The 144,179-nt window shown below is 49.5% G+C and overlaps 1 protein-coding gene across 2 annotated transcripts; it reads left to right on the top strand.

Annotated features, from left to right (window-relative positions):
• The first annotated feature begins 41,304 nt into the window (after window positions 1-41,304).
• DOP1B (DOP1 leucine zipper like protein B) lies at window positions 41,305-131,400 on the top strand. Of its 2 annotated transcripts, XM_066598984.1 has the most exons (37): window positions 41,305-41,374; window positions 46,674-46,835; window positions 64,158-64,339; window positions 66,262-66,432; window positions 67,261-67,450; window positions 67,797-67,895; window positions 68,659-68,782; window positions 74,554-74,663; window positions 76,180-76,294; window positions 76,898-77,018; window positions 79,165-79,284; window positions 80,242-80,341; window positions 81,556-81,747; window positions 83,315-83,969; window positions 87,651-87,922; window positions 89,169-89,321; window positions 92,096-92,196; window positions 92,279-92,469; window positions 94,506-96,105; window positions 97,217-97,328; window positions 98,063-98,248; window positions 99,018-99,143; window positions 100,763-100,897; window positions 100,981-101,036; window positions 102,208-102,312; window positions 103,458-103,524; window positions 104,235-104,379; window positions 105,222-105,307; window positions 105,837-105,946; window positions 106,592-106,738; window positions 108,505-108,566; window positions 112,309-112,437; window positions 114,569-114,705; window positions 117,771-117,826; window positions 117,954-118,112; window positions 128,386-128,518; window positions 129,037-131,400. In XM_066598984.1, exons 2-37 carry the CDS (start codon window positions 46,698-46,700, stop codon window positions 129,289-129,291), a joined length of 6,840 nt encoding a protein of 2,279 aa, XP_066455081.1. In that variant the 5' UTR covers window positions 41,305-41,374; window positions 46,674-46,697; the 3' UTR covers window positions 129,292-131,400. The 2 variants fall into 2 exon arrangements, with proteins under 2 accessions (XP_066455081.1, XP_066455082.1); XM_066598985.1 differs by lacking the exons at window positions 108,505-108,566; window positions 128,386-128,518; window positions 129,037-131,400 and having other exon boundaries at window positions 117,954-118,093.
• Window positions 131,401-144,179: the final 12,779 nt, after the last annotated feature.

Below are 144,179 nucleotides of genomic sequence, written 5' to 3'. Positions count from 1 at the left end.
GGGTGTAAGGTAACATGTAACAGGAGCATGTACAGGGGGTGTAAGGTGACATGTAACGGGAGCATGTACAGGGGGTGTAAGGTGACATGTAACAGGTGCATGTACAGGTGGTGTAAGGTGAGATGTAACTGGAGCATGTACAGGGGGTGTAAGGTGAGATGTAACGGGAGCATGTACAGGGGGTGTAAGGTGACATGTAACGGGAGCATGTACAGGGGGTGTAAGGTGAGATGTAACGGGAGCATGTACAGGGGGTGTAAGGTGACATGTAACGGGAGCATGTACAGGGGGTGTAAGGTGACATGTAACGGGAGCATGTACATGGTGTGTAAGGTAACATGTAACAGGAGCATGTACAGGGTACAGGTGGTGTAAGGTGACATGTAACGGGAGCATGTACAGGGGGTGTAAGGTGACATGTAACGGGAGCATGTACAGGGGGTGTAAGGTGACATGTAACGGGAGCATGTACAGGGGGTGTAAGGTGACATGTAAAGGGAGCATGTACAGGGGGTGTAAGGTGACATGTAACGGGAGCATGTACAGGGGGTGTAAGGTGACATGTAAAGGGAGCATGTACAGGGCGTGTAAGGTGACATGTAACGGGAGCATGTACAGGGGGTGTAAGGTGACATGTAACGGGTGCATGTACAGGGCGTGTAAGGTGACATGTAACAGGAGCATGTACAGGGGGTGTAAGGTGACATGTAACAGGAGCATGTACAGGGGGTGTAAGGTGACATGTAACGGGAGCATGTACAGGGGGGGGAATGTGACATGTAACGGGAACATGTACAGGGGGTGTAAGGTGACATGTAACGGGAGCATGTACAGGGGGTATGAGGTGACATGTAACGGGAGCATGTGCAGGGGGTGTAAGGTGACATGTAACGGTAGCATGTACAGGGGGTGTAAGGTGACATGTAACAGGAGCATGTACAGGGGGTGTAAGGTGACATGTAACGGGAGCATGTACAGGGGGTGTAAGGTGACATGTAACGGGAGCATGTACAGGGGGTGTAAGGTGACATGTAACGGGAGCATGTACAGGGGGTGTAAGGTGACATGTAACGGGAGCATGTACAGGGGGTGTAAGGTGACATGTAACAGGAGCATGTACAGTGGGTGTAAGGTGACATGTAACGGGAGCATGTACGTGGGGTGTAAGGTGACATGTAACAGGAGCATGTACATGGGGTGTAAGGTGACATGTAACAGGAGCATGTACAGGGGGTGTAAGGTGACATGTAACGGGAGCATGTACGTGGGGTGTAGGGTGACATGTAACAGGAGCATGTACAGGGGGTGTAAGGTTACATGTAACGGGAGCATGTACAGGGGGTGTAAGGTGACATGTAACGGGAGCATGTACGTGGGGTGTAAGGTGACATGTAACAGGAGCATGTACAGGGGGTGTAAGGTGACATGTAACAGGAGCATGTACAGGGGGTGTAAGGTGACATGTAACGGGAGCATGTAGAGGGGGTGTAAGGTGACATGTAACAGGAGCATGTACATGGGGTTTAAGGTGACATGTAACGGGAGCATGTACATGGGGTTTAAGGTGACATGTAACGGGAGCATGTACAGGGGATGTAAGGTGACTTGTAACGGGAGCATGTACAGGGGGTGTAAGGTGACATGTAACGGTAGCATGTACAGGGGGTGTAAGGTGAGATGTAACGGGAGCATGTACAGGGGGTGTAAGGTGACATGTAACGGGAGCATGTACAGGGTGTGTAAGGTGACATGTAACGGGAGCATGTACAGGGGGTGTAAGGTGACATGTAACGGGAGCATGTACATGGTGTGTAAGGTGACATGTAACAGGAGCATGTACAGGGGGTGTAAGGTGACATGTAACGGGAGCATGTACAGGGGATGTAAGGTGACATGTAGAGGGTGCATGTACAGGGGATGTAAGGTGACATGTAACGGGAGCATGTACAGGGGGTGTAAGGTGACATGTAACGGGTGCATGTACAGGGGGTGTAAGGTGACATGTAACGGGAGCATGTACGTGGGGTGTAAGGTGACATGTAACAGGAGCATGTACATGGGGTGTAAGGTGACATGTAACAGGAGCATGTACAGGGGGTGTAAGGTGACATGTAACGGGAGCATGTACGTGGGGTGTAGGGTGACATGTAACAGGAGCATGTACAGGGGGTGTAAGGTTACATGTAACGGGAGCATGTACAGGGGGTGTAAGGTGACATGTAACGGGAGCATGTACGTGGGGTGTAAGGTGACATGTAACAGGAGCATGTACAGGGGGTGTAAGGTGACATGTAACAGGAGCATGTACAGGGGGTGTAAGGTGACATGTAACGGGAGCATGTAGAGGGGGTGTAAGGTGACATGTAACAGGAGCATGTACATGGGGTTTAAGGTGACATGTAACGGGAGCATGTACATGGGGTTTAAGGTGACATGTAACGGGAGCATGTACAGGGGATGTAAGGTGACTTGTAACGGGAGCATGTACAGGGGGTGTAAGGTGACATGTAACGGTAGCATGTACAGGGGGTGTAAGGTGAGATGTAACGGGAGCATGTACAGGGGGTGTAAGGTGACATGTAACGGGAGCATGTACAGGGTGTGTAAGGTGACATGTAACGGGAGCATGTACAGGGGGTGTAAGGTGACATGTAACGGGAGCATGTACATGGTGTGTAAGGTGACATGTAACAGGAGCATGTACAGGGGGTGTAAGGTGACATGTAACGGGAGCATGTACAGGGGATGTAAGGTGACATGTAGAGGGTGCATGTACAGGGGATGTAAGGTGACATGTAACGGGAGCATGTACAGGGGGTGTAAGGTGACATGTAACGGGTGCATGTACAGGGGGTGTAAGGTGACATGTAACAGGAGCATGTACAGGGTGTGTAAGGTGACATGTAGAGGGGCATTTACAGGGGGTGTAAGGTGACATGTAGAGGGGGCATGTACAGGGGTTGTAAGGTGAAATGTAACGGGTGCATGTACAGGGGGTGTAAGGTGACATGTAACGGGAGCATGTACAGGGGGTGTAAGGTGACATGTAACAGGAGCATGTACAGGGGGTGTAAGGTGAGATGTAACGGGAGCATGTACAGGGGGTGTAAGGTGAGATGTAACGGGAGCATGTACAGGGGGTGTAAGGTGACATGTAACGGGAGCATGTACAGGGGGTGTAAGGTGACATGTAACGGGAGCATGTACAGGGGGTGTAAGGTGACATGTAACGGGAGCATGTACAGGGGGTGTAAGGTGAGATGTAACGGGAGCATGTACATGGGGTGTAAGGTGACATGTAACGGGAGCATGTACAGGGGGTGTAAGGTGACATGTAACGGTAGCATGTACAGGGGGAGTAAGGTGACTTGTAACGGGTGCATGTACAGGGGGTGTAAGGTGACATGTATCGGGAGCATGTACAGGGGGTGTAAGGTGACATGTAACGGGAGCATGCACAGGGGGTGTAAGGTGACATGTAACGGGAGCATGTACAGGGGGTGTAAGGTGACATGTAACGGGAGCATGTACAGGTGGTGTAAGGTGACATGTAACGGGAGCATGTACAGGGGGTGTAAGGTGAGATGTAACGGGAGCATGTACAGGGGGTGTAAGGTGACATGTAACGGGAGCATGTACAGGGGGTGTAAGGTGACATGTAACGGGAGCATGTACAGGGGGTGTAAGGTGACATGTAACGGGAGCATGTACAGGGGGTGTAAGGTGAGATGTAACGGGAGCATGTACAGGGGGTGTAAGGTGACATGTAACGGGAGCATGTACAGGGGGTGTAAGGTGACATGTAACGGGAGCATGTACAGGGGGTGTAAGGTGAGATGTAACGGGAGCATGTACAGGGGGTGTAAGGTGACATGTAACGGGAGCATGTACAGGGGGTGTAAGGTGACATGTAACGGGAGCATGTACAGGTGGTGTAAGGTGACATGTAACGGGAGCATGTACAGGGGGTGTAAGGTGACATGTAACGGGAGCATGTACAGGTGGTGTAAGGTGACATGTAACGGGTGCATGTACAGGGGGTGTAAGGTGACATGTAACGGTAGCATGTACAGGGGGCGTAAGGTGAGATGTAACGGGAGCATGTACAGGGGGTGTAAGGTGACATGTAACGGGAGCATGTACAGGGGGTGTAAGGTGACATGTAACGGGAGCATGTACAGGGGGTGTAAGGTGACATGTAACGGGAGCATGTACAGGGTGTGTAAGGTGACATGTAACAGGAGCATGTACAGGGGGTGTAAGGTGACATGTAACAGGAGCATGTACAGGGGGTGTAAGGTTACATGTAACGGGAGCATGTACAGGGGGTGTAAGGTGACATGTAACGGGAGCATGTACAGGGGGTGTAAGGTGACATGTAACGGGAGCATGTACAGGGGGTGTAAGGTGACATGTAACGGGAGCATGTACAGGGGGTGTAAGGTGACATGTAACGGGAGCATGTACAGGGGGTGTAAGGTGACATGTAACGGTAGCATGTACAGGGGGTGTAAGGTGAAATGTCAGAGGAGCATGTACAGGGGGTGTAAGGTGACATGTAACGGGAGCATGTACAGGGGGTGTAAGGTGACATGTAACGGGAGCATGTACAAGGGGTGTAAGGTGACATGTAATGGGAGCATGTACAGGGGGTGTAAGGTGACATGTAGCGGAGGCATGTACAGGGGGTGTAAGGTGACATGTAGAGGGGCATTTACAGGGGGTGTAAGGTGACATGTAACGGGAGCATGTACAGGGGGTGTAAGGTGACATGTAACGGTAGCATGTACAGGGGATGTAAGGTGACGTGTAACGGGAGCATGTACAGGGGGTGTAAGGTGACATGTAGCGGAGGCATGTACAGGGGGTGTAAGGTGACATGTAGAGGGGGCATGTACAGGGGTGTAAGGTGAAATGTAACGGGAGCATGTACAGGGGGTGTAAGGTGACATGTAACGGGAGCATGTACAGGGTGTGTAAGGTGACATGTAACAGGAGCATGTACAGGGGGTGTAAGGTGACATGTAACGGGAGCATGTACAGGGGGTGTAAGGTGACATGTAATGGGAGCATGTACAGGGGGTGTAAGGTGACATGTAACAGGAGCATGTACAGGGGGTGTAAGGTGACATGTAACAGGTGCATGTACAGGTGGTGTAAGGTGAGATGTAACGGGAGCATGTACAGGGGGTGTAAGGTGAGATGTAACGGGAGCATGTACAGGGGGTGTAAGGTGACATGTAACGGGAGCATGTACAGGGGGTGTAAGGTGAGATGTAACGGGAGCATGTACAGGGGGTGTAAGGTGAGATGTAACGGGAGCATGTACAGGGGGTGTAAGGTGACATGTAACGGGAGCATGTACAGGGGGTGTAAGGTGACATGTAACAGGAGCATGTACAGGGGGTGTAAGGTGACATGTAACGGGAGCATGTACAGGGGGTGTAAGGTGACATGTAACGGGAGCATGTACAGGGGGTGTAAGGTGACATGTAACGGGAGCATGTACAGGGGGTGTAAGGTGACATGTAACGGGAGCATGTACAGGGGGTGTAAGGTGACATGTAACAGGAGCATGTACAGGGGGTGTAAGGTGACATGTAACGGGAGCATGTACGTGGGGTGTAAGGTGACATGTAACGGGAGCATGTACGTGGGGTGTAAGGTGACATGTAACGGGAGCATGTACAGGGGGTGTAAGGTGACATGTAACAGAAGCATGTACAGGGGGTGTAAGGTGACATGTAACAGGAGCATGTACAGGGGGTGTAAGGTGACATGTAGAGGGTGCATGTACAGGGGGTGTAAGGTGACATGTAACAGGAGCATGTACAGGGTGTGTAAGGTGACATGTAGAGGGGCATTTACAGGGGGTGTAAGGTGACATGTAGAGGGGGCATGTACAGGGGGTGTAAGGTGACATGTAACAGGAGCATGTACAGGGGGTGTAAGGTGACATGTAACGGGAGCATGTACAGGGGTTGTAAGGTGACATGTAACGGGAGCATGTACAGGGGGTGTAAGGTGAAATGTAACGGGTGCATGTACAGGGGGTGTAAGGTGACATGTAACGGGAGCATGTACAGGGGGTGTAAGGTGAGATGTAACGGGAGCATGTACAGGGGGTGTAAGGTGACATGTAACGGGAGCATGTACAGGGGGTGTAAGGTGACATGTAACGGGAGCATGTACATGGGGTGTAAGGTGACATGTAACGGGAGCATGTACAGGGGGTGTAAGGTGAGATGTAACGGGAGCATGTACATGGGGTGTAAGGTGACATGTAACGGGAGCATGTACAGGGGGTGTAAGGTGAGATGTAACGGGAGCATGTACAGGGGGTGTAAGGTGACATGTAACGGGAGCATGTACAGGGCGTGTAAGGTGACATGTAACGGGAGCATGTACAGGGGGTGTAAGGTGACATGTAACGGTAGCATGTACAGGGGGAGTAAGGTGACTTGTAACGGGTGCATGTACAGGGGGTGTAAGGTGACATGTAACGGGAGCATGTACAGGGGGTGTAAGGTGACATGTAATAGGAGCATGCACAGGGGGTGTAAGGTGACATGTAACGGGAGCATGTACATGGTGTGTAAGGTGACATGTAACAGGAGCATGTACAGGTGGTGTAAGGTGACATGTAACGGGAGCATGTACAGGGGGTGTAAGGTGAGATGTAACGGGAGCATGTACAGGGGGTGTAAGGTGACATGTACGGGAGCATGTACAGGGGGTGTAAGGTGACATGTAACGGGAGCATGTACAGGGGGTGTAAGGTGAAATGTAACAGGAGCATGTACAGGGGGTGTAAGGTGACATGTAACAGGAGCATGTACAGGGGGTGTAAGGTGACATGTAACGGTAGCATGTAAAGGGGGAGTAAGGTGACTTGTAACGGGTGCATGTACAGGGGGTGTAAGGTGACATGTAACGGGAGCATGTACAGGGGGTGTAAGGTGACATGTAATAGGAGCATGCACAGGGGGTGTAAGGTGACATGTAACGGGAGCATGTACATGGTGTGTAAGGTGACATGTAACAGGAGCATGTACAGGGGGTGTAAGGTGACATGTAACGGGAGCATGTACATGGTGTGTAAGGTGACATGTAACGGGAGCATGTACAGGGGGTGTAAGGTGAGATGTAACGGGAGCATGTACAGGGGGTGTAAGGTGACATGTACGGGAGCATGTACAGGGGGTGTAAGTTGACATGTAACGGGAGCATGTACAGGGGGTGTAAGGTGAGATATAAAGGGAGCATGTACAGGGGGTGTAAGGTGACATGTAACGGGAGCATGTACAGGGGGTGTAAGGTGACATGTAACAGGAGCATGTACAGGGGGTGTAAGGTGACATGTAACGGGAGCATGTACAGGGGGTGTAAGGTGACATGTAACGGGAGCATGTACAGGGGGTGTAAGGTGACATGTAACGGGAGCATGTACAGGGGGTGTAAGGTGACATGTAACGGGAGCATGTACAGGGGGTATAAGGTGACATGTAACGGGAGCATGTACAGGGGGTGTAAGGTGAGATGTAACGGGAGCATGTACAGGGTGTGTAAGGTGACATGTAACGGGAGCATGTACAGGGGGTGTAAGGTGACATGTAACGGGAGCATGTACAGGGGGTGTAAGGTGACATGTAACGGGAGCATGTACAGGGGGTGTAAGGTGACATGTAACAGGAGCATGTACAGGGGGTGTAAGGTGACATGTAACGGGAGCATGTACAGGGGGTGTAAGGTGACATGTAACAGGTGCATGTACAGGTGGTGTAAGGTGAGATGTAACGGGAGCATGTACAGGGGGTGTAAGGTGAGATGTAACGGGAGCATGTACAGGGGGTGTAAGGTGACATGTAACGGGAGCATGTACAGGGGGTGTAAGGTGAGATGTAACGGGAGCATGTACAGGGGGTGTAAGGTGAGATGTAACGGGAGCATGTACATGGTGTGTAAGGTGACATGTAACAGGAGCATGTACAGGGGGTGTAAGGTGACATGTAACGGGAGCATGTACAGGGGGTGTAAGGTGACATGTAACGGGAGCATGTACAGGGGGTGTAAGGTGACATGTAACGGGAGCATGTACAGGGGGTGTAAGGTGACATGTAAAGGGAGCATGTACAGGGGGTGTAAGGTGACATGTAACGGGTGCATGTACAGGGGGTGTAAGGTGACATGTAACAGGAGCATGTACAGGGGGTGTAAGGTGACATGTAACGGGAGCATGTACAGGGGGTGTAAGGTGACATGTAACGGGAGCATGTACAGGGGGTGTAAGGTGACATGTAACGGGAGCATGTACATGGTGTGTAAGGTGACATGTAACGGGAGCATGTACAGGGGGTGTAAGGTGACATGTAACGGGAGCATGTACATGGTGTGTAAGGTGACATGTAACAGGAGCATGTACAGGGGGTGTAAGGTGACATGTAACGGGAGCATGTACAGGGGGTGTAAGGTGACATGTAACGGGAGCATGTACAGGGGGTGTAAGGTGACATGTAACGGGAGCATGTACAGGGGGTGTAAGGTGACATGTAAAGGGAGCATGTACAGGGGGTGTAAGGTGACATGTAACGGGCGCATGTACAGGGGGTGTAAGGTGACATGTAAAGGGAGCATGTACAGGGCGTGTAAGGTGACATGTAACGGGAGCATGTACAGGGGGTGTAAGGTGACATGTAACGGGAGCATGTGCAGGGCGTGTACGGTGACATGTAACAGGAGCATGTACAGGGGGTGTAAGGTGACATGTAACAGGAGCATGTACAGGGGGTGTAAGGTGACATGTAACGGGAGCATGTACAGGGGGTGTAAGGTGACATGTAACGGGAACATGTACAGGGGGTGTAAGGTGACATGTAACGGGAGCATGTACAGGGGTTATGAGGTGACATGTAACGGGAGCATGTACAGGGGGTGTAAGGTGACATGTAACGGTAGCATGTACAGGGGGTGTAAGGTGACATGTAACAGGAGCATGTACAGGGGGTGTAAGGTGACATGTAACGGGAGCATGTACAGCGGGTGTAAGGTGACATGTAACGGGAGCATGTACAGGGGGTGTAAGGTGACATGTAACGGGAGCATGTACAGGGGGTGTAAGGTGACATGTAACGGGAGCATGTACAGGGGGTGTAAGGTGACATGTAACAGGAGCATGTACAGGGGGTGTAAGGTGACATGTAACGGGAGCATGTACGTGGGGTGTAAGGTGACATGTAACGGGAGCATGTACAGGGGGTGTAAGGTGACATGTAACGGGAGCATGTACAGGGGGTGTAAGGTGACATGTAACAGGAGCATGTACAGGGGGTGTAAGGTGACATGTAACGGGAGCATGTACGTGGGGTGTAAGGTGACATGTAACAGGAGCATGTACATGGGGTGTAAGGTGACATGTAACGGGAGCATGTACAGGGGGTGTAAGGTGACATGTAACGGGAGCATGTACAGGGGGTGTAAGGTGACATGTAACAGGAGCATGTACAGGGGGTGTAAGGTGACATGTAACGGGAGCATGTACAGGGGGTGTAAGGTGACATGTAACAGGAGCATGTACAGGGGGTGTAAGGTGACATGCAACGGGAGCATGTACGTGGGCTGTAAGGTGACATGTAACAGGAGCATGTACATGGGGTGTAAGGTGACATGTAACGGGAGCATGTACAGGGGGTGTAAGGTGACATGTAACGGGAGCATGTACAGGGGGTGTAAGGTGACATGTAACAGGAGCATGTACAGGGGGTGTAAGGTGACATGTAACGGGAGCATGTACAGGGGGTGTAAGGTGACATGTAACGGGAGCATGTACAGGGGGTGTAAGGTGACATGTAGAGGGTGCATGTACAGGGGGTGTAAGGTGACATGTAACAGGAGCATGTACAGGGTGTGTAAGGTGACATGTAGAGGGGCATTTACAGGGGGTGTAAGGTGACATGTAGAGGCGGCATGTACAGGGGTTGTATGGTGACATGTAACGGGAGCATGTACAGGGGGTGTAAGGTGAAATGTAACGGGTGCATGTACAGGGGGTGTAAGGTGACATGTAACGGGAGCATGTACAGGGGGTGTAAGGTGACATGTAACGGGAGCATGTACAGGGGGTGTAAGGTGACATGTAACGGGAGCATGTACAGGGGGTGTAAGGTGAGATGTAACGGGAGCATGTACAGGGGGTGTAAGGTGACATGTAACGGGAGCATGTACAGGGGGTGTAAGGTGACATGTAACGGGAGCATGTACAGGGGGTGTAAGGTGACATGTAACGGGAGCATGTACAGGGGGTGTAAGGTGAGATGTAACGGGAGCATGTACATGGGGTGTAAGGTGACATGTAACGGGAGCATGTACAGGGGGTGTAAGGTGACATGTAACGGTAGCATGTACAGGGGGAGTAAGGTGACTTGTAACGGGTGCATGTACAGGGGGTGTAAGGTGACATGTAACGGGAGCATGTACAGGGGGTGTAAGGTAACATGTAACAGGAGCATGTACAGGGGGTGTAAGGTGACATGTAACGGGAGCATGTACAGGGGGTGTAAGGTGACATGTAACAGGTGCATGTACAGGTGGTGTAAGGTGAGATGTAACTGGAGCATGTACAGGGGGTGTAAGGTGAGATGTAACGGGAGCATGTACAGGGGGTGTAAGGTGACATGTAACGGGAGCATGTACAGGGGGTGTAAGGTGAGATGTAACGGGAGCATGTACAGGGGGTGTAAGGTGACATGTAACGGGAGCATGTACAGGGGGTGTAAGGTGACATGTAACGGGAGCATGTACATGGTGTGTAAGGTAACATGTAACAGGAGCATGTACAGGGTACAGGTGGTGTAAGGTGACATGTAACGGGAGCATGTACAGGGGGTGTAAGGTGACATGTAACGGGAGCATGTACAGGGGGTGTAAGGTGACATGTAACGGGAGCATGTACAGGGGGTGTAAGGTGACATGTAAAGGGAGCATGTACAGGGGGTGTAAGGTGACATGTAACGGGAGCATGTACAGGGGGTGTAAGGTGACATGTAAAGGGAGCATGTACAGGGCGTGTAAGGTGACATGTAACGGGAGCATGTACAGGGGGTGTAAGGTGACATGTAACGGGTGCATGTACAGGGCGTGTAAGGTGACATGTAACAGGAGCATGTACAGGGGGTGTAAGGTGACATGTAACAGGAGCATGTACAGGGGGTGTAAGGTGACATGTAACGGGAGCATGTACAGGGGGGGGAATGTGACATGTAACGGGAACATGTACAGGGGGTGTAAGGTGACATGTAACGGGAGCATGTACAGGGGGTATGAGGTGACATGTAACGGGAGCATGTGCAGGGGGTGTAAGGTGACATGTAACGGTAGCATGTACAGGGGGTGTAAGGTGACATGTAACAGGAGCATGTACAGGGGGTGTAAGGTGACATGTAACGGGAGCATGTACAGGGGGTGTAAGGTGACATGTAACGGGAGCATGTACAGGGGGTGTAAGGTGACATGTAACGGGAGCATGTACAGGGGGTGTAAGGTGACATGTAACGGGAGCATGTACAGGGGGTGTAAGGTGACATGTAACAGGAGCATGTACAGTGGGTGTAAGGTGACATGTAACGGGAGCATGTACGTGGGGTGTAAGGTGACATGTAACAGGAGCATGTACATGGGGTGTAAGGTGACATGTAACAGGAGCATGTACAGGGGGTGTAAGGTGACATGTAACGGGAGCATGTACGTGGGGTGTAGGGTGACATGTAACAGGAGCATGTACAGGGGGTGTAAGGTTACATGTAACGGGAGCATGTACAGGGGGTGTAAGGTGACATGTAACGGGAGCATGTACGTGGGGTGTAAGGTGACATGTAACAGGAGCATGTACAGGGGGTGTAAGGTGACATGTAACAGGAGCATGTACAGGGGGTGTAAGGTGACATGTAACGGGAGCATGTAGAGGGGGTGTAAGGTGACATGTAACAGGAGCATGTACATGGGGTTTAAGGTGACATGTAACGGGAGCATGTACATGGGGTTTAAGGTGACATGTAACGGGAGCATGTACAGGGGATGTAAGGTGACTTGTAACGGGAGCATGTACAGGGGGTGTAAGGTGAGATGTAACGGGAGCATGTACAGGGGGTGTAAGGTGACATGTAACGGGAGCATGTACAGGGTGTGTAAGGTGACATGTAACGGGAGCATGTACAGGGGGTGTAAGGTGACATGTAACGGGAGCATGTACATGGTGTGTAAGGTGACATGTAACAGGAGCATGTACAGGGGGTGTAAGGTGACATGTAACGGGAGCATGTACAGGGGATGTAAGGTGACATGTAGAGGGTGCATGTACAGGGGATGTAAGGTGACATGTAACGGGAGCATGTACAGGGGGTGTAAGGTGACATGTAACGGGTGCATGTACAGGGGGTGTAAGGTGACATGTAACAGGAGCATGTACAGGGTGTGTAAGGTGACATGTAGAGGGGCATTTACAGGGGGTGTAAGGTGACATGTAGAGGGGGCATGTACAGGGGTTGTAAGGTGAAATGTAACGGGTGCATGTACAGGGGGTGTAAGGTGACATGTAACGGGAGCATGTACAGGGGGTGTAAGGTGACATGTAACAGGAGCATGTACAGGGGGTGTAAGGTGAGATGTAACGGGAGCATGTACAGGGGGTGTAAGGTGAGATGTAACGGGAGCATGTACAGGGGGTGTAAGGTGACATGTAACGGGAGCATGTACAGGGGGTGTAAGGTGACATGTAACGGGAGCATGTACAGGGGGTGTAAGGTGACATGTAACGGGAGCATGTACAGGGGGTGTAAGGTGAGATGTAACGGGAGCATGTACATGGGGTGTAAGGTGACATGTAACGGGAGCATGTACAGGGGGTGTAAGGTGACATGTAACGGTAGCATGTACAGGGGGAGTAAGGTGACTTGTAACGGGTGCATGTACAGGGGGTGTAAGGTGACATGTATCGGGAGCATGTACAGGGGGTGTAAGGTGACATGTAACGGGAGCATGCACAGGGGGTGTAAGGTGACATGTAACGGGAGCATGTACAGGGGGTGTAAGGTGACATGTAACGGGAGCATGTACAGGTGGTGTAAGGTGACATGTAACGGGAGCATGTACAGGGGGTGTAAGGTGAGATGTAACGGGAGCATGTACAGGGGGTGTAAGGTGACATGTAACGGGAGCATGTACAGGGGGTGTAAGGTGACATGTAACGGGAGCATGTACAGGGGGTGTAAGGTGACATGTAACGGGAGCATGTACAGGGGGTGTAAGGTGAGATGTAACGGGAGCATGTACAGGGGGTGTAAGGTGACATGTAACGGGAGCATGTACAGGGGGTGTAAGGTGACATGTAACGGGAGCATGTACAGGGGGTGTAAGGTGAGATGTAACGGGAGCATGTACAGGGGGTGTAAGGTGACATGTAACGGGAGCATGTACAGGGGGTGTAAGGTGACATGTAACGGGAGCATGTACAGGTGGTGTAAGGTGACATGTAACGGGAGCATGTACAGGGGGTGTAAGGTGACATGTAACGGGAGCATGTACAGGTGGTGTAAGGTGACATGTAACGGGTGCATGTACAGGGGGTGTAAGGTGACATGTAACGGTAGCATGTACAGGGGGCGTAAGGTGAGATGTAACGGGAGCATGTACAGGGGGTGTAAGGTGACATGTAACGGGAGCATGTACAGGGGGTGTAAGGTGACATGTAACGGGAGCATGTACAGGGGGTGTAAGGTGACATGTAACGGGAGCATGTACAGGGTGTGTAAGGTGACATGTAACAGGAGCATGTACAGGGGGTGTAAGGTGACATGTAACAGGAGCATGTACAGGGGGTGTAAGGTTACATGTAACGGGAGCATGTACAGGGGGTGTAAGGTGACATGTAACGGGAGCATGTACAGGGGGTGTAAGGTGACATGTAACGGGAGCATGTACAGGGGGTGTAAGGTGACATGTAACGGGAGCATGTACAGGGGGTGTAAGGTGACATGTAACGGGAGCATGTACAGGGGGTGTAAGGTGACATGTAACGGTAGCATGTACAGGGGGTGTAAGGTGAAATGTCAGAGGAGCATGTACAGGGGGTGTAAGGTGACATGTAACGGGAGCATGTACAGGGGGTGTAAGGTGACATGTAACGGGAGCATGTACAAGGGGTGTAAGGTGACATGTAACAGGAGCATGTACAGGGGGTGTAAGGTGACATGTAACGGGCGCATGTATAGGGGGTGTAAGGTGACATGTAACGGGAGCATGTACAGGGGGTGTAAGGTGACATGTAACGGGAGCATGTACAGGGGGTGTAAGGTGACATGTAACAGGAGCATGTACAGGGGGTGTAAGGTGACATGTAACGGGAGCATGTACAGGGGGTGTAAGGTGACATGTAACGGGTGCTTGTACAGGGTGTGTAGGGTGACATGTAACGGGAGCATGTACAGGGGGTGTAGGGTGAGATGTAACGGGAGCATGTACAGGGGGTGTAAGGTGAGATGTAACGGGAGCATGTACAGGGGGTGTAAGGTGAGATGTAACGGGAGCATGTACAGGGGGTGTAAGGTGACATGTAACAGGAGCATGTACAGGGGGTGTAAGGTGACATGTAGAGGGTGCATGTACAGGGGGTGTAAGGTGACATGTAACAGGAGCATGTACAGGGTGTGTAAGGTGACATGTAGAGGGGCATTTACAGGGGGTGTAAGGTGACATGTAACGGGAGCATGTACAGGGGGTGTAAGGTGACATGTAACGGTAGCATGTACAGGGGATGTAAGGTGACATGTAACGGGAGCATGTACAGGGGGTGTAGGGTGAGATGTAACAGGAGCATGTACAGGGGGTGTAAGGTGACGTGTAACGGGAGCATGTACAGGGGGTGTAAGGTGACATGTAGCGGAGGCATGTACAGGGGGTGTAAGGTGACATGTAGAGGGGGCATGTACAGGGGTGTAAGGTGAAATGTAACGGGAGCATGTACAGGGGGTGTAAGGTGACATGTAACGGGAGCATGTACAGGGGGTGTAAGGTGACATGTAACGGGAGCATGTACAGGGGGTGTAAGGTGACATGTAGAGGGGGCATGTACAGGGTGTGTAAGGTGACATGTAACGGGTGCATGTACAGGGGGTGTAAGGTGAAATGTAACGGGTGCATGTACAGGGGGTGTAAGGTGACATGTAACGGGAGCATGTACAGGGGGTGTAAGGTGACATGTAACGGGAGCATGTACAGGGGGTGTAAGGTGACATGTAACGGGTGCATGTACAGGGGGTGTAAGGTGACATGTAACGGGAGCATGTACAGGGGGTGTAAGGTGACATGTAACGGGTGCATGTACATGGGGTGTAAGGTGACATGTAGAGGGGGCATGTACAGGGGTTGTAAGGTGACATGTAACGGGAGCATGTACAGGGGGTGTAAGGTGACATGTAACAGGAGCATGTACAGGGGGTGTAAGGTGACATGTACGGGAGCATGTATAGGGGGTGTAAGGTGACATGTAACGGGAGCATGTACAGGGGGTGTAAGGTGACATGTACAGTAGCATGTACAGGGGGTGTAAGGTGACATGTAACGGGAGCATGTACAGGGGGTGTAAGGTGACATGTAACGGGAGCATGTACATGGGGTGTAAGGTGACATGTAACGGGAGCATGTACAGGGGGTGTAAGGTGACATGTAACAGGAGCATGTACAGGGGGTGTAAGGTGACATGTACAGTAGCATGTACAGGGGGTGTAAGGTGACATGTAACGGGAGCATGTACAGGGGGTGTAAGGTGACATGTAACGGGAGCATGTACATGGGGTGTAAGGTGACATGTAACGGGTGCATGTACAGGGGGTGTAAGGTGACATGTAGAGGGGGCATGTACAGGGGTTGTAAGGTGACATGTAACGGGAGCATGTACAGGGGGTGTAAGGTGACATGTAACGGGAGCATGTACAGGGGGTGTAAGGTGACATGTAACAGGAGCATGTACAGGGGGTGTAAGGTGAGATGTAACGGGAGCATGTACATGGGGTGTAAGGTGACATGTAACGGGAGCATGTACAGGGGGTGTAAGGTGACATGTAACGGTAGCATGTACAGGGGGAGTAAGGTGACTTGTAACGGGTGCATGTACAGGGGGTGTAAGGTGACATGTAACGGGAGCATGTACAGGGGGTGTAAGGTGACATGTAACGGGAGCATGTACAGGGGGTGTAAGGTGACATGTAACGGGAGCATGTACGGGGGTGTAAGGTGAGATGTAACGGGAGCATGTACATGGTGTGTAAGGTGACATGTAACAGGAGTATGTACAGGTGGTGTAAGGTGAGATGTAACGGGAGCATGTACAGAGGGTGTAAGGTGAGATGTAACGGGAGCATGTACAGGGGGTGTAAGGTGACATGTAACGGGAGCATGTACAGGGGGTGTAAGGTGACATATAACGGGAGCATGTACAGGGCGTGTAAGGTGAGATGTAACGGGAGCATGTACAGAGGGTGTAAGGTGAGATGTAACGGGAGCATGTACAGGGGGTGTAAGGTGACATGTAACGGGAGCATGTACAGGGGGTGTAAGGTGACATATAACGGGAGCATGTACAGGGGGTGTAAGGTGACATGTAACGGGAGCATGTACAGGGGGTGTAAGGTGACATGTAACGGGAGCATGTACAGGGGGTGTAAGGTGACATATAACGGGAGCATGTACAGGGGGTGTAAGGTGGCATGTAACGGGAGCATGTACAGGGGGTGTAAGGTGACATGCAAAGGGAGTATGTACAGGGGGAGTAAGGTGACATGTAACAGGAGCATGTACAGGGGGTGTAAGGTGACATGTAACGGGAGCATGTACAGGGGGTGTAAGGTGACATGTAACGGGAGCATGTACAGGGGGTGTAAGGTGACATGTAACGGGAGCATGTACAGGGGGTGTAAGGTGACATGTAACGGGAGCATGTACAGGGGGTGTAAGGTGAAATGTCACAGGAGCATGTACAGGGGGTGTAAGGTGACATGTAACGGGAGCATGTACAGGGGGTGTAAGGTGACATGTAACGGGTGCATGTACAGGGTGTGTAAGGTGACATGTAACGGGAGCATGTACAGGGGGTGTAGGGTGAGATGTAACGGGAGCATGTACAGGGGGTGTAAGGTGACATGTAACGGGAGCATGTACAGGGGGTGTAAGGTGACATGTAACGGGAGCATGTACAGGGGGTGTAAGGTGACATGTAACGGGAGCATGTACAGGTGGTGTAAGGTGACATGTAAAGGGAGCATGTACAGGGCATGTAAGGTGACATGTAACGGGAGCATGTACAGGGGGTGTAAGGTGACATGTAACAGGAGCATGTACAGGGGGTGTAAGGTGACATGTACGGGAGCATGTATAGGGGGTGTAAGGTGACATGTAACGGGAGCATGTACAGGGGGTGTAAGGTGACATGTAACGGGTGCATGTACAGGGGGTGTAAGGTAACATGTAACGGGAGCATGTACAGGGGGTGTAAGGTGACATGTAACGGGTGCATGTACATGGGGTGTAAGGTGACATGTAACGGGAGCATGTACAGGGGGTGTAAGGTGACATGTAACAGGAGCATGTACAGGGGGTGTAAGGTGAGATGTAACAGGAGCATGTACATGGGGTGTAAGGTGACATGTAACGGTAGCATGTACAGGGGGAGTAAGGTGACTTGTAACGGGTGCATGTACAGGGGGTGTAAGGTGACATGTAACGGGAGCATGTACAGGGGGTGTAAGGTGACATGTAACGGGAGCATGTACAGGGGGTGTAAGGTGACATGTAACGGGAGCATGTACATGGTGTGTAAGGTGACATGTAACAGGAGCATGTACAGGTGGTGTCAGGTGAGATGTAACGGGAGCATGTACAGGGGGTGTAAGGTGAGATGTAACGGGAGCATGTACAGGGGGTGTAAGGTGACATGTAACGGGAGCATGTACAGGGGGTGTAAGGTGACATATAACGGGAGCATGTACAGGGGGTGTAAGGTGACATGTAACGGGAGCATGTACAGGGGGTGTAAGGTGACATGTAACGGGAGCATGTACAGGGGGTGTAAGGTGACATATAACGGGAGCATGTACAGGGGGTGTAAGGTGGCATGTAACGGGAGCATGTACAGGGGGTGTAAGGTGACATGCAACGGGAGTATGTACAGGGGGAGTAAGGTGACATGTAACAGGAGCATGTACAGGGGGTGGAAGGTGACATGTAACGGTAGCATGTTCAGGGGGTGTAAGGTGACATGTAACGGTAGCATGTACAGGGGGAGTAAGGTGACTTGTAACGGGTGCATGTACAGGGGGTGTAAGGTGACATGTAACGGGAGCATGTACAGGGGGTGTAAGGTGACATGTAACGGGAGCATGTACAGGGGGTGTAAGGTGACATGTAACGGGAGCATGTACATGGTGTGTAAGGTGACATGTAACAGGAGCATGTACAGGTGGTGTCAGGTGAGATGTAACGGGAGCATGTACAGGGGGTGTAAGGTGAGATGTAACGGGAGCATGTACAGAGGGTGTAAGGTGAGATGTAACGGGAGCATGTACATGGTGTGTAAGGTGACATGTAACGGGAGCATGTACAGGGGGTGTAAGGTGACATGTAACGGGAGCATGTACAGGGGGTGTAAGGTGACATGTAACGGTAGCATGTACAGGGGGTGTAAGGTGACATGTAACGGGAGCATGTACAGGGGGTGTAAGGTGACATATAACGGGAGCATGTACAGGGGGTGTAAGGTGACATGTAACGGGAGCATGTACAGGGGGTGTAAGGTGACATGTAACGGGAGCATGTACAGGGGGTGTAAGGTGACATGTAACGGGAGCATGTACAGGGGGTGTAAGGTGACATATAACGGGAGCATGTACAGGGGGTGTAAGGTGGCATGTAACGGGAGCATGTACAGGGGGTGTAAGGTGACATGCAACGGGAGTATGTACAGGGGGAGTAAGGTGACATGTAACAGGAGCATGTACATGGTGTGTAAGGTGACATGTAACAGGAGCATGTACAGGGGGTGGAAGGTGACATGTAACGGGAGCATGTACAGGGGGTGTAAGGTGACATGTAACGGGAGCATGTACAGGGGGTGTAAGGTGACATGTAACGGGAGCATGTACAGGGGGTGTAAGGTGACATGTAACGGGAGCATGTACAGGGGGTGTAAGGTGAAATGTCACAGGAGCATGCACAGGGGGTGTAAGGTGACATGTAACGGGAGCATGTACAGGGGGTGTAAGGTGACATGTAACGGGTGCATGTACAGGGTGTGTAGGGTGACATGTAACAGGAGCATGTACAGGGGGTGTAGGGTGAGATGTAACGGGTGCATGTACAGGGGGTGTAAGGTGACATGTAACGGGAGCATGTACAGGGGGTGTAAGGTGACATGTAACAGGAGCATGTACAGGGGGTGTAAGGTGACATGTAACGGGAGCATGTACAGGTGGTGTAAGGTGACATGTAAAGGGAGCATGTACAGGGCGTGTAAGGTGACATGTAACGGGAGCATGTACAGGGGGTGTAAGGTGACATGTAACAGGAGCATGTACAGGGGGTGTAAGGTGACATGTACGGGAGCATGTATAGGGGGTGTAAGGTGACATGTAACGGGAGCATGTACAGGGGGTGCAAGGTGACATGTACAGGAGCATGTACAGGGGGTGTAAGGTGACATGTAACGGGAGCATGTACATGGGGTGTAAGGTGACATGTAACGGGTGCATGTACAGGGGGTGTAAGGTGACATGTAGAGGGGGCATGTACAGGGGTTGTAAGGTGACATGTAACGGGAGCATGTACAGGGGGTGTAAGGTGACATGTAACGGGAGCATGTACAGGGGGTGTAAGGTGACATGTAACAGGAGCATGTACAGGGGGTGTAAGGTGAGATGTAACGGGAGCATGTACAGGGGGTGTAAGGTGACATGTAACGGGAGCATGTACAGGGGGTGTAAGGTGACATGTAACGGTAGCATGTACAGGGGGAGTAAGGTGACTTGTAACGGGTGCATGTACAGGGGGTGTAAGGTGACATGTAACGGGAGCATGTACAGGGGGTGTAAGGTGACATGTAACGGGAGCATGTACAGGGGGTGTAAGGTGACATGTAACGGGAGCATGTACAGGGGGTGTAAGGTGAGATGTAACGGGAGCATGTACAGAGGGTGTAAGGTGAGATGTAACGGGAGCATGTACAGGGGGTGTAAGGTGACATGTAACGGGAGCATGTACAGGGGGTGTAAGGTGACATGTACAGGAGCATGTACAGGGGGTGTAAGGTGACATGTAACGGGAGCATGTACATGGGGTGTAAGGTGACATGTAACGGGTGCATGTACAGGGGGTGTAAGGTGACATGTAGAGGGGGCATGTACAGGGGGTGTAAGGTGACATGTAACGGGAGCATGTACAGGGGGTGTAAGGTGACATGTAACGGGAGCATGTACAGGGGGTGTAAGGTGACATGTAACGGGAGCATATACAGGGGGTGTAAGGTGAGATGTAACGGGTGCATGTACAGGGGGTGTAAGGTGAGATGTAACGGGTGCATGTACAGGGGGTGTAAGGTGAAATGTAACAGGAGCATGTACAGGGGGTGTAAGGTGACATGTAACGGGAGCATGTACAGGGGGTGTAAGGTGACATGTAACGGGAGCATGTACAGGGGGTGTAAGGTGACATGTAACGGGAGCATGTACAGGGGGTGTAAGGTGGCATGTAACGGGAGCATGTACAGGGGGTGTAAGGTGACATGCAACGGGAGTATGTACAGGGGGTGTAAGGTGACATGTAACAGGAGCATGTACAGGGGGTGTAAGGTGACATGTAACGGGAGCATGTACAGGGGGTGTAAGGTGACATGTAACGGGAGCATGTACAGGGGGTGTAAGGTGACATGTAACGGGAGCATGTACAGGGGGTGTAAGGTGAAATGTCACAGGAGCATGTACAGGGGGTGTAAGGTGACATGTAACGGGAGCATGTACAGGGGGTGTAAGGTGACATGTAACGGGTGCATGTACAGGGTGTGTAGGGTGACATGTAACGGGAGCATGTACAGGGGGTGTAGGGTGAGATGTAACGGGAGCATGTACAGGGGTGTAAGGTGACATGTAACGGTAGCATGTACAGGGGGTGTAAGGTGACATGTAACGGGAGCATGTACAGGGGGTGTAAGGTGACATGTAACGGGAGCATGTACAGGTGGTGTAAGGTGACATGTAAAGGGAGCATGTACAGGTGGTGTAAGGTGACATGTAAAGGGAGCATGTACAGGGCGTGTAAGGTGACATGTAACGGGAGCATGTACAGGGGGTGTAAGGTGACATGTAACAGGAGCATGTACAGGGGGTGTAAGGTGACATGTAACGGGAGCATGTACAGGGGGTGTAAGGTGACATGTACAGGAGCATGTACAGGGGGTGTAAGGTGACATGTAACAGGAGCATGTATAGGGGGTGTAAGGTGACATGTAACGGGTGCATGTACAGGGGGTGTAAGGTGACATGTAGAGGGGGCATGTACAGGGGTTGTAAGGTGACATGTAACGGGAGCATGTACAGGGGGTGTAAGGTGACATGTAACGGGAGCATGTACAGGGGGTGTAAGGTGACATGTAACAGGAGCATGTACAGGGGGTGTAAGGTGAGATGTAACGGGAGCATGTACAGGGGGTGTAAGGTGACATGTAACGGGAGCATGTACAGGGGGTGTAAGGTGACATGTAACGGTAGCATGTACAGGGGGAGTAAGGTGACTTGTAACGGGTGCATGTACAGGGGGTGTAAGGTGACATGTAACGGGAGCATGTACAGGGGGTGTAAGGTGACATGTAACGGGAGCATGTACAGGGGGTGTAAGGTGACATGTAACGGGAGCATGTACAGGGGGTGTAAGGTGACATGTAACGGGAGCATGTACAGGGGGTGTAAGGTGACATGTAGAGGGAGCATGTACAGGGGGTGTAAGGTGACATGTAACGGGAGCATGTACAGGGGGTGTAAGGTGACATGTAACGGGAGCATGTACAGAGGGTGTAAGGTGAGATGTAACGGGAGCATGTACAGGTGGTGTAAGGTGAAATGTAACGGGAGCATGTACAGGGGGTGTAAGGTGACATGTAGAGGGAGCATGTACAGGGGGTGTAAGGTGACATGTAACGGGAGCATGTACAGGGGGTGTAAGGTGACATGTAACGGGAGCATGTACAGAGGGTGTAAGGTGAGATGTAACGGGAGCATGTACAGAGGGTGTAAGGTGACATGTAATGGGAGCATGTACAGAGGGTGTAAGGTGAGATGTAACGGGAGCATGTACAGGGGGTGTAAGATGACATGTAACGGGAGCATGTACAGGGGGTGTAAGGTGACATGTAACGGGAGCATGTACAGGGGGTGTAAGGTGACATGTACAGGAGCATGTACAGGGGGTGTAAGGTGAGATGTAACGGGAGCATGTACAGAGGGTGTAAGGTGAGATGTAACGGGAGCATGTACAGGGGGTGTAAGATGACATGTAACGGGAGCATGTACAGTGGGTGTAAGGTGACATGTAACGGGAGCATGTACAGGGGGTGTAAGGTGACATGTACAGGAGCATGTACAGGGGGTGTAAGGTGACATGTAACGGGAGCATGTACATGGGGTGTAAGGTGACATGTAACGGGTGCATGTACAGGGGGTGTAAGGTGACATGTAGAGGGGGCATGTACAGGGGGTGTAAGGTGACATGTAACGGGAGCATGTACAGGGGGTGTAAGGTGACATGTAACGGGAGCATGTACAGGGGGTGTAAGGTGACATGTAACGGGAGCATATACAGGGGGTGTAAGGTGACATGTAACGGGAGCATATACAGGGGGTGTAAGGTGAGATGTAACGGGTGCATGTACAGGGGGTGTAAGGTGAGATGTAACGGGTGCATGTACAGGGGGTGTAAGGTGAAATGTAACAGGAGCATGTACATGGTGTGTAAGGTGACATGTAACGGGAGCATATACAGGGGGTGTAAGGTGACATGTAACGGGAGCATGTACAGGGGGTGTAAGGTGACATGTAACGGGAGCATGTACATGGGGTGTAAGGTGACATGTAACGGGTGCATGTACAGGGGGTGTAAGGTGACATGTAGAGGGGGCATGTACAGGGGGTGTAAGGTGAGATGTAACGGGAGCATGTACAGGGGGTGTAAGGTGACATGTAACGGGAGCATGTACAGGGGGTGTAAGGTGACATGTAACGGGAGCATATACAGGGGGTGTAAGGTGAGATGTAACGGGTGCATGTACAGGGGGTGTAAGGTGACATGTAACGGGAGCATGTACAGGGGGTGTAAGGTGACATGCAACGGGAGTATGTACAGGGGGTGTAAGGTGACATGTAACAGGAGCATGTACAGGGGGTGTAAGGTGACATGTAACGGGAGCATGTACAGGGGGTGTAAGGTGGCATGTAACGGGAGCATGTACAGGGGGTGTAAGGTGGCATGTAACGGGAGCATGTACAGGGGGTGTAAGGTGACATGCAACGGGAGTATGTACAGGGGGTGTAAGGTGACATGTAACAGGAGCATGTACAGGGGGTGTAAGGTGACATGTAACGGGAGCATGTACAGGGGGTGTAAGGTGACATGTAACGGGAGCATGTACAGGGGGTGTAAGGTGACATGTAACGGGAGCATGTACAGGGGGTGTAAGGTGACATGTAACGGGAGCATGTACAGGGGATGTAAGGTGACATGTAACGGGAGCATGTACAGGTGGTGTAAGGTGACATGTAAAGGGAGCATGTACAGGGCGTGTAAGGTGACATGTAACGGGAGCATGTACAGGGGGTGTAAGGTGACATGTAACGGGAGCATGTACAGGTGGTGTAAGGTGACATGTAAAGGGAGTATGTACAGGGCGTGTAAGGTGACATGTAACGGGAGCATGTACAGGGGGTGTAAGGTGACATGTAACGGGAGCATGTACAGGGCGTGTAAGGTGACATGTAACGGGAGCATGTACAGGGGGTGTAAGGTGACATGTAACAGGAGCATGTACAGGGGGTGTAAGGTGAGATGTAACGGGAGCATGTACAGGGGGTGTAAGGTGACATGTAACAGGAGCATGTACAGGGGGTGTAAGGTGACATGTAACAGGAGCATGTACAGGGGGTATGAGGTGACATGTACGGGAGCATGTACAGGGGGTGTAAGGTGACATGTAACGGGAGCATGTACAGGGGGTGTAAGGTGACATGTAGAGGGGGCATGTACATGGGGTGTAAGGTGACATGTAACGGGAGCATGTACAGGGGGTGTAAGGTGACATGTAACAGGAGCATGTACGGGGGTGTAAGGTGACATGTAACGGGAGCATGTACAGGGGGTGTAAGGTGGCATGTAACGGGAGCATGTACAGGGGGTGTAAGGTGGCATGTAACGGGAGCATGTACAGGGGGTGTAAGGTGACATGCAACGGGAGTATGTACAGGGGGTGTAAGGTGACATGTAACAGGAGCATGTACAGGGGGTGTAAGGTGACATGTAACGGGAGCATGTACAGGGGGTGTAAGGTGACATGTAACGGGAGCATGTACAGGGGGTGTAAGGTGACATGTAACGGGAGCATGTACAGGGGGTGTAAGGTGACATGTAACGGGAGCATGTACAGGGGGTGTAAGGTGACATGTAACGGGAGCATGTACAGGTGGTGTAAGGTGACATGTAAAGGGAGCATGTACAGGGCGTGTAAGGTGACATGTAACGGGAGCATGTACAGGGGGTGTAAGGTGACATGTAACGGGAGCATGTACAGGTGGTGTAAGGTGACATGTAAAGGGAGTATGTACAGGGCGTGTAAGGTGACATGTAACGGGAGCATGTACAGGGGGTGTAAGGTGACATGTAACGGGAGCATGTACAGGGCGTGTAAGGTGACATGTAACGGGAGCATGTACAGGGGGTGTAAGGTGAGATGTAACGGGAGCATGTACAGGGGGTGTAAGGTGACATGTAACGGGAGCATGTACAGGGGGTGTAAGGTGACATGTAACGGGAGCATGTACAGGGGGTGTAAGGTGACATGTAACGGGAGCATGTACAGGGGGTGTAAGGTGACATGTAACGGGAGCATGTACAGGGGGTGTAAGGTGACATGTAACAGGAGCATGTACAGGGGGTGTAAGGTGAGATGTAACGGGAGCATGTACAGGGGGTGTAAGGTGACATGTAACAGGAGCATGTACAGGGGGTATGAGGTGACATGTACGGGAGCATGTACAGGGGGTGTAAGGTGACATGTAACGGGAGCATGTACAGGGGGTGTAAGGTGACATGTAGAGGGGGCATGTACATGGGGTGTAAGGTGACATGTAACGGGAGCATGTACAGGGGGTGTAAGGTGACATGTAACGGGAGCATGTACGGGGGTGTAAGGTGACATGTAACAGGAGCATGTACAGGGGGTGTAAGGTGACATGTAACAGGAGCATGTACAGGGGGTGTAAGGTGACATGTAACAGGAGCATGTACAGGGGGTGTAAGGTGACATGTACGGGAGCATGTATAGGGGGTGTAAGGTGACATGTAACGGGAGCATGTACAGGGGGTGTAAGGTGACATGTTCGGGAGCATGTATAGGGGGTGTAAGGTGACATGTAACGGGAGCATGTACAGGGGGTGTAAGGTGACATGTACGGGAGCATGTATAAGGGGTGTAAGGTGACATGTAACGGGAGCATGTACAGGGGGTGTAAGGTGACATGTACGGGAGCATGTATAGGGGGTGTAAGGTGACATGTAACGGGAACATGTACAGGGGGTGTAGGGTGAGATGTAACGGGAGCATGTACAGGGGGTGTAAGGTGACATGTAACGGGAGCATGTACAGTGGGTGTAAGGTGACATGTAACGTGAGCATGTACAGGGGGTGTAAGGTGACATGTAATGGGAGCATGTACAGGGGGTGTAAGGTGACATGTAACGGGAGCATGTACAGGGGGTGTAAGGTGACATGTAATGGGAGCATGTACAGGGGGTGTAAGGTGACATGTAACGGGTGCATGTACAGGGGGTGTAAGGTGACATGTAACAGGAGCATGTACAGGGGGTGTAAGGTGACATGTAACGGGAGCATGTATAGGGGGTGTAAGGTGACATGTAACGGGAACATGTACAGGGGGTGTAAGGTGAGATGTAACGGGAGCATGTACAGGGGGTGTAAGGTGACATGTAACGGGAGCATGTATAGGGGGTGTAAGGTGACATGTAACGGGAGCATGTACAGGGGGTGTAAGGTGAGATGTAACGGGTGCATGTACAGGGGGTGTAAGGTGACATGTAACGGGTGCATGTACAGGGGGTGTAAGGTGACATGTAACAGGAGCATGTACAGGGGGTGTAAGGTGACATGTAACGGGAGCATGTATAGGGGGTGTAAGGTGACATGTAACGGGAGCATGTACAGGGGGTGTAAGGTGACATGTAACGGGAGCATGTACAGGGGGTGTAAGGTGACATGTAACGGGAACATGTACAGGGGGTGTAAGGTGAGATGTAACGGGAGCATGTACAGGGGGTGTAAGGTGACATGTAACGGGAGCATGTACAGGGGGTGTAAGGTGACATGTAACGGGAGCATGTACAGGGGGTGTAAGGTGACATGTAACGGGAGCATGTACAGGGGGTGTAAGGTGACATGTAGAGGGGGCATGTACAGGGGGTGTAAGGTGACATGTAACAGGTGCATGTACAGGGGGTGTAAGGTGACATGTAGAGGGGGCGTGCAGAGATTGATGACGTCATCACTGACATGTTGGCTGTTGGCTCATTATAATGGCAAAGTCAGCGCCTTCCTTCCACGGCCGTAGGGCCCACGGAGACTCTCCCATTCAAGGGGCCACATTAAGCCAGAGCCGCCCTGTTTGATGGTAAATACGAACGGCTCTTTTTCAGCAACTCAGGGCCCAAGAACAGCGGAGTCATGCTGACGGAACCGTGACTCCGCAGATTCATCGCAGCCAAGAAAGGCAAACTGGGCCATAAGTAAGTGCAGAGAGGCATGCTGGGAAAGCAGATGCACCGATCCCTCCTCCGCATGCAGGTGCACAGGTGAGAGCTGCGAAGCCCAGACTGATCGCGCTGTAGCCTGCGGAACAGTTAGATGAAGCCAGTACAAAATACGCAGATACTGCCCCCTGCTGACCATAACAAGAAATGCCACAGCCAGATGAGTGACTGCAGACTGGAAGAGAAATCCCAGCACATAGAATACAGCAATCCGGGGGTTTTACACTAAAATTGTAGGAAAATGGGCCCTCCACGCTGTTCGCCATCCTGTAGCGTCTTAGTGCCTCCATGTAGCCGCAGGTGACGAGCGGAGATTCATTATTGTAATACGCTTTATTAACAATGCGCCATTTACCGAACTCACTCTCTATTCTCCAAATATTAAACTACCTTCATTCGTGGCGCTCTGGACGGCGCTGTAATAATTTGCAGAGAATTTAACCCCTTAACGCCACAGGATGGGAACTTACGTCCTGTTGATGGCGCAGACTGAGAAGTGAGTCCCGCCATCCTGCAGCGGGGGTCGGGTGTGACTGATAGCCGGCCTCCCACTGCAACAGCAGCGATCGATGAGAACATTGATCACCGCTCTTAACCCCTTACATGCTGCAATCAGTGTACATCGCAGCATATAAAGGATTTGCAGAGGGAGCGCGCTGCTTCTGTGACATCATCGGCACTCTGCAATGTAATTGTGGAGGGCTGATGGGTGATGTCCAGGTCTGCCATGGCCTCCGATCACTATTGTGATGAAGTACTGAAGTAGTGATCAGAGCTTGTATGGTTCAAGTCCCTCAGAGGGGCATGAAAAAATAAATAAAAATTGTGTTAAAAATTTGTTTTTGTGCACTTTCACATATTTGTATTAAAAAAAAAAAGTTAACATTTTTTAAAACCCCACATGTTTAGTATCGTCGGTTCCTTAATGATCGGTACAATGAATTAAATACACTATTTATCCTTCATGGCCAAAAGATGGGAAAAAAACCCTAAAAAACACAATAAAAGTGACCAAAAAAGCAGTATGTATCCCAAAATGGTACCAATAAAATCTACAGCTCGTCATGCAAAACACAAGCAGAGCTCCGCCCACGGAGAAATAAAATGGTTTGGGGACTCTGAATACAACGATGTGAAAAATAATAGTTTCCAGAAAAAAAGGGGTTTTATTGTGCAAAAGTGGAAAAATTTATAATAATGATGGTGTCTTCGTAATCGCACCCCCAGAAAAAAATGTATTATGTCATTTATGCTGCATGATTTAAAAAAATAAATAACAGAAAACCGGTTACATCATTGTTGTTCTTTCTTCCTGCCCTACAAAACAAAACAATAAAAGTTTTACAATAAATTATAGCCACGGGGGGGGGAGAATAAAAAAGTTATGGCCTTTGAAAAGTGGAGATGAAAACCCCCCCAATAATTGTTGCGTCTTTTGTGCCAAAGTAGGCTGCGTCACTAAGGGGTTAATAACATAGTAACAGTATGATAGGCTGAAGGGAGACAAATGTCCATCTAGTTCAGCCTGTTTCCACCCGCCTTGTTGATCCAGAGGAAGGCAAAAAAAAGCAATGAAGCAGAAGCCAATTAGCCCATTTTGGGAGGAAAGATTCCTTTTTGTCTCCATAATAGCAGTCAGAATAATCCCAGGATCAACCTCTGATAGTTCCTACCTGTCTGTGAGACCGGGATCACCAACCCGCTGGTCACTTACTGTCTATATCCTGTAATATCATAGATAGAAATCAAGTCCCCTTTTAAACCCCTCTATGGATTTTGCCATCACCGCGTCCTCAGGCAGAGAGTTCCACAGTCTCACTGCTCTTACAGTAAAGAATCCCCTTCTGTGTTGGTGATGAAACCTGCTTTCCTCTAATCGTAGCGGATGTCCTCTTGTTACGGTCGCAGTCCTGGGTATAAACAGATCATGGAGAGATCCTTGTATCGTCCCCTCATGGAGTTATACATAGTTATTTGGTCGCCCCTTAGCCGTCTGTTTTCCGGGTTGAATAATCCCAGTTTTGGTGCCTCTCTGGGTATTTCAGTCCAATAACTCTCCTGACAGAAGCGCTACATTTTTTTACTGTTAATATTTAAGATGACATCTATGATGTCTGCAGAATACAACATCTTAATGAACGTGACTATTCCTTCCCTTCGCACCCCCATTAAATGTATTCATCGATTACTGGCAGTAAGTGGCTATTACAGAGACTCCTCTGCGCACACAGACCTCACGTGTGATCCGGCCCCTGTATCTGCAGCCATCAGAGCAGCGTCTGTCTCCATCATCTCCTTGGAGACTTAATAACTCCCTCCGTAATGATTTAGTCTATTCAATCGAAACCGCGATTCCATCTGTACGGCGCACAAAGCGGTAACGAGAGGACATATTAAAGAGGAGCAGCATATGACAAGAGAAGAAAGAGATGATTTAGTATCAGACATTAAACATCTAGAAGATAAACCTTTCCTAGAATTGAAGCCGCTTCGAGCTACACAACCAGAATAAACACGAACCGCGCCCTCGTAATTAAAACTTATTGATTACAGTCAAGGGAACCAAGCCTTTGAACATCCAGCCAATGGGATCAGAGCCGAAGGCGCGAACATTAGAACTCTGTTTCTGTTTCAGATAATTAACCCCGTGAAGTAACAGAGGAACTTGCTGGTTACTGCCGTGTCATTCGCTCTACAGTCTGAAGGATGATGCAAATATTATAGATCCCGGTCACAACGTATAGATGACTCCCTGAAGAATATCTGCCTTCCATCTGCTTCCAGCTCTCAGTAAAGACACTTCCACAGCAGAGATTTGGGCACCATTTCCTCCCTAATTCCCCGCGGCCGAAGGTCTGACTAATGAATATTATAAAACACTTGCCGCTTCTCTCGCCCCAAACCTTAAAGACCTCTAACCCCGCTGCCCAAAAGGGATCTTTCCCTTCCGAAATGTTAAACGCTGTAATTCTCGCGCTTCCTGAAGCCGGTAAACCGCACAACATTTCTGCACATTTCAGGCGGCCCAATCCATAAACTAAGATTGTAGCTTCACAACTCGCATCAAACGTAATCCACAACGATCAGGTGAGCTTTATTAGAATCAGACGTCTTCTGATGCGACTGGACGGTTCATCAATGTATCTGCTCCTGTCACTGGATGCGGAGAAGGCATTTGTCAGGGGGCTCGGGGGATTTCTACAGGTTGTCCTTAAAAAATCTGGTTTCCAGGGAAACTTCTTATCAGCAACCATGTCTTTATATTCTTCCCTAATGCTTGTGTTTATTCTTCAGGCTTTATGTCAAAGGCCTCTTCAATTAACCCTTTCCAATCCAATTTGTACTCTGGTTTTCCTAGGGGGCTTACTCTTTTTCTGCTGTTATACAATGGCGCTATCTGCTGGCTAAAGCCAGTACTGCATGAGGTGACACATTGGATAGGCTCCGACAGCAGAGAGGCTGGCAATATACAGTAAGAGAACCCTGATGGATGTCTTCCAACATCGGAGCTGTACAGCCTTAAATCATAATGTCTTCAGACGTCAGACAGTGGATTGGAAAGGGTTAATAGAACACTAGACAAGGCCGTCCCATGACGCTGGTAATCTTCGCCTTAATAATGGAACCCTTTACAGAGTATATAAAACAAAACAGAATATATACAAAACATCTCTGGATTCCAGGTAGGTCATTTCAGCCTTAGTAAATCCGACCCTTTCAATATCTGTAACAACGACCAAAATCAACATGTCAAAATCCCAAATCCTTAAAGGGGTTGTCCCGCGAAACAAAGTGGGGGTATACACTTCTGTATGGCCATATTAATGCACTTTGTAACGTACATTGTGCATTAATTATGAGCCATACAGAAGTTATACACTTACCTGTTCCGTTGCTGGCGTCCTCGTCTCCATGGTGCCGTCTAATTTTCAGCGTCTAATCTCCCGATTAGACGCGCTTGCGCAGTCCGGTCTTCTTTCTTCTGAATGGGGCCGCTCGTGCCGGAGAGCGGCTCCTCGTAGCTCCACCCCGTCACGTGTGCCGATTCCAGCCAATCAGGAGGCTGGAATCGGCAATGGAACGCACAGAAGACCTGCGGTCCACCGAGGGTGAAGATCCCGGCGGCCATCTTCGCAAGGTAAGTAAGAAGTCACCGGAGCGCGGGGATTCAGGTAAGTACTGGACGGTTTGTTTTTTAAACCCCTGCATCGGGTTTGTCTCGCGCCGAACGGGGGGGCTATTGAAAAAAAAAAAAAACGTTTTGGCGCGGGACAACCCCTTTAAGCTTGGTGCTAAAAAAATTCACAATATCTTTCCTAGTGAATACCTATAACGGAGCTGCCGATCCTCTTCCCTACCTGGATATATACTTCATCTTCTCAGTGACTTGATGTCGACTTTAAACCTCTTCTTTCTTCTATCAAAACGGAATTAAATAAACTAAGAACATTCGGGATTTCAGCGGCTCAGATGATGATCCGTCCCAAGATACTTTATTTCTGAATGTTCCCATTTTCTTACCAATTTCTTATACTAAAATACCCAATCCGCTCTGTTATCTTACGTTTGGGAAAAAAGAAGCCCTGAGGAACATACAGCAAAAAACGGAGGCCTTGGTTCTCCTTCAGTCAGTCATTACTATAGAGCCACCATTCTAGACCAACTCAGATTTGCGTGGCCAAGAGATCCATCAAAAGATTGGGCCTCCATTAAAGACTTAAGTTAGACATTCTCTGAAATCTCACTCCTTAACTCAACTATTGTTTAACTCTTAATTCGGCTATTGTACTTGCCGTGGCCGGCGTCTGGAACGTGGTGGCAAAGGAGAAGACATTGACCTTCTTCTCACTGCGCAAAGCTGGCATCAATCTACTAGAGGTTGCAAAATCTTTCTCTCGCTAACTGGAATAAGTAGGTCGAACTCAGATGACATAATTTTGGGTTGATGAAGCGCTGTTTATTATTTTCAGATTTGACAACTAGATTTCATGTCCCCAATCAGATCTTTTCAAATACGTCCTCATCAGCCATCTCCTAAACCTTTTCCTCCTCCTACAAGAATTATCCCTTCTAAACCCAATGCCTGGCTCTCATCTCTTGAAGGTATAACAAAGGCCTCTCCACTCGCTGTCACATTTTAAACCATCCTTTAGTAGACCCTTTGGAAAGTATCAATAAGAAATGGGAAAAGACCTAAACATTCAGATTTCAGATGATCAATGAGGCAGGCGGGCGAGCTCCTCAACTGATTCTGTTCCCACATGTACAAACCACTTGGAGATCTCTCTACTGTATGGATGGTACCGAACCCCCCACCTTCTTAGTAAAGTATCACCTCGTTTTTCCAACTGTTGTTGGAGATGAGGTTCAATAAAGGTCACTCTAATGCATTTGTGGTGGGATTGTCCGTATGTTTGAGACCCCTGGAGTCAGACTTTAGTAACATCCAAATCCCACCTAACCCTGCCTTAGCCTTACCAAACATAGATGCCACACAACTTCCTTCTACCCCCCGTGCTCCCTTATTCCATATCCTGATCACATGCAGAACCGGCATTATTGGAACGGCAACTCAGTTCCTTCCATTTCTGAAATGATTCGATCGGCAGATAACAGTTGTTGTTGGAAAGCATCCAAGTGTCTCAATAAGAAAGACAAGTGAAGCAAAGAATGGGCAGCTCTGAATGCAGCGCTTTATCTTCCGGGCAGCTGAGAGGACACCGAGCAGACTGCATTATAGTCAGTAGGGTCTGTTCTGCAATGCCCGGTTCTCTCCGTTTGGCCACAGGTATTCCCCTTTCCTGATCCTTGAACAAAGCAGGAAAACGGAACCGCGATCGCAGGTGTGAAACCGCCATTGTTAAAAATGTTACTTTCAATAAAAACCTATTATTTAAAAATAAACATAACAGACTTCAGAATGAGCCTCAGATCCTCATATTAAACAATAAAACTCTGGCTGCCTGCTGCCACCACTAGGGGGAGCTAACTGTATAGACTCTTATACAACGCCCAGTGAGCTCACCCTAAACCACTCGGACTGTGTGTTTTGAAACAGTTCAGTCCCGGACCCCTGATACGAAGGTCCACATAGTAATCCCATGGCCTGCCTCTTTGGAATGTACCCCATGGTCACGGTCTGCGATTACACTGGGATCCTGTATCCATCGTGTATCTTATGACACTTTTGTGTTTGTACTACTTTCAGTCTGAAAGTCAAAATGCAATTCTGTACCTCTCAGGAATTTTTTGCTTAAAGGGACAGCCTTTATTTTCACCTTGCATGTCCTGGTGTGAGGACTTTAAGACAAGTCAATCCTGTTTTACCCGTGTCTTGTTTTTTGATGCGCAAGTAGCTACCGTAGTAACTTGATCATACAATGAAGTAAAGCCCCATCATGTGACGTGTTGGACCTCCTCTGGCCTGTAGAACGGCATCAATTTATTGGGGTCATTGATCCACAGGTATCAGAGGGCCTGGAGAGCGCCAAAAAAACAACCCCTCTTCATCCTATTAATTGCCCTCCACCAGCTGACAGGAAGGGGTCAGCGATTCATGCTGCTTGCGCCAAATTCTGACCTCCCATCAGCAACATAAATCTGATCCATCTGACCAGGAGATGTTTTTCTGTTGTTCAATGATAAAAATGTTTGCGCTCTTTTGCCCGCTGGAGTCTCGCCTTTCACTTATACACAATGGTGCTGGAACTGGTCGCCCGCTGTTATACCATCCGTGCGGAGGAACGGCGAGTAGTGCGTTCGGACACGTTAGTTGGAGCTCCAGCATTGTATTCAGCTGACTGTGCAGCCTGTTGGTCAGAACGATTCCTGACATCCTCCTCCGACCCCTTTCAGTGATGAGTTGGTTCCGTCCGCAGGATCCCCTTTCGCTGGATGTTTTCCTCAATCGCGCCATTCTCTGTATACTCTCCACACCGTTACATGTTAACCCCCCCTCCCCCGCGGTTGGCAGTGAGACCCCGGCTAGCCTAGCACCGATCACCGGCCCCGCTGGAAGTTGCTCCGATCGCTGGATTTTCACATCTAATGTGGATTCACACTGAAACGTATTCACAGAAAACTTTCAGGTTTTGGTGCATAATTTTCAGTGGCAAATAGAGCTGCCAATTTGGGTTCAGAATGCAGAATAATCCCGCCCTGCGGAGAAGGGCTTGGATCTAAGAAAATCATCAGCAAAGTGAACTTATCTAAAAGACAACTTGGTTCTTGAAAGATTAGCAAATTGATTACAGGGTCTCCGATTAACAAACCCAATAATACTGCCATACAGCGACTGAATAATACCGCCATACAGCGACTAAATAATATCGCCATACAGCGACTAAATAATACCGCCATACAGCGACTGAATAATACCGCCATACAGCGACTGAATAACACCGCCATACAGCGACTGAATAATACCGCCATACAGCGACTGAATAATACCGCCATACAGCGACTGAATAATACCGCCATACAGCGACTGAATAACACCGCCATACAGCGACTGAATAACACCGCCATACAGCGACTGAATAATACCGCCATACATCGACTGAATAATACCGCCATACAGCGACTGAATAATACCGCCATACAGCGACTGAATAATACCGCCATACACTGACTGAATAATACCACCATACAGCGACTGAATAATACCGCCATACAGCGACTGAATAATACCGCCATACAGCAACTGAATAACACCGCCATACAGCGACTGAATAACACCGCCATACAGCGACTGAATAACACCGCCATACAGCGATTAAATAACACCGCCATACAGCGACTGAATAATACCGCCATACAGCGATTAAATAACACCGCCATACAGCGACTGAATAATACCGCCATACAGCGACTGAATAATACCGCCATATAGCGACTGAATAATACCGCCATACAGCGACTAAATAATACGCCATACAGCGAATGAATAATACCGCCATACAGCGACTGAATAATACCGCCATATAGCGACTGAATAACACCGCCATACAGCGACTGAATAACACCGCCATACAGCGACTAAATAATACCGCCATACAGCGACTGAATAACACCGCCATACAGCGACTGAATAACACCGCCATACAGCGACTGAATAGTACCGCCATACAGCGACTGAATAACACCGCCATACAGCGACTAAATAATACCGCCATACAGCGACTGAATAATACCGCCATACAGCGACTGAATAACACCGCCATACAGCGACTGAATAACACCGCCATACAGCGACTGAATAGTACCGCCATACAGCGACTGAATAACACCGCCATACAGCGACTAAATAATACCGCCATACAGCGACTAAATAATACCGCCATACAGCGACTGAATAATACCGCCATACAGCGACTAAATAATACCGCCATACAGCGACTGAATAATACCGCCATACAGCGACTGAATAATACCGCCATACAGCGACTGAATAATAACGCCATACAGCGACTGAATAATACCGCCATATAGCGACTGAATAATACCGCCATATAGCGACTGAATAATACCGCCATACAGCGACTGAATAATACCGCCATACAGCGACTGAATAATAACGCCATATAGCGACTGAATAATACCGCCATACAGCGACTGAATAATACCGCCATACAGCGACTAAATAATACCGCCATACAGCGACTGAATAATACCGCCATACAGCGACTGAATAATAACGCCATATAGCGACTGAATAATACCGCCATATAGCGACTGAATAACACCGCCATACAGCGACTGAATAGTACCGCCATACAGCGACTGAATAATACCGCCATACAGCGACCAAATAATACCGCCATACACTGACTGAATAATACCGCCATACAGCGACTGAATAATACCGCCATACAGCGACTGAATAATACCGCCATATAGCGACTGAATAATACCGCCATATAGCGACTGAATAATACCGCCATACAGCGACTGAATAATACCGCCATACAGCGACCAAATAATACCGCCATACACTGACTGAATAATACCGCCATATAGCGACTGAATAATACCGCCATACAGCGACTGAATAATACCGCCATATAGCGACTGAATAATACCGCCATACAGCGACTGAATAATACCGCCATACAGCAACTGAATAATACCGCCATACAGCGACTAAATAATACCGCCATACAGCGACTGAATAATACCGCCATACAGCGACTGAATAATACCGCCATACAGCGACTGAATAGTACCGCCATATAGCGACTGAATAACACCGCCATACAGCGACTGAATAGTACCGCCATACAGCGACTGAATAATACCGCCATACAGCGACCAAATAATACCGCCATACACTGACTGAATAATACCGCCATACAGCGACTGAATAATACCGCCATACAGCGACTGAATAATACCGCCATATAGCGACTGAATAATACCGCCATACAGCGACTGAATAATACCGCCATACAGCAACTGAATAATACCGCCATACAGCGACTAAATAATACCGCCATACAGCGACTGAATAATACCGCCATACAGCGACTGAATAATACCGCCATACAGCGACTGAATAGTACCGCCATATAGCGACTGAATAACACCGCCATACAGCGACTGAATAGTACCGCCATACAGCGACTGAATAATACCGCCATACAGCGACCAAATAATACCGCCATACACTGACTGAATAATACCGCCATACAGCGACTGAATAATACCGCCATACAGCGATCAAACAATATTGCCTAAGAAGTACTGCATAATCCTGGCATGCAGTGACTGATTCATACCTCAGGAAAGGGAACATTCACACAGCTGATTTTCTCATCTGATTTTCAGATTGTAAAGTGGAAATACAGCAGATTATTTTAAATAGTTTTACTCACAAGTGCGATTTATTTTTTTTTACATTTTTAAACAGTTCAGGCAAAAAAATAAATCCCAGCACGTCCTGTTTTGTTGTGATTTTTGGATGAAAATCGTTGCTACAAGTCCATGGATGCAATAAAAAAAAATTGTACTTGTTTGATGCGATTGCTGTCCATTTTTATCGCGTTTAACCATGGCAACCGTACAAGAGAATGCAGAACCTTTAACTGCATCATTTGGCCCATTATGTGTTATTTACGCACATAAAAAACATGAACAATTGGTCTGCCCGTGTGTAAACAGCCTGGGGGTCATTCACACGGGTGTGTGCAGTACTGGTCTGCAAAATGCACAGTGTTTCCACTGACTGGGGGCTTCTTCAGATTGGCGTATGCGCAACTACGCTCTCCGCTATGAAGCATAATTACGCATTAACAAGGTAAAAATCTATTTTTTTTGCTTTTCAAACTGCGCTATTCCATGCGAGTTTGAAAAAAAATGCGTGAAGTAAAAAATTGTGATAAAAAAAAAAAGCTACAGAGAACAGGAATCGGAGCGTCCATAAAGACCTGAGGTTCACAACCAGTGGCTATCCATCCCACAGGGGAATGACATAGAAATATAAACAAATGTAAAACATGTCTCACAAGAAAGAAGTCAAATTTTGTATCATCAGAATTGTATCAATCCAGAGAATAAAGTAAACATCTTATTTATTCTGCGCCGTGAACGCCGGAGGTAGAGGGGGGGGGGGGGTGGATCTTCTGAGGGAGTCTGCTTTCAGCAGGACGACATTACTGGGTGGCTAGCTATATGACAAAAGAGGGTGATGGCCACTCACAGCTCGGGGGTGGGGTGGGGGGTTCTATACCCCCAATCAGTACTGGTGCATCTTGTCTCCACCGGAAGCTAGGGGTTGAACCAGCCTAGCTGGAGGGTACCCCCATGTCATGCCCCTAGTTGCCAATCGGCTGCTGGTGGTTAATGCTGTTCCGTCCCCATCTCCAAGACAGCAGCGGCGACTGACAACCCGGCACACAGCGCAGAAGACAGCGGCACAGACCCTACGGGGGATGGAGGTGTGAGTCAGCACCCCATGTTGCGTTGTGTTGGGCGGCTCTGGCGAGGACCGGCAGTTGCTGTGTGGCCAGCAGCAGAAGTAACGGCTTGAGATTCTAGTACGTTGGAGCTGGCCGCCCAGCAGTAGTAAGGGCCGCTGTCTCAGTGCTGATGGCGGCAGTTACAGCGCAATGTGTTGGGTGAGGGGCGGGAGGGTTGGGGGGATGCTGGATGAGGTGGGCAGCCAGCAGTAGCGGCTGCTGCCTCAGTGCCGGCACCTCTTCCAGCGGCATGTTTTCCTTGGGGCTGGGAGGATGAAGCAGGTAGCCGAGCTCAGGGGGGCATGTCTGCAGCAGCCAATCAGCCGCTGGGCGAGTTTTATTATACTCACAACTGCCAAACCAGGTCTCCACCCATTATTCTGGTGGAGACAAGAAGCACCTGTACCCTCCAAACTGGGCTGTCTGCTCCTCTTCACTGAGGCTCTCACACAGGTGATGCCCACTGATGTCATGTCTGACATTTTGCCGTGACATCAGAGAATGCAAAAATGTGCCCCAAACCGTCTGTTCCCTTTCAAATGAAACAAGTGATTCAGTGAGACACAATCTTGTGATTCCATGGATGGACTGTAGGTGGCAGCATTGTACCTGCCATTACAGAGATTCTCCCAGGTGATACATTGTATCCTCATGTAGTGTCCCCAGATGTTGTCATCATCCTTACTTTGCAAGTCGCCCGCTTTTAAAGGGGCAATCCCTACTTTTGCCCCTCTGCCCCTCTTTGTACCTTAAAGCGGTTCTCTGGATAGAAACTCTTGCTGACCCTCCCTCGGTCCCTCTTTGATACGTGCATCCTTGGAATGAAAAGTTATCTTGTACTTCCCACATGTGACTATCTTTCCTTATCAGGACATTCCTGCTTTCCCGCGACCCTGCGGCATGTCCCCGGTGACAGCTCTGGCTGTGCCATGGATCGGACGGCTTCCATTGACTTCAATGGAAGCCATCCTGCAGGATCTGCAAATAAATGGAGCATGCTGCGATTTCTTCCCACGCATGCGATTCGCACGTCGGGAAAAAAATCACATCTGCATGCTTTTAACTTTTGTGAACGCTAATGCGCCCCTGCGGGCGGCTTGATTTGTGGGTTCTGCAAATCAACTTCGCCCGTGGATATTGGGGCTTAAAAAAAAAACTGCACTGTGCATGTGTCCGGCAGGTCTGGATGCATCCGCGGTGCTGGAAAAAGAAGATCCGGAGAACTGCGCTAGATCTGGACAGGTAAGAAAATGTCTTTTCCTGTCCATGGGTGCGGGCGCGGCTGGATCCCGCTGCGTGCCCGCGGACGTGAGGTCTTAGCATGGCTCAGTAGTATTTCGAAATCCAAAATGAGTGCAACCAGTCTGCACCCCAGGGGGGTAGCTATAATAGCCACACGGAGGGCAGGGGACTAGGCGGAGCCCAGATGCCACTCTGCAATAGTGTTATAAACGGTACATTGGCATGTGGAGGGCACTGCCACGTGTATGAGCCCCCTTCCCACTACAACAGATGCCGCCATAAGCTGACTACCAAAGATGCCCGGTAACACATTCCGGCTGCACACTTATGGAGTCTTGCGATTCTCGTTTGCCCGGCGCAGCGGGTGGTGACGTCATCATCCGCTCGTTGGGAATCTTCTCGTTCAGTGTGTTACATTCCTACGTGAACGATCAGCGTTTCACCCGCCCGACGAGCAGACGAGCCGGCGCTGAGCTTGATGCCGCTGAAACTGAACAAGAACCGCATGATTCGCGTTCGCCGTTCAGTCGTTGGCTGCGTTTAAAGCGAACGCTAATCATTCCGTCTAAACGCAGCTTCATCTCTACGTAAGGCAACATATCGCTGACATTCCAGCATCCCAACACTTGTGGCCGGTGACACTGCGAACCACAGAGGGGCCACCGGTATCCGGCAGTCCTGGGAATACAGGCGGGAAAGGCAACAGAAGGTCGGGACTGCGCTTTAAAGGTTAAACTCCAAATAGCAGCTGTCCTCCTACAGCGCTGGAGGCGGAGCGTGCGGTCGGGCACTACTGAGTGAGCAACAGGGCCTGTACTGTCGCTAATGAATGGAGATCAGGGAGTGGCCCCATTAGTAAGTAGAGCCATAGAGGGCCACTATCACTAAGCAGGGCCACAGGGGTGGTATTATTACTTTGTGGGGCCACAGAGGGTGCACCAGTACTATGGGAGGGGGGGGGGGGGGTGAGAGGTTCATTGGGAGTAGTGGTGGGATGGAAAGTGTGCAGAGAAAAGTCATGGCTGGAAGAAGTCTTCATGGTGGTCTGGGCCGGACAGTGAAGAAAAATGAAAATAGACAACTGAAATTAGAGAAGACATAGCTTGTGATCAAGGGAGGCAACTGCACTGTAATCACTATCACTGTGTACAACTAGTATCTGACTACATTATGACTGTAAGGGGACACAAAGAGTGCAGTTTAAAGGGGTTTTCCAGGAAAATACTACAGATGACCTATCATCAGGATTGGCCACTCGGGACCCCAGCCAAGCGACACGGCAATACACGGGGGTTGGAGTGGGAGCAGCTGCTCCAACCCCGCTGTAGTGGCCGATGCTTGTAACTGAAGGCTGGAGTATCATTAAAATCAATGGGAGCTGCACCTGCAATTACAAGCACCGCCCACTACATGGGGGCGGAGCAGTAGCTTCTGTTTTGCACCCCAGTGAGCTGACTGTGAGCGTCCGATCTTGAGTGGCAGACCCCAGCCGATCAACTATTGATGACCGATCCTGAAGACGCCTCACCAATATCACTACCCTGGAAAAATGTTTAAAAGGGGCGTGGCCTAATAAAACAATCTGCACTTGCCCTTCATTTCGTATAATAGCAACAATAGGTTTGGAATGCTGGGACTTGTAGTCCCACAGCTGACATCTCATGGCCTGGATGCGTGTAATCTGCAGGAGTACACAACAGCCACGAAGGAGTTAATCCAGCCCGTCTGACGTCACCAGCGCCGGCAGAGCCTGCACAACCAGCTGAGCTGTCGGGCCGTACCATGTGCAGCACGGGGGGATACAGAGGACCGGCCTATTTTACCACAATAGGCGATTTGTGCGGAATTGTAGAACATTTTGAGTCTATTTGTTATTATGGTGAATTATAGACGTCGGAACCCTCGTGCTGCGGCGGAGAGGAGCGGGGCAGCGGGAGGCGGAGCGCGGGAAGTAAGAGAGCGCCCCCCGCCGCCGGGGTGGTACGGTCCTCTGCTAGCAGTGCAGTCTGTCAGCTCTGAGGTGTCCGCAGCTCCGGGTGCCGGGAGAGAGGAGGCGGCAGGTGGGTGAGAGCCGCGGAGACCTACCTGCACGGTCACCAGCTACCTATAGTGTCATGGCACCCCCTGTAGGGACCACTATCCCCCCGAGGACCATCACCCCCTGTAGGGACCACTACACCCCTAGGACCATCACCCCCCCTGTAGGGACTACTACCAATAGTGTCATGGCACCCCCTGTAGCGACCACTATCCCCCCGAGGACGATCACCCCCCTGTAGGGACCACTAACCCTCCGAGGACCATCACCCCCCCCCCCCCCCCCCCCCGTAGGGACCACTATGCCCCCCGAGGACTGTCACCCCCCCCCCCCCCCCCCGTAGGGACTACATTCCCCCCCCCCGAGGACCATCCCCCCCCCCTCCCTGTAGGGACTACTATCCCCCCCCCCGAGGACCACCATCCCCCCCCCCTGTAGGGACTACTATTCCCCCCCCCCCCCCCCGAGGACCATCACCCTTCCCCCCCCCCCTCCGTAGGGACTACTATCCCCCCCGAGGACCATCAGCTCCCCCCCCCCCCCTGTAGGGACTACTATTCCCCCCCCCCCCCTTAAGGACTACTATCTCCCCCTGGGGACCATCACCCCTCTTGTAGGGACTACTATCCCCCCGAGGACCATCACCCCCTTGTAGGGACTACTACCCCCTGAGGTCCGTTGCGCCTCTACAGGGCCACCCCACCCTGTAGGGACTACTAACCCCTGAGGACCGTCACCCCTCTACAGGGACCATCACTCCCCCTTCCTTCCCAAAGACCATCCTCCACCTGTAGGGACTACTACCCCCTGGGGACCATCACTCTCTGTGTGGTGGACTATGATCTGTCTATAGGGACTAATACATCCCAGCATGCTCTGCTGTTTTGTGTGATTCTGTAGATATGAGACCCTTACTGGCTACAAACACACAACGTTACTGCAGCTTCCACCCTCTCGGGGTCCTTCCTCAGGCTTATGGAACAGATCTACAGATGTATCCATTTAACCTGAGGAAGGACCCCGAGAGGCTGGAAGCTGCAGTAACGTTGTGTGTTTGTGGCCAGTAAGGGTCTCATATCTACAGGATCACCTGGTTTCCCTAACTGGGAACAATCACCCTTCGCTCTCCTGGTGACTCCGCCCCCACCCCTTTTTTCCGTTGTACCTGTGCTGGTGTGTGTCCTCGTGTTTCGGCCCCGCGTGGGAGGCTCAGATGTCAGGATAGTCTTGGGGTCTGTCTCCCCCCCCCGATACCCGTTGCAGGACGCTCCTTAAGTATTGCGCACGTAGATCCACCCCTCCGGGTCTGTTCCACCCCCCCCCCCTGTACCTGATGCCGGACGCTCCATGAGTTTTGCGCAGGTGGATCCACCCCTCTCTGTCCCCCCAGTGGTACCCGATGCCGGACGCTCCTTAAGCCTGGGTTCACACACGGCAAATTTGCTGCGATTTTGCCGTTGCAATGCAGTACAAATGTGCAAAATACGCACCAAAATATGCTGCAAAAGTAAAAAACCGCTGCGGGAAAAAACGCGGATTTCTCCGCAAGAAAATCCACAAGACAAAACTAACCTTTGAAGCAGTTCTTCTGCGGCAAAACCACAACGGAAAAACCGCGGCAAAACGGCAACAAATCCGCCCTGTGTGAACCCAGCCTAAGTATTGCGCACGTGGTTCCACCCCTCTCTGTTCCCCCCGCGGTCCCCGATGCAGGACGCTCCTTGAATTTTGCGCCCGTGGATCCACCCCTCTCTGTTCCCCCCGCGGTCCCCGATGCAGGCCGCTCCTTGAATTTTGCGCCCGTGGATCCGCTCGCTGGTCTGGTGGGATTTGCCGCAAAATCTTCAATGATGAATTCCGACTCAAAAAGCCCTTTGAGATCTGCGTCTTGTTGCTGTGGTTTTTGCGCGGTTCCTGCGTGCAGATTGACGGAGCTAAACCCGCCCGCGGATCCACGGCAGAAGCATGGCTCAGCTGTGGACTTGTGCCGCGGTTTAAGGGCGTGGCCTCATGGCGGGATTTGCAGGGATTGTTTCACGACTTTTTCCGCTATTTTTGCCGCGGATCCGCATGCAGTTTTAGTCTTGTCCGCGGGCAAAATCTGCGCGCGGAAATCGAATATGGAAATGGGCGTCTCCGCGCCGAGGGGACATGTGACTTCTTGATGTGGATTTTGCGCGTATTTGTCCCGTTAATCTGGGCTCAATCTGCGGGCGGATCCGCGGCGGCTACTAATGCAGATCACTGGTGTGAATATAGCGTTGGGTCCAGGCAACAATGGCGCAACTTGTGCGGTCTCTCTATGGCTACACGGACTCCTGGGCACCTCTATGTAATACCGCCATGTGCATGTAGACCGGGTACAACTGTACCAAACCCTCAGCTGTGAGAGCTGCTGTCCCATTCACTGACTGCAAGCAGAGATCTGAAAGATGGAGGCAGAACATTGTATGGAGACAAGAGCTCACTGGCCGGAGGGGCAGCTGCTACTTACAGGTTGTGCCCATGCCCCTCCCACTGCGGCGAGTAGAACTGCTTAACCCTTTAGTGACGCGCCATATTCCTAAGGATCCATTTATTTTTTTTGAATTTTCATCTCCTCTTTTCTAAAGCCAGACCCCTGGTTTTCCCGCCGCCGCGGCCGCATGAGGGTTGTCTTTTGCGCCGCGCACTATAGTCTCTGAACTATCTTGTGGTCGCCCCCGATGTTGCGATTTTTCTCGGTCACATGATCTCACTTTGCAGGTCGGTGCGATAATGACACATTGTATTTTTAGGTTTTTCCACTCTTGCACGATGAAACTTTTTGCATCGCTGCGTCCAAAGTCCGGCAACTTTTTGTTTTATTTCTGCGTGACGACGAGCTGCGGTTTGTAGCCGTAACATTTTGGGTCACATATGGCTTTTTTATCACTTTTCTTTGGCTGTTTGTGTTTCTATTTATTTTTTACATCATTTTCCGTTCGCGCTGAAGCGTGCGTTCCGTTTATCTTACAGGTCATTAAGGACGCAACAATCTAAAACTTTTTTTTATACATAAAAAGGGGAATTGCGCAGAGCAAATCTGTTGTGGTTTTTTTTAACCTCCCTCCAGGGGATTTGAACCTGCAATGTTATGATCGCTCTGATATTACACTGCAGTATAGGAGTACTGCGGTATTACTTTTTGTAGTGACCACAGGCCACGGCAGACCATCAGGCCTGTACGATGACATTGCAGCGCCCTCACACTCTGAACCTTTTACATGCGGCAATCAGTATTGATTGTGGCATGTAAGGGGTTAACAGCGTTTGGTGATCTTCTAAGGCCGCGCTGTCCGTAGGGTGTAACCCCTTCCCTCCCTGCTGTATGCTTACACCCCAGGGGCAAGAAGGGGTTAAAAAGGGTTTCTATGAATCTAGATATTTATCCGGGCTCCACCGGACCGGGAGCGCTTCTGATCGCTGGGGTCCGCCTGCTGGAACACCCGGGGGTCCCTGCAGCGGGGCACCCCACCCTTCACTACAATATCCTGCGATCTTTCTCCATCTCGTAGAGGCGGACGCAGCAGTTGTCAGGAGTCTAGGAAAGCTGGGTGACAACTGTCATGGCGGCCATATTGATTGTCAGCCAGACTTCCCAGAAGCAGGTAGGACTGAAGTATATTGACAGATGAGGACGACCCGGACGTCTCAGGGTGATTATCTTGGACGCTGCGTCTTGTATGTGTCGGCGTTCCGCAGCGGGTCCCTACGATGCCCGCCACTGGCATGAAGAGCTGCGGTTCTGCTGCTCTGTCTCATCAGATGCGTGTTTTCAGTCCTTGGATGGGAAGTCGCATCGTCTGTCAGTATGTGAGACCTCTCCTATGTAGCAGCAGTGAGGAATATCTATATGTAGCGGTCACATGACAAACCTGCCTGTCACTGCCAGGACTAACAATGTACTGTGCCTGCCGGCAGAACGCCTGTACAATGTAAGGAGATCCAGCGGCTGCCGTTCCAGTGCCGCCGTGTCCCTATGACAACTCTGCTGCTGTGGAGCTTCGCTTCCATCAGCTGATTTATCAAAGTCATTTCTGTTGTCTGGAACTGGTCACCTGCTGTTATACCATCCGTGCGGAGGAACGGCGAGTTGTGCGTTCGGACACGTTAGTTGGAGCTCCAGCGGTGTATTCAGCTGACTGTGCAGCCTGTTGGTCAGAACGATTCCTGACATCCTCCTCCGACCCCTTTCAGGGATGAGTTGGTTCCGTCCGCAGGATCCCCTTCCGCTGGATGTTTTCCTCGATTGCTCCATTCTCGGTATACTCTCTACACCGTTACATGAGAACAACCTCCCCCCCCCCCCCGCGGTTGGCAGTGAGACCCCGGCTAGTCTAGCACCGATGACCGGCCTCATTGGAAGTCGCTCCGATCGCTGGATCTTCCATCTAATGTGGATTCACACTGAAGCTGAGCAGCAGAAAACTTGTCACGTGATTTTATGCTCCGGGGTCACGGGGGGGATTACCGTACAGGGAAGCACCAATCATGGGAGGCCGGGGGTCTGATAAGGGGAGCCGAGGCACAAATTTCAATACAGATTGTATTCTCCAATGATATAGAGCGGTAGACTCTAGAAAGCAGTGCATTGTGGGAGCTTAGATGAGTCACAAATCTGACAACGGGGCGGGGCTGAACTGGGAAACTAATTTGAGTTTTGCGAGCAGCTTTGTATATGAATACAGACAGCGACGCAATAAGGCCGGCGTCACACCAGCGTATTTGTGACGCACTTTTGCGTAATGTTCGTTGCATTTTTGCGTGCTTTTGGTGTATTTTGCACACGCAAGTCATGTGCAAATTAACACGTCCGACGCTCCCAGCCGTCGAGATGGCCAATTAGTTTAATTAGCTCAAGATGTCTTTGCATTTGCGCAGAAAAATGGAGTATGATGTGTATTTTTTGGAGCAGATGGCGCTCCTGAGTCGTGACTGATCTCCGAGGGGCGCAGGAAGTCTAACATAAGAAATGAAGAAACCTTTTGAGGGGTGTTAGTGAAGAACACCTTTCTTTACAGCATCTGTGCGTCTCCATGGTAACAGCCAGCAATCGGCGTGGTGGCATCCTGCAGCCCTCCGTCTGCCCTACTCTGTACATTTGGCAGAGGGAGGTCTGACGGGTTTGTAGTCTGTTACCATGGAGACACATAAGTCTGCATAAGAGCTGTAGAGACAAAACTCCAGGGTGTTTATAATGAAGACTTGCTACAATGTTGCTTCCGTTCCGCTTGGATCTCTGCCGTTTGATTGGTCGCCGTTCGCCGTTTTCTGTAGACTCATTGGTGTCTGTTCTGTAGGACGTCCTCCAAAAAGGATGAAACATGGACCCCGAGGAGCAGGAGCTGCTGGGGGACTACCGCTACCGGAATTATTCCTCAGTCATCGAGAAGGCGCTGAGAAACTTTGAGTCGTCCACAGAATGGGCCGATCTCATCTCGTCACTCGGCAAACTCAATAAGGTAAGCGATGGCGACCGTCCAGGTGGCGTGAGGTGCTGCGCCTGCAAGTGCTGCCTGTGGACACACCCGGGTAGCAGCCATAATCACTCATCGGGACAACGTGGGCACCGTTAGACCCCACCGGGCATGAATGGTGCAGCAGATGTGTACCGGGCCCCGTTCTTGGAAGTAGTTGGGACCCCTGCGGTTGGACCCCCACCAATCAGCAAACTATTTACTATCCTGTGGGTGGGTGGGGGGGTGTAACGTGCTTTCATGGGACAACCGGTTTAACCCCTTAACACCACAGTCTCTGTCCTGGCCGGGCCAGGGGTTGGGACGGACGGACATAAACTTACTGATTGCGGCACTCCTGGTGCAACAGCCGTGATCAGTGCTCTTAACCCCTTACATGCTGCGATCAGTGGACATTGCTGCATGTAAAGGGGTCACACAGCACACACAGATGGCTTACTGGGACCGCTATTGAGAAATCACAGGGGTATGTTTAATCTATATATCAAACTCCAAGCCCTTCACAGATATAGATTAGAATTCCTTAAAACCAAGGGCGAACCTAAAGGGGCGAACCTAAAGGGGCGAACCTAAAGGGGCGAACCTAAAGGGGCGAACCTAAAGGGGCGAACCTAAAGGGGCGAACCTAAAGGGGCGAACCTAAAGGGGCGAACCTAAAGGGGCGAACATATAGCGACAGGACAAAGGGAAAGGTTACTGGAGTTATCCGCCCTAGTGTGTGAAAGGTTCACTGTCTCCCGTATTCCTATATACCCAGATGTGGGTGAGGATTGGGATATACAGGAATGTGTTCCCTGCACAGTATATAGTACAGACCGTTTAGGTTATATTACTACGGGGTGAATCCAGTCCTGTATCACTCACAGGGGAGCTGAATTACATCTACTGGTCTCTGATGGCATCCGATCACTTGGCATCATGTCGCAGTGTGTAACCAATATGCCTGACCGTTCGCCGCTCCTGATTGGCATCCTACTTCTAGTTCTATGTATTCGGCCCGTGAATTGATATGTAGACGGATCGATATCCTCGTTTTGTACTCGTGTTCTTTATTGAGTGCTCGCCGCGTTTCCCTGTCTTGGTGTCTAACAGTCCATCAGGATCGGGTGTTGGCGATGCCCCAGAGTAAAGCTGATCTTTAGGGAGGATAACATGGAGCTTAGTTTGCCTGTCACAACAAGATAAGCCACATCCGAGTCCTCTTACGGGGGTCAGGGTGCTTGTCTGTTATACAGCCCACTCTGGTCGACCAACTGTTACCCGTGAGAACTAATGGTGCGCCCAGTTGGTAACGGGTTATTAATATCTTGGATCTCTTATTTAGACCAAATTACATGGACTGAGGGAGAGGATGGTTCCAAAGATCAAAGCCAAATGTGATGTCAGAAACCAACTCTCGGGTGGCCCTGTTGGTCACTCTTGTGCCGTCATGGACTGGTCCCCAAGTTAAGCATTAATCCTGTATAATCCATGTCACTCCAGTCTAATAGAAACCCAGTTTTAGTGTCCCAATAGCGCCACTGGTAAGGGGTTATTTGGGCTTCAAGATGTAGAAGGTCTGTAATGCCAGTTGAGTTTTGGACAGTACCCAGACCAAGTGGCAGAGGCAAGATAGGGAAGAGTTGGTGCACTAGTGTGTGCCCGTCATCTCCGCAGGATAGACGAGGGAAGGCTTCGCCTGTCTAGCTCGGTTATCAATCTATAGGATAGTCGCACTGTACAGCGGCAGACGATGCCTAGTGACCACCCATGACAAATACAGCGAGGCTCTAGGGAGTACAAAGGTGAACAAACCCCAAAGATAAGTCGCTTGATGATAAACGCTCAAGAGGCCGGCGATGTGTTTCACAGCCATGTAGCGCCCTTAGTGGAGTTCAGCAAGGGTCCTTCGGAGGGGGGGGGGGTGCCCCGGGCCCTCGGAGGAGGGGGGTGCAGAGGACAGGGTGTGCCCCGGGCCCTCGGAGGAGGGGGGTGCAGAGGACAGGGTGTGCCCCGGGCCCTCGGCGGAGGGGGGTGCAGAGGACAGGGTGTGCCCTGGGCCCTCGGAGGGGGGGGGAGGGGGGTGTCGAGGCCGGGTCTGCCCGGGGGAGCAGACTGAATAGTATACTACAAAACTACTGGTTTGATGTTCCAACAGGATGTAAACTTACTGGATGCTCAAAAAGCCCCTTCATCCGTAAATCGGACCAGAATGGCGCCCGCTATTCCCCTGGGATCAGGTGTCTGTATGAGAACCGTCACTACTGGGGGTCCGTGTCGGTCCGGGGCCGGTCAGTTGTCTCGGCCGCACATGGAGGGAGATTCTGGTCATCTGAATTGGGTCTTAGACTTGATACAATTGTAGCAAACCCTGAGCTGTTGGAAGTCTTCCTGTAGGTCAGCACAGGTTTAACCCCTTCCCGCCCGAGAACATAAACTTCCATCCTGGGACTTGCTTGGGCTCATGAAGAATCCCGTCAGGTGTTTGTGAGGCTCCTGGAGACAATGGCAATGTCTGGGAGCGCCAGCATCCTGTTCCAGCGCAGCGACTTCCTGGTCCGCAGCTCGCTCTGCAGTAACCTCTATAGAAGCCTCCAGCCTACCAGCATCTAGACGGACGGGTCATGCTAACCATGCAGTGCATTGTGGGAACACAGAGGTTGGAACAGTGGCCTATTTAGCAGAGCTGAATTTGTCACCCAGTGCTGATTACCTATCGCATGCCCTGACAACGGTAACTGCCCCTCTATACTCCAGACTGGGGGTCCTAAGAGGTTGGTAGATGTCAGGTGATTGGCTAGGAGGGGCTAGGAGTGCAGCTCTGGAGTATAATACAGGATGTAACTCAGGATCAGTACAGGATAAGTAATGTATGTACACAGTGACTCCACCAGCAGAATAGTGAGTGCAGCTCTGGAGTATAATACAGGATGTAACTCAGGAGCAGTACAGGATAAGTAATGTATGTACACAGTGAATCCACCAGCAGAATAGTGAGTGCAGCTCTGGAGTATAATACAGGATGTAGCTCAGGATCAGTAAAGGATAAGTAATGTATGTACACAGTGACTCCACCAGCAGAATAGTGAGTGCAGCTCTGGAGTATAATACAGGATGTAACTCAGGATCAGTGCAGGATAAGTAATGTATGTACACAGTGACTCCACCAGCAGAATAGTGAGTGCAGCTCTGGAGTATAATACAGGATGTAACTCAGGATCAGTGCAGGATAAGTAATGTATGTACACAGTGACTCCACCAGCAGAATAGTGAGTGCAGCTCTGGAGTATAATACAGGATGTAACTCAGGAGCAGTACAGGATAAGTAATGTATGTACACAGTGAATCCACCAGCAGAATAGTGAGTGCAGCTCTGGAGTATAATACAGGATGTAGCTCAGGATCAGTAAAGGATAAGTAATGTATGTACACAGTGACTCCACCAGCAGAATAGTGAGTGCAGCTCTGGAGTATAATACAGGATGTAACTCAGGATCAGTGCAGGATAAGTAATGTATGCACACAGTGACTCCACCAGCAGAATAGTGAGTGCAGCTCTGGAGTATAATACAGGATGTAACTCAGGATCAGTGCAGGATAAGTAATGTATGTACACAGTGACTCCACCAGCAGAATAGTGAGTGCAGCTCTGGAGGATAATGCAGGATGTAACTAAGGATCAGCACAGGATAAGTAATGTGTATATACACAGTGACTCCACCAGCAGAATGAGTGTAGCTCTGGGGTATGATATAGGATGTAACTGAGGATCAGTACAGGATAAGTAATGTATGTACACAGTGACTCCACCAGCAGAATAGTGAGTGCAGCTCTGGGGTATAATAAAGAGTGTAACTCAGGGTCAGTACAGGATAAGTAATGTATGTACACAGTGACTCCACCAGCAGAATAGTGAGTGCAGCTCTGGAGTATAATACTGGATGTAACTCAGGATCAGTACAGGATAAGTAATGTATGTACACAGTGACTCCACCAGCAGAATAGTGAGTGCAGCTCTGGAGTATAATACAGGATGTAACTCAGGATCAGTACAGGATAAGTAATGTATGTACACAGTGACTCCACCAGCAGAATAGTGAGTGCAGCTCTGGAGTATAATACCGGATGTAACTCAGGATCAGTACAGGATAAGTAATGTATGTACACAGTGACTCCACCAGCAGAATGAGTGCAGCTCTGGGATATGATATAGGATGTAACTCAGGAGCAGTACAGGATAAGTAATGTATGTACACAGTGACTCCACCTGCAGAATGAGTGCAGCTCTGGGATATGATATAGGATGTAACTCAGGAGCAGTACAGGATAAGTAATGTATGTACACAGTGACTCCACCAGCAGCAGAATAGTGAGTGCAGCTCTGGGGTATAATACAGGATGTAACTCCGGGTCAGTACAGGATAAGTAGTGTATGTACACAGTGACTCCACCAGCAGAATAGTGAGTGCAGCTCTGGGGTATAATACAGGATAAGTAATGTATGTACACAGTGACTCCACCAGCAGAATGGTGAGTGCAGCTCTGGGGTATAATACAGGATGTAACTGAGGATCAGTACAGGATAAGTAATGTATGTACACAGTGACTCCACCAGCAGAATAGTGAGCACAGCTCTGGAGTATAATACAGGATGTAACTTGGGGTTAGTGAGTGCTTCTATAATAGGATGTGTGGTGTCAGTGGGTACATATGATCTGGAGGAGAGAATTGAGGGGAAACTGATAAAATTTGCAGACAACAAAAAGCTAGGAGGGATAGCTAACACTAAGGAAGAGAGAGAGAGGATTTTAAAGATTAAATCTAGAAAAGCTTGCACAGTGGTCAGCGACTAACAGAATGGTATTTAACAAGGAGAAATGCAAAGAAAATGGGCAAGAAAAATGAAGAACGCACATGCAGAATGGGAGGAATTGGGCTAAGCAGCAGCACATGTGAAAAAGACTTTGGTATACTAATAGATCATAGACTGAACATGAGTCAACAATGTGATGCAGCAGCCAAAAAAGGCAAACACAATTCTGGGATGTATTAAGAGAAGTACAGAGTCTAGATCATGTGATGAAGAGAAGGCTGAGAGGAGACTTAATAGCTGTCTACAAATATCTGAAGGGCGGTCACAGTGCAGAGGGATCAGCCCTATTCTCATCTGCACAAGGAAAGACTAGAAGCAATGGGATGACACTGAAGGGAGGAGACAGATTAGATATTAGACAGTGAGGGGGATCAATGAGTGGAACAGGTTGCCATGGGAGGTGAGGAGTTCTCCTTCACTGGAAGTCTTCAGAGGCGGACAGACATCTGTATGGGGTGATTTAGTGATCTGAGCAGGGGGTTGGACCTGATGACCCTAAAGGACCTGATCACCCCGGAGGACCAGATAACCCCCGGAGGTCCCTTCCAACTCTACCAGTCTGAGTCTATATGACGCCCGCATGCCTCCTCTCAGATGGCAGTGACCTCTACCCGGATTTAGTGGCAGGAATAACTAGATTCGGACTGTTTCACACGCTGATGTGCTGCTGGTTTGTCCTCTGTTCTAGAAAGAGATTGATGCTGGCGGCTCTGCATGAATGCATCGGTGGCGGCCGGCGAGGCTCCTGCTATGTCCGCCCGCTCCCTCTGCACGCCTGAAATATCTAGTCTCCATCTTGTGTAGCTCCATGGAAGTTGCGGCCGTCCCCCTGCCAGCATTTATGGATGTAGCAGAGCTGAGTTTGTCACTGCAATGTTCTTATAGGTTTGTTTGACTTGACAGCGCGCCTCGCAGAATCCCTCGCAGAGTCTTTTTCAATGACTTTCCCACTTTTTCCGAAGGCAGGGTCCCAATCAAGGGGATTCCCCATAAGTTCTTGGTAAATCTTGGACATCTAGGCGGGGCGATTCCCAAGTAAAGGTTTCAAAAGGAGTAAGTGGAGTCGTGAAGTGTGAGTGATTGTATTTAGGGACGTGCGCTAACTGCATAGATGAGAACCATGACAGCGATTTTTCGGGTTGTGCTGCTCTTGGCTCCTCGTTTGTTCGTGCCCCCGTATTACCCAAAATCGGATAAGCTGGAAGTCTCCCTGGCAGGAGGGAAATCTGGGTTACAAAATAAAGGGGTAAATGGCCCCTTCTTCTTGGACTTTAAATTCATTTATGATGTAGCTGCTCCACAGTAGATGTTCTCTGTTAACCCCTTAAGGACCAGACACTTTTTAGGGATTTTACCCATGTGGCGGTTTTACTGCTCAATTTTTTTTTTTCCCTTAGCTACCAAAATTATTTTTGCTGCGTTTTTTTTCCGTGACATATAGGACGATTTTAATCTTTTTCACTGACTTTTTTTCCAGTTTTTGTTTTATTGGGGGTAAGAAGCTAAAAAAATATCACTTTTTTTTTAACATTTATAATTTTTTTTTAAAATTATTTTTATATCTACACTAAAATAAAGTATGGCAACGGGTTCCTCTATTTGTTTCGGACATTTTGATGTATAGTATGTATGGTTTTGGTTTACAGGGCGCATACGGCAACGGTTTTTGTTGGCGTCTGCTTTGTGTTTATTCTCCTTCTTATGTATGTATTGTTGTTTTATTCTGTTGTTTTGTCTTACTTATGTATGTAATTGTGTTTTTTACTATCTGTGTTCCCCATGACGTCATATAAGACCTCTGGGGGACATTCACATGTTTTTTTTAACTTTATTTGACACTTTCCCACTGTAGCTGGGGCGTCCATAGGAGCCCTAGTTACAGGGGAAAGCAACCCCTGTGGTGACATTAGTCACCTGCAGAGCTGCCAGGGTCTAGTCTGACCCTCCAGCTCTGCAGTAGCAGGGAATCCCAGGAGGTCACATGACCCCCCGAGGCTCCCGTAGTGAAAGAACATCTTACTTTCACTTTCCCCATACAGCGCTCATTGAGCACTGGATATCGGTGAAGCAGAAGGCAGGAAGGGTTAAAAACGCCTTCTGCTCCGGGTTATCAGCTGTCACTAACAGCTGATAACTCGTTCCTGCCTCTGACTGATTGCAGAGCAGGAGACTTAGAGCACCGCCGTAAATTTACTGTGGTTGGTCCTAAACGGGTTAAAGAAAAAGAACAAAAAACTTCCAGCCATCCAGAAGAAGCTGTCATGTTGCTGCGGACCCCGTCCTGCGGTTCCATCTCAGGCAGCTATGTGAATGATGAGAGTTGTGGTGATTAGATGGACGGTCACCGGAGGCCCTAAAAGTGGTTCCCCCCCTTGGCCTATAAGAGGCTCTCGGAGCTCCTTGTGTGTAGTGACCTCTTGTTCTGCTGGTAGAGCTTGTTGACCACTAGACGCCTCTACGGTGCAGAGAAGAGATGTCACCCCGTTACCAGAGGGGGGCGCATTATTGGGATGTGAGAAGCTGGATGGTCGTATCTGAGTTGTCCCCCAACGGGCCGCTCTGACCAGACTGTTAGGGGGTGTTGGCATCAGTGGATGGGGGCACACAAGGTGACAAGGCTCAGGATGCCCCCTACAGACGACCAGACTGTTCGGAGGTGTTTGGACCAGTGGATCTGTGAGGGCACACAAGGTGACCGGGCTCAGGACACCCCCTACAGACCACCAGTAGAGAGGACCATCTGACCAGACTGTTAGGGAGTGCTGGGACCAGTGCATGGGGGCACACAAGGTGACCGGGCTCAGGACGCCCCCTACAGACCACCAGTAGAGAGGACCATCTGACCAGACTGTTAGGGAGTGCTGGGACCAGTGCATGGGGGCACACAAGGTGACCGGGCTCAGGACGCCCCCTACAGACCACCAGTAGAGAGGACCATCTGACCAGACTGTTAGGGAGTGCTGGGACCAGTGCATGGGGGCACACAAGGTGACCGGGCTCAGGACGCCCCCTACAGACCACCAGTAGAGAGGACCATCTGACCAGACTGTTAGGGAGTGCTGGGACCAGTGCATGGGGGCACACAAGGTGACCGGGCTCAGGACGCCCCCTACAGACCACCAGTAGAGAGGAGCGTCTGACCAGACTGTTAGGGAGTGCTGGGACCAGTGCATGGGGGCACACAAGGTGACCGGGCTCAGGACGCCCCCTACAGACCACCAGTAGAGGAGCGTCTTACCAGACTGTTAGGAGGTGTTGGGACCAGTGGATGGGGGCACACAACGTGAGCGGGCTCAGGACGCCCCCTACAGACCACCAGTAGAGGGGAGTCTGACCAGACTGTTAGGGGGTGTTGGTACCAGTGGATGGGGGCACACAAGGTGACCGGGCTCAGGACGCCCCCTACAGACCACCAGTAGAGAGGAGCATCTGACCAGACTGTTAGGAGGTGTTGGGACCAGGAATGGGGCACACAAGGTGACCGGGCTCAGGACGCCCCCTATAGTGGATGAATGCTACGTTTGGACCTTTTATACAGGTCTTTGTCTTGCCTGACACCTATGTTTGCTGCCACAAGTCTTGATTTGCTACATATTCGTTTCCTTTGGGGACGACGGCTCGGGTTCCCTTTTATGTGGTTTGGCATTTCTCGGTCCTACCTGTACTGGGTTCAAGTGAGTCTTTTTGTCTGTAGGCAATCGGGTGAGGGGAAGGGGGGGGTGGAAAAATGTGTTTTTTACTCAGTGTCCCTTTTTAAAAATTTTGAAATGAAATGGTAAGAAAATAGCAATTCCGCCATTTTTCGGTGGGTCGTCTTTTTACTGTGTAGACGCTGCGGGAAAAAATGCCACAATAACCTTATTCCGTGGGTCAGACCGACTAGGAGAATACCGCATTTATTTGCTGTAGTACTTGATTGTATAGATTACATTACTGGAGATGTCATGCATCTTCTATCATCAGGGTACTGCTTCCTGCTTGGCACGCAGCCTAAAGGGGTTGCCCAGTCATAAACTGTTACTGGCCATGAGGAGTACATTGGTGGGAATCCATCACCCTGGACCCCCACTGTTCAGCTGTTTCCTAGGCCATTGCATTAAAGCACTGAGTGTATTTCTGCAGGAAGCAATCTGCTCTGTTCTTTCTGTAGTGGCCAGGCTTGGTATTACAAGCCATTCACTTCAACAGCAACTTTGCCTGTAATGCCAAGCCTGACCACTGCAGAGAGAATGGAGCTATCTGCTTCCTGCAGAAATTGGCTCCATGCATGAGCACACAGGCCAGGTGAACAGCTGATTGGGGGTCTGTGGTAGCAGAGTTCCGCTGATCTACTATTGATAGCCTATCCTGCGGACAGGCCATAAGTAATTTTACAACTGAATAACCCCTTTTAAGTGCTTCATCCACTTGGGGAAAATGTGCTTCTGCACAGAATACCACAGTGATCGGGCAGAGCCTTCCTGAATTGGTCTCCCCGATCATAGAGAGAAGTGTGGAGCTGTGGAGTATCTGATTTCTGCTGTGGACTGAAGCTAGCAGGGAGTTGGGAAGTATAGGGAGCGGTCTGCGGGAGATACAATACAGCCGGCTCCATTGAAAGCAATGGGCTGCTGGCGAGCGTGGGATGAATTTTCGGGAAGGGCTTAAAAATATAAGCCCTTCCCTGAAAAGCATCCTGATATGTGTGTAAAAAAAAAAAAATTATACTCACCTTTCCGCTGAAGCCGGAGTTCAGCCGCGGCCGGCCGGCAGTTCTCCTGAACTACTCTGTGTATTATTCAGCAGGCGGTGATTTAAAATCCCCGCCTGCTGAATGGGCTGCCTCTGATTGGTCACAGCCCTCACCAATCAGAAGCAGCTATCACTCACCCATTCATGAATGGAGAACTGCCGGCTGAACTCCGGCTGCAGGGAAAGGTGAGTATAATTTTTATTTTTTTTACACATATCAGGATGCTTTTCAGGGAAGGGCTTATATTTTTAAGCCCTTCCCGAAAATTCATCCCGCGCTCGCCGGCAGCCCATTGCTTTCAATGGAGCGGCTGTATTGCCGGCTCCATTGAATTCAATGGGCGAACATCTTTCTTCTCTGCCACAGCTGTTACAGCTGTGGCAGAGGAGACTGATCTTTAAGTATATGTTCTCAATGGGGTCGGCGCTGCTGCCGCTGGCCCCATTGAGCGCATATATAGAACACAGCGATGCGCAGAACGCAGATAGGCGCGTCCTGTGAATCGTTGTGTCCTATAATTGATCGCACATCCGCATAAAAAGCGGCCATGTGACCGATCCCATTGGGATGCATTGGGTCTATAGATCTGCAGATCGCACCAAAAAACGGTCGTGTGACCGAGGCCTAATGCAATACTATGGTACTGCACTATACTGTATAATCGATGGAACAATTGCAAGTTCAAGTCCATTATGGGAACTAAAAACTAAAATTATTCCCCTCCCCCCCCCCTTTCCTTCCTTCTCAGTCATCAAAAAATAAAAAAAATAGAAAAATTGGTATTGCTGTAACTGTAAAAGTTCAGTTTAATAACATCTCCCATCCTCGGTTCTGCACGGTGAATGGCATCCAAAAAAAGAAAAACAAAATGTGACTCCGAGGTGAGATTGAATCCAAAAGCAATCATAACGTCACATGTACCCCAAAATGGTGCCAGAAGAACTACAGGTCACCTTGCAAAAAACAAGAACCCCCCCCAACAACCCCAACTTGTATCAGACCAGCGAACGACGTTGGCGCCAGTTTAACTGCACAAGCAGGTTGGACAGACGCCTCGCGTCACACACAACCCGTCATGACTGTCGCTGCAGGTCCCGTGAGATCTTCTGCAGCGCTGTGATCTGCAGGACGTCGCCTCCAGTCCTGTGGATCTTGGCTGCACACGATGCGGGTGTGTCAGAGAGTAAACACTGCAACAGGATGTGGGAGAGCGCCGCAATACCCAGCACCGCAGCTGTCACCGGGGGTCACAACCCGCACCGCAGCTGTCACCGGGGGTCACAACCCGCACCGCAGCTGTCACCGGGGGTCACAACCCGCACCGCAGCTGTCACCGGGGGTCACAACCCGCACCGCAGCTGTCACCGGGGGTCACAACCCGCACCGCAGCTGTCACCGGGGGTCACAACCCGCACCGCAGCTGGGAGACCCCGACTAGCGATACTAATGCTGCCTGTACATACGGGGGCTCTGCTAATGCCCCTTTATTAGATCCCTGGCCCTCTCATGATTCCCTGGATGGTAATTCTCCCTGTGACCCCGGAGCATAAAATCACATGACCAGTTTTCCGTGGATCAGTTTCAGTGCGAGTCCACATTAGATGGATGAATCCAGCGATCGGAGCGACTTCCAGCGAGGCCGGTCACCGGTGCTGGACTAGCCGGGGTCTCACCGCCAACCGCAGGGGGTTTTCTCGTGTAACGGTGTGGAGAGTATACAGAGAATGGCGCGATCGAGGAAAACATCCAGTGAAAGGGGATCCTGCAGACGGAAACAACTCCTCACTGAAAGGGGTCGGAGGAGGATGTCAGGAATCGTTCTGACCAACAGGCTGCACAGTCAGCTGAATACAACGCTGGAGCTCCAACTAATGTGTCCGAACGCACAACTCGCCGTTCCTCCGCACGGATGGTATAACAGCGGGCGACCAGTTCCAGCGCCATTGTGTCTAAGAGAAACAGAAAGACTCCAGCGGGCAAAAGAGCGCAAACTTGTATCACTGAGCAGCGGAGAAACATCTCCTGGTCAGATGGAGCCAGAATTCTGTTTCTGATGGGAGGTCAGAATTTGGCGCAAGCGGCATGAATCGGTCAGAACATGTCAGCACCACCATCTAACCTGCAGCAACTACAAGCGGCTTCCTGTCCGCAGGGGCCGGTATTCCTGCAGGACCGTTTCATCCCCTAGTGGAATCTATGATACAATGAACTGCTGCGGTGGAAGGCCAAAGAGTCTAGCGCTGCTAGATGGGGGTACTAAAGGGGCGGCAGGGGTATTACAGGTATATATTTTGGCATGTAAGAGATTCTTCGTCTGATCAGTTCTGCCTATTCCTTATATACTTTCTGCTCCGGTCACTCAGGATCTTCATGTTTTATCAACATTTAGAAGATCTTGTTAGAGCAGCAGAACATTCACAAGCAACGATTCCTCCTTCCGCTAATCTCCACAAGGCGCTCCGGGCCCTCGGGCGCTCCGGGCCCTCGGGCACTCCGCTTTCTGGGATTGGTTCTGCTGCGTTAACGTGTGATCGCACCCTCAGGCCGGTTTCAGGCGAGCGTATTGTAAGACGCCCGTAATCCGTGTTACAGATGACATGACCGCCGAACGCCATCCGCATTTCATCACTATCTGATCAGGATTTGCCTCCGTATCCTTTACTTTCCACGGGGCAAATGCTGATCTAATAGAAAGGAATGGCAATACGGAGACAAATACCGGGGGGTAGGTCATGCTGATCATGTGACTCGATACTTACCGTAGCTCATTCTAACTGTCCGCAAGGCGTGGAGCAAATGCAGAGCTAGTATGCGTGTGGCGCAGAGCGCTAAGGCCGCAGAGTGCCGTCACTCATGACCGGAAAGTTGCGGGTTCAGGCAGCCGGCTCAAGGTTGGCTTCCATCCTTCCGAGGTCGGTAAAATGAGCCCCTATCCTGCTGGGGCGTAATAAACAAATTAAAAGTGCCGCAGAATAAGTTGGCGCTATACAAATAACAAGTCCCTTCCCCTTTATCTGAAAGTGTCCTGCAGGTCCCTTCACACAGGAGTGGATGGAGGTCTAGCGGCCGGAGATCGCTCCCCCCCCCCCCCCCCCCATCCCATTCAATGCAAGCAGGCAGACAGACGATCATTGATGGGACTGCTTATTTATGTTAGTGATCTACCCTGGATACGCCAACCCCGGTGCCCTGGATCTTGCCCGCAATCCCTGTCCCTGCCTACTTGCCTCCACTCCTGGCTAACCCCAGGCGGGCAACTGGGCGGCGGTCCCTACGCTATCTAGGAATCGAGAAGGATCGCTGGTGTGCCAAGATGAAATGGGTAGACTACCCACAGGACAGGCACATGAAAAATACCAACACGAAACAATACAGATAGTACCGAGGCAGATGGAACAACCTGGCAGATGGTAACAAAACAGCAGACAAGCTGACAGAGGCAGGAGACCTACAGAGGCAGACTAGCTAGCAACCTGAGGGAAACTAATAACTGGCAGTGATTGCACCTCACTGCAAGACTTTTAAACAGAAGCCTCCGCCCTGAGGCTGAGAGAGGGAGTTGGCAATCAAAAGGGAGCTGGTGCCCGGCAGCTGCACTCCCAGGTGCATGTGCACGGCGCCGCCAGACTACGGAGCATGCACACTGCGCCGCGAGCCACCAGCACCACCCCGGCACCCGCGCCCCCCCAGCAGCGGGACCACAAGTGTGGGGGGGGGGGGGGGGGCGTGCCTCGACTGCGGGACCCAGCACACTGCCACCTCGGGAGGAGCTGCAACCGCTGCATGGTAACAAACGTGGGCCGATACTCGCTTGGTGTTTAGCAGAAAACCAAGTGACTGACGAGTGAATTCTTGGCTGATGCCTTGTCGGCTGCCGCTGCTCACCGGGCGACTAGTACCTGAATTTGCTGTTTCCAGTGATTATTCAGACATTAATCTCCCCATGTAAAGGTAACTTGAGCCTGCTGATCAGTGGTGGATCCTGGAAGTTGGACCCCCAGCAATTAAACATTACTTGATTGTTAGAAAACCCCTTTAAATTTTGGGGTAACTTTGTTCCGGTGGATATGCTTTACCTTGTGGAGAGCGCCACATGAGTAGAGGGAATCTTACAGGCATTGCAATGCTCCCTGGGACAAAGCCATGCAAATGAGCGATTGGAATAATATCTCCACAGTGCCACCCACTGGCGTAACTATAGGGGATGCGATTGCACCCGGGTCCAGGAGTCTTAGGGGGCCCATAAGGCGCCTCTCCTCCATATAGGGAGCCCAGTACTATGAGTAAATCATTATAATTGGGGGCCCTATTACAGGTTTTGCATTGGGGCCCAGGAGCTTCACGTTACGCCTCTGCGTTAAGGGGTTAAGAGAAATTGAGGGGGCCAAGATAACCTTATGCACCCGGGCCGATGAGCCTTTAGCTACACCCCTGGTGCCACCTATTGGAAGATGGGTGTCCTATGAGTCAATAGATGACTTGTAAGCCAGAATATCCATGTTCAGCTTACCCCCATCGGTGCGCAGCAGGGTTCTGGTTGGCTTGGTGAGAGGCCGTCCATGTGAGTCTCTGAGACAATCTAACATTACTTGATTCTTGGAAAGAGTAGCTACCTTCCAATAGATGGCGCTGTGGAGGCCGTATTTCATCATGCGTTTGCATGGTTCCTTGGCGATGCTCGTCACTCGCATCCACCATAAATGATGGCCATTATTTGGATTGTTCTAGATGTTGCTGTTGGACTCGCAGGCAGCCGCCTGATGTTTGCTGCTTTATCTCTGTATACCCTTCCAAGGACTTCTCATTTTTTACTGCGGATCAAGTTTGTTGAAAGATTAGAACCGATTCCAGTCCTTATCGATTCCAGTCCTTATCGATTCCAGTCCTTATCGATTCCAGTCCTTATCGATTCCAGTCCTTTATCAGTTCTTTCCAGTCCTTATCAGAGGTGCTTGACAGGACCGCGCCGCGCTCTCCAGTCTCTTGTCAGTTAAAGCGTACCGGAGTTTTCTACAAGTTCTCTAGAATACCGCCCCCCTCACTTCCCAAGCTACATTGCACCGTCTTTGGTACACTTAGCAGGGAGTCCGTATCTGCCCCCCCCCCCCCCCCCCCCCCCCCCATTTAGAGACACTCTGATCAAATGGTTAGTAAACACTGCAATGTGCACAGACAGGGACCTGCATGCTGTAAGAGCTGGAGAGGCAGAGACTTTGGAGATCATTATCAGTGTCTGCAAATCTGTCAGCCTGCAGCACAGGAGTCACCAGTGGAGATGGACCCTCCCCCTGTTTCTAGGTAAGCATCCCTGTGTCCTTGTTACTAAGGAAGCTCTGTACCTAACGACAGGTCTCCTGTTACAGTCGCATACCAGACACTGTAAATATCCGCAGGGTCACTCTGGTGAAGCGGCCGCCATCCTGCTCTTTGAATTACTTTTATTTTACATCCAAAGTCAAAAGTCCTGGGATGTGTGCGGTGCCCGGGCACAGCGCCCGCCGCTGGCGATGGGAGAAGCTGGAGATGCCTTTTGTGTTTATTTAGAGGCTTCATGAGGAATGCAGGACATTACTGTCCGTTGTGGCAGTTCAGCGTCCGCGCCGTTAAACATGTCTGTTGCACCGATGGGCGGTTTGCCTGTACTGTTTAATGCAGAAAGCATGGAGATAGCAGCGTACTCACTCCAGAACAGCTCAGTGAATAAATACAGCGCCAGAACCAAGCTCTTAACGTATTCCATCAGACGAACTCTGTGAATTAATTTGGTACCAGGACCCAGCTCGTTACCTAAATTCAGCATGAATTTTCCTGGGTACATGGGTACAATACCAGAACCAAGGTCTTAAAATGAATACAGCATTAAGATCTAGAACCGAATTCATAACATACAACACCATAACCAAGCTCATAACATAAATGCAGCATGAACCAACCTCAGTACATGGATACAATACCAAAATCAAGGTCTTGCCATCAATACAACACCAGGACCAAGCTGAGTACTTAAATTTCATCCCAGAACCAATCTTGTAACATAGATACAGCCCCAGAACCAAGCTTGTAATATAAATGTTTGTAGTGATTGCATGGGGCACCGATGGGCTGACAGGGGACGAGACCAAACGAGGAGGGGAATGATTCACGTAGCTCCACAAGGCGCTGCTGCATAGAGCCTAATCCTTTTGTCCTCTGGAGATGAGCTGTTGCCAGGGAAGTCCTGTCGCCCTCGACTTCTCTCCTGGTCCCTATTGGCACAGCAGGCACATTAGGTCAGGCTGATTGGGTAGGTTTATATGTGAGTTGGGAAGGTAGGTGGGCAGCCTAACCCTGTCCTGTGTGATTTCCTCCCGAACTTATGAATGGGTCACTAGCAGTGCAGCGGGGGCTATAGGGTGGTCTTTGGTCCGCAGCGTTGGCCAGATGTTGGCACGGCCGTACTGCAGCCCCCTGTAGACGGGTCAGCTAGCGGCGACAGGTCTATTAGGAACATGTACTGCTCAGTATTGGCAGATGAAGATAAGGGGTAATTAAAGATGAAGCGCAGTGATAGGCGGCGCCGCCGGTGTTTGGGGAAGTTGTGTAACGGCTGTTGTGTTATGAATCAGCCACTGATGTGACCACAGGAACCTGTGCAGAACACGCGGCAAACACATTATGGCTACCGGATTTAAAGGCTCTGGCCATTTGTGGGGCGCGGGCTCACATTGTCCGGCTAGTTTGGGTTTCAGATCGGGGCAAATATCTACAATTTTCTTGTATAGGAGAAAAGAAAACTAAAAATAAAAATCTTACTGTTTTTAAAGATACTTCAAGAGCAGCCGGGGAAAAAACGCACCAACTCAAACATGGCTGCTTTCTTCCAGACGTAGCGCCACCCGGTCCACAGGTTGTGTCTGATATTGCAGCTCAGCTCCATTAAAGTGATTTAAAACAGATGTTCAACCACCCCCGACCTACCTGCGCACAGGTGTGCTGCTGCTCTTGTAAGAAAGCGGACATGTTCTTCTAATCCCGGGCCACCCTCCTGGCTGGGAGCAGTTCCCGCGAATGGACGTACATTTACGTCTCATGAATGGCGCAGCCTTGGATGCAGCGCCTGCGCCATCTGCAGCAGTGGGGATTGCTGAGAAAACAGATGCCCGCTGTTACCCCCTTACATGCCACAGAGGGCGGGCGTTCCCTCTGTGACGTCCTTGGCCCTCCACCATGTAATCGCGGAGGGACGATGGGTTGCATAGTAACTAGACACCAGACAGTGACGTCTGGGTTTGCCATGGCCTGTGGTGGTTCTGATTAGCGATAATGCATTGCTGTACAGAAGTACTGCAGTGTATTATAAGTGCAATCACAGCAATGCAGGTTCAAGTCCCCGACAGACACAAAAACTGGATGTAAAAGAAATTAAAAACAGTGTTAAAAAGAAACCCTAAATTGTTGGTTTGGTGTCCTCACATCAAGAAGGACAATGTACGGAGCGCACATTTTATCCCGCGCAGCAAGTGCTGTAAAAAAAAAAACAAGCAGCCAAAATGTTCATTTGGCTTTTAAAAAGTGAAAATGAAAATCCTTCCAAAAATTGTTACGCCCTTAGGGTTAGAATCGGCCTGGTCACTAAGGGGTTAATCCAGGCTACACCCACAGATGTCTGCTCCCCAGCTGTTCCTTCCCGCAGGTCCTAGGGGGCGCTGGGTCAGTAACGTCCTCTTCTTCTCCTTTCTGCCAGGCTCTGCAGAGTAACCTGAAGTACTGCTTGTTACCCAGGAGGCTGATCATCAGTAAGAGGCTGGCACAATGCCTGCACCCCGCTCTGCCCAGTGGGGTGCACTTAAAGGCTCTCGAGACCTATGAGATCATATTCAAGATCATTGGGACTAAATGGCTGTCCAGAGACCTCTTCCTATACAGGTAAGTTCATAAAAAGTACAGAAAGTCCCCTTGTGTGTCCTGGTGCCCCCCAGACGATGCCACCGTAGAGCAGACGTAGGCAGGTACTCGGTGCTGACGCAAGGATTGGGACGCACATAGAAGGGGATGAAATTGGGTGGTGTTCACATTCCTCCATGCAGTGTTGGGCCTACTTCGGCCACCATGACTGCAGTCCCCCTCCGCGGCCACGTGGGATCTGTGGAGGGATTTGCCTCCATTCCTGGGGGAGCTTCAGATAGTGATGGGGGATGACGTGTGTGTGTTGGGCACACGGACACGGCATTCTAGTTCATCCCGCTCGATGGGATTGAGATCCGGACTTTGGGCCAATGAAGTCTGCAGATGTTCTGCTCCCCACACTGCGGCCGTATGACATGGCGCTCGGACATGTTGGTGGAGACACGGAGCTGTACCAGAGTATTACCACAGGGGAGGTGATGCCACATTGTCCGGGATGTCTCTGTACCCATTAGGGTTGAGGACTTGACTAGATCCAATGGCCCTCAGGACTGGTCGGCATCACCATAGTGTAGATGTTGATCTTGCCCAGTATGTGCGGTTGGTTTGATGCCACCGGGGCTTCCTGCATGGTTACTACAGTTCCCATCATTCCTCTCCCCTTTCTGAAAGGTGCTGTAATTCCTCCATGTCTTGGCATAACATAAATCTACGTCTGAGGCATGGCTACTCGTAGTGCGGTGCCCAGCATGCCCCTTCCAGAAATGGGGAGATAGGGGGCAGTAGAGAGAAGAGGCATGTGGCGGTAAGGCTGGGGCTTCACATATGGTGGTTAGCGCTGCAATCTCCTAATATAACATAGACTGTGATGTAAGTCACGAGCAACTGGAACGTCCCCGCGGCTCGTCTGCTAACGGCCATACTGCAGCTCTGAAACAGTTGGGCAACTTTTCTCAGACTTTGTCAGACCAAAATTATTGTGTAACCGGAGAAATAAACCACAGATTATTTATAATGTCACGCGAAAAAATAGTTTATTAGTTTCGTAATGTACGTGATCATGGTCAGAGCTCCCCAGCCGTAGAGTGACTGATGAGATCCAGCGGCCACCACTAGGGGGAGCTCACCTTTATTTATGAAGTCATTGGGAGCAGTTTAAATCCATAGGGGTTCTGTTCGGTCCAAGAGAAGAGCAGCTGGGGCGACTCTGATTAGGGATGTGACCCTGGTAATTAGTGGGGGGGCTGCCAGTCCAATTACCATCACCATAGGCAACGAAATGCTTAATTGTAGGAAGGAGAGAATGACTGCCCGCGGGCCAACCCTTGTGATGTAAAGCACATAGGGGTTAACCCAACTTCCTCTTTATTAATAGGCGGCACAAAGCCTTATTCAGAAACTGCCAGAAGGAATACTAATAAGGAGGAGGAACGAGAATAAAAAACATGATGAGCCAAAAATACAATGAGTAATTAATGAAGGAAATGGACTTCAGTCCTTGAATGATACAAATGGATACAATGAAGTCAGGAAGTACGAGGATTATAGAAGTAATACAAACATGACCCACTGAGGGGGAAAATAAAGCCGATTATTAACGATCTTTATAATAAACAATAAATACATTTCCGTACTGAGAGGTAAACGCCTGGAACTGAATATAACGACCACATGGCCATTTCTGAAGAAGGGGCCGCGTCCCCAAAACATGGTGTGATCTGTGCCGCTATTAATAAAGAAGCACTGGGGTTAGTCCCTCCTGCCTTTCTGCGCTTCACATTACAGGGTCGCGGTTCCGTCATGTTCTCCGTGTTTGCCGCGCTGTGTCCATTCTCCCCCCCCCCCCCCCCCATATATGTAGTCTGACCGCCTCTCACATCCTCCCTCTGTCTTATGTCTTGCACCGCGCCGTCCTCATGTATATTGTTGTTCGGTCTCTACAGTTCAGGCCTGTTCCCGCTGTTATCACATGCGGCGATGTCCGTGAAGCCGCTGCTCCTCGGTCTGTATGAGACGTATTTCCTACCTCTCCAGCGGTCGCTGCTGCCCAGTCTGCAGGCGTTCATCACGGGGCTGCTCCCGGGCCTGGAGGAGGGATCAGAGATATACGACAGGTAAGGGGTGGCTGTGCCACGAGGGCATCCCCTGCGGCCTAAAGGGGCATATAAATATCGTAGAGCGGGGCTCCTTGCTGTCCGGGAATGGAGAGCCGCTCTCTTCTGCCTCTATTGCAGGATGGCTCTTCATGTGAGCGGCTCTCCTGTAATGCTACATTTCTGCGGGGACCATGTCCGGCTTGCCGTGGCTATGCTCAGAAGGATCAGCTGTTTGCCGGGAGGGGCGAGAACAGGCACAAAGCCCATCTCAGTACAACCCCTTCAGTGGCGTTGTCTGGGACTTTGGGAGTCTTTCCAGGACCGGACATCAGTAGATGATCAGCGAGAATCCGCTATTCAAGATCCCACTGATCAGCGGATTCCCCCACCTCTGTCGGAACGAACAGATCGCGAACAGGCTGCCCCTTCTATTCTGCAGTTGCCCGGCCTGTAGTGCAGGCACAGTTCCTTTTTGAATTCAGTGAGAGCTGTGCCTGCATTACCAACCCGGGCCACTGCACTGTGGACAGCGCTATCTGCTTCCTGTGCAATACGTCTTGTACGTACATAGGACTTGTAATGTGTCTGTGCAGCTCACGGCCTGACGGGGACATTCAAATGTGTATAAATAAAGCTTGATCCTGTTGAATGCGCCTTTCACTTGTCCGGTAGTTATACCTTTAATAACCAAAATGGCGGCTATATGGCTCCCAAAGGGGGTTCTGACTCCACTTTTGGAGACTCCCGGACGGCACTTGATTACGCAGGGACTCCGCTCCTCTGTTGCTTCATAACACAGCAGGTTTTGGCGTTCAGCTCCAGTTTTGTCCGTTTCTTCCCCCTCAGGACAGACATGTTACTTCAGAAGCTGTCCATGGTGATCGGACAGGAGGTCTTCTACAGCTCCCTGTGGGGCAGCGTCCTGGTCAACAGCTCCATCCGACTGCCGGCCTCCCTCTTTGTAGTCAGTCACATCAACAGAGACGTCTCTGCTAACGCACAGAGCTCGATGCTGGGGAAGGACAAGCAGCTGGCCGTAAGTGTGACCGTCCTCAGCAGGCCTGCGGCATGCTGGGAATTGTAGTTTCAGCGGGAAGGCTGCCAGTTGGAGACCACGAGTGTAGGTTTCCCTCCTGGATCGTCTAAAGAGATAGCTCTCTACCTGCTACTCTGGATGACGGTGGCGGGCAGGCCGCAGAGGGCCCGCTTGTAATGGCACACCGCTGCCGATGGGGGGGGGGGGGGGGGTTTCTTCTAGTGAAAGAGAAAATGTGTGAAATTCCCGAATGTCGCACGTGGGGGGGGGGGGGGGGGGGGGCAGTTCTGGTTTTCTGACCTTGGAGCTACAACGGCTGACAAGGCTTTTATTCTGTTCCCTGCAGATAAAATCTCTCTGCGTCTCTGTAATGGATTCCAACGTTCTCGTTCAGAGGAACACGCTGGAGATTCTGCTCTTCTTCTTCCCTTTCAACACGTGTCTGGTGAGAAAAGTAATAGACGAGCACAAAGTGATAAATGTCTGCAGTGTGTGCGTGTGATGCTGAACAGCGAGTGCAGCTCTGGAGTATAATACAGGATGTAACTCAGGAGCAGTACAGGATAAGTAATGTATGTACACAGTGACTCCACCAGCAGAATAGTGAGTGCAGCTGTGGAGTATAATACAGGATGTAACTCAGGATCAGTACAGGATAAGTAATGTATGTACACAGTGACTCCGCCAGCAGAATAGTGAGTGCAGCTCTGCAGTATAATACAGGATGTAACTCAGGATCAGTACAGGATAAGTAATGTATGTACACAGTGACTCCGCCAGCAGAATAGTGAGTGCAGCTCTGCAGTATAATACAGGATGTAACTCAGGAGCAGTACAGGATAAGTAATGTATGTACACAGTGACTCCACCAGCAGAATAGTGAGTGCAGCTGTGGAGTATAATACAGGATGTAACTCAGGAGCAGTACAGGATAAGTAATGTATGTACACAGTGACTCCACCAGCAGAATAGTGAGTGCAGCTCTGGAGTATAATACAGGATGTAACTCAGGATCAGTACAGGATAAGTAATATATGTATACAGTGACTCCACCAGCAGAATAGTGAGTGCAGCTCTGAAGTATAATACAGGATAAGTAATGTATGTACACTGATGCCACCAGCAGAACAGCGGGTTAGTCCGATCTGTATGTAAACGCCTTTTAGTTACTCTGCGGTTCTAACGAGTTCTGTGACTTGTCTCTGCAGGATTCTGGGGATTGCCCCGTGTCGCTGCAGCGGACAGATCTTATCCACATCCTCTCCTGCGCCATCCAGACGGTGCTGAGACGGGACATGTCGCTCAACAGGAGGTTGTTTGCCTGGCTGCTAGGTAGGTTTATTGAAGGTGTAGCAGAGCTGTGCGGAGTCCGACGGGTAGGTGATGCTTGTGGACGCTCTGCGGCTGGAGTCGGGGACTTGTACTGGCTGCTTTCTTCCACAAACCACGCCATCTCTGTTCAGACTGTGTGATACATGGCTTCTCATTCACTCCAGTAGAGCGGAGCTGCAGTACCAGACATAGCCTAAGGATGGAGGGGGCAGTGGCTTTGGAAGGAAGCAGCCATGTTGTTTTAATACTTTACCATCTATTCTGAAGCGATTGTGCCGGATTAGATAAGCATGGCTGCTCTCTGCCTGAAGCTGCGGCGCTCTGTCCATGCAGTGAGCGAGGCTAAGCTGCAATATCCCACCCAGCCTGCTGAGAGAGGTGGCGCTGTCTTTGGAAGGAAGACATGTCTTTCCAGTTTTGGGCATCCTATTTTAGTGCTGTGGCAGCAAGCAGATGTGCCACTTTGTGGATGATAATGATCCGTTCAGTCACATCCGGCCTTCGGTCGCTCCATGGATCCATGTTCTCTACACACTCCTGTCTTTCACGGCTTCTCTCAGTTCGGTGACTGACATGTTGGCGGTGGCCATGATTGTATTCGCCATCTTGTTCTTTGCCGTCCTGATCCTCTCTTCCCACTGGCGTTGCCATCAGTCCTGTTCCCAGTGACTTCGCATCACGTGGCCACAAAGAGCGCCGCTGTTTGATGATTTTGCCCCCTAGTGATATTTCCGGTTTGGCGCGATCTAACACTACCTTGTTCGTTGTCATGGCGGTCCGGTACCCGCAGCATTCTCCTCCAGCATCGGAGCTCAAACGCATCGGTTTTCCTTCTGTCTGTTTCCCTGAGTGTCCGACTTCCACCCCCTCACGCCGTTATGGGAAGGCTGATTGCAATGGCTGCAGGGCTGATATCCTTGCTTCTCCAGATCTTCCCATTCCTTGTGTTCCCACCGGGTGTGATCCGTCTCTTGACTGATGTGACCATGCACGGGTGTAAATCCATTATTACGGTCCTCCTGCACAGGAACGACCTGTTCTTGGGGAGTGCAGGCGGAGCGCCGGGGTCGTTGTGGCCACCCACCTCCATACCCAGTGGACAGGCCGTCGTTCATAGATGAGTGGCTGCCTCTTTACACGGACGGATCGTTGTGGCCACCCACCTCCATACCCAGTGGACAGGCCGTCGTTCATAGATGAGTGGCTGCCTCTTTACACGGACGGATCGTTGTGGCCACCCACCTCCATACCCAGTAGACAGGCCGTCGTTCATAGATGAGTGGCTGCCTCTTTACACGGACGGATCGTTGTGGCCACCCACCTCCATACCCAGTAGACAGGCCGTCGTTCATAGATGAGTGGCTGCCTCTTTACACGGACGAATCGTTGTGGCCACCCACCTCCATACCCAGTGGACAGGCCATCGTTCATAGATGAGTGGCTGCCTCTTTACACGGACGGATCGTTGTGGCCACCCACCTCCATACCCAGTGGACAGGCCGTCGTTTATAGATGAGTGGCTGCCTCTTTACACGGACGGATCGTTGTGGCCACCCACCTCCATACCCAGTGGACAGGCCGTCGTTCATAGATGAGTGGCTGCCTCTTTACACGGACGGATCGTTGTGGCCACCCACCTCCATACCCAGTAGACAGGCTGTCGTTCATAGATGAGTGGCTGCCTCTTTACACGGACGGATCGTTGTGGCCACCCACCTCCATACCCAGTAGACAGGCCGTCGTTCATAATTCAGTGGCTGCCTCTTTACACGGACGGATCGTTGTGGCCACCCACCTCCATACCCAGTAGACAGGCCGTCGTTCATAGATGAGTGGCTGCCTCTTTACACAGACGGATCGTTGTGGCCACCCACCTCCATACCCAGTGGACAGGCCGTCGTTCATAGATGAGTGGCTGCCTCTTTACACAGACGGATCGTTGTGGCCACCCACCTCCATACCCAGTGGACAGGCCGTCGTTCATAGATGAGTGGCTGCCTCTTTACACAGACGGATCGTTGTGGCCACCCACCTCCATACCCAGTGGACAGGCCGTCGTTCATAGATGAGTGGCTGCCTCTTTACACAGACGGATCGTTGTGGCCACCCACCTCCATACCCAGTGGACAGGCTGTCGTTCATAGATGAGTGGCTGCCTCTTTACACAGACGGATCGTTGTGGCCACCCACCTCCATACCCAGTGGACAGGCCGTCGTTCATAGATGAGTGGCTGCCTCTTTACACGGACGGATCGTTGTGGCCACTCACCTCCATACCCAGTAGACAGGCCGTCGTTCATAGATGAGTGGCTGCCTCTTTACACGGACGGATCGTTGTGGCCACCCACCTCCATACCCAGTAGACAGGCCGTCGTTCATAGATGAGTGGCTGCCTCTTTACACGGACGGATCGTTGTGGCCACCCACCTCCATACCCAGTGGACAGGCCGTCGTTCATAGATGAGTGGCTGCCTCTTTACACAGACGGATCGTTGTGGCCACCCACCTCCATACCCAGTGGACAGGCCGTCGTTCATAGATGAGTGGCTGCCTCTTTACACGGACGGATCGTTGTGGCCACTCACCTCCATACCCAGTAGACAGGCCGTCGTTCATAGATGAGTGGCTGCCTCTTTACACGGACGGATCGTTGTGGCCACTCACCTCCATACCCAGTGGACAGGCCGTCGTTCATAGATGAGTGGCTGCCTCTTTACACGGACGGATCGTTGTGGCCACCCACCTCCATATCCAGTGGACAGGCCGTCGTTCATAGATGAGTGGCTGCCTCTACACGGACGGATCGTTGTGGCCACCCACCTCCATACCCAGTAGACAGGCCGTCGTTCATAGATGAGTGGCTGCCTCTACACGGACGGATCGTTGTGGCCACCCACCTCCATACCCAGTAGACAGGCCGTCGTTCATAGATGAGTGGCTGCCTCTTTACACGGACGGATCGTTGTGGCCACCCACCTCCATACCCAGTGGACAGGCCGTCGTTCATAGATGAGTGGCTGCCTCTACACGGACGGATCGTTGTGGCCACCCACCTCCATACCCAGTAGACAGGCCGTCGTTCATAGATGAGTGGCTGCCTCTTTACACGGACGGATCGTTGTGGCCACCCACCTCCATATCCAGTGGACAGGCCGTCGTTCATAGATGAGTGGCTGCCTCTACACGGACGGATCGTTGTGGCCACCCACCTCCATACCCAGTAGACAGGCCGTCGTTCATAGATGAGTGGCTGCCTCTACACGGACGGATCGTTGTGGCCACCCACCTCCATACCCAGTAGACAGGCCGTCGTTCATAGATGAGTGGCTGCCTCTTTACACGGACGGATCGTTGTGGCCACCCACCTCCATACCCAGTGGACAGGCCGTCGTTCATAGATGAGTGGCTGCCTCTTTACACGGACGGATCGTTATGTATGCAGAAATAGAACAAATTATCATTCCCCATTCAGGCAGTTCATGCGTTTACACCGAAGGACGAAATAAGCCGCTCAGATTCCCGTGATCTAGCCAATCTGAATGTAATGGGGCCGTCGCTGTATTATGGCTCCTGCATGTAGCGGTCAGTAATGCCAGAAGCATGAGGGATACATTGTAGCCGCAGGAGCCGCCATAACATTTCCTCAGTTGTTTGCCAAGTTTCTTCATAACTTGGTAAACTGATAATCGGCCGCCCCTCCCCCAACACAAACATTACAATCTGCTACACTTTGAACCCCAACCGGCCCTGCGGTACTCCACCCAATATATATATGAACCGCCCCTACCGTACCCCACCCAATATACATATATGAACCGGCCCTACTGTACCCCACCCAATATATATAAAGCTGCCCTACCATACCCCACTATATATATACATTGGGAAGGGTACGGTAGGCGGTAGGGCTGCTATATATAATAATATATAGCAGCCCTACCGCCTACCGTACCCTTCCCAATGTATAGAGTGGCCCTACCGTACCCCTGTGTGTGTGTGTGTGTGTGTATGTATGTATGTATGTATGTATGTATGTATGTATGTATATACATACCCACCCAATGTATATAGAGCGGCCCTACGGTACCCCACCCAATGTATATAGAGCGGCCCTACGGTACCCCACCCAATGTATATAGAGCGGCCCTACGGTACCCCACCCAATGTATATAGAGCGGCCCTACGGTACCCCACCCAATGTATAAAAAAAAAAAAAAAAAAAAGTATTTAGCTGGAAATGGCGCGACTAGCGGGAAGTGTCTTATTGTTTGTGTATATGAAACAATAAAGCTGCCTTCACACTGGTGATACAATCGCACAATGCGAGAGTTAGTGACAGCGCAGAATTATGAAACCAATGACTTTCCATAGTCTCCTTCACATTTGCAATGTTGCGAGGAAAAAAACCATCACGGTGCGCCCAATTACTCTGCGTTTTTGTAATCTCCCATATTTTGCCATGGAGCCTCCTTTTTATCACATCGCAAAGCAGGAACTTGACATTTTTGTGCGATGCGTTTTTAACATTAGAAAGACCTATAGACTTTCGCACTAAAAAATTGCGGCAAAATTGTGTGAGAAAATGGCGAGTGGCGGCCATGTTTGTGAGAAAAGCTCTGACACTCAAAAATCACGGGGGAAAGAAGTCCCGATTTTCCTGTGATTTTCATGCAGCGACATCCCGATCGTCAGTGGGAAGGAGACCCAAACCTTTGATTCTGTGTATTTCGAGTTCTGCGAGTGTCATTGAAAATCAAGAGTTTCTCATGGAAATATTTTTTTTCTAAAAACCTGTCTGCGTGCTGCACGTGACCCCCCCCCCCCCCCCCCAAACTCTAAGGGCTGCCATACTTGCACAGACCAAAACTCTGCGGATTTACTGTGTATTTGGACCTTATTGCATTTTTTTCAGCACGTTTTATCCCAAGCCTGTTCCCCGACTCCTGCTGCCTTCGTGTGTCGGCGCCCAGTGACTGCGCCTCTATCCTGCGTGTCCGCGAACTCATTGACTTTAATTGGCAAACAGAACAGACTGCGCCTCCGTGTCTGGCAGCAGCGCCGTCCGTGTAAATGGGCCCATTGAGAACAATTGGTTCTGTTTCCGCACAGATTTATGGGATATCCGCCTGTGTGCACACGGCCTTACAGCATGAATGTTACATATTCTCCAAGTAAAGCGAATTGAATCGCACTGTGGGGCTGCAGAACACCCAGCTGTCAGGGCAGCACAATGGCCTCTACGGAACAGAATTGGGATAGTGAAGTGGTGGGGGTTACTGGGGTTACTGGTGTTTGGGTTGGGTTAAACATGTCTAAAAAACTTTCACTGATCAGCGGTAAAATCCTGTTCTCACAGCCTTAAAGGGGTTGTCCAGTTAACTGTTGATGGTCTATTCTTAGGACAGGTCATCAATAGTAGATTGATGGGGGTCATTCAGTTATTCTCTGGGCTGGTGTGCTCATGCACTGAGCGATTTCTGCAGGACGCAGACAGCTCTGTTCTCACTGCGATGGCCAAGGTGGGTATTTCAGGCATTAAAATGAATGGAACCTTGACCTGCAGTACCACACCTGACCACAGCACTAGGAGTGGAGCTGTCTGCTTTCTGCTGGAATCAGCTTGATGTATGGCTGCAGCAGCTCACAAAACGGCTGATATACGGAGACCCTTGACAACAGACCCCCGCCAACCTACTATTGATGACCTATCCTGATAATAGACCAACAGTTTATAACTAGACAACTCTTTAGACTTCTGTTTTTCTCCACAGGGTCTGATATAAAAGGCGGTGTTGTTGCCCCAGAGCTGAAATCCACATCAGGGGAAGAAGAATACGGCTCCTGCTTTTTTGCAAAATACTCCAAAGATTTATTAGTCCAGGTAAGTGCACCCGGCGGCCGCTTCTATTTATGGAAACGTCAATTCTAGGATTGTCCAAGTACTTTCATTGTACGAGCCTTTGTTCTAGATGAGAACTCGGAGTTAAAGGGTGTGCTAACCTTGGCCAGAGTGGCCATGATGGGACCCCCATTGTATACAAGGTGGTCCGGAGGAGTGAAGGGGCTGAATGTGGTTGGTCTACGCTGTTTCTGTAACTCCCATAGAATTCAGTTGTAGTGGTGTATTGATTTCTATGGAAGTTTCGGATACAGTGTAGCGCCGGGCACTTGGCTGTTTCCATCCTCCGGGCCACCTCTAGCCGTGGTGTTGGTGTAGGCCAGAAAAGTCTGAGATGGGAATAGCCCTTTTAATGGAGGAGGGTCCCTGCAAAGAATCCCTCAGAGTGGAAATGAGGGCCCCCATTGGAGGACACCATGCATCTGTTCACTACATGGACAGCCCGGTGAATAGTGTAATGCTTCATTTACTCTGCGGAGGTGCTGCAGGGGAATCGAACACTTCCTGTCAGATTCCCTTGCAAGTTGGGGAGTGTTCACACAGCGTCTTTGAAGTACAGTTAGTGTGTATGTCAGGAAAGCTCATGATTACAGACTTGTCCATAGCCAGACAGAGGCCAAAGGAGTCTCTGCTGGATATATGTCTGTATACTACAAACAACGAGGACGGAGTAACTCTGCAGATCAGCCCTCCATTAAATGGATTCCTCGGTGAGCTCTAGTGATCTCCCTGCCCATAGACTGTTATCGGAGGATCTCCCCTGGCAGAGCCGTACCCTGCCTGCACCCTCCCGGCACTCCTGAGTACCATGTGGGGAGAGGGGAAGCCAAAGAAAGGGTTAAGGCTGCCCGGGACCCAGGGGGAGGCCGAGCTGCAGAGGCCGGACATATGACTGGAGTGTTGGGGAGGGGGCGGAGAGGAGTAGGGCGCCCACTGTATGCCAATGCATGAACTACATTGCCGCCTTCCGCCAGAGGTTTACGTCCGCAGTCCTCTTTGTGTATACTGCCGACGGGAAGCTGAACCTCCATGCAGACCCCCAGCGATCAGCTCATCCACAAGAGACCCTTCTGACAAAAGTAAATTGTCCGTCTGCCGCTTTATCTAATAAATGAAAAATAAAATAAGAAAGTGATTTTGTTGTTCCTGACAACCTCCGTCTGTAGCAGATCTACTCCTGCGGCAGGTTCAGTAGTCGCCGCTCATCCGGAGCGTTCTGGCCTCTTGGATTATTGCTGCATTTTTATGGAACTTTTTATAACTGGGAGCCTATTTAGTTGCTGCAGTTTATTTACTCCCCCTGGTGGAGAAATCAGGAATAGCAGCGCCGTTTGCTTTCATTGTTTATTTAGTCCCATCATATTCACGGCTCTGTAGAATATATTATAAAGGAAGGGCAAGAATAAATAAACGCAGAATATGGAAGAACTTAGTGACAGATAAGAGAGCAACGCCCAAACCTCATTGTGCTATTGATGCTTATGTTTTGTTCCTGCAGGCTCTAATGCAGATTTTACACCAGAATATCCCGTATTCAGACACAGAACAAGGTCTGCAGGTCTACCTGAAGCCTTTCCGGATCCTAATCAGTCTTCTGGACAAGCCTGAGATAGGTAGTGTGAGCGCTCAGATAAGGATGGCACCTCCTGTGCCCCCTGCAGTGCCAACCTGCCCCTCTGAGAATCCCCATCTACAGTTATACACCCTGAATATTACTACTTGTGATACCACTTTAATCAATCTTATACTAATTATAGCAAACACTGACTGGCCCCTTTATCAGACCCCCCGGCCCTCTCATGATTGGCGCCCCCTGTATGGTAATTCTTCCTGTGACCCCGGAGAGCGGCATAAAATCACGTGACAAGTTTTCCGCGGATCAGTTTTAGTGTGAATCCACATTACATGGAAGATCCAGCGATCGGAGCGAGTTCCAGCGAGGCCGGTCATCGGTGCTAGACTAGCCGGGGTCTCACTGCCAACCGCGGTGGGGTTCTCATGTAACGCAGTCGAGAGTATATAGAGAATGGCGCGATTGAGGGAAAACATCCAGTGAAAGGAGATCCTGTGGACGAAAACAACTGAAAGGGGTCGGAGGAGGATGTCAGGAATCGTTTTGACCAACAGGCTGCACAGTCAGCTGAATACTGAGCGGTGGCCTTGCTGTCCTCGTCAGTGCTTTGCTTAGGGTGATGTAACGTGTTGTTTCTCCGCAGGTCCGCCCGTGGTGGGAGATTTGTTCCTGGAAGTGATCCGAGCGTTCTATGCCTACTGCAGAGATGCCCTGGAGACGGACATAAAGCTGAGCTACGGACAGACTGGCAGCCAGCTGATAAGGTATTCACTACAGCCGCGGTCCGCAGCGCCATCGTACCTGGCACCCAGCTAATCCACAGTGTGACCTTGGCACAGCGAGTTCTCCTATGTTCTACATCCTGATCCTCTTACCGTTGCTCGGATTATCTCTCATGTTACTGCCATTCGTCACGCTGGTTTAAAGAGTAGCTGCACTTTCAAAAACTTTTGACATATCAAAGTGACAGGGCAAAAGTCTTGATCAGTGGAGGTCCGGGCGCTGAGACCCCCACGGATCACTAAAATGAGGGTCAGCAGCACTCACTGGAGCACTGTGCCACTTTGAGGGTCTTTGCTGCCTGTTCGCTGATCTCGGCTGCTGGCGATGAATGTCTACAGAAGTCTTGTGTGTTTGTCTTCAGCTGCTGGGGGGAGCTAACGGGCAGCAAAGACAGTCAAAGGGGCACAGTGGTCGGGTGAGCGCTGCAGATCCATGGGGGTTTCGGCGCTCAGACCTCCAGTGTTCAAAACCTTTTTGACAAGTCCCTCTTGTATGTATAATGAAAAACAAAGGTTTGGTCCGGAGTCGGCAGGAGAGCAAAATGTGATCGTTCCCAGCAAGAGAAACCAAGTAACCCTGTAGATATGAGACCTTTTAATGGCTACAAAAACACATGATGTTACAGCAAGCTTCTGAACCAACGCAGCGGTCTTCAGGCTTAAATGAAATAGATTCGAAGAGCTAGAGATTATAATAAATGTATGTATATATCTTTATCTAACGTAGAAACGGCCAGGCACAGACATGGATGGGATATACACTTATGACAAGGCACAGACATGGATATATATATATACACTTATGACAAGGCACAGACATGGATGGGATTGGTTTGCGCTTACTACAACAGAAGCAAACATTTTCAACCAGACGCTGATAAGGGAGTGAAGGTTTTGTTGTCCTGAGTTAGTGTTGGGGGGTCACCAGGCCAGAGTGTTATCTGTGCTATAGATGTCTCATACTTCCCAGTCACCCATGAATCCTTGTGAAGAATCACCCGCGGCCGAGCATTGTTCTAGTCACGGACACGACATGGGAGATATGTGAGTTTTGATATTGAAGGGAGGTTTCAAGGCACAAAACCACAGAAGAATTTGGGAATATAAATTGATAACAACTTTTGACACTTTCACTAGAGGCCGGATGAGGGATGTTTTTTGCGTAACGAGTTGTAGTTTTTATTGGTAGCATATTTTTGGTACATATTTTTTGGTACATATAATTACTGTAGAACTTTTACTTTTTTGGAGGGCGGAAAGAAAAAACACATCAGTTCTGCGAAGGACATTTTTGTTGTGAAAAAAAATACACGCCATGCTCTATTTTCAGCATATTTGTGCGGCACGAGAGCCCATAACCATCAGATCGGGTTGTGCAGAGATGAGCGGTGCTGCATACTGTAGCACACTGAGTCCTCCAGACGGGGGCGTCGTAGAACGGTTTTGCAGGAAGTTCCTTTTCCTCTGCCGCACCGAGCGCTTCTCAAAGCTGTAACCTCATTGGCTAACACTGTTAGCGCAATTTTCGCTATTATAGATATACCGTGTTTTCCAAATTAGATAATATGTGCAGGCCTGGAGAGCCTTTCAAAGACCACACGGCTTACATCATGTGTCCCCAAAAGAGTCCGTCTTTATTAACGCGCGTAAAAGTTTTAAATGTTTCAACACAGGAAGTGAAGTAATTTAGGATACAGTTACATTATTTAGCGTGCTGATTGGTCGTTCTCAGAGGGAGGTATTTGTGAGGTAGCTTGTGATGTCATCCATCTGGGAGGAGCTTCGGTGAGCACGCTCAGTTCATTCTTGAATTTGGTCTCATGAGAAGAACATCCTGTTTCTCCTCTCTGCTTGTCCAAGATAAAGACATTTCTAGATAGGTTTTTGCCAGTTAGAACCGGTTTGACCAGTTTATGGACAATAAGCACTGCTCCTTAAATTCTTGTGGAGGTGGGGGGGGGGGGCGATGTTCCCTTCCCCCAGAGGTTTACATTATAGACAAAATACAGTATATTCACAGTTGACAACAGAAAATACATACAAAATGGTGAACATATCGGACCTCTCCCACAACACGGACAGCCTTTGCCCATTTTTCACGTCTCCCTCGATGTCTCCTTTTTTTCAGTGCAATTAAAGAAAATAAAACCGCGTCTGAAATCGTGAAGACGGTGAATCTCTTCATGACCGCCCTCAGCTCCGACTTCCTGTGGGATTACATGACTTTGTGCTTCGAGCACAGCTTCAGGTTTGTACGCTGGGGCAGATGGCGTCCCATGACAACTTGGCCTCAAATCAGATGGTGCATGCTGGGACTTGTAGTTCCACTAACACGTGTCTACCGGCTCGGAATGGCCCACAGGGGACAGGTGAATCCCCCCGGTGGACCCCCACCCACTAACCGCGCACAAGTGCACAGCGTCTACCTACGCGTCCCATATAATAACCTGCTTCTATCGCCACCGGCCTCGCTCATCAGCGCTGTCTGCCCGCAGCAGCCAATCACAGCACAGCTTACGTTTCTGAAACTGCTGAGGTAAAATGCCAGCTGAGCTGTGATTGGTTACTGGAGGTAACAGCGGCATCTTACTGCGTGACCGTTCTGATAAATGAGGCCCGTAGCCGGGCTGAGGTGACGTGTAGCTGCATCTGGAGGGCGGCCACCGCTTGCTAAGGCCACGCTGGTACCGCACTGATGGTCGCTGTTCCTGCAGATCGCTGCGGCATTCACACTGTCTGTCTGGCCGTGTGGGTTTGTGGGTAAAACTGCTGTTCGTCCGCAGCCGTTAAGTCTACTTGAAAACCGACGTTTTATGATCAAGCTGCATGTTGGCGCATCTGTCGGCTGTATTTCGGCCATTGTGTGCGCTCGCCCTCCCAGGATGTGCGCCATACGCCCCCTCGGGGATCCTCGCCTATCCGGTGACTGGGAGTCCGCTGCCTCCCCATATACTGCAGTACCGGAGCGCACGCAGATGCAGACTCTTTCCATTGGCCTGTATGGAGAATGTGGTAAACCGCAATAACCCTGATATTTGCATATTGCTGCACAGCGAGGCTCCTGAATGAATTTTACTGTTGGGTCCTGGGCTGCCCGGTGCGGCGCGGTATACCCGCCAGAATATATACCATCTACGGAGGAACGGTTTATAGGATGGAGGGGGCTGTAAAATAAACCGGACATTTATTTACTCTTTCATCACAGGAAAAACGTGGACGGCGGTGACCCCAAGTACGTGGGACGAGCGCCTTCTGTGTCCGAGGTCTGCACGCTCCTGGTCTTCCTTCTTGACGTCATTCCTTTGGTAAGGGCATTCAGAATCCTTAAAGGGGCCGTCGGTCTTATGGGTGAAGAGCGCTGGCCGGTGCGCCGCCTTAAGGCGGTCATCATAGGACCTTAATCTGCAGCGAAGTATTACAGCACCGTAGGATGTGTCCTGCTGCGGGGCCCATGCCGGCCGACTAATGACCGCCGCTCGCTGTAATGCCCAGGATCGCCAGGAGATCCGTTTCCAGTCATTTAACTCTGATTTCCGCTGCCGTGATCAAAGGGAACTGGCAGCCCTCCTGGATCGGGTCCGTCAGTGACAGGAGCCCGGGGGTGTCTGTATGCTAGCCTTCTGCCAGGGGCAACAGAGTTCACAGCCGCGGTCCTAGGGACACGGAGAATGACGTATCGGGGGGCGTTCGCACAGCGCTGCTTGGGTTTTCTAAAAATACACATTTTTATGCTGTCAAACCTAGAAGGACGCGCTGATAATGTAGAGTGATGTGGTCCCAAACGACACAAATGGCGATCAGCGTGCGTCCGGCGAGGGCTCCGCTCGTGGCCGTGTTGCACGGCTGCGTGATATGTGGTGAATGGAGGCAAGAACAGTCAATGGACTTTCCTTCTGCCATGCACACCGGGGTGCGGACGTGGCGTTTACATACACAAGAGACATAAATCCCAGCATGCACTACTTCTCTGCGTATGATATGCAGCCTTCTATGGGCTCCATATGATACGCTGTCCATACGCAGGTATTGTGAAGGGGCATCGTTTCGATATGCATCCCTGCGCTGAACAGAGTAAGGAATTTGAAAAAACAAATCGCGCTGCGCTGTCCGTGACGTCAGATTCCCAGGCCTGCGCAGTGCATGCTCCGCCCATACGCGGTCTCTGCTGTGTATGTGTAAAACACCGTGGGAAACCCGTGGCTTTCTACACATACGCCCGTGGACAAGGGAGACTACAGCCCGACCGGACCCTGGCATTATGGGGTTAACCATTATTTAATCCAGCATCAGTGGAATCTGATGGGTGAGAAGTCACATATTACTGTAGGGGGAGAACCGGCAGCAGAGAGCCCTGACCGGCAGCAGAGAGCCCTGACCGGCAGCAGAGAGCCCTGACCGGCAGCAGAGAGCCCTGACCGGCAGCAGAGAGCCCTGACCGGCAGCAGAGAGCCCTGACCGGCGGCCCTGTTACCTGTTCTGTGGGGCGTTGCTGCAGTTAATCAGTTTTTGTCGTTGGCAGGAACTCTACTCGGAGGTGCAGACGCAGTACCTACCTCAGATGCTCGGCTACATGGCGCAGTCACTGGCGGAGAACATGGACGGCCTCAGCCTGCCGGAGCTGACTCAGGCGCTCAAGACTTGTTTCAAGGTCCTCAGTAAGGTGCAGATGCCTCCGGCGTACCTGGATATGGAGTCTGCGAGCCCGGACAGTGTAAGCGGATATGGGAGACCTGCTACTAATTAACATGGAGCCCCTAAGGCCGCCCTCCGGCTTCGGGACAAAGTCTTGGAACTGCCGGCGGCCGTTATATTGGGGCGCTCTCACATCTGCGTTCGGGGTTCTGTTCTCCTCTGGCATGTGAGCCGGAAAGGGGAATCTTCTGGCCGAATGCATCAGTCTGATGGCCAAACTGAATGGCGCCAAGTGGACCCCGTTGACAGTAAGGGGGTCCGTTGGGTCTGTTCAGTTGTCCGGCATCTTGTGCTGGATGGAATATATGATGGAACCTCCACAAGTTGGTTCTTCACGCAGATGGGAGGGCTGCCTTACCTGCTGTTGGGCTCCTGTGCCGGCGCTTCCAAGGTGGCCTAATCCCTGCAGTGCATTGGTAGTGCTAGCGTACCAGCGCACTATACCTGCTCTCTGATTGGCCAGAGCTGCTCACATGATCAGAGCATCAGGTAGAAAATTGTATTTTCCATTAAAGACCTACACTGACCGCCCCTTAATCAGACCCCTCCCCCCATCCCCGTCCTCTCGCAATTAGTAATTCTCCCCATGACCCCGGAGTGTAAAGTCACGTGACAAGCGAGCAAAAGAGCGCAAAACTTGTATCACTGAGCAGCGGGAGAGCATCTCCTGGTCAGATAAGTCCAGATCTCTGCTGCTGATGGGAAGTCAGAATTTGGCACAAGCAGCATGAATGGCTGACCCCTTCCTGTCAGCCGGTCAGAACATGTCAGCACCTCCATCTAATCTGCAGCAACTACAAGAAACTTCCTGTCCGCAGGGGCCGGTATTCCTGCAAAACCATTTCATCCCCGAGTGGAATCTACACCACGGCAAATTACTGAAGACCCAAGGAGTCCAACACTACTATCCAGAGGCTATCCAAATTGGGACTATTTACTCTAGAAAAAAGACGGCTAAGGGGCGACCAAATAACTATGTATAACTCCATGAGGGGACGATACAAGGATCTCTCCCGTGATCTGTTTATACCCAGGACTGCGACGGTAACAAGAGGGCATCCGCTACGTCTAGAGGAAAGCAGGTTTCATCACCAACACAGAAGGGGGTTCTTTACTGTAAGAGCAGTGAGACTGTGGAACTCTCTGCCTGAGGACGTGGTGATGGCAGGATCCATAGAGGAGTTTAAGAGGGACTAGATGTCTTTCTGGAGAGGAAGGATATTACAGGATATAAATCTTAGGTTAAGTGTCAATCCGGGTACACAGGCAGGTAGGAACTATTAGGGGTTGATCCAGGGAGCAGTCTGATTGCCATTAGGGAGTCGGGAAGGAATTTTTTCCCCAAAAGGGCTAATTGGCTTCTGGCCTTGGGGTTTTTTGCCTTCCTCTGGATCAACAACATAGGAGGATAACAGGCTGGACTAGATGGACAAGGTCTTCATTCGGCCTTACATACTATGTTACTATGTTACTAGATGGGGGTCTCTAATAAAGGGGCGGTCAGCGTATGTGCGTTTATACTCATTCGATGTCACGTTCTTCATTTCTCATTGGCGGCTCACTAATCTCTTCCCCTCTTATTGTAGAGTCCATCAAAGGAGTCCCTAAAACTAAAGAGAGACAGCGAGTCGGAGGTGGAGATGGGGGAAGAGGCAATATTTGCTCCGTTAAAGTCCGAGGACAGCGGGATTGGCTTGAGTGCTTCATCCCCGGAGCTGTCGGAATACCTGCGTATGCCCAAAGTGTGCCCGGAGAAGGGGGACGTCTGGAAGAAGGGTGGCAGCGTGCAGAGGACGCTGCACTGCATGCAGGATCTGGTGGCCAATTTTGCCAGCAAGCATCTGTTCGGCTTACAGCTGCAGACGCAGAGCGATGGGATCAGTGCCCAAGTGAGGGAGGGGCCCGTGAAGAGGAAGGGCCACTGGGAGCCCAAGCAGATCACCGTGCCGCAGTTCAAGCAGATGCTGACGGATTTCTTTACTCCGCGGCCTCCTGTATCAAAGACGAAAAATGACAAGATTGACTATTCTCCATCCCGCAGCCCCAGTAAGAGAGTCAGTAGGGGGTCCGACGAGCAGTGGGACATCGACCGCTTCATCCAGAACATGGGGCAGATGTCTGAAGACTGCAGGGAGGCCTTCGCCGCCGCTTGTCACTTCCTGCTGGATTGCGCCACTTTCCCTGTCTATCTGTCCGAGGAAGAGATGGAGCAGTTGTATGCATCTTTATTCCAAGTGCCTGGTAAGAAAGGGTTAAAGGGACGCTCTGCGAAGGCCTCTCTGAGGGTCCCCTTTCATTTTCCTGCCTGTACAGCCGTGGGATTGCTGCAGCCACTCATTGGTGCCACCATGTACGGCGTGAGACCGCTGCAGGGAAGTAAAGGAGCGGTGTGCGTCCCCGGAGTGGCGGCCGATGTAAAGATGAATCATTTTATATTAATTTATTTTAGTTTTCTGCTGTTGGCGCAATTTCTTAAAAAGAATCAATCCCCAAGGTTTCACCTATTAAACCCCATTTAAACAGCGATGTAACAGGCATTTACATAGTTACTTTAACCATGCCGAGCGTACCTGAGCCTCCTGCAGAGTGTTAAGGCAGCAGCCTGCAGTCCTAAGCTCTCACTCACGACCTGAAGGTTGCAGGTTTAATCTCCGCTTGGTTCAGGTAGCCCAAGGTTGACTCAGCCTTCCATCCTTCTGAGGTCGGTAAAATGAGCCCCCAGCTTGCTGGACGGTAATAAATTACCTGAGAGCTGCGGAATAAGTTGGCGCTGTACAAATAACAAGATTTACTATTTTTACCTGTAAAATTAGGGTTTAATTTTTTCCTGCGCCGCATGCCAATTATCGGAGATTGGTCTGGCGGGCGTGCTGGACCATCCGTGGTGGGCTGGCCGAAGGGCCTCGGGAAGCTTGGTTCCCTCTCCCAACACTGCCCGACTCTGCAAGTGACGTGGGACATTTACACGTTCTCGCAGCCGCCATCTACATTGTGCGCGTGTTCCTTGGGCAATGTGATCAGCGCAGTTCTTCTGTCCCTGTTGTGGGCAGATTTAGGAAATCTAACTGCGCTGATCGCATTGTTGGCGGCACGAGATGTAGACTGCAGGCCTCCCCGTAGGGCTCAGCGCTCCCACCAGACCAATCAACGATATTTGCATGTAACATAGTATATTGGGCTGAAGGGAGACAATGTCCCTTCATTTCAGCCGGTTTCCACCCCCTTGTTGATCCAGAGGAAGGCAAAAAAAAACAAGGCAGAAGCCATTTAGCCCATTTGGGGGGTAAAATTTCTTCCCAACTCCATAATGGCCGTCAGGAAAAACTAAAACCCTTCACTTGACAGAGTAATGTAACGGGCGTTTATATCATCGCTGATTAAATGGTAAGGCTGTTTAACCCCTTAATGACACGGCCTATTTTGGCGTTGAGGACCAAGCGATTTTTTGGTATTTTTCCATCTCCATTTTTCAAAAGCCATAACTTTTTTATTTTTCCGTGGACGCGGCCGTATAAGGGCTTGTTTTTTGCATGGCGATCTGTAGTTTTTATCGGTGCCACTTTTGGGTATATAGACAATATCGTAAAATTTTTTTTTTTTTTTTTTTTAATGATAACGGGGAGAAAACGCATCAATTCTGCCATAGATTTTAATTTTTTTTTTACAGCGTTAATCATGCAGCATAAATGACACACTAAATTTTTTCTGCGGGTCGGTATGGTAACAACGATACCAAAATTGTTATTTTTTTTTTTAGGTTTTTACACTTTTTTGCAATAAAACCCCCTTTTTTTTGGAAATCTTTTTTTTTTGTCTATAGCTGCATTCAAAGTCCTGTAACTTTTTTATTTTTCTATGTACGGAGCTCTTTAAGGGCTTATTTTTTGTGAGACGAGCTGTAGTTTTTATTGGTACCATTTTGGGAAATGTACAGCTTTTTTGATCACTTTTATTGCATTTTTTGTGAGGCAAAATGCTAGAAATTAGCATTTTGCCTCTGTTTTTTAGCGTTTTTCTTTACGCTTTTTGTCGTACAAAATAAAAAGCGTGTTCAACTTTTTGTACACGTCGTTACGGACGCGTCAATATCCAATATGTGGGGTTTTAGTTTTTTTCCCTTTTTTTATGCTAATATTAGAAAAAGCATAAAAAAGGGGGTTTTTTTACATTTTTTTTTTTTACATTTTTCTTTTTTTTACACTTTTCTTTTCTTTTTTTTATACTATTTGAGTCCCTCTGAGGGACTTACATCACTGTGCCTATGATCGCTGTTATAAGGCATGGCAGAGCTACTGCTCTGCCATGCCTTATCGCTTGTACAGCGATTATAGGCACAGGCAATACAGGACGCCATGGTGACAGGCCGGGCTCTCGCGATAACATCGCGAGTTCCGGCCGGAGACACACAGGTATCGCGATCCCTCTGTGAACTCTTTCCCTGCCGCGATCTACTTAGATCGCGGCAGGGAAGGGGTTAACAGCGGCGGGCGCATCTCCGATGTCCCCCCGCTGTTGGAGCGGGACGCCGGCTGTGACTGACAGCCGGCTCCCGCTGCGGGATAGCGCGGGATCTTATGTGATCCCGTGCTATCTCCAGGACGTACCGGTACGTCCTTTTGCGGGAAGTACCAGGCTCCCGGGACGTAACGGTACGTCCTGGAGCGGGAAGGGGTTAATATATGAAAGCCGGCAGAAGAGCAATTCACTTTGTTTACCTAAAATTGCTGTTCTGCTGTTAAACCCATCAGAGGCTGCCAGGGGTCCGTCGGGTAAAGTGTGGAAATATACAGCTTTAGTATCCCGGCAGATCATTAAAGCATCCCATCAGTGATCCCACACGGTGAGCCCGTCAGGACAGACTGGACACAATGCCAGAATTGCACTTTTTGGTCGCCCCATGGCCAAGAAAAGATGGGGGAAAAAAAGGGATCCAAAAGTTTCCCCCAGAATGGTGTTAATAAAAACTACAGGCGCAAAAGCGGAAAAACGGAGTCCTCGCACAACCGGGTCGACACAAAAATAGTTATGGGGGTCAACATTTCTTTTGGTATCGCCGTAGTCGTTCCGACCCGCGGAGTAAAGAGAATGTCGTGTTCTGCATTGTGAATGTTGTAAATGCAAAAGCTCCCCAAAAACTGCTCTGATGCCTTTTTTCCATCTCTCTTCACTTAGAAATGTTGAGCTTTTCCAATATGTTACTTTGTGTCATTGAAAAATACAACTCGTCCTGCAAAAACGGACCCTCAGATAGCGAAGTCGCCGGAAAAAGAAGAAAAAAAATAAAACGTGACGTCAAAAAAGGGCTGCAGGAGGGAAGGGGTTAAAAATTCTGTCCAACTGTGTCTTAGTTATTTGTGTATGAGACGGCAGGGTGACTCCCAATATGGCTGCCGTTACTGCTGGACCAGAGTTTGATCTCTTAAAGGAATGGTGCAGGACTTCTGAAAATGTTCTTATTGATGACCTTTTCCTAAAGATGGTCATAAATAGTTATTTTGCGAGGTCCACCACTTGAAATCTCTGCCAATCATCCGATTCCCGGCACCGCTGCACAGGAGGCAGGTAACTGTCTGTGTTGCACCGCCGTGTTGGCAGTTCATCTTTGAATTTAATGCAATGCCAACCCAGACCACTGCACTACGGACAGCACTGCCTGCTTCCAGGATCGGTGGTGCTGACAGCAATGTTGGGAATCAGCTGACTGGACCCCGCTAATCAACTATAGATGACCTATCTGGGGGGGCAGATCAGGAATAGGAAAGTTCCCCAAAGTCCCAAACAAGCCTTTAAATCACTGATGTAGAGGAGGGATCTGTCATTGTCAACCTATTTTTTTTACCACCAAGGGGTCTGATAGCAACAATATATCAGCCTCATCTAGGGGGGAACCTGCAATCATATGCATCTCCCACTTTGGTACAGGGTCGAGCGATGCCGGGTTCCCCTTGTGGTTCAAGTCCCTGATGACGGTCTGCTGCTGTGTGAAGGACTGCTACATCCAGAACGTGGCTATATCCACTCTTTTGGAAGTCGTTAACCATTCGCAGTCCCTTTCGCTCGTCATGGAAGACAGAATGAAGCGATCCAAAGTGTCCGGCTACAGCGCGGTGTTCGGGAAGCTGCAGATGGTCACCGTTCCGCCCGTCTCCCCGGGAGTCCTCAAGCTTATTGCAGAAAAGACGGACTTCTACCCGGTAAGTCTACTTAGACGAGTCTATAAGCACTTCTGCAGAGGTTTTATTGCAGCTGAGTTACAAGATAAAGCAACTTTGCAAATTGTTGTAAAACTCTCCTATCTTATTAGATATGCAGCTCCTGTGCGGAGCTATGTGTCTCCATGGTTACTAGCTGTAAACATCCTCGGTATTCTGACCCTGCTCTACGGCACTTCTTCTCCCCCTCTTCTTGCCAACTTACAGATGAGAAAGAGTGACTCACGGCTGCAGGTCAGACTACACAGGGTTTGTTTGTAGTCTGTAACCATGGAGACACAGAAGCCTGCACAGGAGCTTCAGGCTCAAAACACCAGAGGGTTCTAAACCACTTCAGGACCGCCAAACGCATATAAATGTTCTGTGACCCTGAAGTGTAGATGGAGCGGGCCCACAAGCCGAGATGGCTCCATACCTGGCGGCGCTCAGCTGTCTCTGACAGCCAACAGTAACTGCTGCACAATAGGCTCCAATCATGGCAGTAAACTGTTTAGATGCCGTGGTCAAAGCTGATTGATCGTCTGAACAGTCAGCAAGAGGGGGTCCCTCTTGGCAGAGTCATTTGGGGGTGCTAATGGGCTAGCATGGCGCCTACCGAAGGCTCCCAGGGCTGCCATGCATAGATGCCTATCAAGCCCTGCTGGTGACAACTTCACAAATCGCTGTATACTGCAAAGTATGTGAGTATATAGTACAAGCGATCAATGACTGAACTTCAAGTCCCTGCGGGGTCTAAAAAAAAGAGAAGATTTTTAAAAATTTTCTGAATATTTGGGAAAAAAAAAGTTCGAAACCGCCCCAAATCAAGGAAAAACTAAAGTTCGGGTCTTCGAACATGGAGACAGAAAGCGAAAAAAAAACTATAAATTTAGTAAGCCGCGCAGAACAAAGTTTGTGTCATTGTTGCTGCGTTGTGAACGCTGTGACAAACCCCCGAATCCCTTCAATGCATTCCTAAAAGTTTCTCTCCACTCAAAAATTTTTAAAAGTTCTTCCATAGGCCTCGTACGGCGGGGTCAGTGGGGAACGTTCCAGAAGGGGGGGTTAAAATTGACCAAAATAAATGATCGCTCTCTGGTCCTGAAGGGGTTAATGCAGACTATTTGCAAAGTTACTTCATCTTTTCTTTTAGATGCCTTTAGAGTAATGAAAAGCGTCATTGCCAGTACAATGTATAGAATACATAAGAGCCGCCGCAGCGCCGGTAATGCCGCCTCTTCCTCCACAGAGGGTCGCTCATGCACTGTGGAACCAGCTGAACATGGAGACCAGAGAGCATCACATCACCTGCGTGGAGCTCTTCTACCGGCTGCACTGCCTGGCGCCATCGGCTAACATCTGCGAGGAGATCATCTGTCAGACCCTACTGGACAACGACAAGGTGGGAGATGGCTTGTCATGTGGCACAGTCCTGCGGGCCATCACGGGGTGCGCGGCTTGTCACGTGGCACAGTCCTGCGGGCCATCACGGGGTGCTCGGCTTGTCACGTGGCACAGTCCTGCGGGCCGTCACGGGGTGCGCGGCTTGTCACGTGGCACAGTCCTGCGGGCCGTCACGGGGTGCGCGGCTTGTCACGTGGCACAGTCCTGCGGGCCGTCACGGGGTGCGCGGCTTGTCACGTGGCACAGTCCTGCGGGCCGTCACGGGGTGCGCGGCTTGTCACGTGGCACAGTCCTGCGGGCCGTCACGGGGTGCGCGGCTTGTCACGTGGCACAGTCCTGCGGGCCGTCACGGGGTGCGCGGCTTGTCACGTGGCACAGTCCTGCGGGCCGTCACGGGGTGCGCGGCTTGTCACGTGGCACAGTCCTGCGGGCCGTCACGGGGTGCGCGGCTTGTCGCGTGGCACAGTCCTGCGGGCCGTCACGGGGTGCGCGGCTTGTCGCGTGGCACAGTCCTGCGGGCCGTCACGGGGTGCGCGGCTTGTTGCGGGGCACGGTCCTGCAGGGTGCGCGGCTTGTCGCGGGGCACGGTCCTGCAGGGTGCGCGGCTTGTCGCGGGGCACGGTCCTGCAGGGTGCGCGGCTTGTCGCGGGGCACGGTCCTGCAGGGTGCGCGGCTTGTCGCGGGGCACGGTCCTGCAGGGTGCGCGGCTTGTCGCGCGGCACGGTCCTGCAGGGTGCGCGGCTTGTCGCGGGGCACGGTCCTGCAGGGTGCGCGGCTTGTCGCGGGGCACGGTCCTGCAGGGTGCGCGGCTTGTCGCGCGGCACGGTCCTGCAGGGTGCGCGGCTTGTCGCGGGGCACGGTCCTGCAGGGTGCGCGGCTTGTCGCGCGGCACGGTCCTGCAGGGTGCGCGGCTTGTCGCGGGGCACGGTCCTGCAGGGTGCGCGGCTTGTCGCGGGGCACGGTCCTGCAGGGTGCGCGGCTTGTCGCGGGGCACAGTCCTGCAGGCCATCGCAGGGGGTATTTCTGGTTCTGCAGGGACATTCGATCCTTTATTTTCAGGTCCATCTCAGCCGAATCTTCATTCAAACGGAGAGTAAAGGTGCCTTTATGGCTTCTGTACAATGTACATTACAAAGTGCATTAATATGGCCATACAGAAGTGTATACCCCCACTTGCTGCCGCGAGACAACCCCTTTAATAATCAGGTTGTGTAAAAGAGCCTTAACCCCTTAGTGATACGGCATACTTTCATCCTAGGGCTAACTTCACACTGGCCGTGAATCCCGCCCCCATATCGCGCTCCCCACCACGTGAATTCTCCGCGGATGCGAGCCGTTTCATGTCCAACCACCTTGCATCACTTCGGGTAGTAGCGCTGCTCCCTGCGGCGGTCAGCCGAGCGTCTCCCGTTGTTCTCAGTGATGCGCTGCTGCCGCCGGCCCGTTGAGATCAGTGGGGCTGCGATGTGAGATCACACACCAAGATGGGACACGCTGCGGTGCCACACAGGAAAACATCGCTCATGTGTATGACCCCGCTCAAGAGTGGGGTTCGCCCGTGTGGGGGCCGCCTGAGGGCGCAACAATCTGGGGGGAGTTTTCATCTAAACCATTGAAAGTCCTAAGTTCTTTCTTCTTCCTCTGTGGCCGTGTGGGGTCTTCCTCTTCGTGCGGCGAGCTGTACTCTTTACTGGTTCCGGTTTGTGGTCCGTGCAGCTCTTTTTTTTTTTTTTTTATCGCTTTTAGTGTTTTTAGGGAGGCAAAATAAGCAAAAACATTTGCTTTTTTTTTTTTAAAGCTTTTGCTGTGAATCATAACTAGTGCGTTCAGCCTGTTGTGTAGGCGGCACGGATGCCACGATAACACTTCTGCTTTATGTTTGGTTGTTTTATTAATTTTTAAACAAAGAGGGGAAAAACTGCACAAAAAGTTATTTGCTTTTAACGATGATTTTCGTCCCTGTAGGGGGAGTTGAACCTGCAATCCTCTGATGGGGCTGATAATTTTTGTACTTCAATGCGTTATTGCTAATCCCAGCGTTCACAGGCCACGGCAGACACGGATGCCACTATCTGGCAGCGGGCCAATCGTGGTGCGCTCTCCCTCTGTGACTCTTTACATGCCGAGAACAACTTCCTGTCAGTCAGCCGACTTCCACTGTGAATATTGCAGGCTTACCCCCTGAGCCGGCGCCGTCCATGGGACGTACTTGTGTGTCCATTCTCGGGAATTGCTTCCCAGCCAGAATGTGCTTTACATCCTGGGCTGGGAAGGGGTTAAAGCAGTATACCCATCTCAGCTACTATGTTATAAAAGCGGCACAGCGCCATAACTGGCATCCACTCCCGAGGGAGTTACAGAGACCCTAGAAGGCTGCCATCTCGGCTGCCAATGTAACACCCAGCGAGGAGGTTGGGAAACCACCTTGGGTTCCTTATCTTGGCCATGAACCGCTCTGATGGAATACCCCTTTAAGTGACAACCACTGATAGCGGCTGCTAATCATGTGCGACCACCAGGGGGACCCGACCGGGACTCCATCTCCATTACCTCCATATACCTTAATAGAGAGTGTGGAAAGACAACGTCTGCAGTGGAAAGCTTGTAAAACTGTTGTAATGCTGCGCTGCTCCTGCGTAGACGGGTGGCGCTACTAAGAGAACCTTCTCTTTCTGAGCACCAACCGGATGCAGCCTAAATGTGGCCGTGAATTGTGTCTGTTGCTTCGCCGCTGGACCTCACGGTCTGGGATGTGCTTTACCTCCATTGCAGGTGATGCGACTGGAGGCGCTCTTCCGCTTCTCTGTGATTTGGCATCTGACCAGGGAGATACAAGGCAGCCGTGTGACCTCACACAACCGCTCATTCGACAGGTGAGACGTTTTACCTTATAGCTGCCGTTATTGGGACTCGAGGCGCCTGTCGCTGCTGGTCGCTAAGCCTTTCTTCTTGCAGGTCTCTGTTTGTGGTTCTGGACAGTCTGAATTGCACAGATGGCGCTATTGGTGCAGCTGCTCAGGGCTGGTTAGTACGGGCGCTCTCTTTAAATGATGTCGCCCGGATCCTGGAACCCGTCTTGTTACTTCTGCTGCACCCCAAGACGCAGAGAACATCCATCCAGTGCATCAAGCAGAAGAATTCCTCAGGTACGAGCCGTACAACAGACACTTGGCACTCGGCTACCGTCTCATATCCTCCTCTTAAAGGGGTATTCTGGGACTTTTACTACTGATGACCTCTCCTCAGGATTAGTCATCAGGTTAATTGGTGGGGTTGGGAATCCCCACTGATCAGCTGATTGGCTGGCTGTTATAGCAGCGGGCCAGATGTCATCATTAGTTAAGGCTGGCAGTGTAAAGGCCCATTTAGATTGGATGAATGTCGGGCTAATGGTGCCCGCTCCCCTCCATTGACTTAACACAGCGGCCGTTCAGTACTGACCAGCTTCTATTTACACTGAGCGATCAGCTCATCCTCCATGGTTTATGCAGCATACGGTGCCGGAGGATGAGCTGATCACTCAGTGTAAATAGCAGCCGGTCAGTACTGAACGACCGCTGTGTTATGTCAATGGAGAGGGGCGGGGGAACGAGGAGTGAAATCTCCTGCAGCCGCCACCCCACTCTGAGCCAGCGATACTAGCTCCTGCAGCAGCACCGCGGTGAGGACAGTGAGGGAGGAGTGTCGGCATAGTTTGCCCGACATTCATTCCGTCTAAATGGACCTAAAGACGGCTTCACTACCGTTGAAGTCTGACTTGGCCCATGAAGAATAGCACCATATGGTAGTGATAGTCATGTGTTCTCCTGTGGGGACACTATTTTGTACGGCCAGTAATATTCGCATGGACAACCCCTTCTAAAAAAACAAGGCGTCCTGTGATGGTCTAGTTACACAGCCATCATTGATCAAGTAATGTGTACTGGGGAACCTCCAGGTGCTGCTACAGGAGCTATACACAGCCCAAAACAATGAAGGGAACACGTCACCGTATAACCCCGAGTCACTTAGAGGGGTCGTTTGAGCTTCTGTTTGTAATACTCCTCGTTCCAAAACATAATAAAATAGGCTATCGTCCCCTCTCCCGGCTCCCTGCGTCTCCCACGCTGCCTCTCCATCCTCTGTGCTGGGTTGTTGACAGGCTGCAGTCATCTTGTGTATGAGTCGTCACATGCTGCTGCAGCCAATCACAGACCTCAGTGTTTGAGCACGAAGATCTGTCATTGGCTGCTGCAGCCTGTAAGTACAGCATCACAGTCGAGACCCAGAGCTGCCGTCATGGGACATACAGGGTGGCAGGAGAGGTGACTGCAGGCTGTCTTATTATGTTTTTGCATGGGAAACCCTAATTAAAAAAGAAAACAAAAAACCGGGCAACCCCTCTAGGCCTCAGAGATCAGTAGACCCAGTAAGGAAGCAGAAGTGATTGTGAACCGATTTCACCTGCTTTTGTGCCAGTGTAAGTGACAACAGGAGCGCCGGACAGTTAACAGACACCCCAAAACGGAGTGGAGACATTTCCTCGCTCCTCCCTGTCTGATTCCTCTCTAGTTCTGCATTTTGCTGGTACGAGGTGTTACCTGCCGCCCAATCAGCTGGTACCGGTCGTCCTACTCCTCCAAGGTGGCACATCCATAAGTGCCGGAGCAAGAAGGTTTGCTGTGTCTTCCAGCACAAGAGCCTGGAGCAGGTAGCACGACACAGGCTACATGAGGATTGCTGGACAGGTGGGCATCAACCTGGCATCATGACCAGGAGGAGCCCTGCAAAATACCCTCAAGCAGCTACTGACCAAACTGTCATACTCAGATTGCACGAGGGTGGCATGAGGCCTGTGTGCTCATAGCCCAGCACCCTGCAGCTTGGTTGGTATTTGCCAGACACACCAGAACTGGCAGGTCTGCCGATGGCCGTGGTTCTCTCCGCAGATGAGAGCAGCTTCACACTGAACACGTGACACATGTGAGAGTCTGGAGACCCCGCCGTGAACGTGGTGCTGCCTGTAACATCATCCAGCATGACTGATGTGTGACTGAGGTTATTGAGCAGTGTAGTACTCCACCGCGCCGGACGAGGAGCATTTGAACAGGGGTTGTCCAGTTGCGTGCAGGTAATCTCATATTGTGTGTGAAACTTAGTCTACGACTATCGTCAATGTAATGTGTTCCTGTCTTACTTGTAGAAGAAATCAGCTACTGGTGCAGGCGAAAAAGATCCTTGAAAGACCCTGGCGGATGTCTTGACTATCCTGAGAGTAACTCGGATGAGATCCTCCCTCAGTTTAACACCGTTGACAGAGAAGCCATCTGGGCCGAGGTAGAGAAAGACCCCGAAAGGGTAAAAACCGAGCTGGTTGACCACCATATTTCAGAGAGCGCTGAACATCCATTCTACGAGGAGAATGACCAGGAGGATGACAGCGAGCACACGGAATCTGCAGACACCAGCGTCGGACAAAGTGCCAGCGAAAACACGTCTTCCTTTAATCCCAGCTCTGTAGACTCAAGTAACGATCATCGATGGAGTAACGGTGACAACATTGATGGACAAGGCTCTTCGAGGGGGTTTTGCCAGCCAAATATGTCCTGCATGGATGCGGCCAGACCTAGTGCGTTGCTGAATTTGGTCCGTACAGAGTCTGACGTCACGCAGACCTCAGAGTCGCTTTCAAGTGACGACGAAGCAGATCTGGAGCTTCAGGCCATTAGGACCACCAAGCTTCTTAAGCAGCAAAAGGAGAAAGAGGAATTGATTGAAGCTCTTTTCAAACACATCCTCCTATACTTGCAGCCGTATGACTCCAAGAGGGTGCTATATGCCTTTTCGGTGTTGGAGGCAGTTCTAAAAACCAACCCGAAAGAGTTTATTGAAGCTGTAGCCAGCACCAGTATGGACACCAGCTCCACCGCACACCTCAACCTGATATACAACCTGCTCGCACGCCACCAAGAAGCCTTGGTTGGACAAAGCTTCTACGGGAAGCTTCATACTCAGTCACCATCCATGTGTCCTCATTCTCTGTTGATTGAACTTCTGACATACCTATGCCTCAGTTTTTTACGTTCCTATTACCCGTGCTACTTGAAAGTGAGTCACAGGGACGTGCTCGGCAACCGGGATGTCCAAGTGAAGAGCGTAGAAGTTCTCATCAGGGTGATGTCACAACTGGCCACTTTAGCCAAGAACTCGGAAGGGAGGAACGTCGACTTCATATACAGCTTACTAGAGAGATGCAAAGTTCAAGAGTTTGTTCTTTTGTCCTTGTCGGCTTCCATGTACACAAGTCAGAAGAAGTATGAGCTGGTGTCACACGGCGGCAACAAAGACATGGCAGATGAAGGCTTTTTTGAAGAGAGTGTGATTAATTTTGGTCAGGACCAGATCTGGAGTGAGCATCCTCTTCAGATTGAGCTCCTGAAGCTCCTACAGGTTCTGATAGTTCTGGAGCATCACTTGCGGCAACTACAAGAAGACCAGGATTCTCCAGTAGACCTCTCGAAGGAATGGCATCGGGGACTCAACTTTCAGCAGTCGATTAACGCCATGCAATATGTACAATCACATGCAATAACTTCACAAGGATTGTTTGTGTCTGCTGTTGTGAGGGCGTTGCGCCCGGAGTACGGCTATGGAATGCATCCTCCCTGGGTGGCTCTGGTCACATCGTCTCTGCCTTATTTTGGCAAATCGTTAGGGTTGACTGTAGCTCCTTTCATTGCTCAGATATGTAAGAATTTAGATGAACTTGTGAAGCAATATGAAAATGAATCCGTTAAAATAAGGTAAGTTATTAAAAAAGGAGACTTCTGGTCATCCCTTTATATATGTTGTTGGATTCAGTCCCTATACGAACGGGATGACTGGTGGAATGGATAGATGGATGGTTAATTGGTTGGGTCGGTGTGTTAGTGGCTGGGCAGGTGAGTGGCTGGGCGGGGGGACGGACAGGTGAGTGGCTGGGCGGGCAGGTGAGTGGCTGGGCGGGGGGATGGACAGGTGAGTGGCTGGGCGGGGGGACGGACAGGTGAGTGGCTGGGCGGGGGGACGGACAGGTGAGTGGCTGGGCGGGGGGACGGACAGGTGAGTGGCTGGGCGGGGGGACGGACAGGTGAGTGGCTGGGCGGGGGGACGGACAGGTGAGTGGCTGGGCGGGGGGACGGACAGGTGAGTGGCTGGGCGGGTGAGGGGATGAATAAATTGTTTGGTAGAAGCCTGAATGACAGATAATTATAGTTCATTCATGTGATTGTATGCGTAAAACACTGTTGGAGTCCTGCAGGGGTTACTGGTCTGTGTGATGCTGGCTATCTCCGCGTATGGCAGTGAGTGCGCTGGGCATGACTGAGTATCTTACGCACGCGGTCGTATGCAGCGAGACTTGCCTTTTTTAAAATTCCCTGATCTGTCTGCGGGTTCACATATGTATCGCCTCCCGTACACAATGTATCGCATATGGACAGCATTGCATACGCTGCCATAGAAGAGAACAAGGCTCGCGCTGCGTGGCACACGGAGAACTAGAGCGTACCGCGATGCTTATTCTACATGCAGTGTTTATACGCTAATGGGAATGCATCAATGAAAATCCATTTACTCTCATTGACTTCATTCACCGTGTAGCTCTTAGACGTACGTTGCGTGTGTAATACGCGATGAAGATCTGGGCGTGTGGATGAGCCCTCAGGTGGGTGAATGATGTATAGTTGGATGAATGAGGGGGTTGATTGGGTGAATGATTTATTGATGGGATGTGATGATGTCTAGTCTCTATAGATACGTGATTTACAGAAGTGTCGGTGTGAAACCAACTGTCCAAAATCTGATAAAGCCTCAGTTACCAAAAATGTGTAAAGTCTTGAGAATTAAAACCTGACACTGGGTTTCTATCAATAGTGCGGCTTGTAAAAGGGAAAACGTCTCCCCGGATTACCCGCTGACCCTCCTGGAGGGACTCACCACTATTGGGCACTTTTGCCTCATGGATCATCCGGCTCATACAAAGAAGGTATCTTATATCCTTTACTGTACGCTTCCTTTTTCTACTAACATATATTTATATATAATCTCTAACCTAACCTGATGAAGGGGTAGAGGTCACTGCCTGCCGCAGGAGCAGCTCACTCTTTTACCGATGCTGTGATCTGGTTGGCTGTAGCACCTCTACCGCTGCTGACATCACTCCTGTGATCTGATTGGCTGTAGCTCCTCTACTGCTGCTGACATCACTCCTGTGATCTGGTTGGCTGTAGCTCCTCTACCGCTGCTGACATCATTCCTGTGATCTGGTTGGCTGTAGCTCCTCTACCGCTGCTGACCTCACTCCTGTGATCTGGTTGGCTGTAGCACCTCTACCGCTGCTGACATCACTCCTGTGATCTGATTGGCTGTAGCACCTCTACCGCTGCTGACATCACTCCTGTGATCTGATTGGCTGTAGCTCCTCTACCGCTGCTGACATCATTCCTGTGATCTGGTTGGCTGTAGCACCTCTACCGCTGCTGACATCACTCCTGTGATCTGATTGGCTGTAGCACCTCTACCGCTGCTGACATCACTCCTGTGATCTGATTGGCTGTAGCTCCTCTACCGCTGCTGACATCACTCCTGTGATCTGGTTGGCTGCAGGGTGTTCTGTATCCACTAAGAAACCCATCACCTAAAAATAACTAGGGAATGTAAGTAATTAACCTTCCAAATAATTAAATTCCTTCTGTTCATTTTTGTATTTCCCGCCCTCAGTCGTCCTCTTCAGATCCGGCTAATCTTAAGAACGCTCGCCACGCGTTACTGGAAGAATTACCGCGCATCGTAAACAGCTTGTCGCTGCTATGGAGCGTCATTACCAGACAAGAGAGGGAGAGAAGACCCTCCGATCTCCTGGGGACGATAAAAGGCTCCTCCTCCGTCTATTTCAAGACCACCAAAGTAAGAAACTAGATGGGTATCACTCCTTCATGGGATACCCATCACTTTATGATCGGTGGGAGTCTGACCTCTGAGACTCCCCCCTCCCCCCTGGAGCGCCTCTGTGCAGAGAGAACTTAGAACGGGATGCCGAGCTAAACGGTCACACAGATGTGCTGCGAGAGAGAACTGAATATTACAGATACAGCCTGCAGGGAGGAAGACTGGGGATAAATGCAGCGTATAAGTCAGATAGTGGCCAGATACAATGTTATTCCTCGTGTACACGGCGGCGGCGGCTTTTCTGAACACTTATTTGGAATGGTAGGTATACTTTATCCATGATCTAATACCCCCTGCCGCGATTGGATAAGATGGTCACATGACATTATTTCACTTGGCACATGGGAGACAGACGGATAATGAAGGAATAAATAGATATATGTTACAAGCCTCTCATGCCCCTCACCGTCTTAATGGTGACCTGCGAAAAAGATCCTACGTTAGGAAAAGCAAAAAAGTTTAGTATCGCGTCACCAGGAGAGCGAAGTGTGATTGTTCCCAGCGAGAGAAACCGAGTCGCCCTGTAGATATGAGAGCTTTACTGGCTACAAACATACATGATGTTACAGCAGTTTCCACCCCCTCAGGGTCCTTCCTCAGGCTTATGGAACAGATCTACAGACGTATGTATATTAAGACATCTACACCCGATCACACGGGGGGTGCAGACCTGTCGGGATATTTGGTAAGGAGCCGCATCTTGATACAATTGTTTTTTGACTTACAGACCCTGAAGCAGAAAATCTTGGACTTTCTGAACCCGCTGACGGCGCATCTGGGGGTGCAGCTGATTGCGGCGGTCGCTGCTGTATGGAAGAGGAAGAGATTCCACAAGGTGCAGAGTAAAGCCAAGGTGAGGCGCTGCTTCAGGCTGCATGATGGCAATACTGGGGGAGGGGGAGGATTGATTTATTTTCATGAATGGTTTGGATCCTGTATAGTGGCTGATTAGAAGTGTCTGGCCCTGGCACAGCGGGCAGACCTGTGTGAGGGTGTGTGCCAATGATACAGGCAGGGCTTAACAGACAGACATCCACGGTAGCCCAGGGGGTCTTCACAAGTCCTCAGGCTGACATGACCAACGGACAGCACCTCTCAATCTCACCGTAGGGGTATTGCTCAGAAGACGGGGTGACCCCTTTCCTCCATCGAGCCAATAAATGTTGCTGTCAGTATTAGAATGGTAACGGCCCGGATTGGAGTCATTACTTCTTTTCAGCTGATTTATGACCACAGCAATAATAAACTTTGTAGTGCAAAAAGAGGAGAGATGAGGGCTGAAACGACAAGCCCGTTTACACGGACCGATGGTTCAATAAATGGTTGGATTGTGCGAGTTCTTCCAGTAATCGTTCAGCATAAATACGGGCAGCGATTGGACGCTAAAGACACTCGTCGCCTCCATCCATTCCTGACTCGGCTAACAGTCAGACTAAACACCCCTCTAATACGATCCTCACCCGCTCGCCTCCAGGACTTCACCAGAGCTGCACCCATCCTCTGGAACGCTCTACCCCAAGGCATCCGGACAATCCCCAACACGCGGAACTTCAGACGCACCTTAAAGATGCACCTCTTTATAGAAGCCTACCAAACCTCCTGACCTAGTCCACCCCACCCCCACAATACACCCCCTGCCCCTCCCTATGGCTGCGGAATAAGTTGGCGCTGCACAAATAAGGATGATATTGATAATTCGTTCATTGTAAACAGGCATAAAAGTAATAGTTTGTACGTCGGTGAGTGGTCAGCAATGGTTTAGTTCATTCTCTAGTAGAGTGAAAGGAAACGACTGAACGGACCTCCTACTGAGAGCGCAGATTGTACACACAGTGATATGTAGATTATGCAGAAGTCCGTGCATAATTGTAGTTGAACCCTATTGTAAAAATGATCATCACCCCAAAATACATGCATTTAAGTGAGATGATGGCCTATCCTCAGGATAATTCATAAATAATAGATTGGTGGGGGTTCGTTGCCTGGTCCCCCTGCTGATCAGCTGTTTGCCAAGCTTAGCACTCGTGTGCTGAGCTGATTTCTGCAGGAAGCAGACAGCTCTGTTCTTGCTGTAGTGGCCAGGCTTGGTAATGCAGGCCAAGTTCCAATTGAAATGAATGAGAACTTTGCCTGCATTGCCAAGCTTTGCCACTGCAGTGGGAATGGCGCTGTCTTCTTTCTGCATTAGCTCAGTGTACAAGCATGACGTCCTGGCAAACAGCTGATTGGTGGAGGTCCCAGGCAGCGGACCCCCACCAATCTACTAATGGTGACTTAGGATTGGATCTTGAGGATAGGCCATCAATAGTTTACAACTGGACAACCCTTTAAGTACTGCCAATCTTCTTGACCCTTTTCTGCCCCCAGTGGTAATTATGTCTTGAGTTGAAGACGAGAGAGATCTGAGACAGACTGGCTGCTATGGGCTTTCTGCCTGTCAGATGCCCCTTACATTGCTTGTCCTCCCTGCAGATCATCCCGGTGCCCAGCGAGGCGCAGCTGACCCTGGTTAACCTGGTGTGCGCCCTGAAGATGCTGAAGACCGACACCATTCTGCAGCTGGTGAAGGAAGTGGTGAAGAAGCCGCCTCAGATAAAAGGAGACGAGGTATTGGTTGGCCGCGGTCGGTCCTCGTGATTGCGTGACAGCTGTCATCATCCGTAACTGTGATTCTCCTCCGATTCCTCTAGAAGGCGTCGCTGGTGGACATCCCCATGCTGCAGTTCAGCTTTGCCTTTATACAGAGGTAGGCCTTCCAGGAAACGGACGCCATGTTTGTGACAGCTTCTGCCGGCAGGTCCTGGGGTCCAGTGGACTGATTGCATGGAATCTGAAGGATCGGTCTTTGTCAAGTGGAGAACCAAGATTTTTTTTTATTTGTTGTTTAAAGGGGAAGTCTGCCGTGTTCTGCACTGACCGATCCTCTGTATAAGCATCAGTAGTTGGACGGGACCGCTGTCTATCAGCTGATTGTCCGGCCCGCTGTCAGTGTGGTGGGCTGGACGTTGTCATTAGCCGTTAGTACAGAAGGTGCAGCTGCCGGCTTCATCCCATCCAGTCCTGAGCAGAAAAGAATCGCTGAGTGCCGTTGCAGCGTGGCGCTCCTATTGATTTCAGTGCGAGTGAAGCTGCGGCACTTCCTTCCCTGATTGATGGCCACATCCAGCCGGCCACCATGGAATAGCGGGTTGGATGATCAGCTGATGGACTGGGACCCCAGTGGCAAAACCACAGCATTCATGAATGATTTCCTGCTGTTTTGTGTCTACAGCCACTGTGCAGACCTACCGATGTGACGCCGCCATCACCTCTAGCGTTAGCAGGGTACTGCGGCACAGCTCAGTGCCGCTTGGCGCAGCTACGCTATTTGCTGTCCAATGTTACTGGCAGTGGCCATGCTATACCATTAGCGTAGTACGGCCTGAAGGTGCCGGGCCGTCTGCGCTGTAGATGTATCCTGCCATGCTTCCAGGATGGCACTGCCACCGCTGTATGTGTCTGCATGATAACAGTCCTGTGTGGTCAGCCTGTGGGCAGCCAGGACAGATGGCGGTTTATTCTACCTGTGCGGCCATCAGGTACCTTGTCAGTTTAGGCTCAGTTATCATCAGTTTTGAGCCTAGTTTTCGGAGGTGTACAGCGGGTGCATTCCCCTACGTAAACCTCTGGTGGAAGCCCCCACTTATAGCCCTATGGGGTCATCCATCACCCAGAGGCTCCCATGTTTAAAGGAATGGATTCCATGGGACGCCCTTCTGTTTGTGGTTCTGCATAGAGTAGCCTTGTCTACTAGACAAAGTACACCAACCCACAGCAGCCCAGCGGACCCCAAAGGGAGACCCTCAGTACCTTGGCCATATATGCCGGGAGATCAAGCATGAGTGAGGCGGCTGATACAATGTCTTGTTGGCTCGCAGGCTCTCACCAGCTGATATGCAGGAAAACCTCCAGTCGTTGCTGATGCTGCTGAAGGAGTGCGTCCCGTTAAATCTGGCTCCACCGGGATTCTTCCTGCTCCTCAGGTAACTCCGTGCGTCTCCTTCTAGATTGTAATGAAGTATCGCTTTGTGATCACCTCGGATTGAGGGACTTCTGCTACAGTAAACTCTATTGTTTAATGTCAAGATTCCTGTAGAGAAAACATCAATGTATCTGGTAAGATGGGCCGCTTTAACCTGTGCTCACCGGCGCCCCCCGCTGAGGCTGGCCTCTTCTGTGAACTGCCATGTGATGACGCTCTGAGCAGATAGCCAATTCTAAAAAGTGGTTTTCAGATTTTAAGCTCCGTCAGTCGTTGACAAACTAATAAAGACTTCAGTCTGCGGAACGAGAACGTAATCCTGCGCCATTGTCTTTCTCTGTAAACGGAGGTGGCAGTGGGCAGCTGCTGTTGTAGGTCCTATTAGCTGGCACTAATCCTTCATCAGGTCCCTCACATCATCCCACAGAGAAAGCCTCTTCCACCTCGTCCTTCTTGGGCTACCTACATACGGGCGAGCGCGATATTGGGCCGAGAAACACCCCAATATTGTGAACGTGCGATTTACCCGTGGGTGCAAGACGTTTTTAAGGCAAAAGCGCCTCACACCTGTGAAATTCCAATATTCTCGCGCGATGGCGTATCGAAGTGTTTCCCATTGATTTCAATGGGAAACCTTGCATCGCTCTTGCATGCGTATTGCACAGTAGGCGAGAGCCATGCTAGACATGAGGGCATGCCCGGGACTGAGGCCAGTCTCACACGACCGGATTTGAATTGCGGAATCGCAGCTGTCGCCCGCGCAGATGATTTGCGGCATTCTGCACACATTGAAAGAATAGAACATCTGCAGATTCGCTCAGATGAGCGGATAGCGATAGCAAATTTCCGCGAGCGGATTTAACGTCGCAGCACATTCTATTTGTGTGCGAACTCCGCGTGAATGGCTTCCATTGAGATCAATGGAAGCTATTCGACTCGCGGCCCATCTGCTACGGACATCGCCGATAGGTTGTGGTCCCCGCGTCTTTACCTAGCAACAGCGCAGGAAAAACAAAAAAAACCTGCACTGTGCGTTACCGACGGCGAGCCACCGGGTCCAGCCGCAGTACACAACAGACCAGGTACGCGGGCGGCGGGGTCACCCAGACTGAAGGACACTTTGTGACATCAGTGTCCTTGTTTCAGCATACTGAATGACTTTGTGACCAGGACGCCAAACCTGGAGAACAAGAAGGACCAAAAGGAGCTGCAGGTAAGACGTCGCCTGCCCCGTCTGTGGGGCTCATTCACACCGGCACAGTTACATTTTTTGCACACGCCACACAGATAGAATAAAGCGCATTGACTTCTATTGGAGTGTGCAGACGAGCAGATTCGTCACGCAGTATGCCCTATTTTTGTGCATATTCCTGGATCGGAGGGGCCCATTGGAGTTTGTGGGATCTAATAAATAAGCAGGAGATCCGCCGTTGTGTTCGCGGGGGGGTTTGGTGGGAGACATTGTTTAAATAAAGTGAAATCAATCGGCCTTCGTGAGCTACTTGTGTGCGCAAGAACAAAATAGTGTATGTGCAGGAAAAGAGCCGTGCGCCAAATACTCTGCAGAAAGACCACGCAGGCAGGAAACACGCAGCGACTGAATACACGTGTGCCCGCGTGCAGGAGCCGTCATGGTGTACATTATTGGCTATCAGTGGTTCAATTTACCGCCTGCTTTGGGCATCTGATGCCCCAGGAGCCTTCGTCTGAGAAAGGTTACAGGGGTCACCCGATATATATATATTATACTTTTTTTGAAATATTTTTTTCATTCTGCGGCGATCACGTGACCACTGTAGCCAATCACAGGTCCTGGGAGCTCCAGAGCGCTTCACCTCCATCCACAGAGCTACAGCAGTCATCCAGTGTAAAGCCAACTTACAGAGCACGGATCGCCATAGTAATTCTCTGCTTTCCTTCCAGGAGGTGACTCAGAAGATCCTGGAGGCGGTGGGGAACGTGGCCGGATCATCCTTGGAACAGACCAGCTGGCTGAGTAGGAATCTAGAAGTTAAGGCTCAACCCCAAGTGTCTCTGGATGAAGCGGATGCTGATGGGGAGATGTCCGGTAAGTGGCTGTGGGGATGTCTGGGAAGGGGGGGGGGAGATCCGGTAAGTGGTGGCTGTATTGTGAGATCACTGACTAAGGGCATTATCCTATCACAGAACGCAGTGGCGGATCACGGGGATAGACCATGACTTTCTGAGCCGGGAGGGTCTGACTGCTGGGACCCCCTAAATCCTCAGTAGAAAGGATCCACAGGGTTTTAGTACTGCCGTACTTCACAGTTCGGCACCTGTATGATACTCCAGAGCTGCATCCAGTATTCTGGAAGCTATCGGAGGTAGCGCTAACCGCATAACTGCTGGTAACATACAGGGGCGCTGTTTAACTTGACTCTTTGAGGTGGGATTCTACCAGGTGTTTTTAAGGGGACCTGTAATCACCTATGGGGTCCATAATGTAAGTTCTCGTGCTCACAGGAGGGGTCCTGTCCAAGGAATCTGCTTTCATACTTGCCGTCATCCGTGACAGTCGGCTCCTGGACAGGTCAGCCAACGTGTCCGTGCGGGCTGTGCGCACATACCTTGTTCTCTGTGGGTGCGCACGCTTACAGTCGGCCGCGCTGTCCGCTTGCTGACTTCCACGGGTGACGGTGCGGGTCTGGGGAGCCTGGTAAGGATGCAAAGCGCATCCCTGGACTCCTTCAGAAGTTAATAGGGAGTCGTCTACATTCCTTCCACATTCGTTTGTCTTCAGCGATAATCGTTAAGTTTTGTTTGTTATTGCAGTCATTTAACAGATACACAGAGAGACACTAAAGCTAGTTGGCAAGTGGGTGGAGCATATGTAAAAGGCATTTGTTGCATGGGATCTATCAGCCTGAGCCGTCTGTGTTCTCTGTACAGATGATAACGCTGCCGCTCAGTCGTCCATGGTTTCTGCATCCGCCCCATCCGTCTATAGCGTCCATGCACTGTCCTTGCTTGCAGAGGTGAGTCCTGCTGTATCGTGTATTACTGGGATCCATAGTGGCGGTTGCACATCCATTCATATCATTGCCTTCTTGCTTACAATGTATAGTACAGATGCAATCAAAAGTTTTAACCCCCATTGCAAGCTGCTGGGTGTATTTGCCAAATTGACAATTTTTCTTTTCAAAAAGCTTAAACTATCAAACTAGAACAATTTAAATGGCTCAACACAACAAATCTAACGATGACCCTCCTACTGACTGCTGCAGTCTCAGAATGATTCAGCCCCTGAATGGAATTCCTCATAAGAGCACACACATGTAAATTAGGTGATGTCCCAAACACACCTGATGCAACTAATCAAGGGCTTCAGTGATTGCATCAGGTGTGCTCGAAACAAGACTCCTCAAATACCGAGACTGACGGGGACTTTGCTGGCTGGGACTCTTGATTGCATGTTAGAAATCTGGCTAAGTCAAGAGCGTGATCCCAAAAGCTCTAGAAGAGCCCATTGCCTCCATAGTAACTAGTGTTCTTGGTCTTATACAGGTCCTGGCCACCCTCTTGGACATGGTCTACAGAAGTGACGAGAAGGAGAAAGCTGTCCCGTTAATATCCAGGCTTCTGTACTTCGTTTTTCCCTACCTGCGAAATCACAAGTAAGTGAAAAGTGACAGATGACCGTTTTGAGGAGCGCCGTACCTGCGGGCTTTGTAAATGTCCGCCGAAAAAAGTAACAGTAAAGTGTTTGCAGTAAAATCTGGCAGGGCTGAGAACAGGACGGGGCGGGTGAGGCGGGCGTTTGCCTCTGATTTGGCTTCAGCGGTCACCCATCCCATCTACCTGGAAGCCAATATTGGCTGTCCGTTGTGTCCCAGGGCCCCAGGAGCGGTGACTATACCCCTGTTTGTTATTTTAGGCCGGGCTCAGCGGGGAGGGGCGGGTTTTATTTTGATGACTAACCCGTTTTTAATTCTGCACTGCCGGCGGTTCTGCAGGGATTTAGCGCAAATCTTTTTCTGCAGAGTTTGGATGAGATCTTGAAAATGTTGTCATCCACATTGCTGCGACGGTGGCTTTTCCATGGCCAGTTCGCCCCGTGTGACCACGGCCTGCGGCTGCCTTCACTCCCAGCTAGTTTGCTGAAAAAAAGTCGCACCAAAGTTTGCGGCATTTTTGTTGCAGATTTTTTCTTCCATCTGCTGCGTGTGAACACAACCGTAATGTAAGGGAACGTTGGCACCTGGGCGCTGCGAAGAGCGACTGCTACAGTAACAGTAATATCCTCTTCCCTCCGTTTTCAGCACGTACAACGCCCCCAGCTTCCGTGCCGGCGCCCAGCTCCTCAGCAGCCTCAGCGGGTACGCCTACACCAAGCGGGCGTGGAAGAAGGAGGTGTTGGACTTGTACATGGACCCCGGCTTTTTCCAGATGGATACGTCTTGCATTCAGTGAGAACACTCTGTCATTGTCACGTTCAGTCCAGTGCTATGTCAGTGAATGGAGACGCGTTCTGTAGTATCATGAACCGCGTGGATTATGGCGGCAGGTGAAGCCTGTATGATTGTGGAACGACTGCAGCTTTCTGATAGACTTTGTGTTTGAGTTTCTCTCCATTCCCAAGATTTCTACTTGCTGTCAGTGAATGTAAATCTTGTTTACATTCAAAGACTGAAAACCAGAGTAGGGCGAATCCTTCTCACAGCTGAGTGAAGGCCTCTGGGTCCTTGTTTGGCTCGTTCTCTAGTGATCCCAATAGGATCGGTCCAATATGCCCGACTAATCTTCCTGGCAGAGACGGCGCAGCATGCGGCACTATTACCTGGCAGGTCTGTGCCCGATGCTCTGGAGGGGGCACAGATCTGCCACTGTGAGTTTTGTGCTGCTGCTGTGTTTAACTCTGAGGATTGCCTTGATTGATACACTGTAACAACTCCATCAGCTACATCTCTTAAAGGCATCTGGATCAGGATGGGCATTGTTTCTTCTTAAGGAGACACCTAGAAGGGGGAGGAGACTTATGAGGCCATGCATGCGCTTCTGGAAAATATGCAAATGGGGTCCCGCACACTGATGAGGGGCAATCCCCCCGAAACAGCCGTCTGTGTGGGGTTATTCTGGCTTAAAATTCCCGGTCATTGTTATCAGGCTTGTCTAAAACGTCCGACATTGACTTGCAGGAATGCTGCTGTCCAATAGGTGGCGCTGCAGACATTTTGTTCCATTTCCCTATTTAAAGGAATGTCACCCTCTTTTTGCAGCCCCCACTTACTGCTCCGTAACATAGTGACTGATTGCAGGGGTACATCTGCTGTACATATCTGTGGACTCGTTTGGGAGAAGCTTGCTTTTTATTATCAGCCACAGGAAGTAGTCCTACATAGTCCTGAGCTGCAGGCTAGCCACACCCACCTCTCTCTGCAGCCAATGATTTGCAGCTTTTACTTTAAGCACAGTGATAGGCAGACAACTGTCAGTCAGTAAGTGGAGGGCGGGACTAGCCTGCAGCTCATGAATATCCAGGACTACTTCCTGTAGTCCTCTGAGAGAAACTTACATTTTATCAGGAGCCGCATATACACGGACTGCAGATATCGCTGTGATCAGCGTGCCCGTCACTACGTTGTGCCGCCCTCAAAGGGGGTTCAAAAGATGGCGACAATTTCTACAATCTCCTGCCGTACCGGAGCGGTCAGGCGTGATGGTGCGCCATTGTTTTTATGGCTGGCTGCCTCTGTTGTATTAAGCTGGTCACATGTCTCTCCCACATGGTGGCGGCTCGGAAGCGGGTGATGGTTGCTGCTGTTTATGATCGGCTCTTGTGTCCTCTGTTGTGCTCTCGGGCTCGTTCACTGCGCTGACGCGGCTTCAGGCTCGCCGTCTCTGGTTCGTTTTTGGAGCAGCCGACGGGATTAAACGCTTCTGTCCTTTTTTCTCTTGTTTATTTCCTGTTGGGTTTCCTCTTGGCGCTGCGGACGGCGCGTTTTGTTCCGTTAAAATAAGAAAATAGAACAGACACAAAGTGCGAGCGTTACGGGTTTTGTTTATTTATTTAACCCATTGAAATCAATAGGGAAAAAAGCAGAACCGCTTAATTCTATTTCTGTGCTGCAAGAATGGAGCAGCGAGACGGAAAGCCTGAGCGCAGCCTGACGGCGTGTGAATGAGCCCTCACTTGTATGAAACACGTTTTCCTGTCTTTGTTCTTGTTACGTAGCTGGAAATCGATCATCGACCACCTTCTAACCCACGAGAAGACCATGTTTAAAGACCTGATGAGTGAGTGCATTACACCTATAATCTCCCCAAGGCAGAATGATTGGCGGTCTCTGTGACCTTTGTGCACCTTCTTTGGGGGGAGTCTTCTTTTTAAGGCGCATACTGATGGGGAAAAATGAGATAACTTAATTCTGTGGGTCAGTACGATTAGAATGATACAAAATGTGTATAGTTTTTTGCTGGGCTACTTCTAAAAAATATTTTTTTATTTCCAAAGATAATAAATAAATTGCTTGAAAGCGCTGCGGAATAAGTTGGCGCTATACAAATAGCAAGATTTTATTTTTTATTTTCTTTGAACCATATTCTGACCGCCATGACTTTTTCTTTCTCGTCTGTATCATTGGAGGACACAGCTAAGACCGTGGGTATAGCTGCTGCCACTAGGAGGCGGACAGTAATCCGAAAGTGTTAGCTCCTCCTACCAGCTATACCCCTCCTGCAGGCACCAAGCTAATTAGTTGTAGCTTAGTGTCAGTAGGAGGCAGACCTCTCTTACTAGCCTTCAGTCCTTTTTCGATGACTCTCCCTGGTACACCACCAAGGAGGGCTAACGGCATAGCGCCAACCACCCTGTTGTATGCCTGACCCTCTGAAGATACCCAACAACCAGAGCATGCAGCTTCTAACAAGAATACTGCCTCCACAAAGGGTAGGCAAGCACTGGGGCACACAGTGCTGGAGTACAGGAGTTAGTCTATGGATGGGTCAGTATACTTCACCATAAGTTAAGTATTCTCCCCCTCCTGACATCTAACCTCCCACCCCCTGGATGGAAGGCCACTCACCTCTCCTGTTAGGATCATTACTACAATCCTCGGGCGGTGATATTACTAGGACCTCAGGGGGCGGACTACTACTCTAGTCACCTGATTTAGTGGCTACACTTATAGGGGTGGGTCACAGGCTCTCTCTTCAGTCTATCAGGGTGCCATGGCAAGGTTCTTCCTGGAGAATCCTCAAATCGCTGCCTTGATGGCCTTTTTCCTGCGCTCCCATTGGTTCCCACATTTCCCAGGGCTAAAGCCCCCTATCACGTCCTTTTTCCTCCTCCCTCCTGATCTCGGCACCCTCTCTCTTCTCAGCTGAGACTTGTGGTACCTCTTGTGTCTCCTCTTCTCACAGCGGCGAGGCCTGGAACCACCAGCACAGGATAGGGTAAGCTCTGCCTGGTGGTTGGCTCCTTTTTTACTTGTGCCCTTTCTGCAGCGCCCATAGCAGCATATGAAATAGCCCCGGGCACTGTGTCTGACCCCAGGGGAGAATGCTCCAGACCGGCTGCAGCAAGAGTCACACATTTTGCATTCTCTCAGTCATATTCGATTTTCATGGGGGCTGTCTGAACCGTTCTGCGCGGATTGCCTCCCATCGAGCCAGGCTCCTAGCGATCCGCCTACTGGACCCTCCCAGCTACAGCCCCATCGGCCGCTAAACCACAATGGGTGCGCTCTGTGTCATGCAGTCTTGGACCTCACCAAAGCATTCGAGACCATCGATGACCTGCTGGATAGGATTTCTTGCCACCAGTTCTAAACCGAATCTCAGAGAAGATTTCTTACCTCCCGTGGAAGAACCAGGAAGCGACTCAGACCATCTCATTCACAGCAATCATCTGTCGCCCGCCTCATCGCGCTCCGGGCCCCCACTGGCACAGATTGTGAGATTCCACCCAAGGATGGCCCTAGCTTGGAAGGCAAAGTATCCCAGAAGACGTCCTGACCAGGGAATGGAACCTCCTTGACAAGCTAAGTGCTTAGACATTACGTCTCCTTTTCCAGAGGAGTCCTTAAAGAAACAGGCATGGTCTCCGTCGGTAGACTCGTCAATGTCACGCGTAGCAAAACACACCACTCTGCCTACGGCGGACGCCCGTGATAAGAAACCAGAATCGCTGGCCAAAACCTATTTTAAGGCAGTAGGTTCGGCCCTGCCACCTCTTGGCTTCTACCTGGGTCAGCAGGGCTACTTCTGAGTGGGCCAAGCGGTTGCGCCGCAGCATTCTCTGGGGCTCCTGGAAGAACTGGCAGATATTGTGCAACAAACCGGTCATGCAGGCAGATACCTCTGTGAGGTCTCCCTGACTTGGGTTGTAGGCCCTACTTGAGCCGTGTGTAGCGGCGCCTCCGCCCTTCCGATCTGCAGCCACGTGGACATCTTTACCCACCTTTACAAACTTTTACAAGGTTCCCACTTTTGCATCCTCTGCTGCGTCTCTCGGCCGGCACATTCTGCAGACCCCTTGTCGTCTTACGTATGCTTCCCAACCCCGGGGACTGCTCTAGAATGTCCCGCCATGATACGGACGGGAAAGTTAGATTTTTGTACTTACTGTAACATATTTTTCCCATCGTCAGAGTAAGTGACTATTTTTAAATTGGACTATTTTTTTAAATCCTTTTTTATTACTTTTTTTTTCCTTGGAGACTGAGTAACCAAAAAAACGCAATTCTGACATTCTGTTATTTTTTTTTTTCTGACGACGTTCACGTTGTGGGAGGAATAATGCGTTAATTTGATAGATCAGACGTTGATGTCCGCAGCCATACCAAATGGTTTATTTATTTTTTCATTATAGGTTTGGGTAAGGCTGCCTGTCCATGGGCAGTTTTGCATTTCGCCGCAGGGAAGGCAGTGAACACTTTCCATACCGTTGCTATGGAAAGCACAGCCCCCCTGTCCATGAGCGGAGGATCATTGCGATTCTCTGCTCGCGGGCAGCACATCACGGCATGCTGCGAATTGCCACGATTCTCTGTGGTCAGCCTATCTGTCAGACAGCCTCACCACGGAGATCACCTATTTTTTTTTTCTAATATTGACCTTTTTTAAACAAATTCTTACATTTTTTGTTTTGCGATCCTTTGATCCCTCATAGAGTATAATGCAATACCGTGGTGTTGCATTATACTGCGTTCTGACAGGCAGTCTGTCAAGCTATGCCACAGGCACGCCTGATAGACGATCCGCCATGACAGCCCAGGCTACTATGGTAACAAAACTGCACCCTGCATTTTCATCGGGTGGGACCCCAGAATGTCGATTGGTAGAATTGACAATAGCATTTAGAGGGGTTAGCAGGTGGGATCGGTGATCAGGCTGATCATAGCTGCTGCAGGTGGGTGTTGGCTGTCTTTGACAGCTGTCTCATGCATCGTTTGCAGTGGGATCAGCTCTTTACAAACCCTGCATGCCCAGGATGTAAATGTTCGCCTTGGGGCATGGAGGGGTTAATGTTTCACCCCATGTACAATGTCTTGACGCAGCATCACAGCAGCAGCCTCCACCCAGCAGCTCAGGGAAGAGTGAGAACTGCAGAGGGGAGAACTGGGGATAAATGCCGGATACAATTATATATTCACATATTCCTCGTTCTTCTGTAAAATCACCTGGCACGTCAGGATTCGCTCCAAGTGTTGTAAAATCACGTCTTGAGTCACGTAGTTACATTTGTTTTTTTGCTCAACGCAAGAGTCAGTAGCTGATAACAGTGAGACAATAGCATAATAGTTTACGATACTCCAGATGTGTTTGGGTCTGAAGTGTGCCATCACTCTGGTGTTTGTCATAGGCAGTTCATGACCCACCCGAAACTAGCGCCGGATGACATCGGTATAGACAGTCGCCCAGTATATACTATATACCCTTATTGTTCACTATTACAGTTTGCAATCCCAAAACCCTTTAATAGAAGTTGCTGAGACGTTCTTCACTTTCTGTCCATTTCTTGTTCCTTCTCTGACAGATATGCCCAGCAGTTCTCTGAAGCTTTACCCCAGCAGCGAGCAGAAGGCGATGCTACTGAAGCGTCAAGGCTTTGCCGTATTCAGCGGAGAACTGGACCAATATCACCTCTACCTGCCGCTCATACAAGGTCACTAGATCTCAGAATCGCCTATACCTGCCACTCATGCAAGGTCACTAAAGATCGGTATCACCTCTACCTGCCGCTGATACAAGATCACTAGAGACTGGTATCGCTTCTACCTGCCACTCATACAAGGTCACTAGAGACCGGTATCGCCTCTAGCTGCCGCTGATACAAGGTCACTAGAGACCGGTCTCTCCTCTACCTGCCGCTCATACAAGGTCACTAGATCTCAGAATCGCCTCTACCTGCTGATGAAACAAGGTCACTAGAGATCAGTATCACCTCTACCTGCCGCTCATACAAGGTCACTAGAGACCGGTATCGCCTCTTGCTGCCACTTATACAAGGTCACTAGAGACCGGTATCCCCTCTAGTTGCCACTGATACAAGGTCACTAGAGATCAGCGCCCATCTTCACAAACCCTATTTTCTGTTCTAAGTTAATAGTGGGCTGCCCATGCAGGACCCTCATCTACAAGCCAAGAAAAAGGGTGGCTACACAGAGGGGCTGTCACTCTGGAGGACTCGATACCTGTCACTGGAAGTAGCAAAGAGCCTTTGGAACCCTTTGGAATTACCTGGATTTCTGTGTTATGACAAACACAATGTAACTAATGATGCATCATCCATAATGCAGGGAGGAAAAGTAAATGAACCTCTGTGGTAATGACTTTTCCAAGAGCTAAACCTCCAAATGTGCTTCAAGTAAGGAGATGAGATCAGTAGTGCGGGTTATACAGGTGCTTTGCCTGTTAAATAGGGGCACACAAAGCCTGGTTACTGACAAATCTGTGCCTTTAGAGACTGGTTAGTGTGAGCTGCGCTGCGATGGAAACAACTTGAGAAGCTTTTCTGTTGTAAGTAAATGGGGTTTGTTTAAAGTTCATCGTACTGTACCTCGCAGCCGACGTACCACATCCACATTGTGTGACCTCACCCTTAAGGCTCATTCACACGGGCGTATACAATTTCAGCCTGTGAAATACCAGCACTATTACTGTGTGTGTGTGTGTATATATGTGTGTGTGTGATATATGTATATATATATGTGTGTGTGTGTGTGTGTATATGTATATATATATATATGTATGTATGTATGTATGTATATATATATATGTATATGTATGTATGTATGTATATATATATATATATATATATATATATATATATATTATTAGAGATGAGCGAACGTACTCGGATAAGCACTACTCGTCCGAGTAATGTGCCTTATCCGAGTATCGCTGTACTCGTGCTGAAAGATTCGGCACGCGCTGCGGAGCGGGGAGCTGCAGGGGAGAGCGGGGAGGAACGGAGGGGAGATCTTTCTCTCCCGCCCGCTCTGCCCCGCTCCCCGCTGCGACTCACCTGTCAGCAGCGGAGTGCCCCGAATCTTTCAGCACGAACACAGCGGTACTCGGATAAGGCACATTACTCGGACGAGTAGTGCCTATCCGAGTACGTTCGCTCATCTCTAATAATTATATAATAAAATGCAAGAAGCCCAGTTGATGTCACTACTTTTTTCACCATGACCTCCTGCCAACATGTGCAAAACCGCAGTGCGGACGCCTGCAGCTGCATATCTGCTGCATTTTTACACAATCCCATAGCAGTTAATTGGCGGTTTTGGTCCGAAGTAGAACGCGCTGCGATTGTTTTCTATTTTTTTGTGTGTGTAATAAACACCTACCTGAATCCCCCGATGCACATCCGTGGGGTTTATGCGGTTTATGTTACATGTGTAAATAAATCTGCGCATAATATGGACTGAAAATACGCCTGTGTGAACGAACTCCTAGACAGATTACTTACAAATGGAAAGAAAGTCAAGACTGTTCTACTTCTCAGGATGTACAGGTTATTAAATCCAAGGGTTCACTTACTTTGTCTCCCTGCAGTACAGCTGTCTGTGTGGGGGGTTACACTCTCTAGGTGTGACTTAGAGAACAATCAGGCCACTTTGTATTAGTAGTTATTGCAGAAATCCAGAGCATTCCAAAGGGTTCACTTACTTTTTCCCCCAAGTTCATGCACAGTCCTCCCCCTCCACGGTCTCCATGCGGGTATGACTGCGGTACATCCAGATTTCAGTGTTGCAGTTTTGGAATTCTCATATGTCTGCTTTATATTTTAGAGCGTCTGACAGAAAATATCCGCGTGGGACAGACGCCCGTGACGGCGGCTCAGATGTTCCTGCTTTTCCGCGTCTTACTACTAAGAATCTCTCCACAACACCTGACCTCATTGTGGCCGATCATGGTGACGGAGCTGGTAAGTACAGAGCCCCGGCCTGCCTCGCCTGGGTGCGGCCCCGGCCTGCCTCGCCTGGGTGCGGCCCCGGCCTGCCTCGCCTGGGTGCGGCCCCGTGTTTATATTTACGTCCTGGGTGTGCGAGGTTTGTATGGATCAGGCCAGAAATGTACTTTTTTTTAGTCTCCCGTATCTAAGAAAAAATTGAATAAAAAGTAATCAAAAAGTCGTATTAAAATGACACCAACAGAAACTCCAGGAGGTCCAGCAAAACGAGGCCTCACACAGCTACAGCGATGGAGAAATAAAAGTTACGGCGGCAGAAAATACAGTGTGTGTGTGTGTGTAGATAGATAGATAGATTGAATGTGGGGGGGGGGGGGAAAGTGGAGCCGCGTCTATAAGGGGTTAATATTGTGCTATCTGTGTTCCAGGCATGGTGGTGGGATTGTACCGCAGCACCCTCCGGAGGGGCACGTATAGCAGAGGTGTTCCTACAGCTCCCCTGCTGTACTCGTCCTTATACCAGAGGCCTGATAGAGATGAGTCTGAGGCCTGTGATCAGAGAATATAACCCCGGTGGTCTGTATGCTGTGGCACGTGGGGGACTACAACTCCCAGCATGCTCCCATAGGCCGTTGTACAATAAAAACAGAGAGCCGCAGAGTGGAGAGCACTGATAGCCTGCAGGCAGGATGTGATATCGTGAGTCCTTGCAGAAGTCTCATATTGGTGCCGAGGGAAGTGATGCAACATCACAAGGCTCTTATGTGTGAAACGTTGCGCCATACTTGGGTTTGCGGTTTTACAACCCAGATCCTCCAGCTAGTTGTGAAATCGCCTCTTACAAGTCTTGATGCCGATGTCGCCATTTGCAGTAGTAATTTTTCTTTTCAGATGTAAGCTCCACCCTGACGGCCGCTTATGTCCCTGCTGCACCGATGTGACGGACATTTCTGAATGGTTTCACGTAGACTGAACGCCCCTTTATTAGACCCCCCATCGAGTGGCACGTTGGACTTTATTAAGCCTGCAGAACCGCAGCAATACATTGTGGCATCCATCCACAGATATCAGAGGCCCCCAGGTGCACCAAGAAAACCTTCCCCGCACCTCTAACTCCACCTCCATCAGCCTGACATGAGTAGATGGCGGTGCTGACATGTTCTAACCAGCTGACAGGAAGGGGTCAGCGATTAATGCTGCTTGCACCAAATTCTGACCTCCCATCAGCAACAGCTATCTGGCTCCATCTGACAAGGAGATGTTTTCCCGCTGCTCAGTGATACAAGTTTTGCGCTCTTTTGCCCGCTGGAGTCTTTCTGTTTCTCTTAGACACAATGGCGCTGGAACTGGTCGCCTGCTGTTATACCATCCGTGCGGAGGAACGGCGAGTTGTGCGTTCGGACACGTTAGTTGGAGCTCCAGCGTTGTATTCAGCTAACTGTGCAGCCTGTTGGTCAGAACGATTCCTGACATCCTCCTCCGACCCCTTTCAGTGAGGAGTTTTTTACATCCACAGGATCCCCTTTGGCTGGATGTTTTCCGTGATCACGCCTGTCAGTCAGAGAGAGGGGGGCGCCTGACCGATCCATCTGTAGTCGACTAATCACGGATCGACTAATCTGAGTACACTCGCTGCTACGAAGTTATCAAGGCAGAGCCTCGATCGATCACACTAGCGGGATTGTAAGTGGGGAGTCGTTAGAATACAGGTTGACTTGTCCCCAGCTTTCCTGGGTAGCCACCTGATACGGTCTAACGGCTTCTACACTCTACAATACTCACACACTCGCTGTTAAAGGTAAGCTGGAACCCGGACTATGAATTAACACACTCTTCAGAGTTATGGTTCATTTTAAAACTGACAAGGCTGACTAATAAATTGCAGATTTAGTCTAAAAAAGACTAGCAGTGCTAAATATAAGTATACAAAAATATACAGAAAAAGATGTTCCAGTGGAGATGCGGCTTACAGGCGTACACAACGCACAGGATTTCAAAATAAAAAAGGAAAAATAAAATAAAAATACCAGATTTGGAATATCTGGCCCAAGATTCTGATTGTGTGGAGTCACTGGAAGCAAACAGGAGAGCCTTAGCGTATCTCCGAAAGTCTGACCACTGGAGATACCCCTATCTGAAGTATATGCTGGCATATCTCTGGTTATGATTTTATCTACTCAGTGATGCAGAATTGGACACAGAAATTATTATGCAGATACGCCCTTCGTGGTGGTTCTGGGCCGCGCATGCCAATGAGTTTAGATGCGTTCTGTTCAGCTGGCCCACCTGATCCTGGAAGTATAACTCACATCGGGCCGGACCGTCACATGACCGATAATCTTTATTAAAAGATGTTTCCCTAATTTGCATCCCGGCTCCACAATGTCTCCCAGGTGAAGGCCTTCCCTTGGACTTCGTTAACAAGTAAATGGACACACAACTGGGTTCCCTGATGCCAATTCTGACTAAACAGACATGGAGCCATGAGGCCAAGAAGGATGGAGGGGCTTATCTACATCCAGGGGGAATGTCAGACAATGCGAGTATCAACCGGCAGCAGTGAGGAACTGGGTGAGCGGCCCGCTGAAAGCTACACATGCAGTCTAACTACACACAGTGGCTGACAGTCTACAAACCTCTGTATCACAACGCCATTCTCTGTATACTCTCCACACCATTACACTAGAAACCCCCTGGGTTGGCAGTGAGACCCCGGCTAGTCTAGCACCAATGACCGGCCTCGTTGGAAGTCGCTCCGATCGCTGGATTCTGCCATCTAATGTGGATTCACACTGAAACTGATCCGTGGAAAACTAGTCACTCGGGGATAATTCCCATCCAGGGAAGCGCCAATCATGAGGACTGGGGGTCTAATAAAGAGTGATGGGGCTTACAGAAGGCTGTCCCTGCGCTTGTGGTTATATCCTCTGTTTATACTCAGTTATGTGGGACAAATACTCTTAGAAGCGCAGTGATAAGATGGATATGATTGCCGCCGAGACCGGTGTGCCAGCTGTAATATCACCCTTATCCCTGTGCCAGCCACAGCGCCCATCGTGATGCCCTCTCTTTGTCTTCAGATACACGCATTTGTCCAACTTCAAGATGATTTGGTGGAAGAGGAGACGACGACCAAGTAAGTTCTGACTGATGTCGCTGCACTGTATAGTAGTAGCATGTTCCGCGTAGTGGTGTGACAGGTGGTCAGCACCACTTACCCGCTGGTTGTGGATTCACTTACAGAACCTTGTTGTTTCTTGCAGGAATAGTAAGACCAATAAACAGAAGGCTGCAGCGACGGAGAACAACGGCCCGGTGTACGCCGACATCCCGCAGAACAGCCTGGACCTCTACCTATCTGCCTGCAAGTTCCTGGACACGGCGCTGTCCTTTCCTCCAGATAAGATGCCGCTGTTCCAGATGTAGGTCCACAACGGCAACGATGTGTTGGGCTTTTTTTCAGACTGTTTACACCATTGTGACCGACCTATTCTGTGCCTTAAGGAGCAAGTGAATTCATTGTTGCATTCCAAGAGCCATAACTGGTTGATGTAGCCGTACGAGGGACGAGTTGTATATATTAATGGCCGCGCTCTAGGGTATAAATGAGGTTACTGGCTGCACTCGGGGACATAATGTGTTGGAGATGTTACTGGCTGCACTCTGGGGGACATATAATGTGTTGGAGATGTTACTGGCTGCACTCTGGGGGACTTATAATGTGTTGGAGATGTTACTGGCTGCACTCTGGGGGACTTATAATGTGTTGGAGATATTACTGGCTGCACTCTGGGGGACATATAATGTGGTGGAGATATTACTGGCCGCACTCTGGGGGACATATAATGTGTTGGAGATGTTACTGGCCGCACTCTGGGGGACTTATAATGTGTTGGAGATGTTACTGGCTGCACTGTAGGGGACATATAATGTGTTGGAGATGTTACTGGTCGAACTCTGGGGGACATATAATGTGGTGGAGATGTTACTGGCTGCACTGTAGGGGACATATAATGTGTTGGAGATGTTACTGGCTGCACTGTAGGGGACATATAATGTGTTGATGTTACTGGCTGCACTGTAGGGGACATATAATGTGTTGGAGATATTACTGGCTGCACTGTAGGGGACATATAATGTGTTGGAGATATTACTGGCTGCACTCTGGGGGACATATAATGTGGTGGAGATATTACTGGCCGCACTCTGGGGGACATATAATGTGTTGGAGATGTTACTGGCCGCACTCTGGGGGACATATAATGTGTTGGAGATGTTACTGGCCGCACTCTGGGGGACATATAATGTGTTGGAGATGTTACTGGCTGCACTCTGGGAGACATATAATGTGTTGGAGATGTTACTGGCTGCACTCTGGGGGACATATAATGTGTTGGAGATGTTACTGGCCGCACTCTGGGGGACATATAATGTGTTGGAGATGTTACTGGCTGCACTCTGGGGGACATATAATGTGTTGGAGATGTTACTGGCCGCACTCTGGGGGACATATCATGTGTTGGAGATGTTACTGGCCGCACTCTGGGGGACTTATAATGTGTTGGAGATGTTACTGGCTGCACTCTGGGGGACATATAATGTGTTGTAGATGTAACTGGCAGCACTCTGGGGGACATATGTGTTGGAGATATTACTGGTTGCACTCTGGGGGACATATAATGTGTTGTAGATGTTACTGGCTGCACTCTGGGGGACATATAATGTGTTGGAGATGTTACTGGCCGCACTCTGGGGGACATATAATGTGTTGGAGATGTTACTGGCTGCACTCTGGGAGACATATAATGTGTTGGAGATATTACTGGCCGCACTCTGGGGGACATATAATGTGTTGGAGATGTTACTGGCCGCACTCTGGGGGACATATCATGTGTTGGAGATGTTACTGGCCGCACTCTGGGGGACTTATAATGTGTTGGAGATGTTACTGGCCGCACTCTGGGGGACACATAATGTGTTGGAGATGTTACTGGCTGCACTCTGGGGGACACGTAATGTGTTGGAGATGTTACTGGCCGCACTCTGGGGGACACATAATGTGTTGTAGATATTACTGGCCGCACTCTGGGGACATATAATTTGTTGGAGATGTTACTGGCTGCACTCTGGGGGACACGTAATGTGTTGGAGATGTTACTGGCCGCACTCGGGGGGGACGCATAATGTGTTGTAGATATTACTGGCCGCACTCTGGGGGACATGTAATGTGTTGGAGATGTTACTGGCCGCACTCTGGGGGACATGTAATGTGTTGGAGATGTTACTGGCCGCACTCTGGGGGACACATAATGTGTTGGAGATGTTACTGGCTGCACTCTGGGGGACACGTAATGTGTTGGAGATGTTACTGGCCGCACTCTGGGGGACACGTAATGTGTTGGAGATGTTACTGGCCGCACTCGGGGGGGACACATAATGTGTTGTAGATATTACTGGCCGCACTCTGGGGGACATGTAATGTGTTGGAGATGTTACTGGCCGCACTCTGGGGGACACGTAATGTGTTGGAGATGTTACTGGCCGCACTCGGGGGGGACGCATAATGTGTTGTAGATATTACTGGCCGCACTCTGGGGGACATGTAATGTGTTGGAGATGTTACTGGCCGCACTCTGGGGGACATGTAATGTGTTGGAGATGTTACTGGCCGCACTCTGGGGGACACATAATGTGTTGGAGATGTTACTGGCTGCACTCTGGGGGACACGTAATGTGTTGGAGATGTTACTGGCCGCACTCTGAGGGACATATAATGTGTTGGAGATGTTACTGGCTGCACTCTGGAGGACACAATGTGTTGGAGATGTTACTGGCCGCACTCTGGGGGACATATAATGTGTTGGAGATGTTACTGGCCGCACTCTGGGGGACATATAATGTGTTGGAGATGTTACTGGCCGCACTCTGGGGGACACATAATGTGTTGGAGATGTTACTGGCCGCGCTCTGGGGGACATATAATGTGTTGGAGATGTTACTGGCCGCACTCTGGGGGACATGTAATGTGTTGGAGATGTTACTGGCTGCACTCTGGGGGACATGTAATGTGTTGGAGATGTTACTGGCTGCACTCTGGGGGACATATAATGTGTTGGAGATGTTACTGGCTGCACTCTTGGGGACATATAATGTGTTGGAGATGTTAATGGCCGCACTCTGGGGGACATACAATGTGTTGTCGAAACTCGATTAATTTTTTGGAGAGAGATGCAAAAAACCTCCACAAATTCTGCCGTTAGGCCACTCCCAGGGCGCGGTCATGCCGAGATTAAACTAACTGCACAGCACGCTTCCTTTCAGGGCTGCCATTGGCTTTGCAGTTGCTACTCAACAAGGCCTGCCCTCACTTCATCTTTCCCTATTACTCAGCCTCAGTTGCATTTACTAGGCTTGTGGTGTCTCCTGTACAGCAGAGATTCTTGGGTCCATCGCTGGGCCGGGTAAGCTCTGCCTGTCTGCTAGCTCCCTTGTGCTATTGTCCTCTTGCAGTACCATACTTTGCAGTAAGTTTACCACTACTGACTTCTTTTAGTACCATGTTAGACTCCAGAGTGGCAGACTCCATACAGGGGCACATACTATGCGTGCTCTCACTGCAACACTAAATTTATGTATAGCCAGTTTGACCCGTTTTATGCAGTTGCATCAGGCGGCCGTAGAACCAACCTTTTGAGTTCTCTCCCACCCGGCTCTACAAAATGCTGAATCAGAATGAGCATGCTACCTGTCACAGGCGGTCTCGGACCTTACATGGGCATCTACTGCAATTCTAGAAAGGCTGGACCATTCGACCAGCCAAACAATTCAAAAGGTGTTCGGAGTCCACTTTTTCACGCACAACTCTTCCCATGGTAGACCACGGAAGAGAACTGGAGCTTCCCACTCAAGGCGATTATCGAGATCATAAGATAGAACTTGACATTTATTGCATCATATTAAGCACCGCAGCCTGTGTGCACACATGTCCCACAAACCCGCTGACGCGTTTCGGCAGAACGTCCTCCTTAGTCATAGCATACTGAACAAATGTACATCGTCTATAAATAAGCACAGGAAGTGACATGTATGTAAATGACTCCCATCAGGTGTACCTTTAACCCCCCCCACCCCCCACCCCCCGTATGTCAGTTATTAAAGAAACAGAAAATCAGGCAAACCATTAATATAGCAATGGCCTCTCGATGCATCCTGTCGAAATTCACCTGTCCATTCATCCAAAATCTTCATGAGGTGAGCTGAACAGTTTCCTTTTTTGTCCTGATTATCCAGGTTCCCAGCATCGTCCTCTTGTCCAGCCTTTCCTGAAATGTGCTTGGAACCTCTCTCCAAGGACAGTAGTCTGTCAGAGGGCGAACTACCAGAGTCCCCTTCTGATTCCGATCTAGATGAAGAACAGGCTTCTACACTATGGTGGACACACTGATATACGCTGTAAGGAAGACCCTTCAGGTCACAAATCAGACTTCTCCTACGTCTGCAGTGACTTTCTTATTCATATGCCCAAAGCGTTCTCCAAAGGTATTGCCTCCTCATGCAGGTTTCGACGATGTCTTGACCAGTGAATGCAGACTTCTCAACAAACGATTCACTAAACCTTAGAGCCTAGATCTCATGTTTTCTTAACCGGACGACTTGATAAAAAAGTGGTCGTCTTCACCAGCAGTAGATCCCCCAGTGTCCTGTTTTGTGAAACATACCACTTCTCCTATGGCTGACACGTCATCTCTGCAAGACGTTCGTGACAGGAAAATAGGGTCACTAGCCAAAACTTACTTTGAGGCAGATAGGTCGGCACTCTGGCTGGTTTTTTGCTTCTCCTTGTGTCAGCAGGGCCTCACTGAATGGGCTATACTTTGCCGAGCTTTGCTTTCTAGCTCTCTTCTGGAAGAATTAGTACATATTGCACATCAGCCCAGGTGGGGAAGTTTATATGTGAAGGTTACCTGGATATGGCCAGACCCTTAGCTTGTCCATCATTAACTTCGGTAGCCACGTGCTGGATCCTCTGACTGAAATCCTGGGACCCGGATGACTGCTCCAAGAAGTCTTTAACAGGCCTTCTTTTTGTTGGCTTCAGACTTTTCAGACTTGATGAGATTATCTTGGAGGCCACTTGGTGGGAAGAGTTCGCAAGAGACCCAGACGTGTAAGAGCTCTGCAAAAGGAAAGACACCATTTTCACTCCTATTGGTACTTCAGACCCTGGAACTCGGATAGTAAAAAGACCTCAGAGGAACTGAAGACCACCTGGCACTACCGTCCTCAGCCTTGCAAGTCTTCTTCCAGTAAATCTTCCACATGAATGGCGGCTTCCACCCAATCCGTCCAGGGTGGGGGAGGAGTGACTCTCCCTATTCAGTGAAACTTGCTTCGCCTATGTCTCACGTGCCTGGGTTCGGGAGGTTGGTTCTTCGGGCCACAACATAGAATCTGCCCCACCTCCAGATTGCTGCTTCACCTTCAGAATTTCAAGGTACCCTTCAAAAGACAACGCTTTCATTCGGGCGATAGACAACCTCTCTTTTCAAGGCGTGTTTTGCTTTTAAAGAGCAAGACGCCTGTTTGAATATGGCTTTAAAGAGATACAACAATAAGGAAGGTTTGACAATGTATTCAAATTAAGTGATGGAGCATACTGATGAATAATTTTCCTTCTTTTGTATATTATTATATCTACATACAAAGGATAAAGGCTGCAAATTACATCACATCAACTATCTATAAAGATTACAACTTGCACCACATCACTTAAAAGGTAGCAACATCTGACTTAACAGAGAACCTTCTCCAGGAATTTACTTTGCATCACTGGAGGTAGCATCATCTGACTTTTATATCAGCAGCCAGAGGAGTCCACTTGCAAATGGCGCCAAGACTGAGAAATTCTCCAGGAAACTGGACAAGTAGAGCAACCCCATAATTGACTGAATGGCTTCTGTCTTGGTTCCCGAAAGTAAAACCTTTTATACTGTCTTAGCAGAAATCAACTATTTGTTGATTTCTATGACTTCATGAGAGAATGATGTCCGTTTCTGCCATAAAAAACAAATCTTTTGTGTGCAGTTTTTAGCTAAAACATAAGCAGCTGATCCTCCTTCCAGACGCACGATAATATAACTCTTTATTCTGTGCTAAAAAGCTCTTAAGACCTAGACCTCTTCATTTTATTACACAGCATAAATACCTTCTTAAACGTGGACTTTAGCTTTCTGTCTAGGACAGAAAAAGAGCTGTTCATGTATATCTGAGATAAGCAAAAATAAGTCTAAATAATTTATACAATCGGCATATTCCCAACAAGGCGTTCCTCCTCATTGACGCTTTGCAGGTTTCTATTCCAATCTATTCATGGTACCAAAGAAGAATGGCACTGACAGGCCCATTATGGACCAGAAGAAGTTGAATCAGTATGTCAAAATCCAACATCTCCGAATGGAGTCAATGAGATCTGTCATTGCATCCATGGAACTGCAGGAGTTTCTGTCCTTCAACATCAAGGATTTGCACATTTGTCCAGCGCACTAGCAATTTCTCCGCTTGGCCATCCGTTCAAATCACTATTGATTCAAGGTCCTTACATTCGGGTTGACCCTGACCCCCTAAATCTTCTAGAAAAATCTGGCTTCAGAAATGGCTAGCCTCCACTCTAAGGAGTTAGTAAAAGGGATCATGGTAAAAGCCTAGACTCTGTCGGTCATCCTGGGGAATCTCCACATTACTCTGGACACCCTGTCCAGGTGCGTATGGATTGTCAACTATCCTAAGTCTTTCCTCACACCATTGCAATGCTTGGATTTTCTGGGTCACTCCTTTGACACTGCTCAATCCTGTGTACTACTGCAGACTCCAAAACTACTGCTCCTCCAGAAGTACTATTCTCTCTGCAAACTCCAAAATATGAGACCATTAGTCACTGCATGAGAGTGCTGGTGTTGATGGTCCCTCCTTTTGAAGCGATTCCTTTCAGCCAATTTCACGCTTGGCCTCTCCAGTAGACCTTTCTGTTGAAGTGAGACAAATATGTGGAATCTCTTGATCAGAAAATCCGAATACCTCTATAGATACAGAGCTCCCTCCTTTAGTGGCTTGATTACCATCTGGGACATTCGTTTCTGACCCTACAATGGCAGGTAATCACCACCGATGCCAGCCTCTTCAGCTGGAGTGGTCCTCTGCAAAGTCTCAACACAAGGTGCTTGGACCAGACAAAAGTCCACTCTACTGATGTGTTGGCACTTCAGGTCATTCTCCTGTTCCTTCATCACTTTGCACCAGAGCTCACAGGTCTCCCAGTTTGGGTCTAAACTGACAATGTGATGGCTGTCACATAAATCATCAAAGCTGGACCAGCAGCAAGTGTGAAGGTCATGGCAAAAGTCTTGACATAGGGCAAGAATCAGCTTCCAGTGCTCTCTGCGTTCCACATACCGGGAGTGGACAACTGGATAGCAGATTTCCTTAGCAGAGAGACAACCCAGGAGAGTGGGAACTACATCTCAAAGTCTTTCAAGCCGTTTGTTGAAGGTGAGGTCAACTGGACATCGACCTCATGATTTCCAGAATCAATTGCAAGTTACCAATCTTTGTGTCCAGGTCTTCGGAATCCCCAAGCTCGAGCAGTGGATGTACCAGTAATTTCTGGACTGAATTCCGATTCATGTGCGTCTTTCCTCCTTTCCCACTTATCCCATGACTTCTCAAGAAGATCAAGATGTTACGCCTCCCACTAATCTCATTGACTTCCTGTGGTGCCTTCCTCTTCAAGAAGATCTTTTCTTACAAGGACCCCTCTTCAACCCAAATTTGTCCATGCCTCGTTTAACGGTGTGGTGGTTGAAGCAGCGGTCCTAAGAGTCCGTGGATTTGTAGAACCTGTCATTCAAACCATGATTAAGCCAGGAAGCTCTCTTCCTCTCGGATTTATCATATTTTGGAATATTTCTTTCTTTGGCGCGAACAATGCAACTTTCATCCTATGCGTTTTTCTTTATCCCACCTCCTCTATTTTTTCTACAGGAGGATCTGGATATGGACCTGAGCCTTCGTTTCTTGAAGGGTCAGGTATGCACACTATCCATACTTTTCCAACATCCAAAGTCAACCGTCTGTGCTTTTCTGCAGGGGTCACTCACGCTGTTCCCCCATACCATTCTCCAGTCCTACTTTGGGACCTTAATCTAGTGTTGGATGTGCTACAGTCTCATCCTTTCAAGCCTTTAGGTAAAGTTCCAGCTCACCTTTTAACCTGAAAGGTGGCCTTATTGGTTGTGGGTTTCTGAGCTCGCAGCTTTGTTGGCCAACCCTTCGTCATTCATCAGATCAAGGTGGTCCTATGTCTTGTCTCTTCCTTTCTACCTAAGGTGGTATCAAATTTCCACCTTTAATGAGGACTTGTCCTGCTGCCGTTTTGCCCCGCCGCAGTTCATCTGAGAGAATGCACATTTCATAAACTGGATCTAGTGCGAGCTTTGCAGGCCTAGCTCTCTGACGGCCTTTTACAGATGCTCTAATTCTCCGTTTGTAAACCCTGATGGGCCAAGATGTGGCCTTGTGGCTTCCAAGGTCGTCCTCTCTCGCTGGATCCGATCGGTGGTAGAGGCCTAACGTGCCAAAAGCAAAGCGCCTCTGTAACGCGTTATGGCACATTCTGCTTGGGCAGTGGATACCTCGTGGGCAGTACGCAGCAGCGCTTCCGCTATGCAGGTGTGTATGGACCTCTTTGCATACCTCTTCAAAGTATGTACACTGTAAAAAATTTGAAATCAGCAGACCTCTCCCTTGGTAGAAATGTTTCACAAGCTGCTATGAATTGACCGCATGCGTCCTCCTAGATTTCCCCACCCCCGATGGACTTTTCTGGAACGTTCCAAGGTCTTCAGCTGTCTCTCCTAATGATACGGATGAGAAAACAAGATTTTTGTACTTACCATAAAATCTCTTTCTCATCTTGTTCATTGGAGAACATACTCCATCCCGTCTGTTATTAGTACCTTTACATCCTTTTTTTCCTCTGTTTGCAGTTCCACATGGTGCTACTCAGTTTGTTTTAATAGTTTTGTTATATTGTTGTATTGACTGTTTTTTTCACATCCTACTTGGCTGACCCTATTGCTTGCATGCAAACTGGTCAGCTTGGTGCCTGCAGGGGGAATATAGCTGGTAGGAGGAGCTAACACTTTTATGCTTAGCGGCCACCTCCAAGTGACCCATAGTCGAAGTTTTGTCTCTCAATGAACGAGACAGATTTTAGAGCAAGTACAGAAATCTTACAGTATGGCTTTTTTTTTAATTTATTTATTTATTTATTTTTGGTATTTCATCCACTTAAATAGGATTTTGTAGGAAAATGTGTTTTGTGTTTTTCTTTCTTCTTTATTTTTAGTCCCTGAAGGGGACTTGAAGATGAGATCATTGGATCGCTAGGATAGTACATTGCATTACTTTTGCAGTGCATTCTGCAATGCCTATGACTGCAGCAGCCTGTTAGACTCTGCTGAAGGCCTTTGTTTGGCTTCCGGCTGCCACAGAATCTCATTGGTACCTTGTGATTGCACTGCGGGGTCCGATGGGTTACATAAGAAGCCCCTCCCCCTGTCATCTGCTTACATGCTGCTGTTGCTATTGTTTGTTAAACGTAGAAAAGGGTTTAGCGCATCTCCTCTATGTGTTTGAAAATGGCCAGGTATAATCCAAAAGGGATGTACGGAGAAACCTGAAGCCCTGAACGTCACTAGTATTGATGCAAAAAACGTATCCAGCATCCAAAAGTAAAATAAAACTTCCATTTTATTGCATCAAGTTAAAAACCGCAGCCTGTGTGCACGCAGGGACCTCAAAACCTCCAACGCATTGCGGCAGAATGTCTGCAGTAGTCCTAGCATACTGAACAGATGTACATCCTGTCTATAAAAAAAAAAAAGCATCGGACATGACATCCTGTTTGCAAATGACCCCATCAGGTGTGAGCTGAACCCCCTACGCATCAACCATAGGAGCTAGAGACAATTAGTATAAGTGAAGGAAGACCGTATTGTGGTAGAAGCACTTGGACGTACTTGCATTCAACGTAACGCAAGGAAAGTGCCTTCATGTATGACGGAGGCCCCCATCCAGGATGAAATAAACCCCCCTGTGCATCATGCATGACTGTAACAGAGAACTGATTTTATATATATATAAAGCAAAATGCTATAGTAATATAAGCCCTTGTATTAACCCTTTCCAATCCAATTTTGGATTTAGGGTTTCCTAAAAGGCTTTCTCTTTTTGCGGTTATAAAACGGTGCCATCTGCTGGCTAAAGCCAGTGTGTGCGCCAGAGAGGCTTCGACGGCCGAGTGGCTGGCAATAGACTGTTAGAATACCCTGTCGGACGTCTTCTGGCATTGTAGCTGTACAAGCTTCAATCAGAGTGTAGGAAGAGATCAGACAGTGGATTGGAAAGGGTTAAACGAGGGATAGTAGAAATGTCATGATATATTGGTGACTTCTATCAAATTTAGAAGATTCTTTCCTCTTTTCCTTCCCTCTTCTTTTCCTCTTCGCATACAAAAAACTATGCACATAATCCGGACTGAGAATACGCCTGTGTGAATGAGGCCTACCATGTAAACGCCTGACTCTGACCTCATTCTATATCATTCATCTGGGTTCACCCCGGTTTCTGCTGTTTCAGGTACAGATGGGCTTTTGTTCCTGAAGTGGACACGGAGTCGTGTGCGGCTGCGGCAACAGACATGGTAGAAAACCACCAGGAATGTAAACCTCACGTTGTCCGCATCCTGGAGCTGATGAGGATGAGGTTTGGGGTGCGTACTGTGTGTTTATGTATCCGTTTTCAGAAGGTCCTCTGTTCTGTTGTTTGTGCCTGTCTATTATTTTAGAAGCATTCAGAGGGGTCTGGAACTGCCAGACCCTCCTGACATCGAACAAAGACGCTCATGCTTTTTAACAAGATTTTTATTTTCTTTAAAAAAAAAAATTAAGATAAAAAAAGCATCCTTTAGTCCATGAAATGCAGACAGATCTCAGACCTTGTAGTTTATGCTCACGTTCACACGGGGCGGATATGCTGCAGAGTTGCTATGTGGAAGCTCCGCAAACAAATCCTTGGCGTTTACAGTAGCAGCGCAGAGATTATCAAAATGTCATCCACACACGGAGGAAAAAACAGCACAAAACCCGTGCGGAATGTTAATCCACAGCATGTCTGTTTTATCATACTTTACACTGCAGAATACAGCTCTTCTCAATGGGGGGGGGGATGCAGGTCTGTTGCAGAATGTCCGGTGTGAACACGGCCAACGTCTTCTAACTTGTCTTTCAGGAAATCATGGTGGAAAACTCCAGTCTGAAGAGGAGGGGGTTCCCGCTTCTCGGTCTCCGCTCTATATCGAAGATCACGCAGCTCATGCCGTTCTTCAGGACTCTCAGCTCTGTATTTAAAGCAAAGGGAAGGGGATTGGGTCCTTCTCGCGACCCGGACGTCCTGGTGGAATACCCAGCAGAAGACACTACAAGGGTCCTCAGGGATCTGGAAGAAAACGCCCAATCTGACTTCCTGGAGAACATGTCGAGTTAATATGGAGGCGGGGTACAGATCATGTGACACGTGGTGGCGCGTCGCTGCCGTCTACAATGTGAAGTACAGATGAGACTAGTATAACTATATATATATATGATGGATAATCCTCCTGGGGGTCTCCGAGGCTGTAATTATAGTTCATGTAAAATACTCCGACATAAGATAGACGTTTCTCCCCAAATGCATTTGATTAAAAGCTAATTAAGGGGGTTTCATTAGAATCGCAAGTTCTCCCCTCCCAACAGGGTGTCCACAAGACAGGGGAGGACTTGCTGATAGATGAGGATCTCACCACTTAGACCCCTGCTGATCTCGGAAACGGGGGTCCTGTGTCCTCCATGCTCACTGCCGAGTTATTGCACCCCCTTCTCCCTCCGATTCCCCGCAGCAAGGAGGAGACAGAATGCTGACGTCACTGCGGGAGGAGAGGTGACCCCTGTAATGACAGTGGAGACTCAGTCCTATTTTTGAGATCGAAGGGGGTCTCGGCAGTGAAACCACCCCCGATCAGCAAGTTATCCCCTATCCTGTGTCGTAGAGGATAACTTGCAGTTATGTAACAACTCCTTTAAGTTGCTGCTCAGATTTTTGTATGGTGAGACCATGTGGGCATCATGTATAAAGACAAGTAGTCGCACATGTGTCCGTGCTGCTGATGTCCTCCAATCGGATTCCAGCTTTAATTTCTTTGATAGGTCGGTCTGGGCGACACATGTTGTTGGCATTAGTGATGCAGGAGGCAAATGGGAGCAAGTCAAAAACATTTCCAGTGCAAGAAGCTGATGTGTAATTGGTTCTGGTGACATTGTATATGTGCAGATACAGCGGTTTTCCTGATAATGCTATGAAAGGGTTAATAAGAAAATTTGGTCCAGTGTCGCCAGTAGAGCAAAATGTGACTGTTCTCAGTAAGAGAAACCAAGAGATCTTGTAGATATGAAGTAGGTCGGTCCGGAAGCTGCTGGCCATTAATGGGTGTCGTCGCTACAAGATCACTTGGCTTCTCTTACTGACAGCAGTAAAAGGGTTAATGGCGCAGTGATTAGTTATCTTATTGGTTACAATCTGGGACCCATCAGCGGTAACTCGAATGAAGGTGTCCGGTAGCACCCAGCGGCCCCTTCAGCTTTCCTTCCAAGGAACCGCTCTTCTCAGTCCGGCGTTCCCCCGTTCTCCTATGAGCCCTTTTGCACAGGGCTGTGTGATGAGTGCCGATAATGAGTGCAGGACTCGTCAACATGGCTTCTGCACAGGAAGACGAAGAGTCGTTAAGGTGATCGTTCATCTCCACACAGTCTAACCACTTACATTGCTACAAAAACCAACCTGGCAGATGAGCGGCGCCGGACTGACAGCTGGATGAGCGGCGCCGGACTGACAGCTGGATGAGCGGCGCCGGACTGACAGCTGGATGAGCGGCGCCGGACTGACAGCTGGGTGCTCTTGAATCGATAACCTAAGGGGAACCTGCCGGCTCCAAACAGCGCCGTAAACTAAGTTATAGGGGGAGGTGGGGGTGTATTTATTATACCCGCTGACTCCCTGGTTCTCGATGGTGAAATCTGTAGATGGCATGAAAATATGACTCTTCAGGGTGCTGTGTTCTCCCATAGAAGTCTACGGGAGAGAGCGCGCAGTCGTCTGAGAAGAGTCCGATTTGTCATGCCATGTGCGGACCTTACCGGCGGACACCAGGGAGCAGGCGAGTAGAATAGACCCGCCGGCTCTGTAAAGTCCCCTAATGGCACCAGAACGTGGTTTATGGTAAAAAGCAAAAAACCAAAAGCTGCCGTCGACGGGAGACGAGCGGCCTTTCTGCCGGTAGAAGCCAATCAACTATTCCGCTTTTACTTTGAGGTCTGGACAATAAAGCCTAATGGCCGCTGGGTGGTTGCTACGGGAACAGGTCCGCGTCTTCTCTGCGGCCCTGCAAATTTGACTTTCTGTCCTTAAAATGATTTATTTCTCCGCTGGAATGTGAACTTTACCGTGTTTTATTATGAATGTAATCCGATGAGCGCTGCTTTTAATTTCGCTGGTTTTGGGGACAAAATCCGCAGATCTGAAAACTCTGAAGCGTTTAATAAAAGTTGAACATTTTCCGAATTTTTCTGTGAATGGCTGAATGCTGATTAGAACAATACGGCCTCGTTTATGTCTGCAGTCCTCCGTCATTATCTGTAGACTCCATGCAGTCTATACGCTCTAACAGGACATGGGAACAGGCGCTGTCACTGTGAGACGATCCCTTTAACCCTTGCGTGACCGCTGACGGTAAGTTTTCATTACTACTGCCTGGGCTGTGTACCGCAGCAACGTAGATTTATGTTGGGCCCTCTGACGGCAATTTGCGTTCTTTCCCAAGCAGGTAAAACGGCCAAACAGGCTGTTACTAATAGGCTGTTCAGGTGACTCCATCAGGGCCTGATTGGTGGTGTCATGGATGACATCGTCAGAACCTAAACCAATCACAGTGTTAGTATACTACACACCCTCCCAGCACTGTGAGATCGGAGGAGAGAGGAGGAAAGTGTAGCATGTAAAGCGGCACACAATGACCCACGTTAAAGGGGTTGTACCAAAACGCAGCAGTGATCTGCCTGTCTAAACACTCTGCACGACCGCTAACAACTAGCCGTGACATCACCCACTCGTGCAGGTTGTGTAGCCGATAGTCGGCCTGTGTAAATGGGGCATTACCAAAAGGGAGGGAATGGTTGAGGGAGTAAGGGTGGCTGGGACCTTAGGAGGCAGTGATGATTTTATCTTTGGATGCTGTATAACAAGGGGAGGAAGACCTGAGAAGACTCAGACCTCAAGGCTGGATTTCAGAAAGGCAGATTTCAATGAACTCAGAAAGAGGAAGAATCCAAAGGCTGGATGATCTTAAGGACAGAAATGTCCAAGAAGGTTGGGAAATATTGTGAAATGAGATTCTCAAAGCACAATCGTTACCAATCCCTAAAAGAAGGAAGAATGGGAAGCATTTAAAGAGACCAGGATGGATGAACACAGAACTTGTACACATGTTAGAGGAAGAAAAATATGTTTATCAAATGGAAAGAGGGGGAATATCTAAAGAAGAATATAATGGGGTCTGCAGAAACTGTAGGGCAAGTGGCAGAAAAGATAAATCGGATAATGAATTGAGGCTTGTAAGAGAGGCCAAAAGCAATAAAAAAGGATTTGGGGGTCAAAAGCAAAAGAAAAGTCAGAGATGCTATCGGATGCTTACAGGATGAAAGTGGTGAATTGGTTAAGAATGATGTGGAGAAGGACGAACTTTTAAATTCCTATTTTGTATCAGTTTTCTCTCAGAAAGTAGATGGAAATCAGCCTGCATACTTTTATTCCCCCAATAGCACAGGAAAAATCAGCTATCTGTAAGCAGAGAGATGGTGAGGGAATACTTAGCTAAAGGCCCTTTTACACGCAATGATGATTGCTCAAAATTTGTTCAAACGAGTGAATAAAGCGATAATGATTATGTGTAAATGTGCAGCCATCTTGTACGGTTTGTTCACTTGGCGCTTATTGCTGCCTTCCAGTTTGCATAAAAGTGGTCCTTAACTTCTTTGCTTTTCACTTCGTTTGAATGACATTCCTTAAGCTGTTTGAAAGACTGAAGAACTTGCAGGGAGGGGTGTTTGTTTGCCCAGCTGAAACACAATGACTGCTTGTTTACTCACGCCAACAGAAGGCAATCGCTTTTCTTCACACTAATTAAAAACCTGCTGGCCAGTTTCCACGCATAGACGCCCACCTGAGTAAACAACATCTACCAGTGTTTACTGCTAATGGGGGAAATAGAGAGGATTTTGAGCACTTAAGGCCCACACAACAATTATCGCTCAAAAGATGTCTTTTGAGTGATAATGTGTCATTTACATCGCAAGATGATCGCTCAAACGTTGAGCGACCACCTTGCACTCCAGGGGCTGCTTGTTCTCTGCATCCAGCTATTCCCTACTCCGAGCACACGGCTGTTATACAGAATGGTATTTAACAAGGAGAAATGCAAAGTCCTACATCTGGGCAAGAAAAATGAAGAAAGCATACAGAATGGGAGGAATTGGGCTAAGGAGCAGCACATGTGAAAAAGACTTGGGTATACTAATAGATCATAGACTGAACATGAGCCAACAATGTGATACATCAGCCAAAAAGGCAAACACAATTCTGGGATGTGTTAAGAGCAGCATAGAGTCTAGGGACTTGGCTTGACCGAGCGGGAGTATGGCAGCTTGAAGCTTAAGCTCCAGACAGCGTCTCTCGGCACCTTATAGTGGTGCAGACTGCCTCACTGGAGGATCCCCAGCTTCTGCAGTCCGACAATGACCTGCCAGCGTGCCTCCTGTTCCCAGCCTAGCCAGCTGGAAGACTTCGGTGCCTGTGGGACAATGCACCCAGCTCTGTCATCTTCCTTCTCTCTGCCGAGAGAAGGAGGGGATTACCCATTCTCAATAAGCTCCTCTCAACAAGAGCAAGACGCTTGAGCGATGTGTAAATGGGGAAACCACCTTAAGGTGGTCCCCTGTGCAACCCCCTGGTAGGGGTTTCAGCTCCCCAGCTAATCATGCTCCATGCTAACCCCATCAGACACCAGTCAGCCATCCAATATGGCGCCGATAGCAAGCACTCAGGCAGAGGGACACTTCAGCCACCTCTCCCTCCGTAAGCCCACTTAAAAAAAAAAAAAGCCAAGGCTAACCTCCTCTGGGGACACAAACCCTCAAGCACCCCCCACACATGCTGATTATATCTTTTTACTGCCTTCCTCCCAACAACCAGCTACAGAATAGTTTTATAAAAGAAATGTCAGCCGCCTTAAGAGATTCTCTCCAGGAGAGCTTCGCTTCTTTGTCCTCTAAGCTTAGAACACCCCTAGAAGATTTCGGACAGAGATTAGACCATACTGAAAACAAAATCAGTGAAATGGCGCACTCGCACAACGCTCTAATTGACGCGCATTACACTCTTTCTGATGAAGTGGAGAAGCTTAAAGCAAAACTCACTGACATTGAAGACTGAAATAATGTGAAATTTGCGGGCATCCAGAGTCCGAACTAACAGCCGATACTCCAGGTTACCTGCAACAACTGCTGAAAACCATGCTACCTGGCTTACCAGCTCGACGCCTCATACTCAACAGCCCACAGGCTTCCCAAACCAAGATTCCTATTTCTAGGGACATTATTGCAGGAATACGTTTTATTACTGAGGCCTTGATCCAGGCTGCCTGCAAACTAAAACTACTACCAGCTCCATATGTAAATGTTTGACTATTAGATCTATCTCAAGCCAAGATGCAAGCAAGAAGGAAATTCTCTGCAATAACCAACATTCTCCGTCCAGCAAACATCCCCTAAAGGTGGGGTTTTCCCCCCGAAACTCACAGTAATGAAAGACTGAACAGCCTACGATATGACCAAACCAGACGACACAATTCACCACCTCCAGTCATGGGGCATCCAAGCAACTGAAGAATCCTCATCCCAAACAGCCAGACGCCTAAGAACAGTAGAAAGACTGGTGCCATTCCCAGAATGCCCGCTGAAGGACTTTTGATTGTCAACATGATGGAGTCTGCGCCCCGCTACTATTAAGGTGAACTTTTGCCCCCACTATTTTCTATTTACAAAATGGCTATCAGGGTCTGTTCTTTAAATGTAAATGGGCTAACTTCCCCATTTAGGCGCTCTTCCTTATGGAAAGAAACACATATTTTATGCATTCAGGAAACCCACCTTGCCATCTCTTCTCACCCCAAACTATCCAATATAAGATTTCCAAATATATTTCTTGCTTGCTCCCCATGCAAAAATCGGGTTTCCTCATTGCATTCTGGGACTCTGTGTCTAGATATTCAGCACCAAAACCTAGACCCAAAAGCAGGTTAATAATCCGATCAGGATTTTTAAACTCCAAACCATTTTTTCTAGCACCTCGAGCTGTGGCTTACAAATCTAAGAGGTGCTAAGGAAAACCGCAAAGAAACTCCATCATACCTACACAAGGATGACCGTCTGAACACCATATTCCCGGACCCTCCCCTTCTGTGTTACAGGCAACCTCCAAGTCTGAGGAACTTTTTTGAACAGTAGTACATTGCCCTCTGACTCACAAAAAGGAACCTATCCCTGTAATGTAAGGAGCTGTAAGACCTGCTGACATGTACGAACCGCAGACAGGAAACAGAACCCCAACACACAGCAGGACTATAAGATCCCTGTAATGTAAGGAGCTGTAAGACCTGCTGACATGTACGGACCGCAGACAGGATACATAACCCCAACACACAGCAGGACTAGAAGATCCCTGTATTGTAAGGAGCTGTAAGACCTGCTGACATGTACGGACCGCAGACAGGATACATAACCCCAACACAGCAGGACTATAAGATCCCTGTAATGTAAGGAGCTGTAAGACCTGCTGACATGTACGGACCGCCGACAGGATACATAACCCCAACACACAGCAGCACTATAAGATCCCTGTAATGTAAGGAGCTGTAAGACCTGCTGACATGTACGGACCGCGGACAGGATACATAACCCCAACATACAGCAGGACTATAAGATTCCTGTAATGTAAGGAGCTGTAAGACCTGCTGACATGTACGGACCGCAGACAGGATACATAACCCCAACACACAGCAGGACTATGAGATCCCTGTAATGTAAGGAGCTGTAAGACCTGCTGACATGTATGGACCGCCGACAGGATACATAACCCCAACACACAGCAGGACTATAAGATCCCTGTAAGGTAAGGAGCTGTAAGACCTGCTGACATGTATGGACCGCAGACAGGATACATAACCCCAACACACAGCAGGGCTATAAGATCCCTGTAATGTAAGGAGCTGTAAGACCTGCTGACATGTACGGACCGCAGACAGGATACATAACCCCAACACACAGCAGGACTAGAAGATCCCTGTATTGTAAGGAGCTGTAAGACCTGCTGACATGTACGGACCGCAGACAGGATACATAACCCCAACACAGCAGGACTATAAGATCCCTGTAATGTAAGGAGCTGTAAGACCTGCTGACATGTACGGACCGCCGACAGGATACATAACCCCAACACACAGCAGCACTATAAGATCCCTGTAATGTAAGGAGCTGTAAGACCTGCTGACATGTACGGACCGCGGACAGGATACATAACCCCAACATACAGCAGGACTATAAGATTCCTGTAATGTAAGGAGCTGTAAGACCTGCTGACATGTACGGACCGCAGACAGGATACATAACCCCAACACACAGCAGGACTATGAGATCCCTGTAATGTAAGGAGCTGTAAGACCTGCTGACATGTATGGACCGCCGACAGGATACATAACCCCAACACACAGCAGGACTATAAGATCCCTGTAAGGTAAGGAGCTGTAAGACCTGCTGACATGTATGGACCGCAGACAGGATACATAACCCCAACACACAGCAGGGCTATAAGATCCCTGTAATGTAAGGAGCTGTAAGACCTGCTGACATGTACGGACCGCAGACAGGATACATAACCCCAACACACAGCAGGACTATAAGATCCCTGTATTGTAAGGAGCTGTAAGACCTGCTGACATGTACGGACCGCAGACAGGATACATAACCCCAACACAGCAGGACTATAAGATCCCTGTAATGTAAGGAGCTGTAAGACCTGCTGACATGTACGGACCGCAGACAGGATACATAACCCCAACACACAGCAGGACTATAAGATCCCTGTAATGTAAGGAGCTGTAAGACCTGCTGACATGTACGGACCGCCGACAGGATACATAACCCCAACACACAGCAGGACTATAAGATCCCTGTAATGTAAGGAGCTGTAAGACCTGCTGACATGTACGGACCGCCGACAGGATACATAACCCCAACACACAGCAGGACTATAAGATCCCTGTGAGGTAAGGAGCTGTAAGACCTGCTGACATGTACGAACCGCAGACAGGAAACAGAACCCCAACACACAGCAGGACTATAAGATCCCTGTAATGTAAGGAGCTGTAAGACCTGCTGACATGTACGAACCGCAGCCAGGATACATAACCCCAACACACAGCAGGACTATAAGATCCCTGTAATGTAAGGAGCTGTAAGACCTGCTGACATGTACGGACCGCAGACAGGATACATAACCCCAACACACAGCAGGACTATAAGATCCCTGTAATGTAAGGAGCTGTAAGACCTGCTGACATGTACGGACCGCAGACAGGATACATAACCCCAACACACAGCAGGACTATAAGATCCTTGTAATGTAAGGAGCTGTAAGACCTGCTGACATGTACGAACCGCAGACAGGAAACAGAACCCCAACACACAGCAGGACTATAAGATCCCTGTAATGTAAGGAGCTGTAAGACCTGCTGACATGTACGGACCGCAGACAGGATACATAACCCCAACACACAGCAGGACTATAAGATCCCGGGGACATTCACATGTTCCACGTCTGATGTTGTGTACCTGATCCTGTGCAGTAAATGTCCTGTTGGGGGCTTTATATCGAAGAAACAGGACAAAAACTGAGAGCGAGGATGAGATCTTATCACCACACGATTAAAGAAAAAAAGACAGAATTAGCTGGGGCCGAGCACTTTTCTAGTTACGGACACAACATCGAACACATGAAAGTCACCATATTAAAAGGCAATTTCAAATCACAAAGCCTTAGAAGAATTTGGGAGTACAAGTTTATACCTTTTTGACACTAAACAGAGGGCTAAATTATTGTTCAAGCGGATTCATGTGTGACTGGGAGGTATAAGACATCTATAGCACAGATAACACTCTGGCCCGGTGACCCCCCAACACTAATTCAGAGACCATAAAACCTTCACATCTTTATCAATGGACTATTTAAGTATTTATTTCTATACTCATCCTGTTCTGGTATTTTTAAGTGCAAATTAATCACATCCATGTCTGTGCCTTGTCATAAGTATGTATGTGTATGTATATGTATATATATATATATATATATATATGTGTGTGTATATGTGTGTGTGTATATATATATATATATATAATGTAATATACACATGCCTCTTCGGATCTATTCCATTAGCCTGAGGAAGAACCCTGAATAGGTTTGAAAGCACACTATAACATCGTGCCTTTTCCACAAGATGACTTGGTTTCTCTTGCTGAGAACAATGACAACCATCAATTTCTATGCACCTAATTCAGCCCAAATACATTTCTTAAACAAAAGGAGAAAGAAAATGCAAAACCACGAATTGGGTAAATTAATAGTTTGTGGTGACTTTAATCTTACTCCCAATTTAGATCCATTAAATTCTCACCTCGGCCTGCCAGGGGCCTCCCTCCCTGTATTCAAAAAAAGGGACTCTGACACTTTCCGACACTTGAATGCCTCAGCCAGAGAGTATACGTTCTACTCCCCTCGACTCAGATCCTTTTCAAGGATGGACCTGATTTTAGTGAATCGATTGACGCTTCGCAGTGTGCTATCTGCTGCAACTTGATCTGATCATGCTCTCGGCGGTTTACCCTCAAATTGTAAAAACAGAGATGACCAAAACACCGATGGAGTTCTTTTCTATGAATACGACCCCAGATGTGAGCCCCCTCATAATCGGGAACGCGCACAAAGCTTTAACTAGGGGGATCCTCATTGGGATAAGTGCAAAACACAAAAAGAAACAATGGGCCCAGATCGACGAAACTATGACCCATATCTGAGCAGTGGAGGACAGACTGCAGTGCTCCCCCTCAAACGAATCGCACAACAAGCTATTTAACCTCCGAATGAAGCTACGATTCCTCCTAATGGAAAATTTTGACACGGCGATGGAAAAAAATCCAAATCTAACTTTTATAGCTCAATTAACAGACCTTCCTGCATCATAGCAAATTTGGTATAAAAAAAAAACGTACATAGAAAACAAAAATGGTGGTCTGTAGGGGGCGGTTTGAGCCCGGTCACCTTGTGCGCCCCCATTCACCAGTCCCAACACCCCCTAACAGTCTGGTCAGACGCTCCTCTCTACTGGTGGTCTGTAGGGGGCGTCCTGAGCCCGGTCACCTTGTGTGCCCCCATCCACTGGTCCCAACACCTCCTAACACTCTGGTCAGACGCTCCTCTCTACTGGTGGTCTGTAGGGGGCGTCCTGAGCCCAGTCACCCTGTGTGCCCCCATCCACTGATCCCAACACCTCCTAACAATCTGAACACACAAGGAGCCTCCGAGAACCTTTTATAGATGACCGTCCATCTAATCACGACAGCTCTCATTATTTACAGATCTGCCTGAGATGGAACTGCATGCCAGGTTTTATAGCAATATGACAACTTCTTCTGGGGCCGGATTGTTTTTGACAAATAACGTATTTACATTAATAAAAATATACTTGTCAGAATTTTAAAAATTAATGATCAATTAGTAATTCTAAATTTCTCAGAAAGGTGCAAAATTTTTCAAATGTGGTTCTAAAATAAACGAAGTAATATATAGCTGATAAAAGGCAGTGCAGTACGTGTGAACGTAAGTGATTTACTGCAGTTGAAAAAACTACAAATTTTATACATTTTCCTCAATTTTGGTGGTTTTAATAAATAAAGTAAAACGTGGCGAGGAGACGCAGTCAGAGTTGCTTGGGTGTGAAGGACCTTCAGTTATTCTCTGTTATCTCGACACATGGCAGATTTCCAAAACTTGGCCTGGTCAGCAAGACACAAACTGGTTCGGTCGAGAAGGGGTTAAACAGCTTTGATAAATGAGGCCTGCGGGATGGGATATTTTTACTACTAGTGCAAGGTGTTGCGCACACCTACACATCATATGAGGTGGATGCATCTACAAAGGGGTTCATTTACTTTCATCCAGTCTTGTACTCAAGTTGTGAGCTGAGCATAAATCCCAGCCAATCCTCACACCTCTGATAGACGAGGGGGGGGGGGGTTGGGAGGGGCGGTTGTACGTCTTGCAATGCGTGCGATTCACACTAATGTTCATGTAGCCTAAAAGTTTACGGCATCTTTTTTTTCTGGCGTTTTTTGCAAAGGATTTTCTATCGGACATTCGAAACACCAAAAAATGTGATAAAAATGTGCCATTTAGAAAAAAGAAAAAAGTCTGTAAAACCGTATATACCGTATACCAGATTATTAAATCAAGAAAATCACGTGAGACGCACAAATATGAACCCCGTTCTTTTAAATGGCATCACAGGCATGAGCTTTTTTTTTTTCCTACATCGCCCCGCAATGCGATAAACAAATCATGCCATGTTCTATCTTGTGCGAGATCTCACATTGCAGCCCAACTGAAAGCGATGGGAGAACTCCGCGATCCTTTGCTGCGTCTGTGACAGCGGCGCCGGAGGATCGCTACTTCCACGAAGTGATGTGAGGCTGTTCTCACATGACCATGTCTGGCATCCACGGGGCGTTCACATGGATGCTGACCATGATATCGGGCAGGATTCACAGCCCCATATCGCACTCGCCCGTGTGAAGTCCTAGGAAGGCGGGCGGATTATTTATGGCATCCAAGGACCATTAAAGCATTATTTTGAAGTTACAAAAAGTAGAAAAACAACAGAAAGAGCTGAACGTCCTGCGGGGGAGGAACCAGCGCCGCGCACTCAGTCCTCGTCCGCCCTGGAATGTCAACAGCTTTCTCTCAGAGAGCGCCAATGTGCGGCCAGTTCATATCCGTATAGCAGCTGCAGCGCCCCGACCTCCCGCCTGACAACCTAGTGTTACATAGCGATCTCATGGCCCTTCCAACCACAATGGGAAATCCACGGGAAATTCCCTGAGCGAAGCCGGTGCCGTCAGCAGCCGCACATTCGCGCTCCTGCAGCCCGTACAGACCAGCAGATCAGTGAGAATCAGGAACTCCTTCACTTCTTCAGTGTTTCACAGTCCATGCGTAATACTTAGCGGGATTATCAAAAACGTTACAACAAGAACGAACCGCCGCTGATTTTTTATGCCGGCTGAGATTGAAAGATGAACAAAAAGCAAACGATTCTCATTCGTCGGCTCACATTTAACTCCTTAAGGACCAGGCTGTTTTGTACCTAAAGGTTTTACCCATGTGGCGGTTTTACTGCCCTATTTTTTTTCCTTCAGCTACCAAAATTATTTTTGCTGCTTTTTTCCCATGAGAGAGAGATGACTTTTTAATTTTTTTTTCAGTTTTTTTTGTTTTATTGTGAGTAAAAATAAAAAAAAAAATGATTTTTTTAAAACATTTATGTTAAAATGAAGTATGGGAACGGGTTCCTCATTTTGCTTCAGACATTTTGATATATATGTATGGTTTCGAAGTCCAGGGTGCACACGGTGACGGTTTTGGTTGGCGTCGGCTTTGGGTCATTTTTTTTAATGTCATTGTGGATGGATTTCCAGATTGTCTTGGTGATGTAAGTGATGATCAGGGGGACCCGTGGACGAACAGCGCTGCGGGCGATGGGATACACATATGATGGCGGGCGGACTACTGGTGAAACATCCAGCGTGAGTATCCAGGAACATCTCATCGCAGGGAATCACAGAAATGTAGTTTCATCAACATCTTTTTTATGTATATTTTTTAATTTTATTCTGTAATTTTTTTCTTACTCATGTAACTGTGAAGCCTGCGGGCCTAAAAGACGGCCTACAAGACTCCACGATGGCTCTCTTGCTTGTATGTTATAATACATATATATTTGTATGCTCTTCAACTTTTGCCTAGAAACATGCTAGATTTCACCTTGAATAATCCAGCTGGAGATACTAATTGGGCCGCCACAAGGTTTCCTGTCTTGTGTTCTTATCTTGGGATATTTCTTGTCAAAACTTAATGAGCTTTTGCAAGAAATGTCTCAAGGAGGAACATCTGCAAAGGGGAGTACAGCTGATAAGAAACTGATATGTATTAAGAAACTGCTATGTATGCATGTTAATTGTATTTGGCATAAAGCCACTCGCTTTCTAAAATCCTATAAAGAATGAGCGTATAGCGTAATAAACCAGAATGCGTTACACATAGCATCATGGTCTGTGTGTGTCTACATCCTCCTGACCAGTCAGTTACCTCTATAATTTGGAGCCCAACAGCGTATCAGGAAACAGTTGAATTTCTCTAACAAAACAGTTTTTTTCACCATCTATGTCCTCCATGACGTCATATAAGACCTCTGGGGGTTATTTGCATGAGATTTGTCAGTTCAGGAGGGTGAAGGGAAAATGTATTTTCTCATCCATTCTCCCCAGCTCCAATTTATTTGGAGCTGGGGAGAATGGATGAGAAAAAATAAATGGATTGGAAAGGGTTAATCTTCCATATCAGCGGCTTCAGACTGGCTTCTGTTTCTGCAAGCAGAGTAGTGTCATCCGTAGAACGGAGATTGTTAAACTTTCTGACAGCTATTTTCACCCTGATTTCCAATTCGTCTCAGTCCATTTTCCGCATGATCACTTCCGCATATAGGTTAAACAAAAGGGAGAGGATGGAGCCCTGTCGGAGGCCTTTGCCAATCCCAAACCAATCTGTGTCCCCATACTGTGTTCTCACAGGGGGCTGCTTGATTGGTATAAAGTGATTTTATCTGCTTGACTAGATATGCCGATATGCCCGGCTCTTGTAGGGGGCGCCATAGCTTGTCATGGTCGACACAGTCAAAGGCCTTGATGTAGTCGATGAAACACACGTAGATATTCTTTTTGTATTCTTGAGTTTTTTTCATGGGGGCACCATACATGGAAAACCATACATTATGATAAGTCACACCCCATTTTACTGGTATTTTTTGAGACAAAGATGGCACCCCTAAGTCAAGAAAATGTTGCTCCTGAGATGCTCAGGCACGACTGACATTGCACATCACATGGACACCCCGTGCTGTGCGACTTGCGGGACTCTGTATATTACATGTCCCATTATAGTGCAAGACAAGAAAATAAGACATGCAGTGATTTTTCATATTTGGCCCATTGTCCACGTGAAAAATTGCTCACATGAATGAAATCATTCAAACAAATGGGTTCACTTCCCATGCAAATTCTGTCCTTCTTGGACACAAACAGAAGTCTTCCAGGTCAAAGTACCTGGATGTGATGTATCCCTTCCCTGAGGATCTGGTGGAAAAGTGGTCATCTTCACCATCGGTTGGCCCACCAGTCTCCCGGTTGGCGAAGCATACCGTTTTGCCTACGGCAGATGCCTCTTCCCTTAAAGATTCTCGTGATAGGAGACTGGAATCTTTTGCGCGATCCACTTTTCAGGCAGCAGGTTCAGACCTCAGGCCAATTTTTGCGATTTCCTGGGTGAGCAGAGCCACCACTGATTGGGCAAAGCAACTGCGCAGAAGAATCCTTTCGGGGGCGCCCCCAAATTAACTGGTGGATATGGCACAGCAGATAGAGCAGGCTGGGAAATTTTTGTGTGAAGCGTCTCTAGATGCGGCCAAGCTATTGGCTTGGGCATCTGCTGCGACGCACAGTTTTGTGGTTGCAATCCTGGGATGCCGACGCCTCCTCTAATGGGTCCCTGACCAGTATCCCATTTGTAAGGTCGAGTCTTTTTGGGGCTCAACTCGACGAGTTGATCTCAGAGGCTATAGGAGAAAAGAGTTCCCATTTGCCTCAGAAAAACGCTGAAAATGACCAGTGGGCCCTCGGCATCAGTTTTTTTAATTTTGTCCCCTTCACCGATCGAGTCCCCACAGGTCGGAGCACAGAAAGAGTACCCGGCGGCAGGAGCAGAGGGGGAGGCAGTTGGGTAGGTCTAGGCCATTGTGGCAGCCAGGCTCTCAGCCATCTAAAGTCCTGCACATGAGGGCCTGCCCCCACCCGGGTCAATCAGGGTGGGGGGACAGCTTTCCCTGTTCAGCGAGGTTTGGCTGACAC

The sequence above is a fragment of the Eleutherodactylus coqui genome, chromosome 4 (genome assembly GCF_035609145.1).
Source record: "Eleutherodactylus coqui strain aEleCoq1 chromosome 4, aEleCoq1.hap1, whole genome shotgun sequence".
Lineage (NCBI taxonomy): Eukaryota > Metazoa > Chordata > Amphibia > Anura > Eleutherodactylidae > Eleutherodactylus > Eleutherodactylus coqui.
Note: the sequence above shows the minus strand (reverse complement) of the source record. Positions and strands in the feature narration are given on the sequence as shown.

What these genes read in the sequence shown, in the direction of transcription:
- DOP1B (XM_066598984.1), top strand. Translation starts at nt 46,698, where the DNA reads ATGGACCCCGAGGAGCAGGAGCTGCTGGGGGACTACCGCTACCGGAAT. An exon ending in CTCAGATAAAAGGAGACGAG is followed by an intron (nt 100,898 to 100,980) that starts GTATTGGTTGGC and finishes CGATTCCTCTAG; the next exon opens with AAGGCGTCGCTGGTGGACAT. An exon ending in CGATCATGGTGACGGAGCTG is followed by an intron (nt 114,706 to 117,770) that starts GTAAGTACAGAG and finishes CTTTGTCTTCAG; the next exon opens with ATACACGCATTTGTCCAACT.